Here is a 144179-nt window from a genome sequence, read left to right on the forward strand (position 1 = left end):
GGGTTTTTTAGGTTAACGGTCAGAGCCCAGGTCTGACAGAACCTGTGAAGATGATCTAGGGGCTGCTGTAACCCCTCTTTAGTGGGAGACAGCAGCACCAGGTCATCTGCGTACAGCAGACACTTGATTTCATTGTTGTGTAGGGTGATACCAGGTGCTGCCGATTTTTCTAATGTTTCTGCCAATTCATTAATGTAGATGTTAAATAGTGTTGGACTTATTGGGCAGCCCTGTTTCACTCCACGTCCCTGAGAGAAGAAGTCAGTTTGCTTGTTGCCAATTTTAACCTCACGTTTGTTTTTAGTGTACATTGATTTAATAGTATCATATGTTTTCCCTCCAACACCACTTTCTATTAGTTTACAAAAAAGACCATCGTGCCAAATTGAATCAAATGCTTTCTTGAAATCTACAAAACACGAGTAGATTTAGCCTTTGTTTTGGTTTACTTGTTTATCAATTAGAGTGAGAAGGGTGTAAATGTGGTCTGTTGTATGATCATTTTTTAGAAATCCAATCTGGCTTCTGCTCAGGACGTTGTGTTTGTCAAGAAAATGATGTAGTCTGCTATTTATAATACTGCAGAGAATTTTCCCAAGTTGCTGTTAATGCAAATTCCTCTGTAATTCCTCCATTTTTATAGATTGGTGTGATCAATCCCTGGTTCCAAATATCGGGGAAATACCTGTTGAAGAGTTTGAGTATAGCCAATTTGAATTTGTGGTCTGTATATTTGATCATTTAATTTAAAATACCATCAGCACCACAGGCCTTTTTGGGTTGGAGAGTGCATCGTTTTTCCAAAAATTCTTCTTCTGTAATTGGGGTATCCACAGGATTCTGATAGTCTTTGACTGCTGATTCAAGGATTTGTAATTTTTCTTGTATATCTTTTTGTTCTGGGCTCTTTGTTATATTGCTGTAATGGTTTGCAAAGTGATTTCTCCACATATGCCCATTTTGGATAGCCAATTCCTCATGATGAGGTTTGTTTAATTTATTCTAATTCTTCCAGAAGTGGTTTGATTCAATGGATTCCTCAATTCCATCCAGCTGATTTCTAATGTGCTGTTCCTTTTTTGTTCTTAGGGTGTGTTTGTATTGCTTCAGTGTTTCCCCATATTGAAGGCGTATATTTTTGTTGTCTGGTTCTGTGTTTTTGATTAGATCTATTTCTCAATAACGCTCTCTCTCTCGCTCTCTCTATTGCTCTCTCTATCTCTCTCGCTCTTTATCTATGTATTTCACCCGCTATCTATTTATCTCTCTGGTTCTCTCTCTCTCGCTTTCTCTCTTTCTCTGGTTCTCTCTCTCGCTATCTCTATCGCTCTCTCGCGATCTATATCTCTCGATCTCTCTATTGCGCTCTCTCGCTCTTTATCTATCTCTCTCGCTATCTATCTATCTATCTCTCTTGCTCTCTCTCTCACTCGCTATCTAGCTATCTCTCTTGCTAGCTATCTCTATCGCTATTTCTATCGCTCGCTCTCTCTCTCTCGCTCTTTATCTCTCTTGCTCTCTCTATCTCTCTCGCTCTTTATCTATGTATTTCACCCGCTATCTATTTATCTCTCTGGTTCTCTCTCTCTCGCTTTCTCTCTTTCTCTGGTTCTCTCTCTCGCTCTTTCTATCGCTCTCTCGCTATCTATATCTCTCGGTCTCTCTATTGCGCTCTCTCGCTCTTTATCTATCTCTCTCGCTAGCTATCTATCTCTCTTGCTCTCTCTCTCTCACTCGCTATCTAGCTATCTCGCTCGCTCTCGCTATCTATCTCTCTTGCTCTCGCTATCTATCGCTATTTCTATCGCTCGCTCTCTCTCTCTATTGTCAAGGTGTCAGGTTTGGCTCACATTATCTGAGGACTCACCTTTCATTATCTGACGACTCACCGGTCCTCAGTGTAGTAATGTCACAACCAATGGTTCAGACTGGCAGACAGACTTGTATGGAGCTGTTTCAATATCATCTGGTCACCACATTCTTCTCACAGCAGGTATTACAATATTAGGGACTCACTGTGACTTCCACAGAAAGCAATAACAATGTGACCATTCATCTCTGTCTCCCCTGTCAGATCATCTTCATGGTGGGTCGGGGGTACCTGTCTCCAGACCTCAGTAAGCTTTATAAGAGCTGCCCCAAAGCCATGAAGAGGCTGGTGGCTGACTGCATCAAGAAAATCAAAGACGAGAGGCCTCTGTTTCCCCAGGTACACCTGAGTCTTGCTAATGGCTTTTCTTTTTACATGATCTCTCCATCTTTATTTAGGACATTTCTAAAATGGCTGAAGTGGGTTGATGGCACTGTACCAAATGCCTCCACGTTTTGCCTGGAGTGCTTCGAATCTTCCTCGCTTTCTCTCCCTCTCTTCCAGATCCTGTCGTCCATTGAGCTGCTTCAGCACTCCCTGCCTAAGATCAACCGCAGTGCCTCAGAACCCTCCCTGCACAGAGCCTCCCACACCGAGGACATCAACGTCTTCACATCAACCTATAGCAGGCTGCCTGTGTTCTAGAATTACAGCACCCAACATGCCCCTCCTACATGCTCCTGTTCCAAAACATACACACGTGTGCATGAGAGCGCACACACGCAGACACACGCACCCAGACACACACACACACGCTCACTCACACACACACACGCTCACACACAGACAGAATATCACCGGCAAAGAGGAAGAGGACTGACTGGGAGGAAAGGTGACAGTGAATGGGATCAATATGGGATTTCAATCACTGACTGAGTTGTGCCAGTGACGGTTTCGGTGTAGAGAGCAGAGAAAGACTACCCATTGGTTTGGAGAAGATGATTGGCAGTGAAGGAAATTAATGCCCATTTCTAGGTTTAGTCAGAGGCCTACTTTTCCCCATGGCTAATATGGGTGCAACGGACAGAGTGGCAATGCAGTTAGTGAAATATGTGAAAGAAAGCACACCTACCTGGGGACAGTGAGGCAGCACCCTCTGTGGGTCGGGAATGCATCCGGTTTTCAGGGGAAATGGAAAGAGCGCCTGTGACACGACTTCTGCTTCCACTTTGTTTTGCTGGGCAGGTGGTCAAAATGGTTAGAGCGTTGCGCCAGTAACCAAAGGTTTGCCCGATTTGAATCCCAGAGTTGAAAAGGTGAAAAATCCCTGTGTGCCATTGATGATAAATGTAACGTAACGCTTTTGGACGTTAACAAGGCGACACTCCAACTTAACTCGTCCTCCACGTTTAGTGGATTGGTTCAACAGTGCAGAAGACAACCTCCCCCCGACAGTTTAAAAAAAATATATAATAATTTGCGTCAGGACCAGAAAGAAAGAAATGTTGCTCAGGTGTTTCTTTTACTCCTGCTATGTTAGGTTAGTGAAGTAGAGACTTCGAAGGAACCGCATGCGAGAGAGCAGTAAAAAAAGCTCTCTTATCTCTGTGCTGTGAAGCACACCTTTCTGTCTTGACTGACAGGGACTGACTGCCTTGGTTTATTATGAAGGATAGTTTCTCTAAGCTGACCTCCCCGAAGAGGAGATGAAGCCTAGACAAAGACCCTGCACAAACCTCACCTAGGATGATTCTTATAAAACAAAAAACAGTGTGACGCAATCCGTTGTTTAGTTTTTTTTAGGATTATTTGATTGTACATTGTCTTAAATCAGAGATACGAAATGATTCAGTGTCTTCATCGTCATGCTTTTATTCTTTTTTTTGTTTTGTTTTGTTATTCTGGAAAATTATAGTCTGTCAGTCTGTCACGCATGAGTGAATGAGGAAGACAGTTTTCTTTTTTTTTTGTGCACATTTGAACTGAAGCGATGACTATTTCTCCGGTCCATGTGATTGGTTCATGGCTTTGCTGAGAGTTCTTATCAGTAGTTACCTACACATTTGAATCAGCCTTCTCTTTGGGTTAACCATCACCAGCTGGATATTAGGCAGTTCTCTTTAATATGTAGAAAAATATTTGACATCTAATTAGCTTTTTTTGTCTGCCATGTCTCTTTCAGGAGGTTAAACATTTTATTGTAAACGTGGTGAGAATGTTTATTCCAGGTTATTTTAATAAAATTAAGTTAAACTAAATTGCAGAAGTGTTCAAAACCTTCCGTTCTTTGTTGCTACTGACTGGCAAAAGTTGCTGCCTAGTGGGGCCTCAGATGGTTAGCGGACACTGATTTTGTCTGCTCTCAAGTGCTTGCTTTAATCTTGACGGTTCCAGATGTTGAGACACTGGTCTCCACCATTGAACTCCCTGCTGCATCTCTCTGTGCACTGCTTCTCAGTAGGATCAAATCAAATCAAATTTTATTTGTCACATACACATGGTTAGCAGATGTTAATGCGAGTGTAGCGAAATGCTTGTAGAATCCCATACATGTGCAAGACTTTGTGGCTGGGTGCAATATTTGCTGTTGCAGTAGCAGTGTGGTGCAATCACACCGTGGATCCAGTTGATTCCACGGTGATTCCAGGAGATTCCACCATTGGGCAATGGCACTAGGTGCTCCACAGCTATTGGCAAGCCCACTGGAAAAACAAACACACACACACACACACACACACACACACACACACACACAGAGAGAGAAAGACAAAGAGAGAGAGAGAATTCAATGATAACACATCTCAACAAAGCTATTGGGTAACACTTTAGTTGAAGTGGCTGCTTATGTGCTAAACTGCCCTATAAACATCCACACACCTATAGACTCTTGTGTTCTATAATGATGTCTCTGATGTTTGTATCCAGCCTGGCCTCAGTCAGCCCAGCCAGCATCTCAGTTGGTTATCAGACCTAACTCGGGAATTTGATATGGAACGATTTCAGTGCCAGCAGAAATTGTATTTGAATTTTAAAAAATGATGAATTTGTATCTAGATATTGAATTTGAATAAAACATATTTTTATTTGTAATGCACATACTGATGATTGAATTCATACATTTTACTTGTATTTCATGATTTGAAAACTTTATTGAATGAATATTGCAATTTATTGAACATTCAAATTCAATATTTATTCATTCAGTTTCGATATGGTAAACATTGCATTCAGTATCTGCATCAAGTTTACGAACTATAATTTCAAGTTGATCAATCTTTCATATATTCAACTTCTCAGATGCATTCAGATTCGGTTGTCTATTGTTTTTGTATACAGTGCATTCGGAAAGTATTCAGACCCCTTGACTTTTTCCGCATTTTGTTACATTACAGCCTTATTCTAAAATTGATTAAATTAAATGGTTTCCTCATAAATCTACACACAATACTCCATAATGACAAAATGAAAACAGGTTTTAAGATTTTTTGCAAGTTTATTAAATATAAAAACCTTATTTACATAAGTATTCAGACCATAGGAAGAGAGAAATTCAACATGCCACATTGGCTTCAGAACCCACCAGAAGCTTCCGTTTACCACGAGAGCATTTGATTCTATCTGTTCTCTATATTTCCTGGCTGGTAATGTACCAGGATGTTGTCTCTGGTTTGGAATCTGAATTTAGAGAAGCTGAATCTGAATGCATCTGAGAAGTTGAATATATACATTTTGATAAACTTGATAAACAGACAATGATTATTTACCATATTGAAACTCAACCTATAAATATTGAATTTGTATGTTCATTAAATTCAGTTTAAAATCATGAAAAGTTCAATTTATGAATTTAATGGTTACATTTGTGCATCACACATTATTGTACATCAAAGTACATCAAAGTATTTAATGAAAATTATATTCAAATACACATTCGAAATTATGGAATTAAAATACAATTTATGTTGGCACTGAAATCGCTCCATAGATTGTGACAGGGCATAAGCGTTAGGATCCGTGTACGGTTTGTTCAATCAATATCCGAACTTAAACAACAAAGACGGATAATCATTTTGATTACGTGAATTCATTTTTCTATGTCTTCCACAAGATTGAATGAATGAACACACACGGTGTGGGCATAGTAAGGGCTGCCATAGGAAACGTGTTCTAGCGGTTTCAAAGTAAAAGCCGTGTGACTCCAACGATACTTACAGTGCCTTGTGAAAGTATTCGGCCCCCTTGAACTTTGCGACCTTTTGCCACATTTCAGGCTTCAAACATAAAGATATAAAACTGTATTTTTATGTGAAAAATCAACAACAAGTGGGACACAATCATGAAGTGGAATGACATTTATTGGATATTTCAAACTTTTTTAACAAATCAAAAACTGAAAAATTGGGCGTGCAAAATTATTCAGCCCCTTTACTTTCAGTGCAGCCCCTTTACTCTCCAGAAGTTCAGTGAGGATCTCTGAATGATCCAATGTTGACCTAAATGACTAATGATGATAAATACAATCCATCTGTGTGTAATCAAGTCTCCGTATAAATGCACCTGCACTGTGATAGTCTCAGAGGTCCGTTAAAAGCGCAGAGAGCATCATGAAGAACAAGGAACACACCAGCAGGTCCGAGATACTGTTGTGAAGAAGTTTAAAGCCGGATTTGGATACAAAAAGATTTCCCAAGCTTTAAACATCCCAAGGAGCACTGTGCAAGCGATAATATTGAAATGGAAGGAGTATCAGACCACTGCAAATCTACCAAGACCTGGCCGTCCCTCTAAACTTTCAGCTCATACAAGGAGAAGACTGATCAGAGATGCAGCCAAGAGGCCCATGATCACTCTGGATGAACTGCAGAGATCTACAGCTGAGGTGGGAGACTCTGTCCATAGGACAACAATCAGTCGCATATTGCACAAATCTGGCCTTTATGGAAGAGTGGCAAGAAGAAAGCCATTTCTTAAAGATATCCATAAAAAGTGTCGTTTAAAGTTTGCCACAAGCCACCTGGGAGACACACCAAACATGTGGAAGAAGGTGCTCTGGTCAGATGAAACCAAAATTGAACTTTTTGGCAACAATGCAAAACGTTATGTTTGGCGTAAAAGCAACACAGCTCATCACCCTGAACTCACCATCCCCCCTGTCAAACATGGTGGTGGCAGCATCATGGTTTGGGCCTGCTTTTCTTCAGCAGGGACAGGGAAGATGGTTAAAATTGATGGGAAGATGGATGGAGCCAATTACAGGACCACTCTGGAAGAAAACCTGATGGAGTCTGCAAAAGACCTGAGACTGGGACGGAGATTTGTCTTCCAACAAGACAATGATCCAAAACATAAAGCAAAATCTACAATGGAATGGTTCAAAAATAAACATATCCAGGTGTTAGAATGGCCAAGTCAAAGTCCAGACCTGAATCCAATCGAGAATCTGTGGAAAGAACTGAAAACTGCTGTTCACAAATGCTCTCCATCCAACCTCACTGAGCTCGAGCTGTTTTGCAAGGAGGAATGGGAAAAAATGTCAGTCTCTCGATGTGCAAAACTGATAGAGACATACCCCAAGCGACTTACAGCTGTAATCGCAGCAAAAGGTGGCGCTACAAAGTATTAACTTAAGGGGGCTGAATAATTTTGCACGCCCAATTTTTAAGTTTTTGATTTGTTAAAAAAGTTTGAAATATCCAATAAATGTCGTTCCACTTCATGATTGTGTCCCACTTGTTGTTGATTCTTCATAAAACAATACAGTTTTATATCTTTATGTTTGAAGCCTGAAATGTGGCAAAAGGTCGGAAAGTTCAAGGGGGCCGAATACTTTCGCAAGGCACTGTACCTGACCATCGCTCCGGCTAGCTAGCTTTTGCAATTAGTAATGTGATTTATTTTTATCTTACTGAACCATTTGTCTCAAAAAAAGGGAAGGGAAAAATAGCCATGGCGTCATCGAAAGTTGTGAATCGCAAGACCTTTATTGGCTGGCCTCTTTGGCTTCTATTTCTGTGGAGTTTTGCTATCTGTTTGTTTAACTGTTCTATTTCTGCTTTCTGACAGACCACAGAGACTGCTGAAAATAAGACGAGCAAATAGAACACAAAGAGCAAACTCTGATCTGGCCCTATGGCGACAAGAGCTCCACCAGGCGGCATGCTGTGATCATGTTCCTGCCTACTTTGCTTTTACACGTGCAGCAGATTCAACCTCCTCACACAGGGGGTGCTGTAGCAGATCCAGGGGGCTTTAAGTCAGCTACATTATTCCATATCTACAAACACAAGCATACAGGTCATTCCTCTTGCACATACAACGAAGCCCGTGTGCAACCCATGTGCAGATATCCCTTTAAAAACACACACACATGCACACAGACACAGTACACAGAGCCATGCTGGAGGAGACACAGCATCTGATCTGCAGAGCACAGGTGTCCACCGAGACAGAATACAGCCGTGGGCATGGTGACAGTAACTCATGTCAAGCCCAGTAGGGTGTATACCAAATACAGCTCAAGGATGAACCATATAAAGACTGGATTCACTCAAAACAAAAGCTGTCAATCAAAATGCATGTTCCCAGTGCCTGAACACAGAAACAGACAAGGCATTGGTTGGATATACAAAATCCTGTTTTTTTTGGCATCTACATTTAAATAAATATTCAAAAGATAGACACTTATAGTAGATAAGTGTGTACTGCAGGTCTATTTCCTGTAATGCACATTGTTAGTTCACGGAAGCATTATAATATATGTCACTGAGCAGATGCTTTTATCCAAAGCAACTTACATACCTATTCATTATGGGTGTTCCCTGGAATCAAACCCACGACCCTTAGCATTACAAACGCCATGCTCGACCATCTGAGCTACAAAGGACCACTCTATTGTACCATTTCCCCAATGATTTTGACTAAACTGAAGTATTTTAACCATGCCATATCTCATTGTAGATCAAATACACCATGTATAGCAATAATCATAAAGCCATTCTAGTCACCCTAACATAAGCGCTGGAACATTTCACCATGTGTCAGCAACAGTGGAATATCACGACATTGCATAACGTCATAAAGAAACAGAATGTGCAGTATATTCACCAGCAGATGGCAACATTGAACAATACTTGTATGTACTTACTAGAGAGGATTTTCGTATTGCTTATACAGGTCATTATAAACAACACGGGATATATGTCCGTGGTAGTACATGTCATATACTATGTTAGGCGAAAAGATGGATGCATTATACACTGACATGTTTAGAGAGGGTCGTGTTGAGGAAATGGAAACGCAAGAGATGTTTTCACATTTATCTAACCCCTATAGAATGATTCAAAGTCAAGGAGACTCGATATGCTGTACATAACAATTTATTTGAATTAGCTATATTTTTTTTCATTTCTACTTCCTTCTGTCTGTATCTTTTTTAGTACTTTGATTGGATTATTTTATGATATAGAGCTACACAAATAAAGTTATTATTACAAATGTGGATCATTAACAAAAATGTATTAGGATAACATATTGTTTTCACATTATATTACACCCTTAGCCAGGCTTTATTCTATTTGTTAAATGCTCCAATGAATGCCCTGCAATTGAAAGTACTTCTCCTTTCAGCCCTTTAATTAAAAAGCACAGCAGAAGACCGAATAGCTGCATCAACAACGAGACGGTGAGAAGCTCTGTAATGAATCATTCACAATGTAGTACAGTTCCAAGAAACCAATCTTTCCCCTTACTGAATATCAAACAGAGGGTTCAGCGGAGCGGCAGAACGTGTCTTTGTCCCGGAGGTCACTTCTGAAGTCAGACGTTCGGTTTCCTTGAGAACCTGATGAAGAATAGCCTGGTCTCAGTGACCATTGTTGTTACGACGTACAAGCCACAGAGGCGTTGACGAAGCACAAACAGGTCTAGGACCAGGCTAGTTAAAGATCTATAAGGGTCTACACATTGTTACAGTAATCACAATTGGGATAATACTGTACTACTGTATATATCACAGTGAGCAGTCTTCTTTTCCTCATAGTTGTTAAACTGAATCCCCCTCCACTTTAGTACAGGTCTCTCATGATCTCCTGCAGTAGGGGATGCAGACACACCTCCAGCTCCTGCTTCTTGAGCAGGTGGATGAGGCGGACGTGGTTGGCCACCAGCTGCCGCAGGTCGGTCATCTTCTGCAGTAGCTTGGCGAACAGCTGGGGGCAGTCTGGGTGGATGGTCTTCAACTGCAGCTCCAGGGCCTGCAGCACTGTCTCCTGGAGGTCCTCAATGGGCTTCACGTTCACCAGGCCTGGACGGTCTACAGTAGAGTACAACGTGGTCAAGGTTAGTCACCAGAGAGTGGGAGAGGGAAATAGAGGAAGGTTGGACAAACAGTATACAGCAAATGATCTGAAGTTATAATGATCTACCCGATGAGCAAAGACCAAGTCCAATTGAAAGGATACAGCACAAAAGAGGACCCCATTACTTTATATCTGGTCTCAAGCCCAATCAAGTCGTCTCTGAACAATAAAAAAGGCAATCTTGCAGATCCTGCATATAAATGCATACATGAAAACTGAAAAACAATCACCTCCACTGAGGATGATGACGGCGAAGAAGAGCGCCATATCACTATCGTCCAGCTCCAGCACGTTGAACTTTACCGCAAACTCAAACTTGGGCTCCATCATCTCACAGAAAGGCTTCCTCAGGCTCTTGAGGAACTCTCGGGTCATGAAGATCTGTCCATAGGCAAACAGTGTGCCGTCCTTGTTCATGAGCGGCGCCAGCATGGTCGTCATGACCTCGATGACCCCGTACTTCAGCAGGATCACCTGGTCGTTCATGTCCAGCTCTGTGAACCCAGGGATGCTCTTGGCGAACTCTGTGACCTCTTGTACGGCCTCTGCGGAGCGGATCTGGATACGGCGGAAGACGGAGAGCTCCAGCTCCCCAGCAGGCTCCTCAGGGGGCAGGACGGACCTCTGGCGCTCCAGTACTGGGAGCTGTCTACAGTTTATAAAGTACTGACCCGCCGTCAGAGACTTCATGTCATGGATGACAAACGGCTGGAAGAAAAGAGATGCATCCCCATAGGTAATTAACCACGTAAAGAAGCATTTCCATCCATTGTCATTCATTCTCTCGGGACTTAGTAGTGATTCTAGTGTTAGGCACCTTGCTTGGTGCGCAAGGGGTTAATCTACCTAGGAAATAAAAGGTCAATTCAAATCCTGACTTTTGTGTTTGTTTCCTTGAGATCCAAAATTCAATCTGTTTCTCTAAAATATAAATAACGGTCTATTAGTCATTTCCTCTTAGACAAACTAACATGACCCAATATTACTGCTTCCTATAGAACTTTGATATTTTGCTACCAGTAAATCAGCACAGAGTGGATCTACCAAAAACTGTGATATTCAAATAAATAGAACCAAATGTCTGGTGTGTGTGTTTGAGTGTATGTGTGAGAGAGAGCGAGAGTGTTCGGTGAAGTGGCTTTCAATGGGTCTGTTCTGATTGATCTCACAAATTTCCCATGGACATCAATGCATCATTCCCGTAACACTGTGTGTGCATGTACAGTACCTCAAGTAACAACTGGGCCCTTACTGAGTTTCCGTGGGTCTTTCCAGAGAGGATGGCCTTGGCCTTGCTCTTGGTCAGGGGAAAGTGTCTGTGGTAGGACAAGCACAGCTGTCTGGACAGGGCTCTCAGTTCCGCTGACTCTGGGTTCCTGGGGTCCACATCCATAAACTCAGCCTGCAGCTTCTCTCTCTCCACCTGGGGCATCCGGCCGAAGCGGATGGCTGCATGGGGGCATCAGGGAGGTTTACAGTCAGTGCATTACATTCTAGCCTGGGCGCCAGTCAGACGCTTTCTGTATTAAACCATGCTTGCCCGAACAAGACAATGACAAATAGGTTGGCTAAAGAAGGACTATACTTCATCCCACTGTGTAGAAAACTTTCCAAAGTCTAAAGGCCCTTTTCAGACAGACAACTGCTGTTGAAACAGTTCATATTGAATATGTGTAACACCCTTGACATTAAATAAGTGTTATCAAATAGGACAACTAACCCTGTCACCCCTTTGTGAGTGGGCGTTACTCAGATTGTGATTGTATAATAAATTTGGCTGCAGAAGGGCTCATTAACTTTTACAATAGTTCTCATGGTCTCCATTTGGAGCCCAGCCCATCTGTCTAAGCATTTTATGTCGTGGCCACATTATCTGTCTTAATTCATCAATGATTACACTAAAAATATTTAACTGAACAAAAATGTGATGATTCCTCGACATTATATGGATGAGCTGAGTCAAAGTTGCGTGCACATTTTGTGTAACCGAGCAATGTCAACTGATGGTAAATCGAATCGAAGTTTACACAGATTTGCAGGTGTTATAGCAGGTGCAGTAACAGCTCTAACAGTGCAGTAGAATGTCTAGCAAATACACACATTAAAAATCATGTTAAGAACAAGAAACATCAGAACGACATGACAACATCTCCTGAGAGCTTTGCTGTGTCTGCCAGCAGTTGTCCCATCACAGGTAATAAAAGAGTACAAAGGTCACTGTTATACAAACTAACATATAAATCACCAATAGCAAGCTGTCGCTGAGATTGTGGACGGGCTGCATACCACTGACATACAAACAGATTTTTTCCCCCAACATAAGTAGGCTATATTTAAAAGCACATCAAATGCAATGTTCAAACACATCATGTGACCAGCTAAGGCAGACGGACAGGAATGTGCTTATGGTTGCTATCTATCTCTTCCAAATTTAGTGCAAGACAAGCAAAAGAAAATGTCTGAGCTTTAGGCAAAATGAATTGGAGCAGCCAAAAAACGTTACATAATGCTCAGCTTTGGCGTTATCATCTATGACAAATCATGACCCTTACAAACCTTTGTAGATTTTTTTTTTTTTTTTACATAACAATGCTTACCATCGTGTGACATGCCCACAAGCAGACATTTCTGAAAGCGACAGTACTGGCACTTATTCCGGCTCTTTTTGTGAATCCGACAGTGCAGCTCACAGTGGTCATACACCAGTTTTAACCGCACGGTTCTGCGGAAGAACCCCTGAGAGAAAGGCAGAGAACATGTTGATTGTAGAATCCTACAGCAGCAGTTGGCTGTAATTATTTTACAGGAAAAAATAGAAAGAAATGTTAACAAAAACCATGAGCTTTACACTAATCCAAGGGCCAAGGTGCGTGTTTAAGTTTCAGGGTAAATCCTTACTAATATGGCCCCATGGAGGTCACAGAGCAAGACATTTCTATACCTCAAAGCATTCACAAGCCAACAGAACCAAAGGAGGTAGGTCTCAGTCCTACCTTGCAGCCCTCACAGGCATGGACGCCATAGTGGAAGCCTGAGGCCTTGTCCCCACACACTCTACAGTCAATATTGAGTGGAGAGCTGGCGTCTGTGTAAGTAAGGGGATTGGAGTGAGGCCGGGGTCTGGACAGGCTGACAATGTGACAGTCGCTAGACTGAGAAGGCGATAAGGGCTCATCGTTTACTGAACCTAAACAATATACAGTGGGGCAAAAAAGTATTTAGTCAGCCACCAATTGTGCAAGTTCTCCCACTTAAAAAGATGAGAGAGGCCTGTAATTTTCACCATAGGTACACTTCAACTATGACAGACAAAATTAGAAAAAAAATCCAGAAACTCACATTGTAGGATTTTTAATGAATTTATTTGCAAATTATGGTGGAAAATAAGTATTTGGTCAATAACAAAAGTTTCTCAATACTTTGTTATATACCCTTTGTTGGCAATAACAGAGGTCAAACATTTTCTGTAAGTCTTCACAAGGTTTTCACACACTGTTGCTGGTATTTTGGCCCATTCCTCCATGCAGATCTCCTCTAGAGCAGTGATGTTTTGGGGCTGTTGCTGGGCAACACGGACTTTCAACTCCCTCCAAAGACTTTCTATGGGGTTGAGATCTGGAGACTGGCTAGGCCACTCCAGGACCTTAAAATGCTTCTTACAAAGCCACTCCTTCGTTGCCCGGGCGGTGTGTTTGGGATCATTGTCATGCTGAAAGACCCAGCCACGTTTCATCTTCAACGCGCTTGCTGATAGAAGGAGGTTTTCATTCAAAATCTCACGATAAATGGCCCCATTCATTCTTTCCTTTACACGGATCAGTCGTCCTGGTCCCTTTGCAGAAAAACATCCCCAAAGCATGATGTTTCCACCCCCATGCTTCACAGTAGGTATGGTGTTCTTTGGATGCAACTCAGCATTCTTTGTCCTCCAAACACGACGAGTTGAGTTTTTACCAAAGAGTTATATTTTGGTTTCATCTGACCATATGACATTCTCCCAATCTTCTTCTGGATCATCCAAATGCTCTCTAGCAAACTTCAGACGGGCCTGGACATGTACTGGTTTAAGCAGGGGGACACGTCTGGCACTGCAGGATTTGAGTCCCTGGCGGCGTAGTGTGTTACTGATGGTAGGCTTTGTTACTTTGGTCCCAGCTCTCTGCAGGTCATTCACTAGGTCCCCCCGTGTGGTTCTGGGATTTTTGCTCACCGTTCTTGTGATCATTTTGACCCCACGGGGTGACATCTTGCGTGAAGCCCCAGATCAAGGGAGATTATCAGTGGTCTTGTATGTCTTCCATTTCCTAATAATTGCTCCCACAGTTGATTTATTCAAACCAAGCTGCTTGCCTATTGCAGATTCAGTCTTCCCAGCCTGGTGCAGGTCTACAATTTTGTTTCTGGTGTCCTTTGACAGCTCTTTGGTCTTGGCCATAGTGGAGTTTGGAGTGTGACTGTTTGAGGTTGTGGACAGGTGTCTTTTATACTGATAACAAGTTCAAACAGGTGCCATTAATACAGGTAACGAGTGGAGGACAGAGGAGCCTCTTAAAGAAGAAATTACAGGTCTGTGAGAGCCAGAAATCTTGCTTGTTTGTAGGTGACCAAATACTTATTTTCCACCATAATTTGCAAATAAATTCATAAAAAATCCTACAATGTGATTTTCTGGATTTTTTTTCATAATTTTGTCTGTCATAGTTGAAGTGTACCTATGATGAAAATTACAGGCCTCTCTCGTCTTTTTAAGTGGGAGAACTTGCACAATTGGTGGCTGACTAAATACTTTTTTGCCCCACTGTACATGACATCGAAGGCAAAGGGAAAGAGTGTCATTCAAAATGTGTGGCAATTGCTTTAACACAAGATTCAATTGATGTGAATAGATAATTAAGATATTACACTTTTAGTTGTAGGAAATGACAGATTTATTGACAATCCCTTACAGTAGACTTACTTTGATACACACTGTATGTGTAGTTGTATGACTGGCTTTTGTCTGGGCTGTGGTTAAATGAGTGGCTTCTGTCTGACCTGTGGTTGAATGAGTGGCTTCTGTCTGGGCTGTGGTTAAATGAGTGGCTTCTGTCTGGGCTGTGGTTAAATGAGTGGCTACTGTCTGACCTGTGGTTGTATGAGTGGCTTCTGTCTGGGCTGTGGTCGATTGAGTGGTTTCTGTCTGGGCTGTGGTTAAATGATTGGCTTCTGTCTGGGCTGTGGTTAAATGAGTGGCTTCTGTCTGGGCTGTGGTTGATTGAGTGGTTTCTGTCTGGGCTGTGGTTAAATGATTGGCTTCTGTCTGGGCTGTGGTTAAATGAGTGGCTTCTGTCTGGGCTGTGGTTAAATGAGTGGCTTCTGTCTGACCTGTGGTTGTATGAGTAGCTTCTGTCTGGGCTGTGGTTGATTGAGTGGTTTCTGTCTGGGCTGTGGTTAAATGATTGGCTTCTGTCTGGGCTGTGGTTAAATGAGTGGCTTCTGTCTGGGCTGTGGTTAAATGAGTGGCTTCTGTCTGACCTGTGGTTGTATGAGTAGCTTCTGTCTGGGCTGTGGTTGATTGAGTGGTTTCTGTCTGGGCTGTGGTTAAATGATTGGCTTCTGTCTGGGCTGTGGTTAAATGAGTGGCTTCTGTCTGGGCTGTGGTGGTGGGGACTGTTGTGGCTGTACTCTAGAGAGGGGAGATACGGGTAGTCCAGCGTCGACAGGGTCTCCATGTCAAAACTATTCATCTTGTTGTCCATCTCTGCCAAGTCCAACGTGCCCAGCCCAAAACTCAGCAAGGACCACGCTGCTCTCCGTGTCCACCATCTCTGGAGAAGAAGACACTAGACAGCATTGTTAAAAGAAAAAGGTCATCCAACAGTATAACCATCTCCATTCACTGTACATAGAGCTATCAAGGAGATAACAGAAAAGGAAAACCATTAATTACCTCCGCCGTTGTAACTGGACTCTAACTTTAGCCTGTTAAGACTAAGAAACAGAACTGGACTTTAGATGCATTAGTAGAGACAGGTCAATATATAGCCATGCTCACTTCAACTCAAAGAAAGACAGGTCTAACTACTCTCTCTCTCTCTCTCTGCAGAAATCGAGATATGATTCAATAAAACATCTCTGATTGTAGGATGATAAATTCCCTTTCTGTTATATGTAGCTATTGTCTTTCAAAAGTCACGAGAGAACTTTAATGGGTGGCATTGGCCATAAATCAAGAGGCAATGCATCATTTGATAATACATTTGTGGGAAGAGGGCCAGGCTTTCAGTGTGATGCATCAAATGCTCATTCTAGTAGGTTTGTTTTCTAATAGACATCCATTCCCAGTACAAGACCTAATTACAACCTCTAACAGGCTCAAATAGGTCTTGCACATGCTCAAACATGTGTTGTGTGCAATATAAAATGTGTGTGTTTTTGGTTTTACTATCCTTGTGGGGACCAACAGTGAGGAAATTTCGCCACAAGGAAAAATTATATTTTAGGCTTAGGGGTTAGGTTTAGGGTAACAATTAAGGTTAGGGTTAGAATTAGGGTTAGGGGTTAGGTTTAGGAGTAAGGGTTAGGGAAAATAGGATTTTGAATGGGAATCAATTGTTTGGTCCCCACAAGGATAGTATAACAAACGTGTGTGTGTGTGTGTGTGTGTGTGTGCGTATGTGCATCATAATGATGATAAATGACCTACACATACCTAAACAGAAGACTGACAAAGTCCTGTGGAATAGTCTTGTTACCACAGTGGAATGATTTTAATAGTTAGTGTGTTGGAAGTTGGTAAACTAGGAAACACCTGCATTTTGGTGATCATATAGAGGTCTCGATTATACAATAATATAAAAATAGTAACATAAATTGAAATAAATGACATCTTTGTCAAACTGTCAAAAGTTGACAGTAGCCTTTTTCCAGTTTGAATTACAGACAAAGTTAACATTTACATTCACAACGGAAATCTTTATTATAATTCAACGTTTTTTTTTATGCCAATGCAAATAGGTCTAGATAAATTGTCAAATGAAATAAATTAAAGCCTTTGATCAATCTAAGACCAGTATCAGTTTATGCAAAGCATTGTCAGAAAATCAGTTTCACTTGTTCACCTTTAGCCTGAGCCAGGCAGTCTACATTCTCACGTATCAGAATAATTCAAGGCTGATATAGCCTAGCCTACCTGTCCTGGTCTTCTACGCAAAAATAGCCTTATAACGCTTCACCGCGCACTTGTAGAGCTTCATTCACATATTCCACCATCTTTCTTCCTTTTTCTTGATCTCGTTGTAGCTGAATTATAGGCCAGGGCACTGCAGGTTGCATGTGGGTCATATGGCCAGTTTCTGAATGACAGACGTTTCCTTCACCCAGTAACAGCCTGCATACTTCCCTTCCCCCATCAATTTGCGGGATGGACTTTGGAATCATTACTTCACGAAGACCGGAGACAAACCTGTTGCTCAAAGAGTGATTATCTGATTTGATAGGTAGGCTGGAAGTGTACAATGATGTAGGCTACTGTAGACTCCTTTATGAGAGTGTTTGATTCTCGTAAGGTGTGAAGCACTGTATTCAGAGCAGCAGTACACAGAAATCCATAGGCCAACAGGGGTCCATTTTGACATAAGTAAAAAAATAAAAAATTAAAAGTCATAATTTCAAAACAAATATTTTATCCTTCTGAAATGTTTTAACTTTGTCAAGCAATTACCCTGAAAAATTATATAAATGCAAGATGTAAAGTGTTTGTCCTATGTTTCATGAGCTGAAATAAAAATAAATTTTGTGCACAAATTTGTTTACATCCCTGTTAGTGAGCATTTCTCATTTGCCAAGGTAATCCATCCACCGGACAGGTGTGGCATATCAAGACGATGCACCTTGTGGTGCACCTTGTGCTGGGGACAATAAAAGGCCACTCTAAAATGTGCAGGTTTGTCACACATGCCACAGATGTCTGAAATTCTGATAGAGCGTGCAATTGGCATCATGACTGCAGGAATGTCCACCAGAGCTGTTGCCAGAGAATTCCATGTTAATTTCTCTACCATAAGCTGCCTCCAACGTCATTTTAGAGAATTTGGTAGTATGTCCAACCGGCGTCTCAACCACAGACCACGTGTATGGAGTACCCAATTGTGGCGGTGGGGTTATGGTATGGGCAGGCATAAGCCACGGACAATGAACACAATTGCGTTTTATCAATGGCAATTTGAATGCACAGAGATACCATGACGAGATCCTAAGGCCCATTGTCGTGCCATTCATCCGCCGCCATCACCTCATGTTTCAGCATGATAGTGCACTGCCCCATGTCTCAAGGCTCTGTACACAATTCATGGAGACTGAAAATGTCCTAGTTCTTCCATGACCTGCCAGACATGTCAGTCATTGAGCGTGTTTGGGATGCTCTGGATCAACGTGTACCATGTACCTGCCAACATCAAGAAACTTCGCACAACCATTGCAGAGGACTGGGACAACATTTCACAGGCCACAATCAACAGCCTGATCAACTTTACGCTAAGGAGAAGGCAAACGGTGGTTACACCAGATGCTGACTGGTTTCTGATCCACGCCCCTACCTTTGTTTTTAAGGTATCTGTGACAAACAGATGACCATCTGTACTCCCAGTCATGTCAAATCCACAAATTAGGGCCTAATGAATTAATTTCAATGAACTGATTTCCTTATATGAACTGTAACTCAGTAAAATCTTTGAAATTGTTGCATGTTGCATTTATATTCTTGTTCAGTATACCGTTACCTGTCCAAAATTGAAATGAGTAACGATTAGCCAAACTCAGTAATGTAATCTTATTACTTTCTGTTACTTTTCTATTACTTTCCCCTTAAGTGGCATTAGGAGAAGACAAAAAGGATCCATCAAATGCATTTGATGTGTCATCACAGTGGTCTCTGACTTGAGGTCAGACTCTCTCAGGTGGAACAAACTTAAACTTGTGCCCTTTTTCAATGCTGAATTGAATGTCATTGATAAAATTGAAAGGTGTCATAATGTATTTTTTTCTCTCGCCGTAATCCTTTCTGCATTTAAAGGTAATCCAAGAAGTAATCATCTAGTTTTTCAAACGTATCTGTCATCTGCTTACAATATTTTAGCTGGTAATGTAACGGATTACAGTTACAATTTTTTTTGTAACCAGATTACATGTAATTGGTTACTCCCCAACCCTGATCGCCCATATCGGTGGGAATTTTAGGTCATACAGGTATGTCAGATTAGCTCAATCGCCAATTTCTGAGCCTCTGAGTACCACAGAAACACAACTTTGAACGAATAACAGACAAGTTTTCATAACAAGTGGCCATGGATCCAATTGATAAAAAATACACGTTGAAACATATATTTTGAAACATCAGATTTGACTATAAATGTGACATTTTTCAAATACAGTGCCTTGCGAAAGTATTCGGCGCCCTTGAACTTTGCGACCTTTTGCCACATTTCAGGCTTCAAACACAAATATATAAAACTGTATTTTTTTTGTGAAGAATCAACAACAAGTGGGACACAATCATGAAGTGGAACGACATTTATTGGATATTTCAAACTTTTTTAACAAATCCCCAAAGCCCCTTTACTTTCAGTGCAGCAAACTCTCTCCAGAAGTTCAGTGAGGATCTCTGACCGATCCAATGTTGACCTAAATGACTAATGATGATAAATACAATCCACCTGTGTGTAATCAAGTCTCTGTATAAATGCACCTGCACTGTGATAGTCTCAGAAGTCCGTTAAAAGCGCAAAGAGCATCATGAAGAACAAGGAACACACCAGGCAGGTCCGAGATACTGTTGTGAAGAAGTTTAAAGCCGGATTTGGATACAAAAAGATTTCCCAAGCTTTAAACATCCCAAGGAGCACTGTGCAAGCGATAATATTGAAATGGAAGGAGTATCAGACCACTGCAAATCTACCAAGACCTGGCCGTCCCTCTAACCTTTCAGCTCATACAAGGAGAAGACTGATCAGAGATGCAGCCAAGAGGCCCATGATCACTCTGGATGAACTGCAGAGATCTACAGCTGAGGTGGGAGACTCTGTCCATAGGACAACAATCAGTCGTATATTGCACAAATCTGGCCTTTATGGAAGAGTGGCAAGAAGAAAGCCATTTCTTAAAGATATCCATAAAAAGTGTTGTTTAAAGTTTGCCACAAGCCACCTGGAAGACACACCAAACATGTGGAAGAAGGTGCTCTGGTCAGATGAAACCAAAATTGAACTTTTTGGCAACAATGCAAAACGTTATGTTTGGCGTAAAAGCAACACAGCTCATCACCCTGAACACACCATCCCCACTGTCAAACATGGTGGTGGCAGCATCATGGTTTGGGCCTGCTTTTCTTCAGCAGGAACAGGGAAGATGGTTAAAATTGATGGGAAGATGGATGGAGCCAAATACAGGACCATTCTGGAAGAAAACCTGATGGAGTCTGCAAAAGACCTGAGACTGGGATGGAGATTTGTCTTCCAACAAGACAATGATCCAAAACATAAAGCAAAATCTACAATGGAATGGTTCAAAAATAAACATATCCAGGTGTGAATGGCCAAGTCAAAGTCCAGACCTGAATCCAATCGAGAATCTGTGGAAAGAACTGAAAACTGCTGTTCACAAATGCTCTCCATCCAACCTCACTGAGCTCGAGCTGTTTTGCAAGGAAGAATGGGAAAAAATGTCAGTCTCTCGATGTGCAAATCTGATAGAGACATACCCCAAGCGACTTACAGCTGTAATCGCAGCAAAAGGTGGCGCTACAAAGTATTAACTTAAGGGGGCTGAATAATTTTGCACGCCCAATTTTTCAGTTTTTGATTTGTTAAAAAAGTTTGAAATATCCAATAAATGTCGTTCCACTTCATGATTGTGCCCCACTTGTTGTTGATTCTTCACAAAAAAATACAGTTTTATATCTTTATGTTTGAAGCCTGAAATGTGGCAAAAGGTCGCAAAGTTCAAGGGGGCCGAATACTTTCGCAATTTGATTATTTTAGGGATCATAAACCATTCACTGGGGTTTCAAAAGGCTTTGCAATCATTACTGCTTTGAAGCTAAACGTATGTTGCCTCTTTTAGGGGTTAATATAACTACAAGTGTAACCTATTAATTCCATGGGTTACATCTGCATTTCTAATGCAGAGAATGAGTAGGCCCTCTAGAGTCACATTGCTTATTGATGCATGGTAACTTTATTAAGAGTTGTAGGACTGCAGAAACCATCAGTGGATATACTCATGTCAACAATAATATCTACAAACAAAGCCAAATGCCTATCACAATACCACTAAAATAGAACTCCAGATTGAACAGTTTATGTCGACACAGATAACCGGGAATTAGTAAATTATGGCTATGGATTCCCGTCTCTGTAGAAACATGCAGTTAGTTTAGTCAATTAGTGATTTGAGAGCATATGTCAAAATAGGAGAGACTTTAAATGAGTGTTGTAATCTCCTTATGCTAATGACAGACCGTACACATTCAAACTATTAAACACATTTACAATAAAGCTACAACATTCAAAAGTCATAAATGCACATTACAGATGGTTTGATCCTCTTCTGCCCAACAGTGACACCCACACTACTGCATGATCAACACAAACTTTACATCTCTCGACTTGCATCTCAAGAAGTCCTACCATCAATTGTAGTGCTGTAATGATATAGCATGCACAGTACGTATGTATCTAGATAAACAGGAAGGAGGTTAACTGTAACACTTTGTGAAGTCGATGACACAGAGACAGGTTTCGGTACCTCATTTTTCATTCCCTCTGTTTCAGGGATTTTCAACCCACACTGCGTCTAGTCAGAGAACAGACTTACAAAAGACTTCCTCAAGTTGCGCATGGTCTCGGCTTTGGCCACGTCTTCACTGGCTGTACGAAAGAAGGATGTTTCCTTCAGACCAAAGGCATTGGTCAGGGACTGAGATTTACTGGAAAACAAAATAAAATAGTTGATTACAATCTGTAGAACGTCAAAGGTGTTGTCAGAACAAATAACCTCACAACTGGACTGTAGAGCATTGTATTTATTAGATACAGGCTCTTCTTTTTGGCTAAAACTTTTAGTTATGTCGGAACTATGTTTTTTTTAAATGTTGCTGCCAATGTGTTCTTACTTCAGCGATGGATGTGCCTGTGCTTTTTCCTCTGCTGTTGGCTGCTCTACCACTGGAGGCTGGCTCTGCTCAGGGCTCAGGTCCTTCTGTTGTGCCCGAGTCGTTGGCTCATTTTGGGGTTGGGCCAGTGGCTCAGGCTGGGGCAGGGCTGAGGCCTGTGGAGGTGCCTTGAACTCGGGTTGGAGCTGAGGCGCTGAGTTGCGCTGTCTTGGGGGTGCAGGCTTGGCAGGCTGTGCTGGAGGTGTTTGTTGAGCCCCCAGGCCTCCTGGTCTGGGCTTTCCCTGACTCGCTGACTGGGGCTGCTGTGTGGTTGGGGTAGGCCTCTGGCTTGAGTCCTTAGCAGAAGCTTTAGGAGTTGACTTTGGATCAGGTCTGGGACTTTGGGGTTCCACCCGGCCCCCTAATTTTAGTACAAGAAACACTTTATGATATTATCACACTTTTGCTGTGGAGAGAGGATATTGAAAGTCTTTGAATTTGAGTCTGTATTTTTTCACAGTTGTATGTGAAATTTTGTCCCTCAAACCATCTGACAAAAACAGTAGACACAGTCTAAAATCGACACTGGTCAAGGGAGGAAGTAAAAGCTGCGAAATGAAGACACACAAAGCAGGAGGGGATACAATATTACAATACTGCAGATACATTATCTCTCATGCATTAGAAGCAATGCAATGTGGGGCACACATGCTTTGAGGGTATAGATGGAGGGGTTGTGACCAACCAATCAGTTTGCTCAATGATTCTCCACCTCAATAATATGACATGATAGATAAAGAGTTTAACTATCATTAGTGGGTCTAAAAATAGAAGTAAATGGATATTGTTTTCTGACCTTGCTTCACCTGTGTTTGTTGTCGGTCTTCTTGCTCCAAATATATTTCTATAAACTGACATTTTTAAGGAGTCTCTCTAGCTACTGTATGTACATAGTGCCACAATATAGGGTGATTTGCTCGTTAATATTGTCTTTTTATACAACCCTAACAAATATGGCGACACAGACTGAGCATATACCGCAAAGGAAGCTTTATTGCCAGTGACAGGGGCAAAATATCCAGTTAGGGAATTTTTTTCCACAATGTATTGTTATCTGTACTGAATTCTTTCAAACAATTCAACACTAGTTCCAAGAGAACACACTTAACAGTTGGTGGCCACCCTGGTCCCAAATAGCTGCAACCCAGCCGGTATGAAAAACTAAGCCAGCAAATGAGTTTCACCTGGGCAGGATGGCTGATTTTGAGTTTCCACTGACAATAGCGCCTTTGATCAATTAGTTACACAACAAATACCTCACCATGCAACTATTAAGGACCTTGGTGCCTCCACTCTATCCTCCCTTTTATAGGAACGTCATGGCAGTTTGCCCCACAAACCACAACACAAAGCCACAGGTAAGGCTTTTTAAACAGGGTTACTCTCTGGGTTATCTGCACAGACACAATGGCATTTCATACACGTTGGAACATAAATTGCACATAGAGCTTGCTAACATAGTTCATTTGTACAATTCTGTTAGTAACAAACAAAAGTGTGTTTTAGAATGTGACACACATTTACAATGGTGTTGATATAGCTGTATTCTTAGTTGTGCAGTATGACCATTGTACCAAATAGGAGACATGCATGGATTCTACATTATTTACTGCTACTTAATGCAGGTGTTTTTAATGGGAAAATGTTTGTAACCCACTTGTGAATGTAGCTGTATGAATAAATTATGGAATAATATCTGGTAATAAAAATATAAAGAATATAAAGTTAAAAACATATATATTGCACTCCATTAACTCAGAGGAGCATAAGGCAAATATGTCAAAGAATCCTTAAATGGCAGTAACATAAGCATAACTCCACGCACATCATCACTGCAAAACAGAGCACCATCACTGTTGTCATGGCAACACCATTATGGTTGTTGATATTCTGCACGGACGGTGCACTTATGGTAGAATCAGAAACCTCATACCTAATATTTCAGATATATTATGTAACACGTTGACCATTTAACTGAATCCCAGTTTCGTTTTTTGACTTGACAACATAATTTAAAGTGACAGAACTAATTTGACTACTTCCTGAAATATATATATATATATATATATATATATAAATAAAAACAGATTGACACATTAATCGTTGGCCAAAGAGGCAACGGTTGTTACTGGAATCTTATTAGTTGACAAACAAACCTCTATAGTCATTATGTTAATGTTTCTTAATTATTGGAATGAATGAGAGCGTTTGAATATATCATAGTTAGTTACTCTCTAACTCTATCACATAAAATCTCTCCTCTCACGATCGCAACTGCAGCTGCCACAAACCAATCCCATATACGTGCTTGCGTGATAATAAATGAGTCAAATATGTATTATTAGGCTAAAAAATGGTACACTAAATAACATCCTGTTGTTTTTACAGTAATTTACTGGCAGCCAGGTACCTGTAAGTTTCTGTAAAAAGAAAGTACACTATGTTGCCATAAATTCTAAAGAAACTGGTTTAACAGTGCATTACGGTAAAACATACTCATGTACTGTTAAACCAAAGTTTATTTTGAATTTACAGTAACATACTGTACTTTTGTTTTACAGTAACTTACAAGTAACTGTCTGCCAGTAAGTTACCATAAAAACAACAGGACTTTTTTTTTTTTTTTTACAGTAGTCTATTGTAATTGTGTAAGTTATCTAATATGCTTGTCCTCATACACATGAAAACAGCTATGGCTGTGTTCTGTGCATAAGAGACAGGTTAATAAACTGTCAAAGAACTGTCTTTCTAAGCGTTGGTTGTTATAGCAACATTCACTGATGGAAGTATCTTGATGGGTAAGCTATCTGCTAATAATGGACAAAGACAAATCTATATATCATGTCCTTTCAAACAACGCATGGAATGAAAGTTTACATAGCAGTGATCTGGCTGGCTGTATGTATGCAGGTACTCATCAGCTTTCTTGGCTCTAACATTTGGTTGTTTATGCATACATCTATGTTGTTTAACTTTTACAATATGCATTTGTTATGACACATTCACAATGCATAAATCACAAGGAACATAGTTTGGATCAAAAGAATAATAGTGGTGTCACTAAAGAAACATCCAGAATGAGAAGGGAAAAAAAACATACTGTTACCTGCCTGAATATCATTCATGCAAAACAAAAATAAATATCTATTATATTAGTATATGTATGAAAATAATTACCACTACAGTCATACGCACCAACATGTACATATTGACATATACACAAACGTCAAACTGCACAACAAACCACAGTTTGAACAATATCTAAAAGTACACACCAAAATGGAGAAATAAATGGGGGGGGGGGGGGGGGGGGGGGGGGGTAGAGGGAGGGCAAATAATGAATAATGACTGAATCAAACATTGGGCACACACAGCAGCACTGGACTCAGTGTAGGCACAATCTGCTTATTACACTGTCAACAACAGCCCCAAAGAACCACGGCTACAGAGAAACAGAGGCGACCGTTACAAGCACACTAAATCAACAGGGAAACACGTTAACAGTACATCTTGACACTGCATAGAGGAAAAACACAGTCCAGGCCAGCACTACACTCTGGCCCAAACTAATACCAGCCAGATCTCAGTTCGTCTACCGTCTCTCCCCCCAACACCCTCCCCGCTTGTGTCCAGCTAATGTACGTCATCATCATTTCGATATTAGATAGACTTCCTCCCTGGCGGGCTACTCAGTTGGCCTGAACGGGTTTTGGCCCCACTGCAACGCCATTACAGTCGAGAATGTACTGCAGACAACCTTGAGGAGGGTGTGCAGTGCCAGTCTTGGGATCAACCACGAGGTCCTTCTGGCCACCACTCTGCAAACACACGAAACACAGTGATACTCCCAGGGACACTACAGTAATAGTGTCCACGACAAGTAACATTCTTTAATGCAGAAGTCATTATGTCCTTATGATACAATTCTGCTGTAAAGAATGTACTTTTTAAACAGGAATATATTTTATACAAATATAGCTATACTCTAGTTACTAAGAGACAGTAATACACAACCTGCTGCCCTATGTACATAGACATGGAATCACTGGTCACTTTAATAATGTTTACATACTGTTTTACCCACATCATATGTATATACTGTATTTTAGTCAATGCCACTCCGACATTGCTCGTCCTAATATTTATAGATTTCTTAATTCCATTATTTTAGATTTGCGTGCATTGTTAGATACTACTTCACTGTTGGAGCTAGGAACACAAGCATTTCGCTACACCTGCAATAACATCTGCTAAATATGTGTATGTGACCAATAACAATTGATTTGATTTAATATGGCTGTAACACAATAAACTCTCATATAGGCGGAGGCTCTCAAACCGGATTTCCTACAAAGCATTCCTGTAAGACTATGACTGATCACATCCCCCCATACAGTGGTGTATGTAGCCTACTGCACCATACCTGTGATGGCTGCATGGTGGTGGGTCTGTTAGGGGACCCAGTGGGTGTCCGTCCTACTGCCTGGTTCATCTTGGCTACCACCATGTCAGTGATGAGCTGCCTGTCCTCTGCCTGATGCTCTCCTACCAGTGGCATGGAGGACCCCACCACCTGACACACACAGAAGATGGTATTATTACCAGAGGAAGAGAAGGTGGAAGTGGAGTAGGTTATGAAGGGTGGACACTTTTAGTTGAAATTAGGGAAAAACTGAATTGCTGGGAAAATAGGTAGCCCAACAGCTAAGGAGTTAGACCTGTAGCCAAAAGGTCACCTGTTCGAATCTTGTAGAGGCGTCGGAAAAAAAGGGACTGCTGGGTTCATATCCTAAAAACAATCCCCTACCGTTGGGCCCTTGAGCAAGGCCCTTAACCCCAAAACATGCTCTCCATCCAGGGGCACTGCAGCTTGACCCTGTGCTCCTCTCAACTGTGTGTCTGTGTGAGCATGAACATGTAGTTACAACCATATCATGTGTAGGCTGCTGTTCCCATAGCAACCAGATAGACTCAAAATGACCTGACAAGGATGTGGAATACATCAATACATTGATTAGCAAAGATGTTGAATCTTCCATTATATTGCGTCAGTGTGTCGAGAGCAACTACATAATGAGGCAATACAGCATAAGAAATTTGTGCAATACGTCAAGCACTGTACATTGAAATATTTCCACGCTTACTCCAACTGCATGAAGCTCATACCTCCGTTATGTAATCTTTCCCATCCTTCCCATGAATGGCTTTGACAGCACAGATATCCAACCCTCCGAAGATCACTGAGCAGGTGTCAACCCACAGCTTGTACCTGAACACAGGGGGAAGACGGATAAGACGCTCACAAAAAGTGGTCTTACATAGTGTCACAGTCTATAGATTCATGCAAAAGACAAGTGTTATTGCTATTTAGCAGAAATAAATTGCATGTAGCAATGCAATTACTCAAATGGCTGTTGGTCAAGTGTGTACCATTCAGAGAGAACGCAATGCAGTGCTAACTCGGATCAATACACACGTTTACATGGTCTCTTAATGAGCTACGTGACTCTCGTAATGAGACAGGGCATTGTCCTATTAGAATGGATGCATTATCCGTGGTGCTGTACTGCTGTTGTTCAGGACTCATACCTGTCAGTCATGGCCACTTGTTCCAGCATGGCTGAGCCTGTGTTGGTCTTCCAGTTGCCAGAGATTGAGGTCCTCCTATAATGGATGAGGCAGACATTACACATGTATACATATTAAAGTCTCTGGCAAATTCAAATTGTGTTGGATTAATTTGATTACACTGCTGGATTATTTTGAGAAACGGACGATCCTTAAGGTACACTGTGGAAAATGTGAAGCTTTTCAGAAGCATATATCATACACATAAGACAGGTGAATAATTAGTACGTACATGTAAGCTTTGTAGTCATTGCCAATCTTCTGGATCCTGATGTCGTACTTGGAGTCGATGAGAGGCTCAGTGGTGGTGTAGGTTTGGGTGAGAGCCACCACACTGGCAATGTCCTGGAATTTACTGTGGTTATCTACCCTCACCTGGACACAGCACACACACACACACACACACACACACACACACACACACACACACACACAAAGTACAGTTAGAAACCCATGTATATTTTTTGCTAGTATAATCTTTTTTGTGAAGCAATTGTTTTTGTAAATGACAAGAATGACAAACATTCTTACCTTTCCTACTCCTGAGTGAGCGTGCCCAATTTTCACAACGACAGGAAACGTTGGCATGGCAACCTGGGTGATAAACCGTGTAGACGTTATTTTTTTACGTATGCGTGGTTTCAGCATACAACAAAGCAAAAGAAGTCACACATTAAATGCTACATTTCAGAGCAGGAGATGATTAGGTTCTTACCATATCCTTGTAGTTGGGATAGAAGGTCTGTTCAATCAGAGGGAACTTCTCTGCACCAAGCTTCCTGTAGGTGCTTATTAGCTGTGCAAACTAGAGTCAAACATCAGACATCCATTAGTCAAATTATGCAAACTATGTACTGTAGGCACAAATACACAAGCATCATGCATGGCACCCAGCCAGTCCTCTGTCTACCTACCGCCCAGGGCTTGTCACACAGGTTGTAGATGGACTCCAGGGAGTTGATACTGGGGATGCCCCCATACTGCAGACCAATGATCAGGTTACGGAAGTCCTCATTCTGGGTCATACTGAAGGCATGCTGGCGGATAAGGACAAAGTCAGGCTTGAATGACCTGCAAAAAAATGAATATACAGATGCTTTAGAGAGAAATGCGATCACATGTTGATTTTGTACCCCCACACCAGACACGATCAGCACACGCAGGTCGAACTATCAAAACAAACTCTGAGCCAATTATATGAATTTGGGGACTATCACGCTGTATAATGAAAGGAGACAGGAGCAGGAACATGTAATAGGGTTTTTTATTTCTCCACCCAAAATAAAGTACGTCATGAAAACAATGGGGACATATCCCAAAACAAACACGTACTTTTGTGTGTGTATATATGTGTAACGATGTGAGCTGAGATTCGGGAAGCAAGTTCAGGGAGTGAGTGTTAATCAAATAAATGGAACATAAAACAAAACAAGAACCTCGAAGAATGCACAGACATGAAACAGAAACAATGATGCCTGGGGAAGGAACCAAAGGGAGCGACATAAACTCAGCAAAAAAAGAAATGTCCCTTTTTCAGGACCCTGAAAAGGACAGATCTTCATTGTAAAGGGTTTAAGCACTGTTTCCCATGCTTGTTCAATTAAACCATAAACAATTAATGAACATGCACCTGTAGAACGGTCATGAACACACTAACAGCTTACAGACGGTAGGCAATTAAGGTCAAAGTTATGAAAACTTAGGACACCAAAGAGGCCTTTCTACGGACTCTGAAAAACACCAAAAGAAAGATGCAGGGTCCCTGCTCATCTGCATGAACATGCCTTAGGCATGCTGCAAGGTGGCGTGAGGACTGCAGATGTGGCCAGGGCAATAAATTGCAATGTCTGTACTGCGAGACGCCTAAGACAACGCTACAGGGAGACAGGACGGACAGCTGATCGTCCTCACAGCGGCAGACAACGTGTAACAACACCTGCACAGGATTGGTACACCCGAACATCACTCCTGCAGGACAGGTACAGGATGGCAACAACAACTGCCTGAGTAACACCAGGAACGCACAATCCCTCCATCAGTGCTCAGACTGCCCACAATAGGCTGAGAGGGGCTGGACTGAGGGCTTGTAGGCCTGTTGTAAGGCAGATCCTCACCAGACATCACCGGCAACAACGTCACCTACAGGCACAAACCCACCGTCGCTGGACCAGACAGGACTGGCAAAAAGGGCTCTACACTGACGAGTCCCGGTTTTGTCTCACCAGGGGTGATGGTCAGATTCGCGTTTATCGTCGAAGGAATGAGCGTTACACCGAGGCCTGTACTCTGGAGCGGGATTGATTTGGAGGTGGAGGGTCCGTCATGGTCTGGGTCGGTGTGTCACAGCATCATCGGACTGAGCTTCTTGTCTTTGCAGGCAATCTCAACGCTGTGCTCTACAGGGAAGACATCCTCTTCCCTCATGTGGTACCCTTCCTGCAGGCTCATCCTGACATGACCATCCAGCATGACAATGCCACCAGCCATACTGCTCGTTCTGTGTGTGATTTCCTGCATGACAGGAAAGTCAGTGTTCTGCCATGGTCAGCGAAGAGCCCGGATCTCAATCCCATTGAGCACATCTGGGACCTGTTGGATAGGAGGGTGAGGGCTTGGGCCATTCCCCCCAGAAATATCCGGGAACTTGCAGGCGCCTTGTTGGAAGAGTGGGGAAACATCTCATGGCAAGAACGGGCAAATCTGGTGCAGTCCATGAAGAGGAGATGCACTGCAATACTTAATGCAGCTGGTGGCCACACCAGATACTGACTGTTACTTTTGATTTTGATCCCCCCTTTGTTCAGGGACACATTATTCAATTTCTGTTAGTCACATGTCTGTGGAACTTGTTCAGTTCATGTCTCAGTTGTTGAATCTTGTTATGTTCATACAAATATTTACATGTTAAGTTTGCTGAAAATAAATGCAGATGACAGTGAGAGGAAGTCTCTTTTTTGCTGAGTTTATATAGGGCAGGTAATCAAGGAAGTGATGGAGTCCAGGTGAGTCTGACGAAGCGCATGTGTGCGTAACGATGGTGACAGGTGTGCGCCATAACGAGCAGCCTGGTGACCTAGATGCCGGAGAGAGAGCACACATGACAGTACCCTCTCCCCGACGGCGGCTCTATCTGCAGGACGCTGACCGAAATGACGATCCAGGGGAACAGGAGCGGACCGGTCACCTCTGCAGAGGTGCAGGAAACCTGTCAATCCGGCTGAGACGCAGGAGTATGGTGACCTAGAGCGCCGGAGAGAGAGCGCATAGTTGATGGTACCCCCTCCCTTGGAACGTTTGGATCCAGCCTCAGGGACGATCCCGTGGATCAGGAGCGGACCGGTCACCCCATGCTGATGCGCGGGAACCTGTCGCCGGCTGGAAGCCTGGCGGGGGAGCCTGGCGATCCGGTTGAGGCATGAGAGCCTGACGAGGCAGTAGAAGCAGGGGAGCCTGGCAATCCAGTGAAGGCATGAAAGCCCAACGAGCTGGCTGAGGCAGGGGAGCCTGTTGATCCGGCTGAGGCATGAGAGCCTGTAGTGGCTCCCGGACCCGACGTCATTCCCACCTAGCCCAAAATACAAAAAACACTCCTTGATACTTCCCTTAGGTGCGGCGTCATTCTGTAACGATGTGAGCTGAGATTCGGGAAGCAAGTTCAGGGAGTGAGTGTTTAATCAAATAAACAGAACATAATACTTAACAAGAACCTCGAACAACACACAGACAAGAAACAGAAACAATGAAGCCTGGGTAAGGAACCGAAGGAAGTTACATATATAGGGCAGGTGATCAAGGAAGTGATGGAGTCCAGTCTCACGATGTGCAGGTGCGCGTAACGATGGTGACAGGTGTTTGCCATAACGAGCAGCCTGGTAACCTAGAGGCCGGAGAGGAAGCACACGTGACAACAGGGATGTAAACCCAAACTAAAGAGCGAGTTGTAAACCTCTAAATAATACACGGGACGAGACCCGTAATAACAAGTGCACAATAACACGTAGCAGGAAAGCCAATACAACAGAGCACAGGTACTCACAAGACCAAACGGCATGGGACAATAATCGACAAGGACAACGGGGAACAGAAGACACATACACATACTAATCTGGGGGGGAATGGGAACCAGGTGTGCGTAATGAGACAATCAATCCACAGATGAGAAAGGAATTCAGTTGACCGTTTTATCTGTCGGAGTAGAGGACCTTGTGCATTTCAGGTAAAATAACAACTCAACGTTTATATCCCAGGACAAATTAGCTAGCAACAGTAAGCTAGATAAATTGCCATAAATGTTACATGCGTTTCGACCTGTCCCCAAATTAATATCGTTGGTTCAGAGTTCGTTGAAATACCTGCGTTGAAATATCAAATCTGGAAATTTGCCATGGTTCTCTTTACATGTGAAGGTCAACTAATGCTGACCACACCACTTGTGTCGCATGCGCAAGCGTTGAAAATAACATACATGTTATTCAATCATTGTACCCACACTGCTCGCGCACCTCAGAGAGTCTGCGTGTGCTAAAATAGATTATATTTGCCTCTCCCATCTCCTCGTTGGTTTTTAGGAGCACATACCCACGTGCCATCATTGGTGTAATGCACCGTAAAGTTGGTTGCCAACCTCTATATAAAGTCCAAAGAAGTAAAAAAAAGAAGCCTGAGGGAGGAGAGATGATGAGTGAGGAATTTGGTTTACCATTTTGTCATCTCTCCTCCAACCTCAGGATTCTTTTTTATTTTTTTGAAACTTTGGACTCTATATGGTTGGCAACCAACTTTATGGTGCATTACTACTGGAGTGTGGACATCAGTTCATCTTTGAGAGGCAGGACTTGCAGCGCGTTGAGCGTCACAAATAGCACCAACTTGTCGCAATGTCATCGCTGTCGCAATGATTGAATAACATGTATGTGTACATTTATTTGGCAACGCTCTCGCATGCCACAGGAGCGGTGTGGTCAGCATGTAAGGCTTGAGTGTGTTGCTTAAATAGCCTCTCAGAGCAATGGTGAATTGTCAATGAGTTCAGATGCTACAGTTTGGCGTGTGTGTGTGGGCGGGCGGGCACGTGTGTCCATGCGTGTCTCACCTGGCCACCTTGGTACCATTTCTCAGAACCTGCATGTCCACATTACAGCTCCCATTGGCATGAGCTATGATGTTGATCTCACTGAACTCAGCCTGCAAGGCAGAAAAACAGACAGGTACATCTGAAGAACTGAACGTAGGCACTACAACAATAGGAGTCATAGATACATATTCAGTTTCTAGGTAGAGAATTCTGAGACAGGTGCCAAAAGTTAATCTACGCAGTTTGCCTAATGAGGCTTACCTGTTCGACTTTGACGTCATAATCTCCATGCACTTTCTTCCCTCTGAAGAGTTTGGCCCTAGGCAATAGAGAAATTCATTGATTATCCTTTTGATGACATTATGAGATAACACTGTGACTCATTGTGATTGTGTTTCTCTGTGGATGCCTTCCATCAATTTACAATCAGGTACGGCTTCAGTCAATATTGAATAAGATACACTTCATTGAATTTAATATGCATCAATATACATTTTATGGCGCGAACACATGCATCTTAATGATTTAATTACACACCACACCGTTACCCAAACATTCCGTCTTTGTGGCACATATCCCCTCAGATAAATGTGACTTGGAGAACTGTTGCTAGTAATAAAGTCAAGGTGGTGATATATTCACTCCAGGGCCATACTAGCGAACATTTGAAAAACTACGTTTAGACTTTTTCTTAGTCTCAAAAATGTGCATCAGCCAATTGAAATCATTGACGTAGTCGCAAGTGATAAAGCGCTACAGGTTAGCTGCTACCATTACATAACCTGGCACATTGTAACGGCTGTCTTGGGAAGAAGGTGAGGACCAAAGCGCAGCGTGGTAAGTGTTCATCCTTTTTAATTTAAACTGAACAGCAAAACAACAAAGAAAACAACCGAAACAGTTCTGTCTGGTGCAGACACACAAAGACAGAAAACAAACACCCCTGAAACACAGGTGGAAAAAGGCTACCTAAGTATGATTCTCAATCAGAGACAACTAACGACACCTGCCTCTGATTGAGAACCATACCAGGCCAAACTCAAAAACTAACCAAGAAAAACAAACAGACTGCCCACCCCAACTCACGCCCTGACCATACTAAAACAAAGACAAAACAAAGGAACTAAGGTCAGAACGTGACACACATTTAGTCCTATGCTTACCTGAGCTTGTGGTGGTGATTATTTCCTGTAACACATTCGGAATCAGCCTGTCAAAAACACACACTTTATATCCACCAACCAATGTAATTTCTTAAAATACTGTAGGTCAATTTGACCACCAGAGGGATATTTTAAACCTCCTAATTCAAGTTTTCATTTTGTTCCACATGGAACAAATAGTAGAGTGCCAATATTGCATGATGCATCCTTGACTAGGCTACTAGCTAGTAACGTCAGACAAAATTCCAAAAGACAAAATCGCACATTTTGGAAGATAAAGGCCTATACAACATTCAAGTTGATATTTTTTTCCCGTTAAAGCACACGGATGGGTGTGAAACGGATTAGCAAAAATGTTGGATTTTGTATCAATTTATGCCATTGTTTGGTGGATAAAAAGTACAAGATCTCTGATAAACTGATGCAGAATTTGTTACAGAAATAATCACCACCACCTGCTCAGTTTAGCATGGGGCTTCATGTACCAGATTATATAATGGGAACAGCTTTCACGTGCGACTACGTCACAGATTTTAATTGGCTGATGCACATTTTTACAATGTTCTCAAGTATGGCCCCACACTGAACATTTTAATTTTTTTGTTCCGGTTTATATCCCTGTTATATGACATTTTAGTAGGCTACCCTGTTGCAGCAATTGCTGCCATCTGTTGGATCTTTACTGCCCTCTTGAAACAAGATACATTTTACAATTGCTGAAATTATCTGGTTCAATAGCTATGGTTTTTGTCCAAGATAAAAGCCTTTGTGGGGCCTAAAGCATTTGTTTGGTGTATCTTAGTCTACTGAGAGTCAGTTTAGCATCGAGCTACGTCTGTACAGACACTGCCACTCATTCCCTGTCGATAAACAGGCTGGGCACTATTTGAACCCACACACACTGCAGTTGTTGAATATACCCACGGACAAAGAGGGGAGAAAAAAAATCTTAAACCTTCCTCGGAAATGGTGCTGTACAGTTCAATGGCCAAAGTAATCAAAAGGTGCTGTGTACATGTATTTACAGTAGGGCCATACAAGGTTTCAATGGCCGGCCTTAACTTTCTATTGAAATTACACATCAATAACAGTGATTACTGAAGTCTACTAGCAGAAGAAAATTGCTCAGATTGTATTTATCACACACACAACAATGTTTTATTGTCCCATACACCAGATAGGTGCAGTGAAATGTGTTGTTTTACACGGTCAGCCAATGTAGTACAGCACCCCTGGAGCAAATAAGGGTTAAGTACAGTACCTTGATCAAGGAGCATGTTTCACCTCATTGGCCCGAATACTCGCACCAGCAACCTTTCGATTACTGGCCCAACGCTCTAGGCTACCTGCCACCCTCTGCTTGTTTATTTCACGTTGGTACTGTATGTCAAACACACCCTAATGAGGAACAGCTGAATAATTCATGGCTGATCTCATTTGAGTCTGGGATTTATCTGTGGCTGTGGAGGAAAACAAGCATCTGAATATGAATCACGCCAGCATAGTCACAGTAGAATGAAAACCTGTAGATACTTTGTGTTATGATAAATGGCCTCTGTGAATGGATATATGTAGGGCTGCCAAAGACATGACTCAGAGACAGAATCACAGTGACAATGCATTAAATTAAACCCTCTTCCTGGAGGTCTACTGTCCTGTAGGTTTCCAGTCCAACCCTAATATAGCGTATCTGATTCAGCTAGTTAACGGCTTTGTTGAGCCGCTAATTAGAAGAATCAGGTGTGTTAAATTAGGGTTGGACTGAAAACCCACAGGACGGTAGATCTCTAGGGAGAATGTTTGGCAGCCCTGGTTTAAGCATCACAACCGTCTCCCTGATTCAGTTCCTACTTCAACTTAGATTTATTGTGGAGGATGTACTGAATATATTTGTAGAACAGAGGTGGTTCAGAACCAAACTCACGATTAACCTTCCCTGAGACCTGAATACTTGCATTAGCTCCCCGAGCTAATGCCTTGGCTTTGCTCAGCGAGTTAACAGTCTTGTGGCCCAGGTTGAAACTCCAGTTGGTTACATTACATAGCATGTAGGTCTATGCATTGAGGCAGAGATGATTAAACCTACAATCAACCGCCTGAGCTTAAATTTTTTTGCTCTGTACCCTGACCATTGCACATGCTAATAAAGTCCACCTTCCTGCATTGAATGAAGTAGCCTACATGCCACTTGTCCAGGACCATATGGTGTCATCATCAATAATAACTGACCGTCTATAACAGAATTCAGGCGCCAGACATTTCAAAGTGATCCATGTAGAATTGCTGGTAAATTACCCATGCACGGAACAACAGATGCCGTGTACTGTAGATGGAGCCCTTTTTATGTTATTTATAAATCAGTGCAGTTCTCAAAGTGATGAGCCCAATTTGAGATCTAGATGGAGGTGGCTGGTGTTGTGATGAAGGTTGAGGTTTGTCTTCTAAGAGCGTGCAGTCTAATGTAGCTACTGATGAGTAAGATGACTACAGATCAAATGATGCATCATTACTGTGAGAGCTTTTATCTAGCTAAGGCTAGCTTTTTCAAACAGAAATGTGCTTCCTGTAGCACTAATTCCAAAAAGTTTAGGACACTGTAAAGTCCATGTCCAAGAACACCTCCTCCCAGCTGCCCACTGCACTGGGGATAGGAAACACTGTTACCACCGATAAATCTACGATAATCAACAATTTCAATAAGCATTTTTCCACTGCTGGCCATGCTTTCCACCTGCCTAACCCTACCCCGCCCAACATCTCAGCAGTCATGGGTGCACCTCAGCCACGCTGAAAGTCCTAAACGATATCATAACCGCCATCGATAAAAGACAGTACTGTGCAGCAGTCTTCATCGACCTGGCCGAGGCTTTCGAGTCTGTCAATCACCACGTTCTCATCGGCAGACTCAATTGCCTTGGCTTCTCAAATGACTGCCTCGCCTGATTTACCAACTACTTCTCAGAGTTCAGTGTGTCAAATCGGAGGGCCTGTTGTCCGGACCTCTGCCAATCTCTATGGGGGTGCCACAGGGTACAATTCTCGGGCAGACTCTTTTCTCTGTATATATCAATGATGTTGCTCTTGCTGTTGGTGATTCTCTGATCCACCTCTATGCAGATGACACCATTCTGTATACATCTGGCTCTTCTTTGGACACTGTGCTAACAAACATCCAAACGAGCTTCAAGGTCATACAACACTCCTTCTGTACACTCCTTCCGTGGCCTCCAACTGCTTTAAAATGCTAGTAAACCTAAGTGCATGCTCTTCAACCGATTTCTGCCCGCACCCTCCAAATCAACTAGCATCACTACACTGGACGGTTCTGACCTAGAATATGTGGACAACTACAAATACCTAGGTGTCTGGTTAGACTGTAAACTCTCCTTCCAGACTCACATTAAGCATCTCCAATCCAAAATTAAATCTAGAATCGGCTTCCTATTTCACAACAAATCCTCCTTCACTCATGCCACCAAACATACCATTCTTTGCTTTATCTTGGCCAGATCGCAGTTGTAAATGAGAATTGGTTCTCAACTGGCCTACCTGGTTAAATAAAGGTGAATAAAAAAATCAAAAAAATTGGTGCCATCCATTATAATCCTATGAAGGTATAATTACAATCCACACTTTAAATATTAAGGGCCATATTATGTGAAGAAACATTTGTAAGAAAAGACACAATGGTGGAAATATCAATGTCCTGTAGTTATAACTCTCGTATTCAAATGATCTATACCCAAGTCTAAGATAGAAATGGGAGCAAAAAGACAGAGATTGAGTGAGTGAACGAGTCAGTGTTTGGGTCAATCAAATTGTATACATGAAAATGTGTTCCAAATATGTTCCACATTTCAGACATGCTAAAATGGCCTCTAAAAATGGATGTTTGTGTGAGAGTAAGATGATTCAGAGATGATCTTGACAGGTTGCGGTACGATGGGAGCAAGTATTACCTGAATACTAATGTTTCATCAGTATTCGCTTCCATCCATTGTGAAAACAACGCCAAACAAACAAATAGTCAAACTCTTTTAGTTTGTTTGATCAGTGATTTACAATTAACCGTTGATTGGTTGATTTAGATGTCAGACAAAGAGAAACGAAATGATGATCATGTCTTCATCTTCCTTCACCAATATCCTAGTCACTATATGTCTCCACTGCGCAACTGAAGTGATTGAGTGATGGCTGTCTGCCTTGCTACACTCTTAGAAAAAGGGTTCAAAAACGGTTCTTCGGCTGTTCCCATGGGAGAACCCTTTTTGGTTTGTTAGGTTCTAATTTTCAGAGTAAAAACTCTACGGCGACAATGAAAGCTTAACCAAGTTTATTCTTCCCAGAGGATCAATACAGCTGCATTAGACAAAAACCTTTTCACACAAGCACTGACATTTAACCCTTACTACACATCTGTACAAACATTGTATTTTTCCTACTAGGCAGGACAAGAAGTGATATGGACCATAAACTTGTATTTCTCCCTTAACATGACCTGACCTCGACCCCCTTCATCACTACTCCATGGCTCTCCCCCCTTATCAATCCATGCCGGCAACTGCTCCACCCACAACCACAGGGCTCTCCAGAGGGTGGTGAGGTCTGCACAACGCATCACCGGGGGAAAACTACCTGCTATCCAGGACACCTACAGCACCCGATGTCACAGGAGGCCAAAAAGATCACCAGGGACAACAACCACCAGAGCCAATAACATAGTGAGGCTGCTGCCTACATACAGACTTGAAATCATTGGCCATTTTAATAAATGGATGAGTAGCCACTTTAATAATGTTTACATACAGTATCTTGCATTATTCATCTCATATGTAAATACTGTATTTTATACCATCTATTGCATCTTGCCTGTGCCGCTCAGTCATTGCTCATCTATATATTCTTATTCCATTCCTATACTTAGATTTGTATGTATTAGGTAGTTGTTGTGGAATTGTTGGATTACTTTTTAGATATTGCTGTACTGTCAGAACTAGAAGCACAAGCATTTTGCTACACTCGCAATAACATCTGCTAACCATGTGACCAATAACATTTGAGCTTGTTTCTGAAACTAAGCAGGGCTGGTCAGGGTTTTTATTTAACTAGGCAAGTCAGTTAAGAACAAATTCTTATTTTCAATGATGGCCTAGGAACAGTGGGTTAAATGCCTGTTCAGGGGCAGAACGATAGAGTTGTACCTTGGCAACTCGGGGGTTTGAACTTGCAACCTTCCGGTTACTAGTCCAACACTCTAACCACTAGGCTACCCTGTCAGGGTTGATCCTGGTTGGTCCCTGGATGGGAGACCAGATGCTGCTGGAAGTGGTGTTGGAGGGCCAGTAGGAGGCACTCTTTCCTCTTGTCTAAAAAAATATCCCAATGCCCCAGGGCAATGATAGGGGACATTGCCCTGTGTAGGGTGCGGTCTTTCAGATGGGACTAAAATATCCCATGGCAATTCTTGTAAGAGTAGGGGTGTTACCCCTGGTGTCCTGGTTAAATTCCCAATCTGGCCCTCATACCATCACGGTCACCTAATCATCCCCAGCTTCCAATTGGCTCATTCATCCCCCCTCCTCTCCCCTGTAACTATTGTCCCCTGTAACTATTGTTGGTGTAAATGAGAATGTGTTCTCAGTCAACTTACCGGGTTAAATAAATAAAAAGGGGGATAAGTTATCTGATCCTGTATCAGAGGTTGGGGGAAGCTTCTGGTCCTGATTGACATGCTAACCTCCTATATCTGGGTTTATTCATCAAGTTAGTATCTCAAGAGTCCTCTGTAGCATGCCATATTTGTGACACTTCCAGAATAATGGTGATAGGTGATCTGGCCTATATGCTTCATTGCAATGCACAAAGTCAATACAGAACCACTAGTGAGTATGCAATTGAAAGCCTGTCAGTTGAGGGGAAATTGACATGCCACTCTGCCACTTCAAACAGGTAGCAAGCAAAGAACAGCTAGTGAATATAAGTGCTGCTTTGTTTCTCATATTTCCTTCTGAGGCAGGATGATATTGTACTGAGCAGCCATTCTGTGAGTGAGTGCTGTCCCAGTTCTGTTTAACAAAGGAAGACTGTTCCCACACTTTGTCTTGGTTCTTGGCTATAGTTTATCTATAGACAGTTCAACTCAAGTTCAACAACCTCTGACATCACAGTGTTGTCTTTATACACAGTTGTTCATGCACTCTTAGAGAAAAAGGTGCTATCTGGAACCTTAAAGGGTTCTTCGGCTGTCCCCATAGAATAACACTTTGAAGAACCCTTTTTTGTTGCAGATAGAATAATTTTGGTTCCATATAGAACCCATTTTGGCTCCCAACCAATTGTGCTATTTTCTGTGATGTTTCGCATTGTTTGTAACTTATTTTGTACATAATGTTGATGCTACCATCTCTTATGACTGAAAATAGTTTCTGGATATCAGAACAGCAATTACCCACCTCAAACTGGACAAAGATTTTTTCTTGAATGAATCTGACACGAAGGATATAATGTTGCTCCTGGACAAGGCCCAAACCCCCATCATTCACATGTAGAAAATAAGGAGATACAGGGGTCGCAGATCAAGGTGCCTTGTGAGAATTTGTTTGGCGAGTGGGTAACCCGCCTCTACCATCCGTTCAATGTAATCACTGGAGAATAATCTGGATAAACTCCGTCCGAGATTATCCTACCAACTGGACATTAAAAATTGTAATCGAGTCGTGGCTGAACGATGACATGGATAATATACAGTTGGCTGGGTTTTCCGTGCATCGGCAGGACAGAACAGCTACGTCCGGTAAGATGAGGGGTCGGGATGTGTGTCTATTTGTCAATAACAGCTGGTGCGCAATGTATAATATTAAAGGTAGTCTTGAGGTATTGCTCGCATGAGGTAGAGTACCTCATGATACGCTGTAGATCACACTATAAATGGAGATTTCATCTGTACTTTTGGAGCTGTCTATTTACCACCACAAACCGATGCTGGCTCTAAGACCACACTCAACGAGCCATAAACAAACAAGAAAATGCTCATCCAGAAGCGGCACTCCTAGTGGCCGGGGACTATAATGCAGGGAAACTTAAATTAGTTTTACCTAATTTCCACAAGGATGTGAAATGTGCAACCAAATGAAGAAAAAAAAACTCTAGACCACCTTTACTCCACACACAGAGACGCATACAAAGCTCTCCCTCGCCCTCCATTTGGAAAATCTGACCATAATTCTATACTCCTGATTCCTGCTTACGCAGATGACGCAGATGCTACGCTACAGGACTGTTTTGCTAGCATAGACTGGAATATGTTCCGTGATTCATCCAATGGCATTGAGGAGTATACCACCTCAGTCAAGTGCATCAACGACGTCGTCCCCACAGTGACCATAAGTACATATCCCACCCAGATGACATAGATCACAGGCAACATCTTCACCGAGCTAAATGTTAGAGCTGCCACCTTCAAGGAGTGGGACACTAATCTGGACGCTTATAAGAAATCCCGCTATACCCTCAGACCATCAAACAGACAAAGCTTCAATACTAAGATTGAATCCTACTACACCAGCTCTGGTGCTCGTCGGATGTGTCAGGGCTTACAAAACATGACGGACTACAATGGGAAACCCAGCCGCGAGCTGCCCAGCATAAAAGAGAGCATACCAGACAGGCCAAATGCCTTTTATGCTCGCTTTGAGTCAAGCAACACTGAAGAATGCTTGAGAGCACCAGCTGTTCCGGAAAGACTGTGTGATCACGCTCTCTGTAGCCGATGTGAGCAAAACCTTTAAACAGGTCAAAATTCACAAGTCCGCGGGGCCAGACGGATTACCAGGACGTGTACTCAGAGCATGTGCTGACTAAATGGCAAGCGTCTTCACTGACCGAGTCTGTTAGACCTACATGTTTCAAGCAGTCCCTGTGCCCAAGAAAGCGAAGGTATCCTGCTTAAATGGCTACCACCCTGTTGCACTCCTGTCAGTAGCCATGAAGTGCTTTGAAAGGCTGGTCATGATTCACATCAACACCATCAACACCATCATCCCGGAAACCCTAGATCCACTCCAACTTGCATACCACCTCAACACATCCTCAGACGAGGCAATCTCAACCACACTCCTCACTGCTCTTTCCCACCTGGACAAAAGGAACATCCATGTGAGAATGCTTTTCCTTGACTACAGCCCAGTGTTCAACACCAAAATGCCCACAAAGCTCATCACTCATCACTTGGTCACAGGACCCTGGGACCAAGACTAGATCCAAAAGGCTCCTTAACAGCTTTCACCCCCAAGCCATAAGACTGCTGAACAATTAAATAAATGGCCACCTGGCCTATTTGCATTGACACCCTCCCCCCCTTGTTTTTACGCTGCTGCTACTCACTGTTTATTATCTATCACTTTGAGGGTTGTGCTATTTTTTTTACTTTTGTTTGTTTAGTAAATATTTTCTGAACTCTATTTTCTTAAAATGGCATTGTTGGTTATGGGCTTGTAAGTAGGCATTTCACGATAAGGTCTACCTACATCTGTTGTATTCGGGCTGATGTTGAACCCTTTGATGTTGAACCCTTTGTACAGAGGGTTTGACATGTAACCCGAAAGAGTTCTACCTGGAACCAAAAAGGGTTATCCTATGGGGACAGCTGAAGAACCCTTTTGGAACCCTTTTTTTCTAAGAGTGTGGAGTCATGCTGAATGTATAAGATGCAGATGCAGATCATGTATTTTGACAAGGGAAACAACACTTCCTAATGTTATTTGCATTGTGTGCAGAAAGAGGAGTTTGATATCATAAAGATTTGTACTTTGCACAGTAAATGTATAGGCTAATGTATAGGCTAATGGCATTAGAGGGTGGCAGTGTCAAACGGTTGATTTGATATACAGTCCTGGGGTCAGTCTTCAAGCCATGATCTCTGCTAAGAGGACAACACAATCTACAGTACCAGTCAAAAGTTTGGAGTCACTTACTTTATTTTTACTATTTTCTACATTGAAGAGAGCCCTATTTGGTAAAAGACCAAGTCCATATTATGGCAAGAACAGCTCAAAGGTCAGTCAAATCGGAACATTTCAAGAACTTTTACATTTTCTTAAAGTGCAGTCGCAAAAACCATCAAGCGCTATGGCTATGATGAAACTGGCTCATGAAAGGAAGACCCAGAGTTACCTCTGCTGCAGAGGATACGTTCATTAGAGTTACCAACCTCAGAAATTGCAGCCCAAATAAATGCTTCACAGAGTTCCAGTAACAGACACATCTCAACATCAACTATTCAGAGGAGACAGTGAATCAGGCCTTCATGGTCGAATTGCTGCAAAGAAAGGACACCAATAATAAGAAGAGACATGCTTGGGCCAAGAAACACGAGCAATGGATATTAGACCGGTGGAAATCTGTCCTTTGGTCTAATGAGTCCAAATTTGAGATTTTTCGTTCCAACCGCCTTTGTGAGAAGCAAAGTAGGTGAACGGATGATCTCTGCATGTGTGGTTCCCACCGTGAAGCATGGAAGAGGAGGTGTGATGGTGTGGGGGTGCTTGCTGGTGATACTTTCAGTGATTTATTTAGAATTCAATGCACACTTAACAGCATGGCTACCACAGCGTTTAGTGGGGACTATCATTTGTTTTTCAACAGGACAATGACTCAAAACACAGGTTCCAGGCTGTGTAAGGGCTATTTGACCAAGGAGATTGATTGAGTGCTGCATCAGATGACCTGGCCTCCACAATCACCTGACCTCAACCCAATTGAGTTGGTTACTTTTTGGTCGCTACATGATTCCATATGTGCAATTTCATAGTTTTGATGTCTTCACTACTATTATACAATGTAGAAAATAGTAAAAAATTAAGAAAAATCCTTGAAGGAGTAGGTGTGTCCAAACTTTTGACTGGTACTGTATGTGGTGGACAATGGGAACAGCAGTGGGAGAGGGTCATGTCAGAACTGACACCATGTCCTCTCATACACCTAAAGAAGTCAGGACGTATTCACAAAAAGCTAGCATATCACCATCACTACACCACTTAAAAACAAAAATAATTTTTACAATAAACTGACACAGTGAAATATTTGACCCATTCTGGGAGCAATTGCTTCTAATTGCGTTTTCATTACATTTGTTAAAAATATAATCACAATAACGGAGGGATGATTTGTCATAATCAGAGGCGAGCTTTGGTCATTATACTACTATGCTATTTATTCTCCAGGTTAATCATGCTTTCAGAACATTCCTATAGCACTGTTTTAATCTTTGTCTAGCGCTCCTTGGCAGCCACTAATTCAAATAGTCGAGATGAGGAGAAAACGTTTCTTAAATGCCTGTAGTGATATTGCCAAGTTACAGGGACTGTCAGCACTGACATTCACAGCCATAATAATAAGGACATAATAGGTGTAATTTGTGAGAAAAACATTGTGCATTGCTATCATTCAAAATTCAGAATGGTTTCTGTTTACCAGTGCTCATTGCCTAGTCTTTTTTCTGTCAGTTGGTAGTGAGACTGGAGTATTCCTGCCTGGTTCCATTTTAGTGTCTGTGCTAAATGCAGGAGACACAGGATACACAAAAGTTATAGCCTGATACTGTATATTGTCTGTGGATATCTACCTAACCATTGTATGGGTTAAATACTGTTATTGTTGAAACATAATATCTGCTATTTTAGTATCCCAGACTCATAGACAATTAAGTGATTATGCATTCATCACATCCATGTCTGTAATTAGGCCTATGCTTTTCAAGGTGACAGCGGGAACACTTCTGAACAATGAATCACCACCACAGGCATTCTAATAAGATTTCGTTATTGGGCACTGAAAGAAAAGCTCATTTCTACACTCATCTGAGTAAAGGCCTATAGTCAAACAACTAATCCTTATGAAATACAACCACAACCTAAAAGCCCAATGATTAACGATGGCCAATGATTCAACGATAAAATCAATTGCCTAGTTAAATAAAGGTTAAATAAAAATAATAAAATCAATAGGGCAATCAGACCGAGGCAAAACTCCCATAGCTCTCCTACTCCTCACACTCCCGACTCCCCTTCTGTTTGACTGACTGTTGTTTGAAAAAGAAAACAACAGATGCCAAATTACAAAGGCTGAAAAATAAATTGGAGGAGCAGCACAGAAAAATCGTCACACGAGTCAAAAGGCTAGTAAGAAGAGACAAACGGGTCTCCCTGGAGGAGCTGGCAAGGGCAGCTGAAAAAGCAGTGGCAAGTAACCAGCAAGGAACAGTATACAAATTCACTAACCTAATCTGTGGCACATCCAGAAGATTGAGACATAAACAATGGGAAAGGTTCAGGTTATGATAACCTAGGGCTAAAATCGGTCTTGGCTGCAAACATCCTTCTTCCACTCTTCACTGATATCTGGATGAATGGAAAGATACCTTCAGATTGGACAAAGGGAGTCGCCTAAGAAGGTCACACTACATGACTGCAACAACTGGAAGGGCATTGCACACTTCACAGTTCCCAGGAAGATCTTTTGCAAAATCCTCGTACAACGAATGTCTTCAGCTGTAGACAAAACGCTAAAGGAAACTAACAAGTGGGGTGTTAGGGGATGAAGGAGCTGTACAGACCATATCTTCGGGTTCAGGAGCATCATTGTGCAATGTAGTGAGTAGCAACGGCAGCTCTGCATCAACGTTATTCGCTTCTAGAAGGCTTATGACAGCATCCACCACGAAAGCCTGTGGAAGAACTTACGAATTCATGGAATCCCCACCCATGTTGTTAACATCATAATACAGTTGTACAGCAACTGTGGAAACAAACAACACAAGCGGCAGGGTAGCCTAGTGGTTAGAGCATTGAACTAGTAACCGGAAGGTTGCAAGTTCAAACCCCTGAGCTGACAAGCTCGTTCTGCCCCTAGGCCGTCATTGAAAATAAGAATTTGTTCTTAACTGACTTGTCTAGTTAAATAAAGGGAAAAAAAGAAGCTTTGCTGTGAAGTCTGGAGTTGATCAAGGTTGTGTTATGTCAGCCTTACTCTTCAACCTGGCAATAGATTAGGTCATGTGGTGAAAATCAGACAAGAGAAATACTATGGACCTTGTATTCTATTCTAGAAGACCTACTCTAGAAGACTTCACTGATGGCCTGGTTCTTGCATCACACTAGAAGACTTCACTTGGACTGGACATTTTCTGAGAAAGAGTTCAGAGACTTGATCCCAAGAATAGATGTTCATTGGAATACAGAGGTGGAAACAGAGCTCCAACAACATCAGCAGAGATGGGACAGTGGAGAAGATGGTCAGAGACAGACAGAAATGGAGAGCCCAAACCCGGAAGCAGGCGTGACGTGATTTGGCCACCAATCCCAAAGAATGTAAAATGAGAGAGGGCCTCCGAACTGACTCAAATTGTAGACACATTAAATATGTATGTGGTGCTTGGCCTGAGGCAGGCTTTGAGACTGAGCGGCAGGTCTTTCTAGTGGCTAAGTGGTTGAAACATGAAACAGGGAAGCTTCAATACTGAGCTGCACAAATCTTTCAGCTGATGGCTATGGGTTTTTGGAAAAGGTTTAGGAGCCAGAAATTACTGAGGTTTTCTCTAACAGAAAATAGCTGTTTTGTATTGATGTGGCCTGCTGGTTTCAACACTGACACACACTGTTGTTTTTAATGTCGTTTTAAAGGTTATGTAGTTTACTCAGATGTCTTCAATGTTTCCATAACTGTTAACCGTTTGATAAACTCTAGACTTTTGATGTTTCACATTATATGGTATTATTTAATGATTGCCAATACATTGACAAATTCTATAAGAAAACAATGATTTTATTTCCTCTTAGGCTGTTGACTGTCTGCTTTTATGTGGAGCCAAAAGACATGGCATCCTTTCAAATGAAATGAGTATGATCCTATTACCTAAATGGGCTAAATCACTCGTGATGCAACGTGACTTGAATTTAAATATCGAGCATTACTTAGACCTAGGCTACAGCATATCTGCAGTGCAAGCATAGTGGTCATTTTTGTTAAACGGAGCTTGCACGGATTTAACATACACACCAATATAATAAATGCATCTGCAGTATGCCAAATTCCAATAAATGTAATGTGTCCACTCTGCCCATGTTATTGTAGTAGCATCCATTTTGCATGGTGAGATGAATCATGCACATACACAGGACTCAACCTTGAATAGCCACTATCCATCAAGCAGCATGTCATCCAAACACAGCTATGTCCCTCAGGCTACAGTTGCCATCTGCATAGCCTACTGTGTACACACTATATCCAGTCCATTAGGATAGTATTTATACCCCTTGACTTTATCCACATTTTGTTATGTTACAGCCTTATTCAGAAATGGATTAAATCGTGTTTTCCCCTCATCAATCTACAAACAATACCCCATAATGACGAAGCAAAAATAGGTTTTTATACATTTTTGCAAATGTACAAAATAAAATAAACTGAAATATCAACTTTACACAAGTATTCAGACCGTTTACTCAGTACATTGTTTAAGCACCTTTGGCAACAATTACAGCCTCGTGTCTTCTTTGGTATGACTCTACAAGCCTGGCACACCTATATTTGAGGAGTTTCTCCTGTTCTGCTCTGCAGATCCTCTCAAGCTCTGCCAGGTTGAATGGGGAGCGTCACTGCACACTATTTTCAGGTCTCTCCGGAGATGTTTGATTGGATTCCAGTCCCCCTCTGGCTTGGCCACTCAAGGACATTCAGAGACTTGTCCCAAGGCCACTCCTGCATTGTCTTGGCTGTGTGCTTAGGGTCGTTGTCCTGTTGGAAGGTGAACCTTCACCCCAGTCTGAGGTCCTGAGTGCTCTGAAGCAGGATTTTTCTGTACTTTGCTCCGTTCATCTTTCCCTTGATCCTGACTAGTCTCCCAGTACATGCCGCTGAAAAACATCCCCAAAGCATGATGCTACCACCACCATGCTTCACCGTAGGGATGGTGCCAAGTTTCCATTCAGGCCAAAGAGTTAAATCTTGGTAACGTGAGACCAGAGAATCTTGTTTCTCATGGTCAGAGTCCTTTAGGTGCCTCTTGGCAAACTCCAAGCGGGCTGTTGTGCCTTTTATTGAGGAGTGGCTTCCGTCTGGCCACTCTACCATAAAGGCTTGATTGGTGGAGTGCTGCAGAGATGGTTTTCCTTCTGGAAGGTTTTCCTATCTCCACAGAGCAATTCTAGAGCTCTGTCAGAGTGACCATCGAGTTCTTGGTCACCTCCCTGACCAAGGCCCTTCTCCCCTGATTGCTCAGTTTGGCCGGGCACCCACCTCTAGGAAGTCGGTGTTTCCAAACTTCTTCCATGTAAGAATGATGGAGGCCACTGTGTTCTTTGGGACCTTCAATACTGCAGAAAGTTTTTGGTACCCTTCCCCAGATCTGTGCCTCAACACAATCCTGTCTCGGAGCTCTACGGACAATTCCTTTGACCTCATGGCTTGCTTTTCGCTCTGACATGCACTGTGGGATCTGTGGGATCTTATATAGACAGGTGTGTGCCTTTCCAAATCATGTCCAAACAATTTAACTTACCACAGGTGGACTCCAATCAAGTTGTAGAAACATCTCAAGGATGATCAATGGAAACAGGATGCACCTGAGCCAAATTTCGAGTCTCATAGCAGAGGGTCTGAATACTTATCTAAATAAGGTATTTCAGTTTTTTATTTTTAATACATTTGCAAAAGAATCTGAGTAGATGGATGAGGATAAAAAATAAAAAAAATTTTTAGAATAAGGCTGTAACGTAACAAAATATTGAAAAAGTCAAAGGGTCTGAATACTTTCCGAAGGTGCTGTATACAAAAGTATGTGGACACCCTTTCAAATGAGTGGATTTGTCTATATCTGCCACACCCGTTGCTGACAGTTATATAAAATTGAGCTCACAGCCATGCAATCTCCATAGACAAACATTGTCAGTAGAATGGCCTTACGGAAGAGCTCAGTGACTTTCAACATGGCACCGTCATAGGATCGCACCTTTAGCAGGGCAGTTCATCAAATTTCTGCCCTGCTAGAGCTGCCCCAGTCATCTACAAGTGCTGTTAATGTGAAGTGGAAACATCTAGGAGCAACAACGGCTCAGCCGCGAAGTAGTAGGCTACACAAGCTCACAGAATGGGACCGCCGAGTGCTGAAGTACGTAGCATGTAAAAAATAGTCTGTCCTCGGTTGTAACACAAACTACCAAGTTCCAAACTGCCTCTGGAAGCAACATCAGCACAAGAACTGTTTGTCGGGAGCTTAATGAAATGGGTTTCTATGGCCGAGCAGCCGCACACAAGCCTATAATCACCAATGCCAATTGTCAGCTGGAGTGGTGTAAAACTCGCCGCCATTGGACTCTGGAGCAGTGGAAACGCATTCTCTGGAGTGATAAATCACGCTTCACCATCTGGCAGTCTGACAGACGAATCTGGGTTTGGCGGATGCCAGGAGAAAGGCATCTGCCTCAATGCCTAGTGCCAACTGTAAAGTTTTGTGGAGGAGGAATAATGGTCTGGGGCTCTTATTCATGGTTCGGGATAGGCCCCTTAGTTCCAGTGAAGGGAAATGTTAACACCACAGCATACAATAAATGACGTTCTAGACGATTCTGTGCTTCCAACTTTGTGGCAACAGTTTGGGGAAGGCCCTTTCCTGTTTCAGCATGACAATGCTCCCGTGCACAAAGCAAGATCCATGGTTTGTCGAGATTGGTTTGGAAGAACTTGACTGGTCTGCACAATGCCCTGACCTTAACCCCATCGAACACCTTTGGGATGAATTGGAACATCGACTGCGAGCCAGGCCTAATCGCCCAACATCAGTGCCCGACCTCACTAATGCTCTTGTGGCTGAATGGAAGCAAGTCCCCGCAGCAATGTTCCAACATCTAGTGGGAAAGCCTTCACAGAAGAGTGCAGGCTGTTATATCAGCAAAGGGGGGACCAACTCCATACTAATGCCCATGATTTTGGAATGAGATATTTGACAAGCAGGTGTCCACATACATTTGGTCATGTAGTGTAGCTACATATAGTATGTCTGAGGAGAATCAGCAGAGGACCCAAGTAACAAGAGCAAAGTCATGCTCTTGCAGCAACCAGCAGCAAGGTGTTTCTTTGACTGTTTGTCCAGTTTTAGATTACTGTTTTAAATCACTTAATGCAATTATTTATATATAGAGCCATGTTGAACTAGTCCTCTAATTTCTTTCAGGAATATGGAGTTAGCTGTCTTTTTTTTTATGGACACCTGGCACAAAGTCATCAATATCTTTCAACACAGATCCAGTACAGCAGGGAGTTTCTTCTCCAATGGAATAATCCCCCAAATGCCAATCCTCCCTCGGATTTAATTTACCCAAACCTTGACGCATTTGATCCTTTATTTAACTAGGCAAGTCAGTTAATGAACAAATTATTATTTACAATGACGGACTAGGAACAGGGGGTTAACTGTCTTGTTCAGGGGTAGAACAACATATTTTTACCTTGTCAGCTCTGGGACTTGATCTAGCAACCTTTTGATTACTGGCCCAACGCTCTAACCACTAGGCTACCTGCCACCCCCATAATACTGGTCAAAGGGATTCTACCAGCGAGCTACACCGCAAGGTGAGAACTGGGTAAGAGGGTTAGTCCAGGAAAGGGCTCAGCGTCAGTCTCTGTTGCGCATTCCTCTGGCCATTCCAGCAAATGGCAATTATTTTCCTAACAAAACTGATGAACTGCAAGTCCCTGTTCGTTTCAACATGTATTCAGAGATGCCTGTATTCTGTCTCTCACTGAGACATACTGTAGCTTAAGGATAAGGATTTGGACTCGGAGCTGGTGATTGAAGGGCTTACATCCACTCAAAACTCTTTTTGATGAATGCAGTGTCTTTAGATGAAACAAACCCAGAAAAAGCCCCGGACCTGACAACATACTGTAGGTATCCATCCGCCTGCTCACCTCCTGTGCAGAGGAGTTAGGCCCTATCTTTAATTATAGCTTTACGTTATCACTCAGCCAACAGTCTACTGTGATTCCAGTCACCAAGAACAACCACCCAAAGGTTCTTAATGACTCTGAGTTCAGATTCACAAAACCTTCTTAAGAAGAAATTTCTTCTTAACTGCCATTTTTTCCTTAACTATAGATTTAAGAAGAAAGTTAAGCAAAGTTGCTATTCTTTAAAAAGGTTATTGGAAATGTTTTTGCGCCATTTCTTATGCTCCTCCTTGAGCAAAAAGTTAATAGGAAATTAGATTCTTGAAAATGAAGTTATTGGAAATGTTCTTAATTCCAAAATAGCTAAACCCCTTGACTTAAACTGGAATTTGTATTCAAAACAAAGGTTGTAAAAGTATGCTAGACATTTATAGAATAAATCATATCTTGTTTGATGATTCTGTGACAAACGGTGAATTAGTTATTGATTTATACAGCTTTAAATTGCATTTTTAAGATATTATGTATTTCCATCAAATCAGAACTGGATTTTTTAAATATAAAAAAACATTGTAAAAGTATGCTAGACATTTATAGAATAAATCATATCTATTTTTCTGTTTCTGTGAATGAATTAGTTATTGAATTTTACCATTTTAAATGGCTTTTGGTGAATGTCTGTTAAATGTCTGATGAATGTCTGATGAATGTCCGAATGTGTGAATATAAAACCAACTTTAGCTTGGTGTTAAAATTTAGTTAGTGTTACTCATGCACTAATCAATATGTCTTGCTTTACACTGTAGCTGGCTAACAATACAGCCCTTACTTTATGCATTGATTCAGTATGCTCCTCCTCTGTCAATGCAATTTTCTTCTTGTCATTAGTCCAAATTTGCGCTTAGTCGATTAACAAAGTGTCAAGTTACTTTTCAATGTATTCCCGAAAACTTGAAGTCGCCATCCAAGTACAAGGTAGCCAGGGGGTGCGGGTGCACCCAGGTGAAACACCACCAACATCATTGCCTGCTTGCATGACCTTTGTGCAGTGAAAGGAAAATGCCAGGCTTGCTAACTTGGTTAGCTATGTGACTGTCAGCTCTTTTTTATAACCAAGTAAGACAAAAAATAAACGTTCAATCAGTACTGAGTAAATAAACAACAACAAAAACATCCTGTCATCACTATACTGTCCATTTAAATTGGGTCAAGAGAATGCATTCATGAGAGGGTTCATAGCGTAAGCGTTAATGTCACTGCCATGGAATCTGATGGGTTTCCACTAGTTACCAAAGCCACACAGTAAAAAAGGTCTATATCGTAAAAATGTGTCTTAATATAAGGCTAGGGTTGGGCACAAGGTTAGCAGTGTGGTTAGGTTTTAAATCAGATTTTAAGAAGAGAAATGTTAGAAATAGATGGGATTTATGACTTTGTGGCAGTGGTAACCAGTGACGACCAATACAAAGGTCCTGGGTTCGCTTCTCGGATGAGACATTTTAGCATTCTCTTTCGTGTATAGTTTTGACACCTCCTCCCTGTCCCAACACACACATACCAGCCCGCATACGCACGCACGGTGTGTGCTTATTTTCATTGATTAGGTTGTTGAGTGGCAATGGACAGGGACTGTGGGGTGTGTACTACTGTGCGCGTTTGCTAATAGTGTGTGATTGCGGACCGTAATTTGGGGCGTTCCTGCAACCCATTGGTCCCTGCATAACCCCCTCCCCAGGCTGTAACACAAGAAAATGTGGAACACGTCAAGGGATATGGATACTTTCTGAAAACACTGTATACATCATTTTAATAGCCATTATTCCATTGAAGAGTGTGAATTAGGCAGTTTGAGAAGGTTTGAATCCTAAGCAACCTGCACAGACGTTGTTTGAAGTACAATATATTAACATAGCTACTGTAGTAAGTCAAAGTTGTGTGCTGGAAAACCTTGGTAGAGGATGGGTGGAGTAGGCATTGGTGCTCATGTAAATGTCCTTTCTTTTTCGGGACCAATACCTACTTCTCACTTAAAATGTAATGGTTTGTTTTTAATATATCATAAGGGTGATCCCCAAAGCAGAGGTCCAGCCCCTTGGGTTGTGCCGTGGCGGAGGTCTTTGTGGGCTATACTCAGCCTTGTCTCAGGATGGTAAGTTGGTGGTTGAAGATATCCCTCTAGTGGTGTGGGGGCTGTGCTTTGGCAAAGTGGGTGGGGTTATATCCTTCCTGTTTGGCCCTGTCCGAGGGTGTCTTCGGATGGGGCCACAGTGTCTCCTGACCCCTCCTGTCTCAGCCTCCAGTATTTATGCTGCAGTAGTTTATGTGTCGGGGGGCTAGGGTCAGTTTGTTATATCTGGAGTACTTCTCCTGTCCTATTCGGTGTCCTGTGTGAATCTAAGTGTGCGTTCTCTAATTCTCTCCTTCTCTCTTTCTCTCTCTCGGAGGACCTGAGCCCTAGGACCATGCCCCAGGACTACCTGAGATGATGACTCCTTGCTGTCCCCAGTCCACCTGGCCGTGCTGCTGCTCCAGTTTCAACTGTTCTGCCTTATTATTATTCGACCATGCTGGTCATTTATGAACATTTGAACATCTTGGCCATGTTATGTTATAATCTCCACCTGGCACAGCCAGAAGAGGACTGGCCATCCCACATATGCTCTCTCTAATTCTCTCTTTCTTTCTCTCTCTCGGAGGACCTGAGCCCTAGGACCATGCCCCAGGAATACCTGACATGATGACTCCTTGCTGTCCCCAGTCCACCTGACTGTGCTGCTGCTCCAGTTTCAACTGTTCTGCCTTATTATTATTCGACCATGCTGGTCATTTATGAACATTTGAACATCTTGACCATGTTCTGTTATAATCCCCACCCTGGCACAGCCAGAAGAGGACTGGCCACCCCACATAGCCTGGTTCCTCTCTAGGTTTCTTCCTAGGTTTTGGCCTTTCTAGGGAGTTTTTCCTAGCCACCGTGCTTCTACACCTGCATTGCTTGCTGTTTGGGGTTTTAGGCTGGGTTTCTGTACAGCACTTTGAGATATCAGCTGATGTACGAAGGGCTATATAAATAAATTTGATTTGATTTGATTTGATTTGGAATTTGATATACCCATAGAGTATATTATGTGCAACTTTATAGAAGAATTTGCCAAACTGGTAAAGCTTCATATGACACCAATTTTTGGTTTGTAGCACATACAAATGAAAAATGATGGAGTCTTAAAGGAGGCCTGGGTAAGGCCAAAATGTCACAAATATTCCAACTTCAATGAACTATTTCTCAATTATGCTTTAAGATACAAATGTAAAATATTTCAACAATCCTTCCCCCAAAGAACCCTTCTATGGATTACATTTTGTAATAAAATAAAATGTAAGCATTTCTTTGGTTCTAGTTTCAAGAGGAATCAACCATAAGTCAACCTTTTCACTCACAACACTGCAGTTGCCTTAAATTATGCAGAACGTTAGAAAAAGAGGCTTGATTTAAAGTAGATCTCGATCTGCCTCCTCCCCTGCCTCCCCCTCCCCAACACACAGCATTAGAGAGAGGAGTCTGTCTGAACTAACATTGTCATTTTCCACTCAATGTTTCAAGTGCTACTCCTAGCCTATGTATCACTTATGTTTTCCATTAATGCATCCTATAACGATGCCATGTCTGTGGGAAAGGGAATCCTCATTGGTGACTGGACATCACTGCAGTCTTTACTTAATCAAGAAAACACAAACGCATTTCCCATGCACTCACTGGTTGTTGAAGATTCATGGCATTGGCTTTCTCCGCAATGATGCAAATCTATGTTTGAGTTCACTGAGTTGATTAGACTAATCAAATGAAATTGGTTTATATCGTACGCACACTCACAGGTGGTTGCAGGAAACGGAGCTAATATGCAAAATAGCGGCAGAATGCACACTGGTTTCTTGGAATACCAAGTCAAACCAATGATTGAGTTTAAAAACAACAACTCCTCAAAATATATTGGATTTTCGTCCTGCTGCAAGGCCAATCTGTAATTTAGAAAAATGTCATGTCAAAGGGGGCATAAACCAACAAATTCAATTACTGCAGGAACCACAGTATATGGGTGAGGCAAGCCATAAAAAGACTTCCCGGTGCTGTAATATCATTACGATGGTGAGTCAGTCAGTGGACCTTGTTTCCTCCTCTCCTCCTGAGCACTGCATCTGTTTTTTGTCATTAGATAGACATGCACTGGCATCAGACGACCCGTGCAAGTACCCTGATCAAATCTGACCTGCAGAGCTTGATGGACACCAGACCTGTTGGCTGACAGGTTGTTTGAACCTTTACTTTACCACAAGCTAGGTCCAACTGAGAGCTCCTCTTTTCAAAAAGGATGCTCAGCAGAATATCTATTTTACAACAGTGACCTGGCCAAGAGGACAGCTTCGGGTTTACAAAACAACAAACAACATGTACATCAACACATTAATAATTCACATCTTCACATCACATCTTTCTACAGCAAGACACAGCTTGTTGCTCACCATTCCTGCTGTGGTTCATCGATGACCAGAAGGATCTTGAACTTCTTGGGTGTCGTGACCGCGGACTGCTCCACCAGCCCTGCTGAGGCAGCAGTCTGCTTGACTACGTTGGTTATGGAGCTGAAGAAGCCTGCCCCGCTGGACTGGGACGGCTGGGGTTTCCTCTCCGGGGCCGGGGAGGGGGTAGGGGAGGTGACGGGCGGCGTCGACCCCACCGTGGGAGATTTGGGTGGGGCTGCTGTAGCTGGGGAAGGCGGCTGAGCGGGATCAGGCCTCTGGAGGTCCGTCATGTAGCCATTGGGCAGGTTGGAGATGAAGGTGCTGTCAGAGAGACGCCGGCGCAGGTAGTTCATAGTTGGAGAGCTGTTAGAGCAGACGGATCAACGACGGCTGGATATGAAGAGTCCTTGAGGGGATGGTTGAGTCCAGACGATATCACCTGAGGGTCGTATTAATTTGTAGAAGATGCCACTTCCCAGTGTGCAGCTGGTTGAAGGCTCAGCTCTTCTCCATGCAAACTCCCAGTGAATGTAATGTGTTTCCTCCCAGCTCAGCCGTGCATCCTCAGAGCTCCCCTCACTGTGGCCGTGACGCTATTCTTCCCCTCAGCCAATCGAACTGCCTCTCTGCCAGCCTGAACGACTGCAAAAGATGCTCACACTCTCCACCCCTCCTCCACTCTCTCCTCCCTACTCCCACTCACTCGTATCGTATGCGTGCCTGCCTCCTCTACCCCTCCCCCATTCTTTACTGCCTCACAAGCGTTACATCTTTTCGTACTTCTGCAAAAAAAAGGGGGGGAAGAGGGGTTTCCAATGGAAATGCCTGGGGTAGTAATATAGAGGAAACCTCCAATACAGACTGCACCCTTCTCTCTCCTTATGTTGCCTCCCTGTCCTTAGCTGCCTGTGCCTAATACAGCTTTGGGGATGTAGAGAGAAAATGGCTGTTTGGTCTGGTGTCGGTGTGGACAATCGTGCATGCTGTTAAAACCCCTTCCTTCACGTTGTCATGTGATGGATTTATCCTTCATCATCAAACAGCCGATTTAACTGAGGAAAGTCCCCATGCAGCCATTCGGATTCATCCAAGTGGACTTAGAGTTGTTTTCAATATTTACATTTAAAACATTTTTGGTAAATATTGACATATCTTTACTATTGCACATGACCAGCATGATTTTTTAAATATAATGTGGGTGTGTGGAGGTCTGCATAATGTATGATTGGGGAGCTTTGCTCCTGCTGCAAATAGATTAATTCCCATAATGCCATGCTATCTAATACATTTTTCATATAGGCTCACACAGTTATTTCTATGGCTTTGATGGTGTAATAAAATATAAATTAATAGGTCAAATAGTTGACAATAGACTACAGCAATTGTAATAGTGTTTAGGAAAAGCTACATAAAAAAAAAAAAAAATATCATGGTTTGCATACAAAAAGTAAAAAGACTCAAATGTCAGATAGGCCTACCTAAAGTGCAGAGTATCAGACATTTGTAAAATCAGTTTTTTTTAGGGGTTGCAATTGCAGATAGAACCTTATAGTTCTGAAATGTCAATCTGGGTTTAGTAATAATGTTCTATCTGGCACAAAAATGTGATTTCCATGTGTAGGTTGAAATAAGGTTGGAATAATACTGTGAAATTGTGAACAGTTTGATAAGGCCCTTTTAGGGTAAGAGCTATTTGAAAAGGTCGCCTGAAATTTCAGTCTGTTTGGTAGTTTATACTTCAATGACTTCAAAAAATGTATTCATATATAGTTTGAATTGTTATTGTCATGTATTGTCATGTTGTGTCTTTCTGTCCTTTCCTTTCACCTTGTCTCCCTCTGCTGGTCGTATTAGGTTACCTTTTCTCCCCCGCTTTCCCCCAGCTGTTCCTTGTCTCCTCTTGACTACCTCGTCACCCCTTTTCCCACCTGTTCCCCTTTTCCCTCTGATTAGTCCCCTATATCTCTCTCTGTTTTTGTTCCTGTCCTTGTCGGATTCTTGTTTGTTGTGTTTCATGCCTGAGCCAGACTATCGTCATGTTTGCTGTAACCTTGTCCTGTCCTGTCGGAATCTGCCGGTCTATCTGAGCCTACCACAGTTTGGTTATTAAAGAAGCTCTGTTTAAGTTAGTTCGCTTTTGGGTCCTCATTCACTCACCGTAACAGAAGAATCCGACCAAGAATGGACCCAGCGACTTCGGATCCTCTCCACTCAGCCGTCCAGATCCAGGGAGCGATGCTATGCAGACACGAGCAGGAATTGTCTGCTGCTCGACATGCCGTTGAGACCCTGGCCACCCAAGTCTCCAACCTCACAGAACAGGTTCACCATCTCCGCCTCGATCCACCGGCCACTTCCAGGGCTTTCGAATCTCCGGAGCCCAGAATCAATAACCCGCCGTGTTACTCTGGGGAGCCCACTGAATGCCGCTCGTTCCTCACCCAGTGTGATATTGTGTTTTCTCTCCAGCCCAACACTTACTCCAGGAGCACTGCTCGTGTCGCCTACGTCATATCTCTCCTTATTGGACGGGCTCGTGAGTGGGGCACGGCAATCTGGGAGGCAAGGGCTGAGTGTACTAACCAGTATCAGGACTTTAAGGAGGAGATGATACGGGTTTTTGATCGATCTGTTTTTGGGGAGGAGGCTTCCAGGGCCCTGTCTTCCCTATGTCAAGGTAATCGATCCATAACAGACTACTCTATTGAGTTTCGCACTCTTGCTGCCTCCAGTGGCTGGAACGAGCCGGCTTTGCTCGCTCGTTTTCTGGAGGGTCTCCGCGCAGAGGTAAAGGATGAGATTCTCTCCCGGGAGGTCCCTTCCAGCGTGGATTCCCTGATTGAACTCGCTATTCGCATTGAGCGACGGGTTGATCTTCGTCACCGAGCTCGTGGAAAGGAGCTCGCGTTCTCCGTTGCCCCCCTCTCCGCATCACTACCATCTTCCTCTGCCGGCTCGGGAGCTGAGCCTATGCAGCTGGGAGGTATCCGCATCTCGACTAAGGAGAGGGAACGGAGAATCACCAACCGCCTCTGTCTCTATTGCGGTTCTGCTGGTCATTTTGTCACTTCATGTCCAGTAAAAGCCAGAGCTCATCAGTAAGCGGAGGGCTACTGGTGAGCGCTACTACTCCTGTCTCTCCTTCAAGATCCTGCACTACCTTGTCGGTCCATCTACGCTGGACCGGTTCGTCAGCTTCCTGCAGTGCCTTAATAGACTCTGGGGCGGAGGGCTGTTTTATGGACGAGACCTGGGCTCGGGAACATGACATTCCTCTCAGACAGTTAAGGGAGTCCACGGCCTTGTTCGCCCTGGATGGTAGTCCTCTCCCCAGGATTCAGCGTGAGACGCTACCTTTAACCCTCACTGTTTCTGGTAATCATAGCGAAACCATTTCTTTTTTGATTTTTCGTTCACCTTTTACACCTGTTGTTTTGGGCCATCCCTGGCTAGTTTGTCATAATCCTTCCATTAATTGGTCTAGTAATTCTATCCTCTCCTGGAACGTCTCTTGTCATGTGAAATGTTTAATGTCTGCTATCCCTCCTGTTTCCTCTGTCTCTTCTTCACAGGAGGAGCCTGGTGATTTGACAGGGGTGCCGGAGGAATATCACGATCTGCGCACGGTGTTCAGTCGGTCCAGGGCCACCTCTCTTCCTCCACACCGGTCGTATGATTGTAGTATTGATCTCCTTCCGGGAACCACTCCCCCCCGGGGTAGACTATACTCTCTGTCGGCTCCCGAACGTAAGGCTCTCGAGGATTATTTGTCTGTAGCTCTTGACGCCGGTACCATAGTCCCCTCCTCCTCTCCCGCCGGAGCGGGGTTTTTTTTTTGTCAAGAAGAAGGACGGGTCTCTGCGCCCCTGCATAGATTATCGAGGGCTGAATGACATAACAGTTAAGAATCGTTATCCGCTTCCTCTTATGTCTTCAGCCTTCGAGATCCTGCAGGGAGCCAGGTTTTTCACTAAGTTGGACCTTCGTAACGCTTACCATCTCGTGCGCATCAGGGAGGGGGACGAGTGGAAGACGGCGTTTAACACTCCGTTAGGGCACTTTGAATACCGGGTTCTTCCTTTCGGCCTCGCTAACGCTCCAGCTGTCTTTCAGGCATTAGTCAATGATGTCCTGAGAGACATGCTGAACATCTTTGTTTTCGTTTACCTTGACGATATCCTGATTTTTTCACCGTCACTCCAGATTCATCTTCAGCACGTTCGACGTGTCCTCCAGCGCCTTTTAGAGAATTGTCTTTTTGTGAAGGCTGAGAAGTGCACTTTTCATGCCTCCTCCGTCACATTTCTCGGTTCTGTTATTTCCGCTGAAGGCATTAAGATGGATCCCGCTAAGGTCCAAGCTGTCATTGATTGGCCCGCCCCTAAGTCACGCGTCGAGCTGCAGTGCTTTCTCGGCTTCGCGAACTTCTATCGTCGTTTCATCCGTAATTTCGGTCAGGTGGCAGCTCCTCTCACAGCCCTTACTTCTGTCAAGACGTGCTTTAAGTGGTCCGTTTCCGCCCAGGGAGCTTTTGATCTCCTCAAGAATCGTTTTACATCCGCTCCTATCCTTGTTACACCTGACGTCTCTAGACAGTTCGTTGTCGAGGTTGACGCGTCAGAGGTGGGCGTGGGAGCCATTCTTTCTCAGCGCTCCCTCTCTGACGACAAGGTCCACCCATGCGCGTATTTTTCTCATCGCCTGTCGCCGTCGGAACGTAACTATGATGTGGGAAACCGCGAACTGCTCGCCATCCGGTTAGCCCTAGGCGAATGGCGACAGTGGTTGGAGGGGGCGACCGTTCCTTTTGTCGTTTGGACTGACCATAGGAACCTTGAGTACATCCGTTCTGCCAAACGACTTAATGCGCGTCAGGCGCGTTGGGCGCTGTTTTTCGCTCGTTTCGAGTTCGTGATTTCTTATCGTCCGGGCTCTAAGAACACCAAGCCTGATGCTTTATCTCGTCTCTTCAGTTCTTCAGTAGCCTCCACTGACCCCGAGGGGATTCTCCCTGAGGAGTGTGTTGTCGGGTTGACTGTCTGGGGAATTGAGAGGCAGGTAAAGCAAGCGCTCACTCACACTCCGTCGCCGCGCGCTTGTCCTAGGAACCTTCTTTTCGTTCCCGTTCCTACTCGTCTGGCCGTTCTTCAGTGGGCTCACTCTGCCAAGTTAGCCGGCCACCCTGGCGTTCGGGGTACGCTTGCTTCCATTCGGCAGCGTTTTTGGTGGCCCACCCGGGAGCATGACACGCGTCGTTTCGTGGCTGCTTGTTCGGTCTGCGCGCAGACTAAGTCCGGTAACTCCCCTCCTGCCGGCCGTCTCAGGCCGCTTCCCATTCCCTCTCGACCGTGGTCTCACATCGCCTTAGATTTTGTCACCGGACTGCCTTCGTCAGCGGGGAAGACTGTTATTCTTACGGTTGTCGATAGGTTCTCTAAGGCGGCTCATTTCATTCCCCTTGCTAAGCTTCCTTCTGCTAAAGAGACGGCACAAATCATCATCGAGAATGTTTTCAGAATTCATGGCCTTCCGTCAGACGTCGTTTCGGACAGAGGTCCGCAATTCACGTCTCAATTTTGGAGGGAGTTTTGCCGTTTGATTGGGGCTTCCGTCAGTCTCTCTTCCGGCTTTCACCCCCAGTCTAACGGTCAAGCAGAACGGGCCAATCAGACTATTGGTCGCATCTTACGCAGTCTTTCTTTTCGTAACCCTGCGTCTTGGTCAGAACAGCTCCCCTGGGCAGAATACGCCCACAACTCGCTTCCTTCGTCTGCGACCGGGCTATCTCCTTTTCAGAGTAGCCTCGGGTACCAGCCTCCGCTGTTCTCATCTCAGTTCGCCGAGTCCAGCGTCCCCTCCGCTCAGGCTTTTGTCCAACGTTGCGAGCGCACCTGGAAGAGGGTCAGGTCTGCACTTTGCCGTTATAGGACGCAGACTGTGAGGGCTGCTAATAAGCGAAGAACTAAGAGTCCTAGATATTGTCGCGGTCAGAGAGTTTGGCTCTCCACTCAGAACGTCTCAGAGCGTCTCCCCCCCCCTCCCCATCCTTGTCGAGGGCGCACCCATCTACAGGGTCCGCAGGATTTTGGACATGCGTCCTCGGGGCCGTGGTCACCAGTACCTCGTTGATTGGGAGGGGTACGGTCCTGAGGAGAGGAGTTGGGTTCCCTCTCGGGACGTGCTGGACCGTGCGCTGATCGAGGATTTCCTCCGTTGCCGCCAGGTTTCCTCCTCGAGTGCGCCAGGAGGCGCTCGGTGAGTGGGGGGGTACTGTCATGTATTGTCATGTTGTGTCTTTCTGTCCTTTCCTTTCACCTTGTCTCCCTCTGCTGGTCGTATTAGGTTACCTTTTCTCCCCCGCTTTCCCCCAGCTGTTCCTTGTCTCCTCTTGACTACCTCGTCACCCCTTCTCCCACCTGTTCCCCTTTTCCCTCTGATTAGTCCCCTATATCTCTCTCTGTTTTTGTTCCTGTCCTTGTCGGATTCTTGTTTGTTGTGTTTCATGCCTGAGCCAGACTATCGTCATGTTTGCTGTAACCTTGTCCTGTCCTGTCGGAATCTGCCGGTCTATCTGAGCCTACCACAGTTTGGTTATTAAAGAAGCTCTGTTTAAGTTAGTTCGCTTTTGGGTCCTCATTCACTCACCGTAACAGTTATATCTGTGTCTATATTGTCCATGAGTTTCTAGTGGTTAATTAATGAAAAAAGCAACTAAGCAACAATTGCATTATTTTCAATTAAATCTCAACTATAATGAACAAAAATACAAATGCAACATGTAAAGTGTTGGTCCTATGTTTCATAAGCTGGAATAAAAGATCCCAGAAATCTTCCATACGCACAAAAAAGGTTATTTCTCTAAAATGTTGTGCACAAATTTGTTTACATCCCTGTTAGTAAGCATTTCTCCTTTGCCAAGATAATCCATCCACCAGACAGGTGTGGCATATCAGGAAATTGACTTGATTAGATAAGTGCACCTTGTACTGGGGACAAGAAAGGCCACTTTAAAATGTGCAGTTTTGTCACACAACACAATGCAACAGATGTCTCAGGTTTTGAGGGAGAATGCAATTGACTGCAGGTATGTCCACCAGAGCTGTTGCCAGGAAATTGAAAGTTAATTTCTCTACCATAAGCTGCATCCAACATTGTTTTTAGAGAATTTGGCAGTATGTCCAACTGGCCTCACAACCACAGACCACGTGTAAACACGCCAGCCCAGGACCTCTACATCCGGCTTCTTCACCTGCGAGATCGTCTGAGACCAGCCACACGGACAGCTGATGAAACTGCAGAGTATTTCTGTCTGTAATAAAGCCCTTTTGTACAGAAAAAAAAAAAAAAATTCCGATTGGCTGGTCCTGGCCCCCAAGTATGCCCAGTCATGTGAAAGCCATAGATTAGGGCCTAATGAATATATTTCAATTAACTGATTTCCTTATATGAACTGTAACTTGGTAAAATCTTTGAAATTGTTGCATGTTGCGTTTATATTTTTGTTCAGTATATTTACTGATTTCCCAACTGCCACCAGTTTGGCGTCAAAACATTTACAATAAAGGCATATTGACAGTGAATAAAATAAATGAAAGTGTAAAAAAATATAAATTATATTTAATACTGAAACCCTCATATTTCACACCAGTGATATTCACTAAATAGATGGTTTATATTTAGGATATTTAACAGTTTTGCCATTCAATTTTTTACATTTTAAAATCATCATATTTTATTATTTTATGTATTGTGACAAGGCCCCCAAAAACCACACACAGCACCTTCAGAAAGTATTCACAAACCTTGACTATTTCCACATTTTGTTGTGTTACAGCCTGAGTGAAACATGTATTACATTTAGATATTTTTTTGTCACTAGCAATACCCCATATTGCCAAAGTGTGTCGTGGAAATTTCCTGTATTTAACAAATCATGAGAGCAAACCACACACAAGTCAGAGTTATCATAAAGTCCATCTTTAATTATATGAGCTCCATCACAACCCTGTGACTCTCAGATCAATTCAGTGTCTATAAATGAATTCTCTGAGAGTCCTTACACATTGCAACTGAGATCCTTTATAGCAAAGACACACATAGCCAGACAGCATTGGCTATAAATTATCGTTCAGCTTTGTCTCCTAAACTATGTTCTCATCTCGCTCTCAGGACCATAAAACAAATCCCCATGAACAGGCATATATCAAATACACCCCTCCTGGACAAGATCACAGAGACACAGTGACTGGCACACAGACATTGTGAAGCCAAGAGATAATTGATTTAAAAGATATGTTTACATATGAAGACAAACTTGACCCCTCCCCTCTCTGCGGCCCAAGTAACTTACCCCATGACAGAGAACAGATAACTGCAACCGGCCAACAGTATTATACAAAAATAGACATTCTGATGAGAAGTAACTCACAAGCATATAATGAAAATAAAACATCTTAGCTATGTTACCCAACTAATTCTGATTATTCCCCAGCAAGTGGAATTATGTTTTTAAAATATTTTTTTGAAACAAATGAATTCAAAATGAAAAGTTGAAATGTCTTGAGTCAATATTCAACCCCTTTGTGATGGCGAGCCTAAAAATGTTCAGTAAAATATGTGCTTAACAAGTCACGGACTCCCTCTGTGTGCAATAATAGTGTTTAACATGCCTCATCTCTGTACCCCACACATAGGGATCTGTATGGTCCCTCAGTTGAGCAGTGAATTTCAAACACAGATTCAACCACAAAGACCAGGGAGGTTTTGCAATGCCTCACCAAGAAGGGCACCTAGTGGTAGATGGGTACAAATAATAAAGGCAGGCATTGAATATCCCTTTGAGCATGGTGAAGTTATTAATTACACTTTGGATGGTGTATCAATACACCCACTCACTACAGATATACAGTTGTCCTTCCTAACTCAGTTACTGGAGAGGAAGGAAACCACTCAGGGATTTCACCATGAGGCCAATGGTGACTTTAAAATAGTTTAATGGCTGTGATTGGAGAAAACTGAGGATGGATCAACAACATTGTAGTGTCTCCACAATACTAAACTAAATGACAGAGTGAAAAGAAGGATGGAAGCCTGTATGGAATACAAATATTCCAAAACATTAACCCTGTTTGCAATAAGGCACGAAAGTAAAACTGAATACAAAGCGTTATGTTTGGGGCAAATCCTACACACCACTGAGTACCACTTTTCAAGCGTGGTGGTGGCTGCATCCTGTTATGGGTATGATTGTCATCGGCTAGGACTATGGATTTTTTTTAGGAGAAAAATAAACAGAATAGAGCTAAGCTCAAGAAACATCCCAGTGGAAAACCTGGTTCAGTATGCGTTCCAAAAGACACTGGGAGACAAATTCACCTTTCAGAAGGACAATAACCTAAAACTCAAGGCCAAATATACAATGGAGTTGCTTACCAAAACAACATTGACTTGAAAAAGACTTAAAAATGGCTAACAATGAGTAACAACCAACTTGACAGAGCTTGAAGAATTTTAAATGGAACAATGTGCAAATATTGTACAATCCAGGTTTTCAAAGCTCTTAGAGACCTACCTAGAAAGACTCACAGCTGTAATCGCTGCCAAAGGTGCTTCTAGAAAGTATTGAGTCAGGGGTGTGATTTATGTATTTCACTTCCAATAGATTTGCAAAAATGTGCGAAATCATGTTTCCACTTTGTCATGATGGGGTATTGTGTGTCGATGGGTGAGATTTTTCATTTTACTTAATCAATTTGAATTCAGGTTGTAATACAACAAAATGTGTAATAAGTTAAGGGAATACTTTCTGAAAGCACTGAATGTGCTGAAGATACAGTATGTGCACCACGTCATTGCTCTCTCGCTGTGCTTTGTGTGCATGATGTGCCTCTTGCAAACTGTCACTCAAATGGCAAGGGGCCGAAGCTCATTGGTTGAACTCTAATTGCTAGGGGGTTGGCTCACGTGGGGGAAAATGTAGGTAAAATGCTTCCAGAAAAACTGTTGCTTTTAAACTAGGGATTTCGTGGCTAATTGAGGTAAAACCGTAATTCTGCTCATAGATTATGAATGAATGAATTACACATTGACACATCCAGCCCAATAAAACATGAGGTTCAAAAAAATATTTAGTAGTTTCCATAGTTCTGGAGCATGTCTTTAATAGTTAACCAGAAATTATTTTATATAAAAATAGATAAAAACATATGCATTGGACTGTTAAAATTATTTACTTTCCAATAGAAAAGTACAGACATTTAATTATTAAATAAAGAGAATACCTTTCTTTTTATTCCTATCACATCATCAAATGTAGAAATTCATGTACATCACACATTTGTTCAAGCGATAATTCACTAAAATTACGAATACACTATATTCTATGGATAACTAGCTTGGCTTTGGATAAGTAAACTTAACTTACTTGCCATCATCCTTCGGGATGCAGCCTATTATGGCTGAATTGTGTGAAAACTTTTGTAGGTGACAGGTGGCTTGGGAGTGCCGGAAGTCTGCTGTGTAGAGAGTGAAGAGGAATGGTGACAAAACCATCCCTTGTGGTGCACCTACAGAGTGATTCTGTAGTCTGACGACCCACTGCAGCCTGTCAGTGAGGATGTCCATTATCCTGGTGATGGTGGAAGGATGTAACTGCACGACCTGGAGTTTGCGAGTTAGATAATGGGGCTAGATGGTGTTGAAGGCACTAAAAAAGCCAAAGAATATGATGACCACCTAAGGAGCAACTCTATGTGAATAACTCATTTCACATTGTCATACGTTGACCTAAGAGGTGCTCTTTCCTTCAGGTAATGTTATTAAATGTCATGCTGCTCCGCCACAGCTCTAGGCTACATTCTGCACAGAGTGTAGAACACATTGTAACTAGTGGCAGAAAATGTATCTCCATGGAAACTGGGGTTAGAAATCTGCTATTATCTCAGGTAGGGTGATAAGTGTAGAGATGGTGGATCGTAAGTGTAGTCAAGCCTGATTTATCCAGAAAGGAAGGACACAAGTCTTAATGAGTAGGAGCACAACAGTGGTTAATGCGAGGGTAGATAATTCTGCAAACAACACTAGTTAATTACAGTATAATATTATGATCATCCCTAATCACAGCGCAATAACGCATTGCCTACATTGGATGATGGGGGGGGGGGGGGGGGGGGGGGGGTCCTGTGACTGTCAAGCCAAAACCTTAACAGATTAACCAAGAGGTCCAAACCTCTTGACAAGGTTGCTAGGTGTTGGGTTAAAGTTGTTACATTGTAGTTATGTCTTCATTTAAAACACGCTCTAAAAACATAATCCATCATGATGCAGTATCTCTATGAGTTAAACACACAATAAACCAGAGCATAACGGACCTATTATTATTATTTTTATTTATTTACCCATATCCCCGGATTCCTCTGAACATTTTCATCTGGATCTTCGCAATCCCGGGTGACTACTCCTGGCTAGCGTTTCCATCCCGGAGCAAGCGCCAATTAGCCTGAAGCTAACCCGGCCAGGGCTCCTGTGCTACCACGGAAGCCCACTCCTGGGCTACAATATCCGGACCCCTTCTACTGCCGGTACGGGCACGGGAGCCCACTGATCCTCTACGACTGGAATACCGACATAATCTGCCCGAGGATTTCAACAGGTCCCTCAGGCGAGTCATCCGCTGAAGGCCCATTCTGCTAACCGCGGCCTACTAGCTACCTAGAGCTACTTGGACCCCTACTAATTCCACGACTGGTCTGTCGACGTCACCGCACGAAGAAGCAAAAACAGATTTACCCCCATCGCGACGTCCCCCAAAGGCTAACTTGCTAGCACCGGTCTGTTAACTGCTAGAAGGCTTGCCCCGGTCTGCTAACTGATAGCTTGCCTTCCCCGGTCTGCTAACTGCTAGCCCCGGTCTGCTAACTGCTAGCTTGCCAGCCCCAGTCTGCAACTGCTAGCTTGTTTAGCCTCGGTCTACTAACTGTTAGCTTGTTAGCATCAGCCTGCTAACTGTCTGAATCGCCATGTCCCCAGTCAGCCCAATCACTCTCTGGACCCATATGTTCACTTGGCTACGCATGCCTCTCTCTAATATCAATATGCCTTGTCCATCACTGTCCTGGTTAGTGATTACTGTCTTATTTCACTGTAGAGCCTCTAGCCATGCTCAATATGCCTTAACCAACCATGTTGTTCCACCTCCTACAGATGTGATGACATCACCTTGTTTAAATGTCTCTAGAGACTATATCTCTCTCATCATTACTCAATGCCTAGGTTTACCTCCAATGTACTCACATCCTACCTTACCTTTGTCTGTACACTATGCCTTGAATCTATGCTATCGTGCCCAGAAACCTACTCCTTTTACTCTCTGTTCCGAAAGTGCTAGACGGCCAGTTCGTATAGTCTTTATCCGTACCCTTATCCTACTTCTCCTCTGTTCCTCTGGTGACGTGGAGGTTAATCCAGGTCCTGCAGTGCCTAGCTCCACTCCTACCCCCCAGGTGCTCTCATTTGGTGACTTCTGTAAACGTAAAAGCCTTGGTTTCATGCATGTTAACATTAGAAGCCTACTCCCTAAGTTTGTTTTACTCACTGCTTTAGCACACTCTGCCAACCCAGATGTCTTAGCCGTGTCTGAATCCTGGCTTAGGAAAACCACCAAAAACCCTGAAATCTCCATTGCTAACTATAACGTTTTCCGCCAAGATAGAACTGCAAAAGGGGGCGGTGTTGCAATCTTCTGCAAAGATAGCCTGCAGAGTTCTGTATTACTTTCTAAGTCTGTACCCAAACAATTTGAGCTTCTACTTCAAAAAATTTACCTTTTCAGAAACAAGTCTCTCACTGTTGCCGCTTGCTATAGACCTCCCTCTGCCCCCAACTGTGCCCTCGATACTATATGTGAACTGATTGCCCCCCATCTATCTTCTGAGCTCTTGCTACTAGGTGACCTAAACTGGGACATGCTTAAAACCTGTTGTGACTCGGGGGAAGTATTTTCATTTTTGGAAAAAAAACGTTCCCATAGTGAACGGGATATTTTGTCAGGACAAGATGCTAGAATATGCATATAATTGACAGCTTAGGATAGAAAACACTCTAACGTTTCCAAAACTGTAAAGATATTGTCTGTGAGTATAACAGAACTGATGTTGCAGGCGAAAGCCTGAGAAAAATCCAATCCGGAAGTGCCCCAGGTTTTGAAAGCGCTGCGTTTCAATGAGTCCCTATTGAGCTGTGAATGGGCTATCAACCAGATTACGCTTTCTACGTATTCCCCAAGGTGTCTACAGCATTGTGACGTAGTTTTACGCATTTATGTTGAAGAAGAGCCGTAGGCGGCTACATTGCGCAAGTGGTCACCTGATGCCTCCAGAGAGATTCTCGAGTAAAATACAGAGGTAGCCATTACTCCAATCGGTCCTACTGAAAAACTAATTGTCCCGATGGATATATTATCAAATAGATATTTGAAAAACACCTTGAGGATTGATTATAAACAACGTTTGCCATGTTTCTGTCGATATTATGGAGCTAATTTGGAATATTTTTAGCAGTCTTCGTGACTGCAATTTCCGGGCAATTTCTCAGCCAAACGTGAAGAACAAACGGAGCTATTTCACCTACAAAAATAATATTTTTGGAAAAAAGGAACATTTGCTATCTAACTGGGAGTCTCGTGAGTGAAAACATCCGAAGCTCATCAAAGGTAAACTATTTAATTTGATTGCTTTTCTGATTTCCGTGACCAAGTTACCTGCTGCTAGCTAGACAAAATGCTATGCTAGGCTATCGATAAACTTACACAAATGCTTGTCTAGCTTTGGCTGTAAAGCATATTTTGAAAATCTGAGATGACAGGGTGATTAACAAAAGGCTAAACTGTGTCTCAATATATTTCATTTCTGATTTTCATGAATAGGAATATTTTCTAGGGATATTTATGTCCGTTGCGTTATGCTAATTAGTGTCAGGCGATGATTATGCTCCCGCATGTGGGATGGGGAGTCAGTAGAGGTTTTTAACACCCCGGCCATCCTACAAACTAAGCTTGATGCCCTCAATCTCACACAAATTATCAATGAACCTACCAGGTACAACCCCAAATCAGTAAACATGGGCACCCTCATAGATGTCATCCTAACTAATTCGCCCTCCAAATACACCTCTGCTGTTTTCAATCAAGATCTCAGCGATCACTGCCTCATTGCCTGCATCCGTAATGGGTCTGCGACCAAACGACCACGCCTCATCACTGTCAAACGCTCCCTGAAACCATTCTGCGAGCAGGCCTTTCTAATCGACCTGGCCGGGGTATCCTGGAATTACATTGACCTCATCCCGTCAGTAGATGATGCCTGGATGATGCCTATTCTTTAAAAGTGCCTTCCTCACCATCTTAAATAAGCATGCCTGTAACGGTTTTCTATATGAGAAGGAGAGTCGGACCAAAATGCAGCGTGTCGATTGCGATTCATGTTTAATGAAAGACACACTAAACACAAACACTAAAAAAACAATAAACGTAACGAAAACCTAAACAGCCTATCTGGTGAAAACACATAGACAGGAACAATCACCCACAAACACACAGTGAAACCCAGGCTACCTAAATATGGTTCCCAATCAGAGACAATGACGAACACCTGCCTCTGATTGAGAACCATATCAGGCCGAACATAGAACTGGACAAACTAGACATGTAACATAGAATGCCCACTCAGATCACACCCTGACCAACCAAAACATAGAAACATACAAAGTCAACTATGGTCAGGGTGTGACAGTACCCCCCCCCCCCCCCCCCCCCCCCCCCCCCCCCAAGGTGCGGACTCCGGCCGCAAAACCTGAACCTATAGGGGAGGGTCTGGGTGGGCATCTGTCCGCGGTGGCGGCTCTGGCGCTGGACGTGGACCCCACTCCATAATAGTTTTAGTCCACCTCCTTAGCGTCCCTAGATAGGTTACCCTCCTAAATGACAGCTCGGGACAGAGGGGCAGCTCGGAACAGAAGGACAGCTCGGGACAGAAGTAGCTCGGGACTGATGGGTAGCTCAGCACTGAGAGGAAGCTCAGCACTGAGAGGAAGCTCAGCACTGAGAGGAAGCTCAGCACTGAGAGGAAGCTCAGGCAGGTAGTTGGATCCGGCAGATCCTGGCTGGCTGGCGGTTCTGGCAGATCCTGGCTGGCTGGCGATTCTGGCAGATCCTGGCTGGCTGGCGGTTCTGGCAGATCCTGGCTGACTGGCGGTTCTGGCAGATCCTGGCTGACTGGCGGATCTGGCAGATCCTGGCTGACTGGCGGATCTGGAAGAGTCTGGCTGACTGGCGGATCTGGAAGAGTCTGGCTGACTGGCGGATCTGGAAGAGTCTGGCTGACTGGCGGATCTGGAAGAGTCTGGCTGACTGGCAGATCTGGAAGAGTCTGGCTGACTGGCAGATCTGGAAGAGTCTGGCTGACTGGCAGATCTGGAAGAGTCTGGTCGCCTGGCAGATCTGGAAGAGTCTGGTCGACTGGCAGATTTGGAAGAGTCTGGTCGACTGGCAGATCTGGAAGAGTCCGGTCGACTGGCAGCTCTGGCTGCTCCATGCTGACTGGCTGCTCCATGCTGACTGGCAGCTCTGGCTGCTCCATGCTGACTGGCTGCTCCATGCTGACTGGCAGCTCTGGCTGCTCCATGCTGACTGGCTGCTCTGGCTGCTCCATGCTGACTGGCTGCTCTGGCTGCTCCATGCTGACTGGCTGTTCCATGCTGACTGGCTGCTCTGGCTGCTCCATGCTGACTGGCGGCCCTGGCTGCTCCATGCTGACTGGCGGCCCTGGCTGCTCCATGCTGACTGGCGGCTCTGGCTGCTCCATGCTAACTGGCAGCTCTGGCGGCTCCTTGCAGACTGGCAGCTCTGGCGGCTCCTTGCAAACTGGCAGCTTTGGCGGCATCCTGCAGACAGGCAGCTCTGGCGGCTCCTTGCAGACTGGCAGCTCCTTGCAGACTGGCAGCTCTATGCAGACTGGCAGCTCTATGCAGACTGGCAGCTCCTTGCAGACTGGCAGCTCCTTGCAGACTGGCATCTCCTTGCAAACTGGCAGCTCTATGCAGACTGGCAGCTCTATGCAGACTGGCAACTCCTTGCAGACTGGCAGTTCTGAACAGGCGGGAGACTCCGGCAGCGCTGTAGAGGCGGAAAGCTCTGACAGCGCTAAACAGGCGGGAGACTCCGACAGCGCTGGAGAGGAGGAGGGCTCCGACAGCGCTGGACAGGCGAGGCGCACTGTAGGCCTGATGCGTGGTGCTGGCACTGGTGGTACTGGGCCAAGGACACGCACAGGAAGCCTGGTGCGGGGAGCTGCTACCGGAGGGCTGGGGTGTGGAGGTGGTACTGGAAAAACCGGACCGTGCAGGCGCACTGGAGCTCTTGAGCACCGAGCCTGCCCAACCTTACCTGGTTGAATGCTCACGGTCGCCCTGCCAGTGCGGCGAGGTGGAATAGCCCGCACTGGGCTATGCAGGCGAACCGGAGACACCGAGCGCAAGGCTGGTGCCATGTGAGCCGGCCCAAGGAGACGCACTGGGGACCAGCTGCGTAGAGCCGGCTTCATGGCATTAGGCTCGACGCTCAATCTAGCCTGGCCGACACGCGGAGCTGGAATATACCGCACCGGGCTATGCACCCGCACTGGAGACACCGCTTTCCACATGGCTACCCCTACCCCGGTCAACTGCCCGGCACCCTCCACAGCAACCCGCCAAAGCCCCCACCATTTCTCCTTTACCCAAATCCAGATAGCCAATGTTCTGAAAGAGCTGCAAAATCTGGACCCCTACAAATCAGCCGGGCTAGACAATCTGGACCCTCTCTTTCTAAAATGATCTGCCGAAATTGTTGCAACCCCTATTACTAGCCTGTTCAACCTCTCTTTCGTATCGTCTGAGATTCCCAAAGATTGGAAATCTGTGGTGGTCATCCCCCTCTTCAAAGGGGGTGACGCTCTAGACCCAAATTGCTACAGACCTATATCTATCCTACCCTGTCTTTCTAAGGTCTTCGAAAGCCAAGTTAACAAACCGATTACTGACCATTTCGAATCCCACCATACCTTCTCCGCTATGCAATCTGGTTTCAGAGCGGGTCATGGGTGCATCTAAGCCACGCTCAAGGTTCTAAACGACATCATAACCGCCATCGATAAGAGACATTACTGTGCAGCCGTATTCATCGACCTGGCCAAGGCTTTCGACTCTGTCAATCACAACATTCTTATTGGCAGACTCGACAGCCTTGGTTTCTCAAATGATATCCTTGCCTGGTTTACCAACTACTTCTCTGATAGAGTTCAGTGTGTCAAATCGGAGGGCCTGTTGTCTGGACCTCTGACAGTCTCAATGAGTGTGCCACAGGTTTCAATTCTCGGGCCGACTCTCTTTTCTGTATACATCAATGATGTTGCTCTTGCTGCTGGTGATTCTCTGATCCACCTCTACGCAGACGACACCATTCTGTATACTTCTGGCCCCTCCTTGGATCCTGTGTTAACTAACCTCCAGACAAGCTTCAATGCCATACAACCTTCCGTGGCCTCCAGCATCACTATAATACTTATTACTATATTACTATAATACTTATCCACCATAATTTGCAAATAAATTCATTAAAAATCCTACAATGTGATTTTCTGGATTTTTTTTCTCATTTTGTCTGTCATAGTTGAAGTGTACCTATGATGAAAATTACAGGCCTCTCATCTTTTTAAGTGGGAGAACTTGCACAATTGGTGGCTGACTAAATACTTTTTTAACCCACTGTATATGAACTTCCTACATCAGAGATCAACATTTTAAGAGTAAAATATGTGCTCAATATCCACTGTAAACACTCAAAATAGGAAATTTCACAATATTTTACAACAGCATTTCCAAAATGTGAGACATTTTGGCATTCTTGTTATTTTCAATTTGTTAGCTAGTTGCTTTTCAGACCCTGAGGAAGCTAGTGGTCGGGTATTCCATTCACAAACGCTTTAATAGGGTTAGGGATAGTGTTCCCACACAGCCATATCTCCATGTTACAGCACTTGTTTATGGAAGACAGACGGACGACAGAGGCGACCACGTGTTCTAATTATTTATCTAGCGCACTCGAAAGAAGCGTAACTGGGGAGGAAGTGTAGCAGAAGTGCAATTTGTCTGCTGGAGGGACACAGCCATATGGATCTGTGAAAACCTGCTACACTAAGTGTATATTTGTTATTTGAAAGATTATTCCTCGCTGATATGAAAGATGAGTTCCATATGTTTCTAAAACTGTATCGCAAGCGATGATTATGTCATGGTTTCACCTGTCACCAGAGGGCGGCAGAGACTGTCCTAAAGACATTAATGACACTCAGGTGTGTTCTGTTTACTCATTATAATATCCCTGTTAAAATAGGTGTGATTTCTGCTTGTCTCCTGAGTGAGGTTTCGAGACTTAGTGTTTATTGTTTTCGCAGTGTTACTGTGACCCTTCCGTTACTGTTTCTCAGTAAAATATTATGTTTATCCTTAACCACTGTCTGGTCTCCTCTCTGCACCTGGGTCCAACCTCACCATGTCACAGCAAGCTTCAGCCCACAACATGGACCCAGCAGAGATCACCCAGATCAGGAATGTTGTAACCCACCAAGGAGCACTGCTGGGGTGGCAGCAAGAACTACTCTTTCAGATATTAGAAATCCTCCTGGCATTTACTGACTCCCTCCAACCACAGTCCAACCCCAACCCAGGAGGAGCCAATGCCCAAGTCTCATCACCCAGTGCTACAGGCATTGCCATAGTTCTTCCAGGGAACCTGCACTGGGAACCCAAGATCCCTGCCCCCAAGCGGTATGATGGCCACCCGGGAGGATGCAAGGGGTTCCTCAGCCACTGCTCTCTGGTGTTCAAGCTACAGTCCTCCTCGTTCCACACCGATCGGGCCATGATCGCATACATAATCTCTCTACTCTTGGGCAAGGCCCTGGCGTGGGCAACGGCGGTGTGGGAACAGCAGCAACCATCCTGCAGCTCCATAGTAGCCTTCACTGCCGAGCTGCGACGAGTCTTCAACCACCCTGTTGGCGGACGAGAAGCGGCCAGCTGACTGATCAACATCTGCCAGACCAGTGTCTGACTTTGCCATTGTGATCCGCACCCTCAACGCCAAGAGTGGGTGGAATACAGAGGCACTGGTCACCGCTTTCCATCAAGGATGAAACTGCCCCTCAGGAACTGGGAGAGGAACTCGATTCCCAGATAACGCTGGCAATCAGAATCAACAACCGGCTCCAAGAACACATGAGATAGTATCCCGTATTTCTGAGCATGTCAAGCCCCCTGAACCCAGCATTAAGGAGCCCATGCAGCTGGGACACACACATCTGAGCCCACAGGAGCGCGACAGGTACATGCGCGAAGGCTGCTGCCTCTACTGCGGAGGTCTTTGCCATCTCCGTGCTACATGCCCAGAGCTGACGGGAAACACTAGGCTCGCCAGGACGAGGAGAGACCCTGACAAACTGTGCAGTTACCTCCCAGCTACCCAGTCGCCGTCTGTCACTACCCGCAACCCTCCACTGGGACAACCGTCAGCACCAGATTCAAGCCTTCGCGGTCTCCGGGGCCGCAGATAATTTAATTGATCAAGACTTCGCCAGAGAATTACAAATACCCTGCGTGACATGCCCCACCCCTTGCAGATTCAAGCCCTCGATGGACGCCCCATTTGTTCCGGCCAGGTGGAATATCAGACTAAGCCCATTCTACTGCAGGTTGGGGTGAATCACTCATCATGGCTCTTGAGAACCCCCTTATCCTAGGGTACCCCTGGCTAGCGCTAAATAACCCACAGGACACCTACTAGACTGGGGTAAGAAATGCCAGACTAAATGTCTAAGACCCCCGCCCAGAGCCCCACCGTGTCCCCCTGCATCCATTGAAGACCAAGATTTCTCCGCTCTCCCTCCCAAATTCTTTGACCTCCGGAAGGCCACAGCAAGAGGCAAGCCGACACCCTACCTCCTTATTGTCCATACGACTGTGCCATAGAACTTCTACCCGGAGCCACACCTCCCCGGGGCCGTCTTTTTTCCCTCTCAATCCCTGAAGCTGCAGTCATGGACAATTACATCCGGGAATCACTGGAGGCAGGTTTCATTTGCTCCTCAACATCCCCAGCTGGTGCAGGTTTCTTCTTTGTGGGAGATAAGGATGGAGGACTGCATCCCTGTATCGACTACCGTTGGCTGAACAGGATCACGATGAAGAACTGTTACCTATCCCTGATGTTCGCCGCCTTCGAGCTGGCCCAGGGGGCCCAATTCTTCACCAAACTGGACCTCCGCAACACTTACAATCTGGTGACAATCAGGGAGGGAAATGCATGGAAAACTGTCTTTAACACCCCCTAGTGGCCACTATGAGTATTTAGTCATGCAATTCGGATTATCGAACTCCCCGGAGTCTTCCAAGTATTGGTCAATGACACTCTGGGGGATATGTTAAATCGGTTCGTCTTTTTTACCTTGACGACGTCCTGATCGTCTCCAAGACCCTTCCGGAACACATCCACCACGTCCTGAGACGCCTCCTGCAGAGTCAACTATACGTCAAGATTGAGAAGTGTGAGTTCCATGCATCCCAAGTCGAATCTGTCCGTAGACTTTATCACAGCGTTACCTTCAGGCTTACCACTACCCTGATGGTCATTGATCGGTTCTCCAAGGCAGCCCATTTCATTGCCTTACACAAGTTTCCCTCAGCGAAGGAGACAACTGATCTTATGATTACCCATGTCTTTCGACTACACTGACTTCCCCAGGACATTCTCTCAGATCATTGGCCCCAGTTCGTCGCACGGTATTGGAAAGCCTTCTGCTCCCTGTTGGGGACGTTGGTGAGTCTCTCCTCGGGGTTCCACCCACAGTCGATTGGGCAAACGGAGTGGGCCAACCAGGAATTGGAGAAGTTCCTCCGCTGTCTCATCTCCACAGAGGCCAGAAATTGGAGCAAATTCCTCGTCTGGGCGGAGTATGCTCACAACACACTGCTGATCTTGTCCACCGGACTGTCGCCGTTCGAGTATCAGTTCGGGTTTGCCTCGTTTCCTGAACAAGAGGCCGAAGCAGGGGTGCCATTAGCCGAGGTGTTCATTCGACGATGTCGCCGCACCTGGATCAGAGTGCAATCCTCCTTGCTCTGCTCATCTGCCCAACTCCAACACCATGCAAACCGGCACCAAAGGCCTCTTCAGCTCCCCCGACCGGGTCAACGAGTGTGGCTGTTCACTCGTGATCTTCCTTTAAAAGTGGACTCGTGGAAGCTCGCTCCACGCTACATAAGACCATTCAAGATCATGAGTTGCATCAACCCAGTCACCTATGAGGTTCTGTTCATCCTTCCATGTCTCCCGTCTCAAGCTGGTAAGGACCAGTCCCTTCTCTCCCCCACACCTGCTCCTCTGCCCCCTCGACTTGTTGATGGTCACCTGGCCTACACTGTCTGATGTCTGTTGGATGCTCGTTGGGTCCGAGGCACCCTGCAGTACCTTGTGGACTGAGAGGGCTACGGCCCTGAGGAGCGGGCGTGGGTGCCTGCCCGGGACATCCTGAATACGGGACTCGTTTGGGACTTCAACCAACAATGTGGAGGTCTCCCTGGCTCCGCGGCTGGAGCTGCTTCTAGAAGGGGGGTACTGTCATGGTCCCACCTGTCACCAGAGGGTGGCAGAGACTGCCCTAGAGACATTAACAACACTCAGGTGCAGTACTACACCTGCACCTGTCGACGACACAAGTTGTTCTGCTTCCATGAGCACATCCAATGCTAGCATCAGTAATTCTTTGTCCATGCTAGCACTGACAGTTGTGAATCTGATGCAGCCGAAGAGCTACTGCCCCCTTACCCGAGAAAGCACCGAACAACGGATAGGGACGTTGGACAGTCGAAGAGGCGCAAGCAAATATGATGAGAACTACATTGATTTGGGGTTCACTTATATTGGGAGTAGTACCTTAGCCAAAGTGTGTTATGTGTGCAAAAGTAGTATCGCACAACTCCATGAAACCTTTAATCTTGCGCAGACATTTAGAAACTAAACATGACAATTTGAAAAATTAGCCACAGTGGTTTTTGGAGCAAGAATTAAGACAACCTTTGAGTAATAAGACATGTATAAAAGCAACATATACCGTCAATAAGAAGGGGCTAGAAGCGTCTTATACGGTGAGCTACTGAGTGTCTAGGACAGGCAAGCCCCATACTATTGTGGAGGACTTAAGTCTTCCTGCTGCAGCCGATATGACTGGGACAATGCTGGGGGAAAAGGCCCAAAAAACTATACAGACAATGCCTTTATCAAACAACACTGTTTCTCGATGCATCAACTGGATGATTGGAACACTGTGGACAATTGACATGGCAGGAGATGTTTTGAAACAATTACTGGTTTGCATACACGGTAGTGAATTCTATGCGTTACAGTTGGATGAGTCAACAGACGTAGCGGGCCTAGCACAGCTACTTTTATATGTCCGTTGGGGGGTCAATTAAGGAAGACATTTGGTAGCAGGATTACAAGATTGTTATATTTATGCACCAAATGGTTGTTTTATGAAATAGAGTAAGGTTCTTAGGACGCTCTCTCCCCCTTTCTGAGTTAACTGAGGAGTCTTTTGAAGCTTGGGCTGGAAACTGTTAAAGAGATGGTTTCCACTCTAGTTTCCTGCAGTTAGTCTGGACGTATGGTCAAGGGAAATGGGTTTTGCTAGAGAAAGCTTGAGCTGGCAATGGCTTGATGATAAAAACCTAAAGTTGACATTTCATAGACAAGATGTGGTGTGTGTGACCCGAGATAGAGATAGCCTGGAAGAGTTTAGAACAATGCCTCATTGTCTCATCTTCCTGGCATCTGGGAAACTAAGTCGGGTTGATAACCAAGGTTGCTTATGGGAGTTGGAGGCAGTCTGACTAAGCATTTTTAGGTCCTATATAAAGTCTGTTTCTTCATTATTAGTTAAGCACCTGGCAACACACTTCAGAGTGTGGGGTCGACGGTTTCATTATTGCAATAATTAATCAATTTTAAATAAAGATGATTGTTTGAAGAAATGACAAAGTCTCTCTCAGTACTGAATTTCCATGATAGACATCCACTTCTGCAAACCACTGGAAACCAGGACAACAGGAGAGGATATTTTTAAAGTACGGGACAGTTTTGCGAAATCAAATGGACTTTGGTGGTCAAGATGTGTTGGTATCTGTACTGATGATGCAAAGCCATGACAGGGAGACATCCGGGAGTGGTAACCCGCGTGCAAGCAGTTTTTCCCGAAACGACTTGGTTACACTGCAGCATCCACCGAGAGACTCTTGCTGCCAAGAGAATGCCTGACAGCTTGAAAGACGTTTTGGGCACTACAGTGAAAATGATTAACTTTGTTAAAGCAAGGCCCCTGAACTCTCATGAATTTTCTGCATTATGCAATGATATGGGTAGCGACCATGTAATGCTTTTACAAAATACAGAAGTGCGCTAGTTATCAAGGGGCAAAGTATTGACATGTTTTTTTGAATTGAGACTCGAGCTTAAAGCTTTCTTCACTGACCATCATTTTCACTTATCTGACTGCTTGCATGATGACGAGTTTCTCACAAGACTGGCCTATCTAGGTGACGTTTTTTCTCACCTGAAGGATCTAGGAATACAGGGACGCTCCGCAACTATAGTCAATGTGTGGGACAAAATTGAGGCTATGATTAAGAAGTTCGAGCTCTTCTCTGTCTGCATTAACAAGAACAACACACAGGTCTTTCCAACATTATATGATTTTTTTGTGTGCAAATGAACTCAAGCTTACGGACAATGTCAAATGTGATATAGCGAAGCACCTGAGTGAGCTGGGTGCGCAAACGGACCACACAAACAACTGGATTTGTTATCCCTTTTGTGACGCTCGTCGTTGGAATGAGGTGAGGACAAAAGCGTGGTAAGTGTTCATTATATATTTATTAAACCGAGAACACTAAACAAAATAACAAAGGAGAAACAAAACGAAACAGTTCTGAAAGGTGACATACACATAACAGAAAATAATCACCCACAACTCAAAGGTGAAACCAGGCTACCTAAGTATGATTCTCAATCAGAGACAACTAAAGACACCTGCCTCTGATTGAGAACCATACCAGGCCAAACACAGAAATACCAAATCATAGAAAACGCACATAGACTGCCCACCCCAACTCACGCCCCGACCATACTAAGACAAAGACAAAACAAAGGAATTAAGGTCAGAACGTGACACCTTTCATGCCCTGTCTCCAGTCCACTTCCCTGAACAAGGGAGCCTCATCGAAATTGCAACAAGCGGTTCTGTGACAAAGTCACTGCCAGATTTCTGGATAGGGCTGCGCTCAGAGTATCCTGCCTTTTAAATCGCGCTGTTAAGACACTGATGACCTTTGCCACCACGTACCTATGTGAGAGTAGATTCTCGGCCCTCACTAGCATGAAAACTAAATGCAGGCACAGACTGTGTGTGGAAAATTATTTAAGACTGAGACTCTCTCCGATACAACCCAACAAGCACACCATTCACATTAACCTGTGGTGAGTTATTCACAATTTTTGATGAACAAATAAGGTTTTATATGTAAAATGGCTAAATAAAGAGCAAAATGATTGATTATTATAATATTATTATTTGTGCCCTGGTTCTATAAGAGCTCTCTGTCACTTCCCACGAGCTGGGTTGTGACAAAAACTCACTCATTCTTATGTCTAATAAATGTATCGTATAGTGTGTGTGTGGCAGGCTTACAATGGTGGCAAAAAACAACCTTTGAGAATGCTCTGACCCTGGTGCTAGAGAGGGTATGCAGCTGGAGGTTGAATTTTTGAAGGGATAAGGGACTATCAAAAGTTTGGGAACCACTGATCTACACTATACGTGCGTGTTTTGTCACATAAACTGAAATTAGGCAAACTATTAGAATTTTAGCAACCATGAAATGATGGAGCGATTTCTGTATAGTGCAACTTCAACAACTCATTAACAACTGCATGTGTAATGCTAATGCTCAAAATAAGCTGCAATCATCTTCTACTCAAATATGGCTGCACTGTGCCTATAGATGCACAGTAGCACGTGTTAATGCTAATGCTAAATAAACATTATTATTATACATTGTTTTTTGTCTCCTCATGATCCATAAATCAGATTGACTCCAGATTTGGAATATAGACTCAATGAATTAGCCTCTAATCATTTTGAGAATGATTAGTTGCTGCATTCAAAGTCGGCCACGCGACACCACAAGATGGAACCATATTATAGCAGGGCTACAAGAACTGAACCGATGGTCATGGGGCCTTACTTATTAATGAACAAAAATATAAAGGCCATGGATTTGATTTTAGAGTGTTGGTCCCATGTTTCATGAGCTGAAATAAAAGATCCCCGAAATGTTCCACAAGAAGGTTATTTCACTCAAATTTTGTAAAGAAATTTGTTTACTTCCCTGTTAGTGAGCGTTTCTCCTTTGCCAAGATAATCCTTCCACCTGACAGGTGTGCAAGATCAAGAAGCTGATTAAACAGCATGATAATTACACAAGTGCACCTTGTGCCGGGGATAATAAAAGGCCACTCAAAATGTGCATTGTTGTCACACAACACAATGCCACAATTCTCAAGTTTTGAGGGACCGTGCAATTGGCATGCTGACTGCAGGAATGTCCACCAGAGCTGTTGCCTGATAATTGAATGTTAATTTCTCTACCATAAGCTAGCTCCATTGTCATTTTAGAGAATTTGGTAGTATGTCCAACCTGCCTCACAACCACAGCCCAGGACCTCCACTTCTGGCTTTTTCACCTGCAGGATCATCTGAGACCAGCCACCCAGACATCTGATGAAACTGAGGAGTATTTCTGTCTGTAATAAATCCCTTTTGTGGGGGAAAATGAATTCTGATTTGCTGGGCCCGGTTCCAAAGCCAATGCCCTCCCAGGCCCATCCATGGCTGCACCCCTGCCCAGTCATGTGAAATCCATAGATTAGGGCCTAATGCATTTATTTCAATTGACAGATTTCCTTATATGAACTGTAACTCAGTAAAATCATTGAAATTGTTGCATTTATATTTTTGTTCAGTTATATACAGTACAAGTCAAAAGTTTGGACACTCCTACTCAATCAAGTTTCATTTTCATTTTTACTATGTTCTACATTGTAGAAAAGTAGTAAAGATATCAAAACTATGAAATAACATATAGAATCAAGTAGTAAAAAATTGTTAAACAAATCAAAATGTATTTTGGAATTTAGATTCTCCAAAGTAGCCACAGCACACTTTTGGCATTCTCTCAACCAGCTTCACCTTGAATGCTTTTCCAACAGTCTTGAAGGAGTTCCCACATATGCGGTGCACTTGATGGCTGCTTTTCCTTCATTCTGCGGTCCAACTCATCCCAAATCATCTCAATTGGTTTGAGGTTGGGTGATTGTGGAGGCCAGGTCATCTGATGCAGCACTCCATCACTCTCCTTCTTGGTCAAATAGCCCTTACGCAGCCTAGAGGTGTGTTCTGAGTCATTGTACTGTTGAAAACAAATGATAGTCCCACTAAGCGCAAACCATATGGCATATCGTTGCAGAATGTTGTGGTAGCCATGCTGGTTAAGTGTGCCTTAAACGCTAAATAAATCACTGACAGTGTCACCAGAAATGCACACCCACACCATCACACCTCCTCCTCCATGCTTCACGGTGGGAACCACACATGCGGAGATCATCCATTCACCTACTCTGCATCTCACAAAGACACGGCAGTTGGAACCACAAATACTTGAACTCTGTGAAGCATTTTTTAAAGCTGCAATATCTGAGGCTGGTAACTCTAATGAACTTATCCTCTGCAGCAGAGGTAACTCTGGCTCTTCCTTTCCTGTGGTGGTCCTCATGAGAGCAGCTTCATCATAGCGCTGGATGGTTTTTGGGTCTACACTTGAAGAAATGTTCAAAGATATTAACATTTTCCTGTTTGATTGACCTTCATCTCTTAAAAAGTTATGATGGACTGTCGCTTCTCTTTGCTTATTTGAGCTGTTCTTGCCATAATATGGACTTGGTCTTTTACCAAATAGGGCTGTCTTCTTTATACCACCCCTATCATGTCACAACACAACTAATTGGCTCAAACAAATTAAGAAGGAAAGAAATTCCACAAATACCCTTTTAACAAGGCACACCTGTTAATTGAAGTGCATTCCAGGTGACTACCTCATGAAGCTGGTTGAGAGAATGCCAAGAGTGTGCAACGCTGTCATCAAGGCAAAGGGTGGCTACTTTGAAGATTCGCAAATATAAAATACATTTAGATTTGTATAACACTTTCATAATTAATACACGATTCCAAATGTGTCTTTTCATAGCTGTGATGTCTTCACTATTATTGTACAATGTAGAAAATAGTACAAATAAAGTAAAATCCTTGAATGAGTAGGTGTGTCCAAATCTTTTGACTGGCACTGCATGTCCTTAGAAGCTGTGTGTCACACCCTGATCTGTTTCACGTGTCTTTGTGATTGTCTCCACCCCACTCCAGGTGTCGCCCATCTTCCCCTGTGTATTTATACCTGAGTTCTCTGTTTGTCTGTTGCCAGTTTGTCTTGTTTGTCAAGTCAAGTGTTTTTGTTCTCAGCGCCTGCTTTTCCCAGTCTCTCTTTATCTTGCCCTCCTGGTTTTGACCCTTGCCTGTCCTGACTCTGAGCCCGTCTGCCTGACCACCCTGCCTGCCACTGAGCCTGGCTGCCGACCTGTACCTTTACCCCACCTATGGTTTACTGACGTCTGCAGTCTATTGCCTGCCCCTGTTGGATTATTAAACCATTGTTAATTCAACGTTGTCTACATCTGAGTTTCACCTTCATACCTGATACTGTTTGAATATAAAGTCACTGCAACCTTAGATGGCTGCACCAGACCAGTTGGTGGCACTATAGATGTCATTGGCACCAATGGCACAATAAGATACTATAGCAATAACTATTGATCAAGTAGACTTTGTCTCATGCAAATTATTGTTAGATTTAAATTATGCAGACAAACAATGTGAAATATCGGGATTAGTATATCTGTGTCAATAAATAGTGTTGCCCTATTATGTGGTCTGACTGTTGTGAGAAGTGAATATTTTATTAAGGAAAATGAGAAACCAGAAGTCCTGCTGCTCGTGCAGTCAGCATATACAGTGCATTCGGAAAGTATTCAGACCCCTTGACTTTTTCCTAATTTTGTTACTTTACAGCCTTATTCTAAAATGTATTACATTGTTTTCCCGCTTCATCAATCTACACACAATAGCCCATAACGACAAAGTATGAACTCGTTTTTAGAAAGTTTTCTACATTTCTTAAAAATAAAAAGTTTTCAGACCCTTTACTCAGTACTTTGTTGAAGCACCTTTTGCAGTGATTACAGCCTCAAGTCTTCTTGGGTATGATGCTACAAGCTTGGCACACCTGTATTTGGGGAATTTTTAACCTTATTCTCTGAAGATCCTCTCAAGCTCTGCCAGGTTGAATGGGGAGTGTCACTGCACACTATTTTCAGGTCTCTCCGGAGATGTTTGATTGGATTCCAGTCCCCCTCTGGCTTGGCCACTCAAGGACATTCAGAGACTTGTCCCAAGGCCACTCCTGCATTGTCTTGGCTGTGTGCTTAGGGTCGTTGTCCTGTTGGAAGGTGAACCTTCACCCCAGTCTGAGGTCCTGAGTGCTCTGGAGCAGGTGTTCATCAAGGATCTATCTGTACATTGCTCCGTTCATCTTTCCCTGAATCCTGACTAGTCTCCCAGTCCCTGCCTCTGAAAAACATCCTCACAGCATTATGCTGCTACTATCATGCTTCACCGTAGGGATGGTGCTAGGTTTCATCCAGACGTGACGCTTGGCATTCAGGCCAAAGAGTTCAATCTTGGTTTCATCAGACCAGATGGTCAGACTCCTTTCGGCGGGCTGTAATGTGACTTTGGCTTCCGTCTGGCCACTCTACCATAAAGGCCTGATTGGTGGAGTGTTGCAGAGATGGTTGTCCTTCTGGAATGTTCTCTAATCTCCACAGGGGAACTCTGGAGCTCTGTGAGAGTGACCATCGGGTTTTTGTTCACCTCCCTGACCAAGCACTTTCTCCCCCAATTGCTCAGTTTGGCTGACCTGCCAGCTTAAGAAAAAGTATTGGTGGAGGCTTCTTAATAATGATGGAGGCTTCTGTGTTCTTGGGGACCTTCAATGCTGCAGAATTTTTTTGGTACCCTTCTCCAGATCTGTGCCTCGACACAATCCTGTCTCGGAGCTCTACGGACAATTCCTTCGACATCATGGCTTGCTTTTTGCTCTGAAATTCACTGTTAACCGTGGGACCTCATATAGACAGGTGTGTGCCTTTCCAAATCATGTCCAATCAATTGATTTTACAACAGGTGGACACCAATCAAGTTGTAGAAACATCTCAAGGATGATCAATGGAAACAGGATGCACCTGAGCTCAATTTCGAGTCTCATAGCAAAGGGTCTGAATAGTTATGTAAATAAGGTATTTCAGTTTTTTATATACATTTGCAAACATTTCTAAAAACCTAGTTTCACTTTGTTTTATTTCATCAATTTTAGAAAAAGATTGGTTTGTAAAAAAAAATTGAAAAAGTCAAGGAGTCTGAATATGTCTTTAGAAAGTCTTCACACCCCCTGCACTTTTTCCACATTTTGGTGTGTTACAAAGTGGAATTAAACATGAGTTAATAGTTTAAAAAAAAACTACAATCTACACACAATACGCTGTAACATCAAAATGGAAGAAAAATTCTAACATTTGTAAAAAATTTAAATAAAAAGAAACACTAATATACTTTGATTAAATAAGTATTCCACCTCCTGAGTCAATACATGTTAGAATCACCTATGGCAGCAATTACAGCTGTGATTCTTTCTGGGTATCTAAGAGCTTTCCACACCATTTGCCCCTTGTTATTTTCAAAATTCTTCGAGCTCTGTCAAATTTGTTGTTCATCATTGCTAGACAACCATTCTCAGGTCTTGCCATAAATTTTCAAGCAGATTTACGTAAAAACTGCAATTTTTCCGCTCAGGAACATTCACTGTCTTCTTGTTAAGCAACTCCAGTGTAGATTTGACCTTGTGTTTTAGGTTATTGTCCTGCAGAAAGGGGAAATCATCTCCCAGTGTCTGGTGAAAGCAGACTGAACCAGATTTTTCTATAGGATTTTGCCTGTGCTTAGCTACATTGTGTTTCTTTTTTATCCTGGAATAGCTCCACAGTCCTTAACGATTACAAGTATACCCATAACTTGATGCAGCCACCACTATGCTTGCAAATATGGAGAGTGGTACTCAGTAATGTGTTGTATTGGATTTGCACCAAACCTAACACTTTGTATTCAGGACAAAAAGTGTATTGCTTTGCAACATTTTTTGCATTATTACTTTAGTGCCTTGTTGCAAACAGGATGCACATGTTGTTATATTTCTATTCTGTACAAGCTTTCTTCTTTTCACTCTGTCAATTAGGTTGTGTAACTACAATGTTGTTGATCCATCCTCAGTTTTCTCACAAACAGCAGAGGTAACTCTGGTGAACTCATGGTGAACTCTCTGATTGGTTTCCTTCCTCTCTGATAACTGAGTAAGGAAGGACAACTTTATCTTTGTAGTGGCTGGGTGTATTGATACACCATCCAAAGTGTAATTAATAACTTCACCATGGTCAAAGGGATATTCAATGTCTGCTTTTTTATTTGTACCCATCTACCAAATGGCTCTCTTTTTTGGAAGGCATTGCAAAACCTCCCTGATCTTTGAGGTTAAATCTGTGTTTGAAATTCCCTACTCGACTGAGGGATCTTACAGATATTTGTCACGCCCTGATCTGTTTCACCTGTCCTTGTGAATGTCTTCACCCCCCTCCAGGTGTCACCCATCTTCCCCATTATCCCCTGTGGATTTATACCTGTGTTCTCTGTTTGTCTGTTGCCAGTTCATTTTGTTCTTCAAATCTACCAGTTGTTTTCCACCTGCTCCTGTCTTGCCTATTGTGCCTGTTTTCTGTTTTTCACAGTTTTGACCATTCCTGCCTGCCCTGACCCTAAGCCTGCCTGCCGTCCTATACTTTTGCCCCACTACTCTGGATTACCGACCTCTGCCTGACCTGACCCTGAGCCTGCCTGCTGTCCTGTACCTTTGCCCCACTACTCTGGATTATCAACCCCTGCCTGACTTGACCTGTCGTTTGCCTGCCCCTGTTTCTGTAATAAACATTGTTACTTCCACACAGTCTGCATTTGGGTCTTACCTTCAAACCTGATACATATATGTGTATATTTTTTTCACCGTTATTTAACCAGGTAGGCCAGTTGAGAGGAAGTTCTCATTTACAACTGCGACCTGGCCAAGAAAAAGCAAAGCACTCCGACACAAACAACACAGAGTTACACATGAAATAAACAAACGTACAGTCAATGACACAATAGAAAAGTCTCTGTACAGTGTGTGCAAATGAAGCAAGATTAGGGAGGTAAGGCAATAAATAGGCCGTAGTGGCGAAATAATCACAATTTAGCAATTAAACACTGATAGATGTGCAGAAGATGAATGTGCAAGTAGAGATACTGGGGTGCAAAGGAGCAAAAAAATAAATATATATGGGGGTAGTATATGGTGACCAAATGGATGGCAGTGTGATAGACTGCATCCAATTTGCTAAGTAGAGGGTTGGAGGCTATTTTGTAAATTACATTGCTGAAGGCAAGGATCGGTAGGATAGTCAGTTTTACAAGGGTATGTTTGGCAGCATGAGTGAAGGATGCTTTGTTGTGAAATAGGAAGCTGATTCTAGATTTAATTTGGGAGTGGAGATGCTTAATGTGAGTCTGGAAGGAGAGTTTACAGTCTAACCAGACACCTAGGTATTTGTAGTTGTCCACATATTCTAAGTCAGAACCGTCCAGAGTAGTGATGCTAGACGGGCAGGTAGGTGTGGGCAGCGATCGGTTGAAGAGCATGCATTTAGTTTTACTTGCATTTAAGAGCAGTTGGAGGCAACGGAAGGAGAGTTGTATGGCATTGAAGCTCATCTGGAGTACAGAGATGAGGTAGTCATTCAAAAATCATGTCAAACACTATTATTGTACACAGAGTGAGTCCACGCACATTATTATGTCACTTGTTAAGTACATTCTTACTCCTGAACTTATTTAGGCTTGCCATAGCAAAGGGGTTGAATGCTTATTGACTCAAGACATTTCAGCTTTTCATTTTTTTAAATAAATGTTTTACATTTTTGAAAAACACAATCCCACTTTGACATTATGGGGTAGTGTATGTAGGCCAGTGAATAAAAAAAAAAATAGTAATACATTTTCAATCAGGCTGTAACACAACAAAATGGGGAAAAAGTCAAGGGGTGTGAATACTTTCTGAAGGTACTATATTTATAAATATTCATATTTATATAAAAACTCAGCACAACTAGGGTCTATTTTTCTCCACTTCCTGTCTGACTGATGTGCCCAAAGTAAACTGCCTGTTACTCAGGCCCAGAAGCCAGATATGCATATAATTGGTACCAGTGGATAGAAAACACTTTGAGGTTTGTAGAAATGTTAAAATAATGTCTGAGACTATAACACAATTGATATGGTAGCCAAAAATCCAAAGAAAAACCAATCAGATTTTTTTGGGGGGAGAGCCCACGCTCTTTCAATGGAAAGCTATGGGTCCGATGCAATTCCAGCTCCCAGATTGCAATTCCTGTGCCTTCCAATAGATGTCAACAGTCTTTGTTCAAGATTTCAGGCTTGTTTCTTCCCAAATGAGGAAGAATTTAGAGTTTTGGTACAGGGAGTCAGAGTTGGAAATAAGTCTGGTGGCGCGCGACGAAGAGGACGCACACTTGCTAGTTTAGCTTTTCTATTGAACATACTTCTTTCCGTATGAAATATTATAGTTTAATTACATTTTAGGGTACCTGAGGATTATATAGAAAGGTATTTTGACCTGTTTTAACAAAGTTTAGCGGTAGCTTTTTAGATTCCTTTCTATGCATGTTGAATGAGTGGATTACTCAAATCGATGGTGCCAACTAAACAGAATTGTTGGGATATAAAGGATTTTATGAACGATTTTATCTAACAAAACGACCATGCTGGGTAGCTGGGACCCTTGGGATTGCAAATCAGAGGACGATTTTCAAAAAGTAAGTGAATATTTAATCGCTATTTGGGATTTCACGAAGCCTGTGCTGGTTGAAAAATATCTTGATGTGGGGCACCGTCATCGAACAATAGCATGCTTTCGCTGTAAAGCCTATTGTAAATCGAACAATGCAGTTAGATTAACAAGAATTTAAGCCTTTAACCGATACAAGACACTTGTATGTACCTAGATGTTTAATATTCATAATTTATATGATTATTTATTTTAATTGCACGCCCTTCAACTTCACCGGAAGTTGCCGGCAGGTGTCCCGTTGACAGGACGCCTAGCCCTAATGACTTTAAGAATGATTACCTGCTGCATCCAACCTACAGCACTAAACTTCACTTGCGTCATCCTTGTGGTATTGAGAGCTATATTTATTTGATTTTTGCAAAAAAGTAGTGTGTAGATCCAGTAGTTAGTTACACCACTACATGCCAAAAAAAAGTGATTAACTATTGAAAACACTACCAACATTTTTATTCAGTTCAACTACAACCAAGCTACTGCAAAATGTAGTTAAATTACTATTTGAACTACATGTAGACTACTACTACCAACACTGCAGAAAGCTCTTCGAGGCCCCCCAAGGGTCAAAACTCAAAAATACTAGGCTTATTGAATAATCTGAATGCCACAACTAAACCAATCTCTCAGAAAAAAGTTATTATATTCTATGTGCTTCAAGTGTCGTTGAAGATTTTTACAAATTTCATGCATGTCAAAGTCCTCCATCTGTATTGGTACTTTCAAAACAACTGGGAATTCAGAAAAAAATGAGGTTAAATTATGTCAGTGATCTTTTGGTCAGAATGTCGGAGCTCTAGAAAGATGCCCGTTCCTGACTTGGAATTCCGAGTTGGATGACCGTTCAAAAATATTTTTCCCAGTCGGAGATACTTTCCCCCCCGAGTTCCCTGTTGTCTTGCAAGCTCTGAAGTCGGAAGTCTGAGATTTTTGTGTTCAGGGTTCAAAACAACTGAAAATCTATGACTCCCAACTTCAGTGGGGGTTGGGAATTGGGAACTCTGAAAAAAAAACAAGATCCGACTGGTGATCGAACTCAGAATTCCAAGTGGAAAACTTTGCCATCTTTCTAGAGCTCTGACTTTCTGACTTGAAGATCACTGACATAATTGAACCTTGTTTTTTTCTGAATTCCCAGTTGTTTTAAAAGCACCATAAATTGAGTGGGTCATGGGAGAGAAGATATGATGTGTGTAAACTGTAGGGGTACCCATGGTGTCAGCACCAGAAAGGCAGGTTGAGGTTGCCAGGTGTCCTATGCCAGTTGTCCTATGCTGAGGCAGTGAAGAGATTAGTAGGGTAAAATGGGTCCAGGTGAGTAAGGCCGAGGCCAATAGAGAGTGATGGGAATAACATGCTTCATTCAATAAGGTTGTTTTTTCCGCATTCATACAACAGAAAAGTAGGATGATACTAGTAAACTGATGCACAGCCAACACCGTAGGTGGCGGCATTCACCTATAACATTTGTTTGCGGTGCCCCATAATACAAAAGAAGAAGGAGAGCTGCAATGAATCATCGGACTTAGTTGGCTCGCTAGCTAGGTAGGTTAGCAAAGCAGCCACACTGTTTAGCTAAGCTGGAATGTGGCGCAACGTCCCTTGTCTGAACTGTGTTTGTGAAACATTTTGAATAGCGACGATGAACTGATTTTCGTCAAGTTGATCCACAGCTCGTTTTGACTATCGGTCATTTGATCTGGACCTCTTTACTCGAACGAAGTGTAAGTTTAAATCTTAGCTAGGTAGCTAACCAGCGTAGCTACAGTAGCTAATCAGCTTACAGTTTAGTTAGCTAGTTAACCAGCGTTGCTAGAGATGTAATTAGTTAGCCTTGCCAGCTAACGTGTCCAATGTTTACAGTCAAAGTGGGCCATTTGACAGGGACACACTGATTAGCTAACGTTCGTTGTCAGAGGTTGCTAAACTATTAGCTAACTAGCTAGGTACCTATAATGTTATTTAACGTTCGCTAACTAATGTTATATTTCTTATATTCTAGGACGGACCTTAACTAGTTAACCAGCTGCTATTTTGCTAACTTTGATGTTAGCAAGTAGCCTGTACGCGTAAATGCTTTACACGAGAATGGACCTGTTGAACTATCAGTTCCTGGACAAAATGAACAACAATATCGGGAGACTACACTACGAAGGTAAGGGAGAATAATTTACTATTTTTCCATACGTGTGTTATTGGCGTAACAAGCTAGTACTAGTTGTTCACTAACTAGCTAGCCCTCGTAGTTCACATAGCTGGCTAGCTATGTGCCTTATTATTATTATGTTTTAATCATTGACAAACCAACCGTGGGAAACGTTAGCTAACACAATTTTAATGTATTGATCAATTACACCGTGCCACTTTTTTAACCACTCATTGTGGCTCCAGTCATTGTGGCTGCAAGGATTGACATAAAAAGTAACGCTAAACCTCTGTGTAACCTTTTTATTTAACTAGACAAGTCAGTTAAGAACACATTCTTATTGACAATTACGGGCTACTGTGGGTTAACGGCCATGTTCAGGGGCTGAAGGCCATATTTTGTTTTGTTTTAACCTTGTCAGCTCGGATTCGATCCAGCAACCTTTCGGTTACTGGCCCAATGCTCTAACCACTAGGCACCTGCCGCCCCACCTCTAACATTAGTCCCCACTTTTCAGGTAGTCAGAGCAGGTAACTAGATCACGGGGGGGGGGGGGGGGGGAGAGGATGATGGCTCAAACCACCTCCTATTGTTACTGATTTAGTTTAAAAACGTTCTAAATTATTGAGACATGATCACCCTGGTTTACATGAAATGTATAAACGGGGACTGTTCTCTACAGCTGAATCTTCTCTTACAGGTGAGTCCAGGATTCCCTCGCTGCCCTCTGCAATGACCAACATGAGGACCGGTCCTCCCCCCATCTGCCCCAGCAAAAGGAAGTATGGCGAGGAGCAAGTGGATGACCGCATTGACTGTGACAATGACCACATGACCAAAATGAGCAGACTGTTTGCTGCTCAACTGTAAGTGCAATCTTACATACTTTTTGGATGTTTGTTTTATGACAATATTTAAATGTTACTTGTATCCAAACATTTATCGGCATGAATGGACTTAGATGTATCGATATCAGAGGAGGATTGCACACAGGAGTGTGCATGTGGTTAAATGTGTCATAAGTAAACACGGCTGGTTTTTGAACAATCTAGCACGGAATCCTCATTAAGCTACAGTCTGCATGGCCCAATCTCCTGACATCAAAGTGAGATTGATTTTGAAAGTGGCCTATGAATAGTCGGTGCAGTTGGTGGGCTATGTAAGGCAGTCCGGTGTAATCTGCCACTTGTCCGTCCTTTAACAAGGGGACGGCCTGCCGGTGGAGACAACCGCAGCGATCCTTGGAGCCTCGGACACAGCCCTGTGGAGCACATCACTTCCTCCTCCAATGGTCTCCATGACAACCACATGTATGCCTCCATCCCCTCCTATGGCTTGGACCAGCCCCTGGCTCTGACTAAAAACAGCCTGGAATCTGGACTGGGTGGCGCAGAGAGGCCTGCCATGCCTGGCCCTGTGGACAGACCACAGGTTATTCTGACAAATAAGAAATACTGTCATGCATTCATCAGTTGCGTCTTGCCTACAGTCTCTTAATTTGTGTGTATTTATCTCTTATAGAATCGTCCCTCTGTGATCACCTGTGCTCCTGCAAGCAATCGCAATTGCTACCGGTCTCACTGCCACAAGTCTCACAGTCCCAGCCCACCCATCGATCAGAGGAAGGCCAATGGTAAATCTTTAGCACCACATTACCTTACTGGTAAATCTCTGTGCATAAATTGGACATCTGCACCATTGTTACCATACCACACTTGGAATTTAGACTTTTCTCAATACTCATAAATAGCTTTACTCAATTCAGGAGCTGTAATACTCACCTCTATTATGTAATCCCAGCTAACACTGCCGTCGACCCTGTGATCGAAGAGCACTTCCGCCGCAGCCTGGGGAAGAACTACAAGGAGCCCGAGCCCATCTCCAACTCTGTGTCCATCACAGGCTCTGTGGATGACCACTTTGCCAAGGCCTTGGGGAAGACCTGGCTCCAGATCAAGGCCAAGGGGCCAGGGGGAGGCCCCCACAGTCCAGAGGCCAACTCCTGAGAGATGGGCTGAGCCTCCCTCATTGTTGAGTGGTGAAACACAATCACTCCTTTTGTCTGTGGCATCAGATAAGGGCACAGATTGACCTTCCTATACCATTCATTGTCAAGCTTGACATCCCTGAGCTCAGAACAACGGTGACAAACATGCTAAACAAGACGATCAGTTTGAATACTGTATTGTACACCAAGACTGTCTTTTTACGGACCTGGGGGGTGGCTTCTGCTCCTATTAAATGACTGACTCAGATCTGGGAGGATTTGATACATTTGTTCAGTTAGGGCAGTTTTGGATTGAGTCCAAGTGTGTAAATTCTTCCTTTTTGAAGGCAGAAATATCAATTTGAGGAGCCCTCTAGGACCAGTATTAGTCAGCCCTGATGTCATCTTTGAGTTCTTCTATTGATAATAACAATTTAAAAAAAAACATTTTAAAGACTTAACCCTGACAGAGATTCCCAAAACGATCAAATAATGTAAGCCTTTGAGAAGGTGTTCTGTCTTAACTCCCTCATGCCTTCTTTATTAGCCAAAGAACTCACCTGCCACTTCAAACAAAAAGCCATAGTCTGGTTAGCCCCTCTTCTGTCTCCATCATCCTGCCATCTCCTTTAACTCTCCACTCACCCTGTAACCCTGTGTTTGAGTGTGTTTTTACTTGGAAAGGAAGGCCGGCTCTGATTTGCACTATTATGTGTTAGATTGAGGTAGGGGTAACGGCATATCTGTTTCATTTGGAGCATACCATTTTTGGGGGGGATTATTAATACCTTTTTTTTTACAATACTAACTGTGGTAACGCAATTAAGGCTCGGGCCTCCCTCCGGTCTGAATGTTTCTCTTTTTCTCTCCCACTATTCTGAACTGGACTCACTTTCTTATTTGTGGACTTTACATTTTGTTTTGATCCTTTTTGTTCTCCTAATACTCACTGTGGTTAATTTCATAGATACAGTTGGTAATAAGGATAGTATTCTGCTTACTGAGATGCATGTTTCAAATAGCTGGTATCTATTATAAGCCTTGTTATTCTATACTATTTACCATCAGAATTTATTTTTGTCAGTAACCGTTTTAGAAATATTCACTGCTGGTACAGTCGTACTAAATATATTTTTTTGTATCTGGTTTTCATTAGAATATATATCTATACACACGCATCCATCTACAAAACGCAGCCTCTGGCAAGGCTGTCTGGCTGCAGTATAATAGGCTCGATTGCATTGTTATTCTGTGGATGCTATGACTGAATACAGTAAACATTGAACATCTGTAGTCAACTCCTAGATGGAACAGTCCTATCTTCACCATGCCATTTAGTCATGATTTTATTTACTCTAATCTGTTTAGTTTCAGTTCAACTTCCATTTGAACTTTGAATGCTATCAAATTGACTAACTTTTGTTAGATTGACTAGTAATGAGGATTTCTACTCAACTCTTTATTTTTGAAAGTGTAGTAGTTTATTAACCCTAAAACCGAAAATGCTGGTGACTTCACACACATGTATCATGGCTGGCCTTGAACAAAACCCTTGCTCATGCTTGTCTTGAGACAATGGCATGAACATTCCACCATTACTACCCAACTCCATTTTATGTTTCAAGTAAGAGCTGGTAAGATTTGTGGATTGAGGATAGCTTCTCTTCAATTTGGGGTGTTTCCTTCGTGTAGCCTAAACTGTAAGGGAGTAAAAAAAAAACAGAACAGAATCCAGGGTAGTACCACTCTAGAACATCTAATGTACTGAAGGTGCGGGTTATACAGATTAATACAGTTGTATGAATTATTTCCATTTCATTTAGTAAATCTATGGGTTAACACTATGTTATAGTACGTTGACATTGTTTTAGTCACCTCTCAGCTCTTTGAGAATTATGTACTTGCATCCAATATTCTGCACACTGTTTAAGAATTACTACGAACTATTATATTCCGTTTTTCTTTAATTTGTAAAGACTATCATTGCGCGGCGCGTAAAGATCCTATACATTTTTAAAAACAACTTTATACTGTATATCCAGCCATTGGATATTCATTATACTCTAACGATGCATTTTTATCTATCTAAAAAGTTGATTTTTTTTTTTTTTCTCCAGAGTTGTCTGAGGTGTGATAAGTGCAGGAACACACTTGTCATTCTATGAATAAGGCTCTCTTGGCATAAAGGGGGCGGCAAGTAGCCTAGCAGTTAAGCGCATTGGGCCAGTAACCGAAAAGTCGCTGGTTCGAATCCCAGAGCCAACAAGGTCAAAAATCTGTATGTGCCCTTGAGCAAGGCACTTAACACTAATTGCTCCATCTAAATGTACACTGAATAAAATTATAAATGCAACATGGTAAGTGTTGGTCCCATGTTTCATGAGCTGAAATAAAAGATCCCGGACTTTCCATACGCAGAAAATTTCTCTCAAATTTTTTACATCCCTGTTAGTGAGCATTTGTCCTTTGCCAAGATAATCCATCCACCTGACAGATGTGCAATATCAAGAATATGTTTAAACAGCATGATCATTACACAGGTGCACCTTGTGCTGGGGACAAAAGGCTGCTCTAAAATGTGCTGTTTTGTCCCACAACACAATGCCACAGATGTCTCAAGTTTTGGGGGAGTGTGCAATTAGCAAGTTGACTGCAGGAATTTCCACCAGAGCTGTTGCCAGAGAATTTAATGTTAATTTAGAGAATTTGGTAGTATGTCCAACTGGCCTCACATCCGCAAACCACGTCTATGGCGTCATGTGGATGGTTTGCTGTCAATGTTGTGAACAGAGTGCCCCATGGTGACGGTGGGGTTATGGAATTGCCATGAAACCAGCCGCAAACTAGATTCATATCTGTATTCCCAGTCATGTAAAATCCATAGATTAGGGCCAAATTATGATTTCCTCATATCAAATGAAATTGTTGCATTTATATTTTTGTTCAGTATAAAGATAATGTCAGGGTGACATTACTGCTGCATGTTTTGAGTCTGTTTCTATACTGCAGTGGAACTGTAAGGGCTTATCACGAGTTGTCTCTCAGTGATATGTTGGGGTTTAATGTTCCAATGTTATTTAATTGGTATTCGACTGCTTGTGCCTCTAAACGACAAGTCACAGGAACTAGACTAACTGTGGCTTCACATGGGAAACTACATTGCCTTTTACTTTTTGTTAATCTTTTATTTACTTTATTTTTGTCTTATTTTTTTCAAAAGAAAATGTCGCTTTTTTTGTACTTGATTTCTCCTAAATAAACTTTCAAATGCTCTCTCAGTCCAGTATTTTAATGTTTTTTTGTTTTGTTTCATCAATATTTGTCGAACAATGTAATTCACCATTCAGACTTTGGGCAATTTTCACATTTTCACAACAGAACCCAGCCCATTGTCATGAAACCAGCCGCAAGCTAGGTTTCCATCCAATTGGCAAATATTTCATGTGAATTTTCTAAAGCTGGCAAAAAAACAATACGCACATTTTCCCACCATCAAATTGACTTGTTGCTGATTAAAGGCTTTGCGTAATGACGTAGTGCACATAAAGAAAACTTGCACTTAAATGGTCATGTACCAAAAAAAAAAAAAAAAAAATGGCAAGTTAAATGGGTCATTTTCAACTCGACTGATGGGTTTTGTAAAAAAATGTGTGTGTGTGTATATATATATATAGTGAATGTTCCCAGCTGGCAGATACAGTGAGGGTAGGCTTGCTTGCATGATGATTATTATTGACAAAAAAGCGAGACTATTTTGATTTATCAAACGGCAGCCAAGCATCTACCATGTCACCATAAGATCCTTAATATTTATTGGAAATGAGCATCATGCTCATCACTGCACTTTCATCACCCTGTGAAGTTCATCATTGATTTCATCACCCCCCTATCCACATCGATGGAACAGTAGTGGAGAGGGTAGCAAGTTTTAAGTTCCTCGGCATACACATCACAGACAAACTGAATTGGTCCACTCACACAGACAGCATTGTGAAGAAGGCGCAGCAGCGCCTCTTCAACCTCAGGAGGCTGAAGAAATTCGGCTTGTCACCAAAAGCACTCACAAACTTCTACAGATGCACAATCGAGAGCATCCTGGCGGGCTGTATCACCGCCTGGTACGGCAACTGCTCCGCCCTCAACCGTAAGGCTCTCCAGAGGGTAGTGAGGTCTGCACAACGCATCACCGGGGGCAAACTACCTGCCCTCCAGGACACATACACCACCCGATGTCACAGGAAGGCCATAAAGATCATCAAGGACATCAACCACCCGAGCCACTGCCTGTTCACCCCGCTATCATCCAGAAGGCGAGGTCAGTACAGGTGCATCAAAGCTGGGACCGAGAGACTGAAAAACAGCTTCTATCTCAAGGCTATCAGACTGTTAAACAGCCACCACTAACATTGAGTGGCTGCTGCCAACACACTGACACTGACTCAACTCCAGCCACTTTAATAATGGGAATTGATGGGAAATGATGTAAATATATCACTAGCCACTTTAACCAATGCTACCTTATATAATGTTACTCACCCTACATTATTCATCTCATAGGCATACGTATATACTGTACTCTATATCATCGACTGTATCCTTATGTAATACATGTATCACTAGCCACTTTAACTATGCCACTTTGTTTACATACTCATCTCATATGTATATACTGTACTCGATACAATCTACTGTATCTGCCTATGCTGCTCTGTACCATCACTCATTCATATATCCTTATGTACATATTCTTTATCCCCTCACACTGTGTACAAGACAGTAGTTTTGGAATTGTTAGTTAGATTACTTGTTGGTTATTACTGCATTGTCGGAACTAGAAGCACAAGCATTTCGCTACACTCGCATTAACATCTGCTAACCATGTGTATGTGACAAATAAAATTTGATTTGATTTGATTTAGTTTAAAGGGATAGTTAATCCAAATTACAGAAGTACATATTGCTTTCCTTACCCTGTATGAAGTCTACAGACAAGGTATGATAGCAATCCATGCAAAATGACATTAAATTATGCTTCGGTGGAATGTCTAAACCGTTGCTGCGACTGTCACTTTACTTGTCACACACACATGAAAAAAAGTATCTGAAACTGATGCAACTTCCGTTGTCGTGGTAACCGGGAATGCCACAGCAACCAGACCAAATAATCCTGTGACAAAATGATGCAGTGAAAATTCATTGCCGTGTGTAATGCAGCCTAGTTTTATTTAGACCATCCCAGCAGCTATTTTAGCGGTGCTTCTCCGTGCATGAACGACATAGCCTATACGGCCAGGGGCGCAACTTTCATTGGGGACGGGGGGACATGACCCCCCGACATTCCAAAACTGGATTTTTGTCCCTCCCAAGATGTATCTTTGGAATGTGATACAAAACAGGGCGGGTGTGCTTTAGGATCATGCGGACGCCTCCGAGCGGTCTGGTAGGCTGTTCGCAGTGTTCGCAGTCATCTGACTGGATAAAAAAATTATGTCCCACCCACTTCTAAAACCAAAGTTGCGCCCCTGCTATAGGCTATGGATCATTTGATTGAGACCACAGTAAATAGCCTATAGGCGCGAATCAGAGATGAGGGGCGATATCGGGCAAACACATCGATTTTGACATTTTTAAATTTCATCAATTACAAATTACATGACCCTGCCCTGGACTAGATTAAACTATACTAAACCCTCCCCTTGACTGAAATTGAAAAAGCATGACCTTCCCCCATTTCCTTCAGGTACTCATGTAACTTCCGATACATCCCTTCATAAACTGCATGCTTTCCAAGTCGTAGTGGGAGGAGGAAAGGGGAGAGCCTACCTAGTCAGTTGCACAACTGAATGCATTAATCCAAAATGTGTCTTCCGCAGATTCTTTTCAGCTCTCTGGCTAGGGGATTCTAACCAGTGATTTTTCGGTTACTAACCCAATGCGCTTAACCGCTGGGCTACCTGTCAAAATATATAATTACGTGACTTCAAGTTTACTTCCATATGACGGTTATTATTATTAATAATATTTGCGCATGAAGGATTTTCAATTGCCATTACTCGCAAAATGTATTTTACAGACAAAGAAAGATCCCACCTTGTCAGCGTATTTTGTTTTGCTGACATTTGGAAAGTTTACCGACAAATGTTCTGTTTCCATCCGGCCTGTCCTGACATTTTTTTTTAATTCTGACATTTACTTGCATTGGTTGCCTGGTTACAGAGGCAGTTCTGGGTCGTTGATTTACTATTCATAAATAAAGTTGTATTTGGCCGCATGGGCGTGGTGGTAACATACAGTAAGTAACTAGTTACAGCTGTGCTGTGGGATTGTTGTTTCTCAGTGCTGGCAGGGAGGGATGTAATTATCTCTCTCTGTCTTTCTATTTCTCAAACACCATCTCCCTCTAAACAAGAGACCCCCCACCCCCGTTCAGTGAAGAGTGAAGTTAGGAAGTTGAGGAACATAAACATCCAAACCAAATCCTGTGTCTGAACATCAAGGGGGAAAAAAATACTTTTAAACTATACTCTGTCTAATTTCCATTAATAATAGGTTGGATGAGGCAGTTGAAGGCAGAAGTCTCTAGGGCGTTACAGGCTTGTTGTGGCCACAGCAGTGTTAATGAGTAGAATCAGCCCATGGTGAAGTCTGTCATTTGAACATCAGGGTGTTGCCAAATTTCATAATGCTGCTGCTTATTTCGAAAGTTCAGAGGAGGACTGCGTTGGGGGAGTTGTGGTCAGTCAGTGGAAACTAGAGGTCGACTGACTATGATTTTTCAATGGCGATACAGATTATTGGAGGACCAAAAAAAGCCGATACCGATTAATCGGCCGATAAAAAAAAAAAAAATATATATATATATATATATATATATATATATATATATATATATATATACATACACACACCGTATATATATATATGTATATATATTTGTAATAATGACAATTACAACAATGCTGAATGAACACTTGTATTTTAACTTAATATAATACATAAATAAAATCAGTCTCAAATAAATAATGAAACATGTTCAATTTGGTATAAATAATGCAAAAACACAGTGTAGGAGAAGAAAGTAAAAGTGCAATATGTGCCATGTAAAAAAGCTAACGGTTAAGTTCCTTGCTCAAAACATGAAAGCTGGTTGTTTCTTTTAACATGAGTCTTCAATATTCCCAATATTCCCTATTGGATGTTCTTATAGGCACTACAGTATTGCCAGCCTAATCTCGAGAGTTGATAGGCTTGAAGTCGTAAACAGCGGTGTGCTTCAAGCATTGCGAAGAGCTGCTGGCAAACGCAGGAAAGTGCGTTTGGAAAATGAATTACGGTCTTTGTTAGGAAGAAATGGTCTTCACACGATTCGCAACGAGCCAGGCGGCCCAAACTGCTGCATATACCCTGACTCTGCTTGCACTGGAACACAAGTGAAGTGACACAATTTCCCTAGTTATTATTGCCTGCTAACATTAATTTATTTTAACTAAATATGCAGGTTTAAAAATCGATACTTGTGTATTGATTTTAAGAAAGACATTGATGTTTATGGTTTGTGATAGTCTGTGATTCGATGATAAATTAACAGGCACCGCAATGATTATATGCAACGCATGACAAGCTAGTTAAACTAGCAATATCATCAACCATGTGTAGTTAACTGGTGATTATGTTAAGATTCATTGTTTTTTATAAGATATGTTTAATGCTAGCTAGCAACTTACCTTGGCTCCTTGCTGCACTCGCGTAACAGGTGGTCAGCCTGCCACGCAGTCTCCTCGTGGATTGCAATGTAATCGGCCATATTTGGCGTCCAAAAATGCAGATTACCGATTGTTATGAAAACTTGAAATCGGCCCTAATTAATCGGCCAAGCCGATTAATCGGTCGACCTCTAGTGGAACCACTGAAAGGCCACAGAGGAAGCCGGAGTATGAGGGAGAGAGGGACCTCAACAAACAGTGTCCTCAGATGGCTGCGTTTATTCAAGAGAGTTTTTGGACCAAACTGCAGCCGCAAGAATATAGAATCTTTATATCATAATGCAATGGCTGTCAACTATATTATATTTGTGTAATTACAGTATTTGTGATGTGTAACTAACCTCTTTCAACTGCTAGTAGGGATCACAGAGCCATAAAAGTCATGAAATAGACTACATTTTACTTCCATGGTGTATGTGTGACTCTGTAAGCTTTGGCTGATAGGCCCAAACAAGTGTCACACCACCACAAGATCTGGTTTGTATTATCCTCTGACTGTTGGTGAGGTTACACCCTCCCTTTTAATGGTTCTGTCTTGCCATTGTTTGGTGAAACTATTCTCAAGTTGTGAAGTCACTGACTCAGTGGCAATCGTAGTAACATGTTTTGAAGGATTTCCATGACTGCTTTTTTAATGATGATGTCTTTATTCTGTCACTTGGGGAAGCTGACACATTTAGACCATGGGAATCCATTTTGGTCTGTGAGGCTGTGTATAAATATCTGTCTCTTGGCTAATCACTTTCCACACTAGGCAATTTATAAAACTGTGCAATGTAAACTAGTGAAAATGTAATTGTTTTGGCGATAAAGTAATGGTTGGATTACTGCGGACAACTAAAGTTAGTTCACAAGACCTGTTTCACACCCAACCCTGCTGGTCCAGACAGTGATACATGAAAGAGATAATATCACTGTGTCATTACTCCAAAATCAGGCTAATTAGGCTATATTAGTGTAATTTCAAGTTTCAAGTTTTAATGTGACATGAACAAGTATAGTGAAATGCCTTTCTTGCAAAGTCAAATGTTATTTCAGGGACAGATTAGTATAAACGCCTAAAGAGGGCCTAAGTGCAACATTTCCCATATCTGGTTGAACTTGTTTTTCAGAACACAAGATTGTTGTCATCCAGGTATTAGTTTGAGCATGGAGCCGCATAACACGGACTTGAGCCAACGCTAAGTGTATCTCCACCCACTAGATGGCAGCATAGAACCACGATACAGACGGCACTATAAAACTCCTTCCACTCCCCAGAGACCAAACAAAGAAAAGGTGCATTATCACTCTGGGAAGGCTGATTTGAATGAAACATCTCTCATCTCTCATATTATTTATTCTTACATGTGTTTTCCACTGAAACAAACGCAGGTGACAGCATAATCTCATGATGAAAGGGGTAGATTACCGAAGGCGTCATTCTCTGCTGTCTACCTGGCTCCTGGATTTGCATTTGATAGTGCTGCTCTAGCGCTGAGACCCCTAGAGGGCGTAGTTCTTCCTGATGTCCTATTACCTCTAGGTGCCGACCCAGTCAGCCCAGCCAGTAATACACTCTATCTTCCATGGACCGGCTCATACATAAAACATCCTCCATTCAGGCTGCAAAAGCATCCGTTTCCTTCTTAACTCGATTTAAGATCTCGTCGTGGGAAGAAAACGGGTAAAATATGTGTACTGTCTTAATAAAACAATTTTCCATCACCATGCTAGGGTGGCTAATGCTACTTCCTGATGTTGCGGTGCACTTTCAGGAAGGGGTAAACACACTCACTAGGGCTGTGCTTCAAACTCATAAAAGACACACGCTCATCACCCTCGCCTCAAGCCCTCGTTTTTGGTCGAGTTTGTGAGTGTACAATTATTTTCACTTTGGGGCCTGAAACGCACCATAATTCAATTTGCAATGATTGTACATCCGCTAAAAAAAGTCAGCCGAAACTTAAAACCTCAACATGGAAAAATCAGCATACAAGTGTAAGTAAATACGAATGTAAAACGATTAGAAATTGTGCTTCTAATGCACATGACCGCACAAACACATCTTGTAAAAGTAATGTTTTTGTTTGGTTAGCTTTTGGAAATTGTAGAAATAAAACATTTTTCTTCAGAAGTTCCAGCTAGGCAGGCTAACATTAGTTAGCTAATTCATTTTCTAGCTATCATACAGTAGGCGTATATTAATCATTATATAGTTACTATAAGTAGACATGCAATCATAAATGACTGTAGCGCATATAAAGTACCCACAAGCTACCTTTGGCTGAAAACACTATCATCCCGGGATGAACAGTGACAAATTTCCGGCAAGGGCTGTCCATTTTAGAAATCATTCCTTCCTCCCTCGCCTCTTGCCCTGCAAGTGTATACTCGTCAGACGTCATGATACGTCATCAGAAGTGTCCACTTAATTTGAGGGCTGAGGGGATAGGTATAATGAGTGCCCTGAGAGTCAGGAAGCAAGTTCAGGGAGTGAGTGTTTTAATGAATAAAAGAAACAAACAACGCACCGACATGAAAACAGAGTCAATAACACCTGAGGAAAGAACCAAGGGGAGGGACAGATACAGGGAAGATAATCAAGGAGGTGATGGAGTCCAGGTGAGTGTTATGAGGCGCAGGTACACAAGACGATGGTGACAGGTGTGCGGCATAATCAGCAGCCCGATGACCTAGAGGCCGGAGAGGGAGTATATGTGACAATAGGGTGTGTCTTTTAAGTGTTTGAAATACAGCCTTGGTATGCAAAATCCGGAAGTTGTCTGAAAATCAAAAAAATGGTGGTGAAAAAAATGTGTTTTATTAAGACAGGAGCCATTAAACCGAATTAAGGATGAAACTGTCACATTTTTGCAGCCTGAATGGAGGATGTTTTATGTATGAACAGGTCCAGTCAGTCAAAATTCAGTTTTTCCTGTGTTTTATATCATATAGTACAACAGCTGATGAAACTAACACTATAAAAGTGTGAAAACATTTGATTAGTGTTATGTCCTGGTAGTTGCTGGTTGAAAATATAATCGACACAGGACCTTCTAATCAGTAGGTTTGCATATACAGGAGTTTCGGCTTTCAATGGTGACATCACCATGGTAAATGAGTTAATAGACCAATAAGAAAGAGCGTTCCAAACCTCCCTGCCAATAACAAGCTAGTTTTCCCCTCCCCACTCAGACCGCTCACAGACAGTCCTAGCAAAATCTGTGTTTAACAAATATATATTTTTTGCTTCAATGGAAATCTATTACAGTAAGATACTTAATTGTTACCCAGAAATGATTTGGTATTGATATGGTCATGGTCCAAACACACCAAGACAGTAGTGAAGAGGGCACGACAACACCTTTATCCCCTCAGGAGACTAAAAAGATTTGACATGGGTCCCCAGATCCTCAAAAAGTTCTACAGCTGCACCATCGAGAGCATCCTGAACGGTTGTATCACCGCCTGGAATGGCAACTGCTCTGCAGCCGACCGTATTGCGCTACAGAAGGTAGAGCGTACATTCAAATACATCACTGGGGCCAAGCTTCCTGCCATCCAGGACCTATATACAAGGCAGTGTCAGAGGAAGGACCAAAAAATTGTCAAAGACTCCAGTCACCCAAGTCATAGGCTGTTTTCTCTGCTACCGCATGGCAAGAGGTACCGGAGAGCCAAGTACAAAAGTCTCCTTAACAGCTTCTACCCCCAAGCTATAAGACTGCTGAACAATTAATCAAATGGCCACTGGACTATTTACATATTTACATTGACCCCCCTTTGTTTTTACTTTAGTTTATTTAGTAAATATTTTCTTAACTATATTTTTTGAACTGCATTGTTGGTTAAGGGCTTGTAAGTAAGCATTTCACCTGTTGTATTCGGCGCGTGTGACAAAATAAAATTTGATTTGATATAAAAACTGCTACATTGGGCCTTTACACGTATATCCTACCAACGGGACATTAAAAACTGAAATATCTTATGTTTCTCTGAGATGTGGCTGAACGACGACATTAAGAACATACAGCTGGCGGGTTATACACTCTATCGGCAGGATAGAACAGCAGCCATTGGTAAGACACCGGGCGGGGGCCTTTGCATATATATAAACAACAGCTGGTGCACGATATCTAAGGTTTTGCTCGCCTGAGGCAGAGTATCTCATGATAAGCTGTAGACCACACTATCTACCTAGAGAGTTTTCAACTGTATTTTTTGTAGCTGTCTACATACCACCACAGACCAATGCTGGCACTAAAACCGCACTCAATGAGCTGTATACCATCATAAACAAACAGGAAAACGCTCATCCAGAGGCGGGGCTCCTAGTGGCCGTGGACTTTAATGCAGGGAAACTTAAGTCAGTTTTACCTTATTTATATCAGCATGTTAAATGTGCAACGAGAGGGGAAAAAATTCTAGACCACCGTTACTCTACACACAGAGCTTTATCAATAAGTGCAATCAATAATGTTTAGTTGCAAACTGTAGTCTGGCTTTTTTATGGCGGTTTTGGAGCAGTGGCTTCTTCCTTGCTGAGCGGCCTTTCAGGTTATGTTGATATAGGACTCGTTATACTGTGGATATAGATACTTTTGTACCTGTTTCCTCCAGCATCTTCACAAGGTCATTTTCTGTTGTTTTGGGATTGAATTGCACTTTTTGCACTGAAGTACGTTCATCTCTAGGAGACAGAACGCTTCTCCTTCCTGAGCGGTATGACGACTGCGCGGTCCCATGGTGTTTATACTTGCGTACTAATGTTTGTGCAGATGGACGTGGTACCTTCAGGTGTCTGGAAATTGCTCCCAAGGATGAACCAGACTTGTGGAGGTCTACAATTTCTTTTTCTGAGGACTTGACTGATTTCTTTTGATTTTCCCTTGATGTCAAGGAAAGAGGTGCTGAGTTTGAAGGTAGGCCTTCAATACATCCACAGTTGCACCGCCAATTGACTCAAAAAATGTCAGTTTGTCATGTACTGTCATGTTGTGTCTTGTCTCTGTCCTTTCCCTTCACCCTGTCTCCCTCTGCTGGTCGTTGTTAGGTTACCTTTTCTCCCCCTCTTTCCCCCAGCTGTGCCTTGTCTCCTCCTAACCACCTCGTCACCCCTTTTCCCACCTGTTCCCTTTTTCCCTCTGATTAGGTCCCTATATCTCTCTCTGTTTCTGCTCCTGTCCTTGTCGGATTCTTGTTTGTTGTGTTTCATGCCTGAGCCAGACTATCGTCATGTTTGCTGTAACCTTGTCCTGTCCTGTCGGAATCTGCCGGTCTATCTGAGCCTACCTATGTTTGGTTATTAAAGAAGCTCTGTTTAAGTTAGTTCGCTTTTGGGTCCTCATTCACTCACCATAACAGAAGAATCCGACCAAGAATGGACCCAGCGACTTCGGATCCTCTCCACTCAGCCGTCGGGATCCAGGGAGCGATGCTAGGCAGACACGAGCAGGAAGTGTCTGCTGCTCGACATGCCGTTGAGACCCTGGCCACCCAAGTCTCCAACCTCACAGAACAGGTTCACCATCTCCGCCTCGATCCACCGGCCACTTCCAGGGCTTTCGAATCTCCGGAGCCCAGAATCAATAACCCGCCGTGTTACTCTGGGGAGCCCACTGAATGCCGCTCGTTCCTCACCCAGTGTGATATTGTGTTTTCTCTCCAGCCCAACACTTACTCCAGGAGCACTGCTCGTGTCGCCTACGTCATATCTCTCCTTATTGGACGGGCTCGTGAGTGGGGCACGGCAATCTGGGAGGCAAGGGCTGAGTGTACTAACCAGTATCAGGACTTTAAGGAGGAGATGATACAGGTTTTTGATCGATCTGTTTTTGGGGAGGAGGCTTCCAGGGCCCTGTCTTCCCTATGTCAAGGCAATCGATCCATAACAGACTACTCTATTGAGTTTCGCACTCTTGCTGTCTCCAGTGGCTGGAACGAGCCGGCCTTGCTCGCTCGTCTTCTGGAGGGTTTCCGCGCAGAGGTAAAGGATGAGATTCTCTCCCGGGAGGTTCCTTCCAGCGTGGATTCCTTGATTGAACTCGCTATTCGCATTGAGCGACGGGTTGATCTTCGTCACCGAGCTCGTGGAAAGGAGCTCGCGCTCTCCGTCGCCTCCCTCTCCGCATCACTACCATCTTCCTCTGCCGGCTCGGGTGCTGAGCCCATGCAGCTGGGAGGTATCCGCATCTCGACTAAGGAGAGGGAACGGAGAATCACCAACCGCCTCTGTCTCTATTGCGGTTCCGCTGGTCATTTTGTCACTTCATGTCCAGTAAAAGGCCAGAGCTCGTCAGTAAGTGGAGGGCTACTGGTGAGCGCTACTACTCCTGTCTCTCCTTCAAGATCCTGCACTACCTTGTCGGTCCATCTACGCTGGACCGGTTCGTCAGCTTCCTGCAGTGCTTTAATAGACTCTGGGGCGGAGGGCTGTTTTATGGACGAGACCTGGGCTCGGGAACATGACATTCCTCTCAGACAGTTAAAGGAGCCCACGGCCTTGTTCGCCCTGGATGGTAGTCCTCTCCCCAGGATTCAGCGTGAGACGCTACCTTTAACCCTCACTGTTTCTGGTAATCATAGTGAAACCATTTCTTTTTTAATTTTTCGTTCACCTTTTACACCTGTTGTTTTGGGCCATTCCTGGCTAGTTTGTCATAATCCTTCCATTAATTGGTCTAGTAATTCTATCCTCTCCTGGAACGTCTCTTGTCATGTGAAATGTTTAATGTCTGCTATCCCTCCTGTTTCCTCTGTCTCTTCTTCACAGGAGGAGCCTGGTGATTTGACAGGGGTGCCGGAGGAATATCACGATCTGCGCACGGTGTTCAGTCGGTCCAGGGCCACCTCTCTTCCTCCACACCGGTCGTATGATTGTAGTATTGATCTCCTTCCGGGAACCACCCCCCCCCCGGGGTAGACTATACTCTCTGTCGGCTCCCGAACGTAAGGCTCTCGAAGATTATTTGTCTGTAGCTCTTGACGCCGGTACCATAGTCCCCTCCTCCTCTCCCGCCGGAGCGGGGTTTTTTTTTGTCAAGAAGAAGGACGGGTCTCTGCGCCCCTGCATAGATTATCGAGGGCTGAATGACATAACAGTGAAGAATCGTTATCCGCTTCCTCTTATGTCTTCAGCCTTCGAGATCCTGCAGGGAGCCAGGTTTTTCACTAAGTTGGACCTTCGTAACGCTTACCATCTCGTGCGCATCAGGGAGGGGGACGAGTGGAAGACGGCGTTTAACACTCCGTTAGGGCACTTTGAATACCGGGTTCTTCCTTTCGGCCTCGCTAACGCTCCAGCTGTCTTTCAGGCATTAGTCAATGATGTCCTGAGAGACATGCTGAACATCTTTGTTTTCGTTTACCTTGACGATATCCTGATTTTTTCACCGTCACTCCAGATTCATGTTCAGCACGTTCGACGTGTCCTCCAGCGCCTTTTAGAGAATTGTCTTTTTGTGAAGGCTGAGAAGTGCACTTTTCATGCCTCCTCCGTCACATTTCTCGGTTCTGTTATTTCCGCTGAAGGCATTAAGATGGATCCCGCTAAGGTCCAAGCTGTCATTGATTGGCCCGTCCCTAAGTCACGCGTCGAGCTGCAGCGCTTTCTCGGCTTCGCGAACTTCTATCGTCGTTTCATCCGTAATTTCGGTCAGGTGGCAGCTCCTCTCACAGCCCTTACTTCTGTCAAGACGTGCTTTAAGTGGTCCGTTTCCGCCCAGGGAGCTTTTGATCTCCTCAAGAATCGTTTTACATCCGCTCCTATCCTTGTTACACCTGACGTCTCTAGACAGTTCGTTGTCGAGGTTGACGCGTCAGAGGTGGGCGTGGGAGCCATCCTTTCTCAGCGCTCCCTCTCTGACGACAAGGTCCACCCATGCGCGTATTTTTCTCATCGCCTGTCGCCGTCGGAACGTAACTATGATGTGGGTAACCGCGAACTGCTCGCCATCCGGTTAGCCCTAGGCGAATGGCGACAGTGGTTGGAGGGGGCGACCGTTCCTTTTGTCGTTTGGACTGACCATAGGAACCTTGAGTACATCCGTTCTGCCAAACGACTTAATGCGCGTCAGGCGCGTTGGGCGCTGTTTTTCGCTCGTTTCGAGTTCGTGATTTCTTATCGTCCGGGCTCTAAGAACACCAAGCCTGATGCTTTATCTCGTCTCTTCAGTTCTTCAGTAGCCTCCACTGACCCCGAGGGGATTCTCCCTGAGGGGTGTGTTGTCGGGTTGACTGTCTGGGGAATTGAGAGGCAGGTAAAGCAAGCGCTCACTCACACTCCGTCGCCGCGCGCTTGTCCTAGGAACCTTCTTTTCGTTCCCGTTCCTACTCGTCTGGCCGTTCTTCAGTGGGCTCACTCTGCCAAGTTAGCCGGCCACCCTGGCGTTCGGGGTACGCTTGCTTCCATTCGGCAGCGTTTTTGGTGGCCCACCCGGGAGCATGACACGCGTCGTTTCGTGGCTGCTTGTTCGGTCTGCGCGCAGACTAAGTCCGGTAACTCCCCTCCTGCCGGCCGTCTCAGGCCGCTTCCCATTCCCTCTCGACCGTGGTCTCACATCGCCTTAGATTTTGTCACCGGACTGCCTTCGTCAGCGGGGAAGACTGTTATTCTTACGGTTGTCGATAGGTTCTCTAAGGCGGCTCATTTCATTCCCCTTGCTAAGCTTCCTTCTGCTAAAGAGACGGCACAAATCATCATCGAGAATGTTTTCAGAATTCATGGCCTTCCGTCAGACGTCGTTTCGGACAGAGGTCCGCAATTCACGTCTCAATTTTGGAGGGAGTTTTGCCGTTTGATTGGGGCTTCCGTCAGTCTCTCTTCCGGCTTTCACCCCCAGTCTAACGGTCAAGCAGAACGGGCCAATCAGACTATTGGTCGCATCTTACGCAGTCTTTCTTTTCGTAACCCTGCGTCTTGGTCAGAACAGCTCCCCTGGGCAGAATACGCCCACAACTCGCTTCCTTCGTCTGCGACCGGGCTATCTCCTTTTCAGAGTAGCCTCGGGTACCAGCCTCCGCTGTTCTCATCTCAGTTCGCCGAGTCCAGCGTCCCCTCCGCTCAGGCTTTTGTCCAACGTTGCGAGCGCACCTGGAAGAGGGTCAGGTCTGCACTTTGCCGTTATAGGACGCAGACTGTGAGGGCTGCTAATAAGCGAAGAACTAAGAGTCCTAGATATTGTCGCGGTCAGAGAGTTTGGCTCTCCACTCAGAACCTTCCCCTTAAGACGGCTTCTCGCAAGTTGACCCCGCGGTTCATTGGTCCGTTCCGTATTTCTCGGGTCATTAATCCTGTCGCAGTTCGACTTCTTCTTCCGCGATACCTTCGTCGCGTCCACCCGGTCTTCCATGTCTCCTGTATTAAGCCCGTTCTTCGCGCCCCCGCTCGTCTCCCCCCCCCTCCCCATCCTTGTCGAGGGCGCACCCATCTACAGGGTCCGCAGGATTTTGGACATGCGTCCTCGGGGCCGTGGTCACCAGTACCTCGTTGATTGGGAGGGGTACGGTCCTGAGGAGAGGAGTTGGGTTCCCTCTCGGGACGTGCTGGACCGTGCGCTGATCGAGGATTTCCTCCGTTGCCGCCAGGTTTCCTCCTCGAGTGCGCCAGGAGGCGCTCGGTGAGTGGGGGGGTACTGTCATGTACTGTCATGTTGTGTCTTGTCTCTGTCCTTTCCCTTCACCCTGTCTCCCTCTGCTGGTCGTTGTTAGGTTACCTTTTCTCCCCCTCTTTCCCCCAGCTGTGCCTTGTCTCCTCCTAACCACCTCGTCACCCCTTTTCCCACCTGTTCCCTTTTTCCCTCTGATTAGGTCCCTATATCTCTCTCTGTTTCTGCTCCTGTCCTTGTCGGATTCTTGTTTGTTGTGTTTCATGCCTGAGCCAGACTATCGTCATGTTTGCTGTAACCTTGTCCTGTCCTGTCGGAATCTGCCGGTCTATCTGAGCCTACCTATGTTTGGTTATTAAAGAAGCTCTGTTTAAGTTAGTTCGCTTTTGGGTCCTCATTCACTCACCATAACACAGTTAGCCTATCAGAAGCTTCTAAAGCCATGACATAATTTTCTGGAATTTTCCAAGCTGTTTAAAGGCACAGTCAACTTAGTGTATGTAAACTTCTGACCCACTGGAATTGTGATACAGTGAATTATAAGTGAAATAATCTCTGTTAACAATTGTTGGAAAAATTACTTGTTTCATGCACAAAGTAGGTGTCCTAACCGACTTGCCAAAACTATAGTTTGTTAACAAGACATTTGTGGAGTGGTTGAAAAACGAGTTTTAATGACTCCAACCTAAGTGTATGTAAACTTCCGACTTCAACTGTACATGTACATATTACCTCAATTCCCTCAACACCGGTGCCCCCGCACATTGACTCTGTACCGGTACCCCCTGTATATAGCCCCGCTATTGTTATTTACTGCTGCTCTTTCATTACTTGTTATTCTTATCTCATACTTTATTTTAATATGTATTTTCTTAAATCTGCAATTTTGGTTAAGGGCTTGTAAGTAAGCATTTCACTGTAAGGTCTACACCTGTTGTATTCGGCGCATGTGACAAATACAATTTGATTTGATATGATTTAAAGTGGATGTAAAATGGCAAACGAGGTAAAAGGAATAATGGCACCATCTTGTGGTCAGTAGGGTTACTGCTGCTGCTGCTGCTGGAGAGATTGTAAAATGTTGCTCCCTTTCATAGCTGATGCCTCTGGCAATCAACAATGCAACCATGCAGTGGAAGAATGTATAGGATTAACACATTCATTGTTTGATTTTAGAAATTCAAGCGACATTTCAGATGGCCTCGTTTTTTTGGCTCGATGGATTTAGGCAGTCCTACAGTATGTAATTTACAAGCCAGAGCCCCTCCAGTTAGTTTGGCAACACAGAATTTGCCCAACACCCCTCGTTGTAACCCACATCTTCTAACTGGGATAGGGGGAAGATCCCTGGGATTTTTGTGCTCGCGCCCCTCAGGCTCAAAGCTGCTCTAAAACCCCTCCAACAGACCCCTGCCTCCACGAGATTAGATTTAACCATTGAAACGGCACAATGCTACCGCTCCTACTACACCAAGCCTTCCAAGGAAACCTTTTCCTTTGGGATTACTGGGAGGAGAGGAAAGAAGAAGGAAGAAGATACACATTTCCCCGCCTTATGCAAAAACCCAATGGCAGACACAGAGCATGGCGTAGTCCCGACATGGCCGCACAGCCATCAGGCCACATCAGCAGCAGACACAGACAATAGGGTCTAAATCAGAACGACACTTCAGGGCCACGCCAAACCCAGGCCTGAATGCTTCAGTGTGCGAAGGCTGCAAGGAGCGTGACATCTGCAGTGGAGACGAAGAGAACCGGTCCTCAGCCCTTGCCGCCTGCTATCGCTGTAATACCACAGACTTATGCTCTCAGACATGGTCAAGTCAGACATCAGTTGACAGTGTCCTTTCCCATTGTGTTCCATAGCAGTTATGTAAAGCGGACGTACCACTGAAACACAGCCAGTTCACTAGATACGCATTTTAGAGCGATTCACAGACGCCCGGTTGTAATGGCAATCAATTGAGTCATTCCAAAGGGTAAATAGAAACGTGCCCCCTTTGACTGTCACGTGTTGACATACGTGTAGCCTACATGTTGGCGTGTGCAAAGGGCTGATAGAGATCTCATTCGCTGGTTCGCATAATTCCAAATGTGTTGTGGCTGATGAGGATGTAGGGCTGCTCTGCTATCTACATCCCTGAGTGCACCACGGAAGGGGATTTTGCATGATTGCCTTTAGATTATTTGAATATTATCTATCCCCCTACCCCTCTTTTTCTCTGTGGCTCCCTGCTGTGTGGATGCGCACACATCCTTGGGCTAGAGAATCTAAAATAGATCATACAAGCAACTGGAGTAGATGAACAAGCGCAGGAAGCGGCTCACGGGCAGACTTGAGTCATGCTGGCGTAGGTCATGCACCCTGAGCTGACAGCCCAACACACCCGATTACAAAGCACGTCATCTTCCAAACGCAGCGGTCGCTACCATGGGTCACAAACAAAGGCGGCAATATATGGAGAGCTAACTGGGTGATTGACCCCCATCCCAAGCCCATGCTACTGTGATGTGTGGAGAGTGATGTGTGGTATGTATAGGTCCAGTGTAGGGGGGGTTGAGAGGACTGGTGAATTACCTTCAGTGGGCTGACCTGACGAGGGTCTCTCTGTGCCTCTGCCTGGCCCCAGCCAGCCGTGTTGGAGACTCATTCACTGTGTCATGTGGACTGCTGGCAATGGTATAACCTCAGTGGAGGGAAGGAAAGACAACGGCGGTCACTCCGGATAACGGTCCACCAATGAGCAGAAACAGAACCTGTCAGGCCGTCTCAGTGTCAGCCAATCGCTCCTGCTACCTCATATCCTTCATTCATCAGTTAAGACAGCTTCCCTTTGTTATCCCCCTGTATGGCGCGTAACATTGATTTGCCATGATCTATTTATACTTTTCTCATTTCCAATGTAAAGTCTTGCTGTCTGAGTGTACTGTCATGTACATCTCTGACCTCCTTTGTAGTGTACATTAGACAAGACTATTAGCAGCCTGTTAATTGAGGATTATGGACCGTATGGTGTTTGGGAAAGGACATTTCCAAAGGATACAAGTGACACATAATTTAAAGATTTTTTATTTGATTATTCATTCTCTTTGAATGATTGATTACAAAACCCATCTGCTACACAATAGCATGACTTGGCACTTACCATCCACCACCCACCCCATCCCCCTAAAATAATGAGTTGTCCCCAATTAAGATGAACAAACCATCACGATAAGTCAGTATGTTTTTGTAATTAGACAGCAACCATATTTTTTTTATGTCTTACAAGATCAGCACCCCCATGTATTTATATAACAGCAATCCTTAGGTTAATGTATGCCCCAGAAAGGGATGTATTGAGACAGTGGGCCTTGGGCATGGAGCAGCAGAGAATATACAGTGCCTTGCGAAAGTATTCGGCCCCCTTGAACTTTGCGACCTTTTGCCACATTTACGGCTTCAAACATAAAGATATAAAACTGTATTTTTTGGTGAAGAATCAACAACAAGTGGGACACAATCATGAAGTGGAACGACATTTATTAGATATTTCAAACTTTTTTAACAAATCAAAAACTGAAAAATTGGGCCTGCAAAATTATTCAGCCCCCTTAAGTTAATACTTTGTAGCGCCACCTTTTGCTGCGATTACAGCTGTAAGTCGCTTGGGGTATGTCTCTATCAGTTTTGCACATCGAGAGACTGACATTTTTTCCCATTCCTCCTTGCAAAACAGCTCGAGCTCAGTGAGGTTGGATGGAGAGCATTTGTGAACAGCAGTTTTCAGTTCTTTCCACAGATTCTCGATTGGATTCAGGTCTGGACTTTGACTTGGCCATTCTAACACCTGGATATGTTTATTTTTGAACCATTCCATTGTAGATTTTGCTTTATGTTTTGGATCATTGTCTTGTTGGAAGACAAATCTCCATCCCAGTCTCAGGTCTTTTGCAGACTCCATCAGGTTTTCTTCCAGAATGGTCCTGTATTTGGCTCCATCCATCTTCCCATCAATTTTAACCATCTTCCCTGTCCCTGTTGAAGAAAAACAGGCCCAAACCATGATGCTGCCACCACCATGTTTGACAGTGGGGATAGTGTGTTCAGGGTGATGAGCTGTGTTGCTTTTACGCCAAACATAACGTTTTGCATTGTTGCCAAAAAGTTCAATTTTGGTTTCATCTGACCAGAGCACCTTCTTCCACATGTTTGGTGTGTCTCCCAGGTGGCTTGTGGCAAACTTTAAACAACACTTTTTATGGATATCTTTAAGAAATGGCTTTCTTCTTGCCACTCTTCCATAAAGGCCAGATTTGTGCAATATATAATATATAATATAATATTGTTGTCCTATGGACAGAGTCTCCCACCTCAGCTGTAGATCTCTGCAGTTCATCCAGAGTGATCATGGGCCTCTTGGCTGCATCTCTGATCAGTCTTCTCCTTGTATGAGCTGAAAGTTTAGAGGGACGACCAGGTCTTGGTAGATTTGCAGTAGTCTGATACTCCTTCCATTTCAATATTATCGCTTGCACAGTGCTCCTTGGGATATTTAAAGCTTGGGAAATCTTTTTGTATCCAAATCCGGCTTTAAACTTCTTCACAACAGTATCTCGGACCTGCCTGGTGTGTTCCTTGTTCTTCATGATGCTCTCTGCGCTTTTGACGGACCTCTGAGACTATCACAGTGCAGGTGCATTTATACGGAGACTTGATTACACACAGGTGGATTGTATTTATCATCATTAGTCATTTAGGTCAACATTGGATCATTCAGAGATCCTCACTGAACTTCTGGAGAGAGTTTGCTGCACTGAAAGTAAAGGGGCTGAATAATTTTGCACGCCCAATTTTTCAGTTTTTGATTTGTTAAAAAAGTTTGAAATATCCAATAAATGTCGTTCCACTTCATGACTGTGTCCCACTTGTTGTTGATTCTTCACAAAAAAATACAGTTTTATATCTTTATGTTTGAAGCCTGAAATGTGGCAAAAGGTCGCAAAGTTCAAGGGCGCCGAATACTTTCGCAAGGCACTGTATGTTGAACCATAACTAAGGGGCATTCTGATACAGTTGAAGTCGGAAGTTTAAATACACCTTAGCCAAATACATTTAAACTCAGTTTTTCAGAATTCCTGACATTTAATCCTAGTAAAACTTCCCTGTCCTAGGTCAGTTAGGATCACCATTTTATTTTAAGTTTGTGAAATGTCAGAATAATAGTAGAGAGAATGATTTATTTCAGCTTTTATTTCTTTCATCACATTCCCAGTGGGTAAGACATTTACATACACTCAATTAGTATTTGGTAGCATTGCCTTTAAATTGTTTAATTTGGGTCAAACTTTTCAGGTAGCCTTCCACAAGTTTCCCACAATAAGTTGGGTGAATTTTGGCCCATTCCTCCTTACAGAGCTGGTCTAACTGAGTCAGGTTTGTAGGCCTCCTTGCTCACACACGCTTTTTCAGTTCTGCCCACAAATTTTCTATAGGATTGAGGTCAGAGCTTTGTGTTGGCCACTCCAATACCTTGATTTTGTTGTCCTGAAGCCATTTTGCAACAACTTTGTAAGTATGCTTGGGGTCATTGTCCATTTGGGAGACCCATTTGTGACCAAGCTTTAACTTCCTGACTGATGTCTTGTTTCAATATATCCACATAATTATCCGTCCTCATGATGCCATCAATTTTGTGACGTGCACCAGTCCATCCTGCAGCAAAGCACCCCCACAACATGTTACTGCCACCCCTGTGCTTCACGTTTGGGATGGTGTTCTTTGGCTTGCAAACCTTCTCCCTTTTCCTCCAAACATAATGATGGTCAATATGGCCAAACAGTTCTATTTTTGTTTCATCAGACCAGAGGACATTTCTCCAAAAAGTATGATCTTTGTCCCCATGTGCAGATGCAAACCGTAGTTTGGCTTTTTTTATGGCGGTTTTGGAGCAGTGGCTTCTTCCTTGCTGAGCGGCCTTTCAGGTTATGTCGATATAGGACTCGTTTTACTGTGGATATTGATACTTTTGTACCTGTTTTCTCCAGCATTTTCACAAGGTCCTTTGCTGTGCTTTGGCAAAGTGGGTGGGGTTATATCCTGCCTGTTTGGCCCTGTCCGGGGTATCGTCGGATGGGTTCACAGTGTCTCCCGACCCCTCCTATCTCAGCCACCAGTATTTATGCTGCAGTAGTTTATGTGTCGGGGGGCTAGGGTCAGTCTGTTATATCTGGAGTATTTCTCCTGTCTTGTCCTGTGTGAATTTAAGTTTGCTCTCTCTAATTCTCTTTCTCTCTTTCTTTCTCTCTTTCTTTCTTTCTCTCTCCCGGAGGACCTGAACCCTAGGACCATGCCTCAGGACTACCTGGCCTGATGACTCCTTGCTGTCCCCAGTCCACCTGGCCGTGCTGCTGTTCCAGTTTCAACTGTTCTGCCTGCGGCTATGGAACCCTGACCTGTTCACCGGACGTGCTACCTGTCCCAGACCTGCTGTTTTCAACTCTCTAGAGACAGCAGGAGCGGTAGAGATACACTGAATGATCTGCTATGAAAAGCCAACTGACATTTACCCCTGAGGTGCTGACCTGTTGCACCCTTGACAACCACTGTGATTATTATTATTTGACCCTGCTGGTCATCTATGAACATTTGAACATCTTGTCCATGTTCTGTTATAATCTCCACCCGGCACAGCCAGAAGAGGACTGGCCACCCCTCATAGCCTGGTTCCTCTCTAGGTTTCTTCCTAGGTTTCTTTCTAGGGAGTTTTTCCTAGCCACCGTGTTTCTACACCTGCATTGCTTGCTGTTTTAGGTTTTAGTCTGGGTTTCTGTACAGCACTTTGAGATATCACCTGATGAAAGAAGAGCTTTATAAATACATTTGATTTGATTTGAGGTTGCTGTTGTTCTGGGATTGAATTGCACTTTCCACACTAAAGTACGTTCATCTCTAGGAGACAGAATGTGTCTCCTTCCTGAGCGGTATGATGGCTGCGTGGTCCCATGGTGTTTATATTTGCGTACTATTGTTTGTACAGATGAACGTGGTACCTTCAGGCTTTTGGAAGTTACTCCCAAGGATGAACCAGACTTGTGGAGGTATACTATTTATTTTCTGAAGTCTTGGATGATTTCTTTTGATTTTCCCATGATGTCAAGCAAAGAGGTGCTGAGTTTAAAGGTAGGCCTTGAAATACATCCACAGGTACACCTCCAATTGACTTAAATGATGTCAATTAGCCTATCAGAAGCTTCTAAAGCCATGACATAATTTTCTGGAATTTTCCAAGCTGTTTAAAGGCACTGTCAACTTAGTGTATGTAAACTTCTGACCCACTAGAATTGTGATACAGTGAAATAATCTGTCTGTAAACAATTGTTGGAAAAATTACTTGTGTCATGCACAAAGTACATGTCCTAACCGACTTGTCAAAACTATAGTTTGTCAACAAGAAATGTGTGAAGTGGTTGAAAAACGAGTTTTAATGATTCCAGCCTAAGTGTATGTACACTTCTGACTTCAACTGTATCTCATTATCAGGCTCGTTAGGGTCCATGTTACAGCTGCTCCACTGAACAGCCTTAATAAGGAAAGTGATCCAACGCCAATATCAGCAGCGGTGTTGCTCCTATCACGGCTTCCTTCTTTCTCTGCCTCACTGTCTCTCGTCTCCCTCTCTTTCCATCTCTCTCTTTCTCTCAATTTAATTAAATTCAAAGGGCTTTATCGGCATGGGAAAATATGTTTACATTGCCAAAGCAAGTGAAATAGATAATAAACAAAAGTTTGCTAAAAAACAGAAATACCTTATTTACGTAAGTGTTCAGACCTTTCGCTATGAGACTCAAAATGGAGCTCAGGTGCATCCTGTTTCCATTGATCATCCTTGAGATTTTTCTACAACTTGATTGCAGTCCACCTGTGGTAAATTCAATTGACTGGACATGATTTGGAAAGGCACACGCTTGTCTATATAAGGTCCCACTTTGACAGTGCATTTCAGAGCAAAAAGATAGAAGGAATTGTCCAAAGAACTCAGAGACAAGATTGTTTTGAGGCACAGCTCTGGGGAAGGGTACCAAAACTTTTCTGCAGCAAGAACACGATGGCTTCCATCATTCTTAAATGGAAGAAGTTTACCACCAAGACTCTTCCTAAAGCTGGCAGCCTGGTCAAACTGAGCAATTGGGGGAGAAGGGCCTTGGTCAGACAGGTAACCACCAACCAGTTGGTCACTCTGTCAGAATTCTAAAGTTCCTCTGTGGTGATGGGGGAAACTTCTAGAAGGACAACCATCTCTGCAGCACTCAACCAAACAGGCCTTTATGGTAGAGTGACCAGACAGAAGCCACTCCTCAAATCAAATCAAATGTTATTTCAAATTATTATTATTATCATTATAATTTTTTTTTTAAAGGCTCATGACAGCCCGCTTGGAGTTTGCCAAAAGGCATCTAAAGACTCTCAGACCATGAGAAACAAAATTCTCTGGTCTGATGAAACCAAGATTGAACTATTTTGGCTGAATACCAAGCGTCACGTCTGGAGGAAACCTGGCACCATCCCTAAGGTGAAGCATGGTGGTGGCAGCATCATGCTGTGGGGATGTTTTTCAGCAGCAGGGACTGATCGATGTACAGAGAGAAAACCTGCTCTAGAGCGCTCAGGACCTCAGACTGGGGCGAAGGTTCACCTTCCAACAGGACAACGACCCTAAGCACAAAGCCAAGACAATGCAGGAGTGGCTTCAGGACAAGTCTCTGAATAATCTTGAGTGACCAAGCCAGAGCCGGACTTGAACCCGATGGAGACCTGGAAATAGCTGTGCAGCAACGCTCCCCATCCAACCTAACGTCTTGAGAGGATGGGTCACTCAAGAGAAGAATAATACCTTTCAGAATAAGGCTGTAACATTACAAAATGTGGAAAAAGTCAGAAGGAACTGCATGTTCAGACCCAGCAGACAACAGAGCTGCAGGAGTTGTGACCCGTTTTTGTTGGTTGTTTTGTCATAGTTGTGTCTGGGGGCATATTTGGGAGGGATTGATTTCACCTCCAGGTAGGTGTTTGTCCACCTGTGTGCTAAGAGTGTCAGGTTCTTGTCCAGTCTGGCATTTAGGTTGCCACAGACTATTTATTACATGTCCCTGCGCTGGGAAATGTTTGATCTCCCCCTATAGGATGGAGAAGCTGTATGGGGATTCTATTGGGGGGATAAAGGTAGGCAATTTTTCTCCGTTGAGATCATTTCCTACTTAATTTCTAGCCAGATGTAGAATGTTCCTGTTTTGACTAACAGAGTGGGTTAGATCTGCTCTATACCAAATTAGCATACCACCTGAGTCTCTTCCCTGTTTCACACCTGGTAGTTTGGTGGATGGGACTAGCAGCTCTCTGTAACCTAGAGGGCAACCAGTGGGTCTGTCTCCTCTATACCATGTTTCTTGTAGGATGACAATGTCTGTATTTCCAATTTTTTTGATGAAGTTTGGGTTCCTGCTCTTTAGGCCAGATGACATCAGACCTGTATATTCCATGATGAGATAGTAAAAATGTATAGTGTTCCATAGTGTCTAGTGTTGTTTTTGTGTGGTTTAGGCTTAGACCATTACAGTAGGTGTGAGCAGAGCATGTTGAGCCTCTTAGGTTGCAGGACAGGGTTTGGGTGGGTGTATTAGGGGGGTTTGGGCCTGTGGCTTTGCTCTCTCTCTCTCTCTCTCTCTCTCTCTCTCTCTTTCTCTCTCTCTCTCCTTCTCTCTGTTTTGCAGTCACACCCTCAGCCATGTGTGTGCTGAAGACGGTTACATAATGACCTCCTTTTACTGCACCCCAGATCAAAGAGAACAATCTGCCACAGGAAATTGCTCTTCTTCATTTCTTCCTTTCCTCTCCTCCTCCACCCCTACATTGTTTTGTCAGACTCCAGCATCCATAGGCTGCTACAGTATTTGCTATATCATTCCCATTCATGTTGCAAACCAAACAGCGCAAAAGGGAAACGGTCAGAGGTTCACTATAGCAAACAGCCAGCCAGGTTGAGACGTGATGGACAGGATGAGCTAGAATAAAGAGGCCTCGGATGCTGAGATCTCATACCTCACGTGGGCTTCATCTCCTATCGATTTGCATGTACTTATATGTTCCCACCCTAACCTCCAGTAATTACCAATGAATGGATCATCTCTGGAGATTGTAGAGGATTTACCTTGTGTGACTCAGCGTGCAAACACTCTTACTTACCGAAATAAACATGTCTGACATTTTCTCCAAAAGGGACAGTGTGTGAGCCAGGAGAGACAGACAGTTTACTGTGCAGCGTTTTGATGCACAACAAAAGCCTTTTTTCCCAAGTGCTGCTGCTCTATTTTCCCTCTTTCTATTTCTACAGGTTTTTTATCATCAAGAGAGGAGGGATTTGGGAGAGAAAAGAAGAGAATGGGAGGAGGAAAAAGAGACTAGAAAGAAAAAAAGAAAAAAAGAGAGAGAAAGAGAGAGAGAGAAGCAGCATCAAATGCTGTCAGGGAGGCTGTGCCTGTCGGCAGGCTTGTGAGGATTGAAATAATGAGTGTGTGCCAGGGAATATTACCCCAATGCCAAATGTAGGCAGCAGATTTGGGACCAAGGGGCATGGAGGATGCCAGAGGACATAGAAACAACAAAAAAACTGAAATTTCCACTCCAATACATGATTCAGAGGGAGCAGGTCCTCAGGAAGAGAGAGGCATATTAAATACAGAAAACTTACAGTGCACTACAAGACAGTTACAATGAGTTAATCCAATAACACTGCATATACGGTCTACCATTAACGTTTGGGCAGTATTTTTTTTTTTCATACTGCAGATAATATGCAGTGTGCATTCAGCTTAAAGTTGGAAAGAGCCAGTAACCTCACAGTGAACCTTGCCTTTGTGATAGAGAGAGGGAAGGTATTTGATTCCCTCTGCAGACCAGTGGTACAGTAGTGGCCCTTATCTCTCCTAAAAAACCCATGTGGAGGTAGAGTCTTTCCTCTGATGATGCGGTAATTGTCCAGTTAAATGGAGCAGAGCAAGGTTATCTCTAGGCCTCAGCCAGGGGTCTGTACCGCAGTGTACCTACAGGTGAACCAGGAAAAGTATCTTTGGGACACAGCACTCGCAGTGGTGCATTGTGGTCCATGAGCTGTGCAGCATCAAACAGGACTTGGGGGAATGGGAGAGGGCAGGGTTTTAGAGCTGGAGCTGTTGTCACACCTGACAGTGTCTGTTTTGGGATCCAGTGGTGTACACGGCATACGTAAGCGACTGGTCAGCGGCGAGGCCAAGCGACAGGGTCTGATGCGTCACGCTCCTCATTATGCTCGCCGAGGGGCTGTGTTTGACAGCCCACAGGAACTTGACGGCCCTGCTTCCACCACACAGAGATGTACAGTACAGATTGGTGGTACTGAGTGTAAGAACCTAGTGCATTGTGTTTATAATGATTCACTGCAGCCCCCAATGACATTTTTTCCTTTCTTTAGTTTAGGATTTTCCATATATATATATATATATATATATATATATATATATTTTTTTTTTTGACATAAAACCCCATCCTTGGTTACATACAATCAAATAACTTCTGCCTGTATACTTTATGTATACTTTGGGGAAAGTATACATAAACCAGGGTTTCAGTTTTAGTGAGGTCCGGAAGGTGTTGTGGGTTATGAGAAATGATTCACACTGACACGTAGCATCAGCGACGCAGCGAAAAAGCATAAACATTTTAGAACTGTATTGTTTGCATTTTGCTAGCATTTTAATGTTTTTTTGTGTGTTTTTTTTTACAGTTCCTAACTTGTTTGATATCCGTACAGATTTTCTCAGGGGACCCCACATGGGGCCTGACCCCAAGTTTGGGAACCACTGTACTAACCTCTCGTTCTGCTTGTTTCCACTCTCGCTATCTCCTCTGCTTCCTCCTCCATGCATTGCGCTCATTGTGCACTCATTCTCCAATATTTGTTTTTTGTTTGTTTAGGGGAATACTGGCCCCTGCGTAGCAGCAGGAGAAGCTTGGGCTAGAAAGAGTGCCTGCCGTGGCCCTGCCTGGTCCTACTCACCCATCAGTGGGCAGGGCCCTGAGCCTCTCTGACAAATAGGATTAGAAAGCATCGGACACATCAGAGCTCTGATTCACTGCAGCCCCCATTCCAAGCCTTTCTTGAAGGCCGTCCGACCTCTTAATCATTAGTCGGTGTGCGTGCCAACGTGTTTGTTTGCTTGACTGTGAGTGTGTGCGCCTGTGAGTGTGTGTGTCTGTGTGTGTGTTTTGTGAATGCATGCATGTTAGGAAGTGTGGGAAATAGAGTGAAAAATATGAGGGGGTTGTGTCAAAGTATGTGTGTGTGTGAGAGTACATGTAGTCTGTGTGTGTGTGAGAGAGACAGAGAGAGAGAGAGAGGACAGACAGACAGACAGATTGTGTATGTGTACAGTGACTTTTGTTGTGTTACATCCTGAAGTTGTTTTACACAATACCCCATAATGACAGAGTAATTGAAAATTAAAATATCTAATTTACATAAGAATTCACACCCCTGGGTCAATATTTTGTAAAAGGACTTTTGGCAGCGATTACAAATTTGAGTCTTTCTGGGTACGGGAAGACCCCCATGGAACAGACAAAAATTAATGGCAACTTACTGGCATTGGGCGAACCATATACACAATCGCAAATACCACTCAAATGGACGGCAGTTCATCAAAACCATATTGCAACCGAAACATTGCAAATGCGAAGTGTAATAAACCAAAAGTCCCATAGGGGGTGAGGGTGCTACACCGTAGATTTTCATATGGGAAATGTTCAGAATCTCAAAAAAATATATCAAACTCATAAAAAGTGAGTTTTGGACAGTTTTTTAATATAAAAAAAAATGTGTCAATTATACATATGCAGTAACCATATGGACATACATTTGTCTTATTTTATTGAGTGTGTCCATAAGGCCTATGTTTTGTCCATTTGCCTCATATGATCATAGGAAGCTGGCTTCCGAACCCAAATATCAGTGAACCATGTCCAAATGGCATAATAAATGTCCAAATGGCATATATACTGACCAAATGATATATATATATATCACTATGTTATGTCCTGAATCAACCTAGAAGGTCTATTTGCCATGTTTGATCATAGTACGTCATAGGAAGTAAGAATTTCTTGTTGGTGTTGATTCAGCATGTGCATTTCGTAATGGGAAGTCCTTATGTATATACATTGGCAATGGACACTGTCAACTTGCAGAAGAGCATGTTCACACTGACAATATTGCACGTGTCCAATCACTCGTTGGTGTTGATTTCAGCCTGTCCATTTGGTGATGGAAAAACCCTCATTAAATACATTGGAAATGTACACTGTCCATTTGCAATGTCTTACAATGGGCATTTACCATCACGAATTGGTCATGCTCTAATATACTGCAGAAATGTCCAATTCATTTTGGGATGGCCGAGCAGTGATAGTGGTTCCTCTCCATCACTCGTTGGTGTTGATTTCACCCTGTCCATTTGGTGATGGTAAATCCCTCATTAAATACATTGGAAATGTACACTGTTCATTTGCAATATAAAATGTACAATGCCAATATATTATACTGCCATCAAGTCAGCCATCAGTCAATAAGATATCATACTGATAACAAACTTATACATACTGACACCAAACTCACTTTGTCAAACTCTTTTAGAAGTCAACTCTCACATATTTCAGAGTCGGCCCACAACGTATAGCGCCTTCTGTTAAAACCATTTAAAAAAAACATAAAAAGCATAGTTACATTCAAGCTGTGTGTCCAGTTCTGACATTATGTGTAGGCCTAGCTGATGAAACCCCGAATCCCGAGTTTAGGATAAATAGGTCATTCGGAGCCTGAAATTCATTTATTTCGAGGGATGCTACGGGGTCCCTGGACGAGCTTTCGGCCAGAAACATGTAGGGTCAGTCTCTATGGGCCGAGGCAGATTCAATGCACCTAGTCTTGTGATTCTGGGACTCTTCTAAATGTTGTCATTTTCGATGGCGTTAAAAATGAATTAACGTTATTGCAAATGGACGAGGCTGTTTCTCAGCCTGAGAACCTTCTAGAGCCACACAACTCACCATGCACTACCGACTTAAGCTCTAGAACAGGTTTATAAAGTTTCAGAGCTCTTTGATGGTACGAACGCCAGTAACTATTGCAGGCTCTGTGTGTCTGCAAGCCCCACACTGTCACTCCACATTGTGTGTGTGAGTACAGAACATCACAGAAATCACGTAGATCTAGGAAACTCGCCTTAACCTTTCTGATCTCCCCATCCCGGATCCGGGATCGTGAATACAGACTCAAGCTCATTACCATAACGCAACGTTAACTATTCATGAAAATCGCAAATGAAATGAAATAAATATGCTAGCTCTCAAGCTTAGCCTTTTGTTAACAACACTGTCATCTCAGATTTTCAAAATATGCTTCTCAACCATTGCAAAACAAGCATTTGTGTAACAGTATTGATGGCTAACGTAGCATTTAGCGTAGCATTTAGCGTTAGCATTCAGCTGGCAACATTTACACAAAAAAACAGAAAAGCATTCAAATAAAATCATTTACCTTTGAAGAACTTCAGATGTTTTCAATGAGGAGACTCTCAGATAGCAAATGTTCAGTTTTTCCTGAAAGATTATTTGTTTAGGACAAATCGCTCCGTTTTCTGCGTCACGTTTAGCTACGAAAAAAACCCTGTATCCAGGATTGTGTAAATCTATCAGCAAGCTCATTAGCATAACACAACGTTAACTATTCATAAAAATGGCTAATGAAATGAAATTAATCTATTTGCTCTCAAGCTTAGCCTTTTGTTAACAACACTGTCATCTCAGATTTTCAAAATATGCTTTTGAACCATAGCTAAACAAGCATTTGTGTAAGAGTATTGATAGCCTAGCATTGCATTAAGCCTAGCATTCAGCATGCAACATTTTCCACAAAAAACCATAAAAGCATTCAAATAAAATAATTTACCTTTGAAGAACTTCAGATGTTTTCAATGAGGAGACTCTGTTAGATAGCAAATGTTCCGTTTTTACAAAAAATATTATTTGTGTCGACTAATCACTCCGTTTTGTTCATCACGTTTGGGTAAGAAAAAAAAGTCATTAAAGTCATTAAAACGCAAACTTTTTTTCCAAATTAACTCCATAATATCGACAGAAACATGGCAAACGATGTTTAGAATCAATCCTCAAGGTGTTTTTCACATATCTATCGACGATAAAATCCATCGTGGCAGTTTACTTTCAATTCTGAAGAAATGGAACGCGCATGGACTTACTGATTACGCACACAGGACACCGGGCGGGACACCAGGTAAATGTAGTCTCTTATGGTCAATCTTCCAATGATATGCCTACAAGCACATCACAATGCTGCAGACACCTCGGGGAATATACAGAAAGCGCAGGCTCATTCCTGGCGCATTCACAGCCATATAAGGAGACATTGGAACACAGCGCCTTCAGAATCCGGGGCATTTCCTGTATGAAACATCATCTTGGTTTCGCCTGTTGCATTAGTTCTGGGGCACGCACAGATAATATCTTTGCAGTTTTGGAGACGTCAGAGTTGTGTTTTTCCAAGGCTGTCAATTCCATGCATAGTCGAGCATCTTTTCGTGACAAAATATTGCGCTTAAAACGGGCACGTCTTTTTATCCAATAATGACACAGCGCCCCTATAGGTTCAAGAGGTTAACGGCTTCACCTTAACACGCCACAACTAGATCTATAACTTAAAAACAAACAAAAAACAACATTTGTTTAACCATCATCAAACGGACGTAGTACGATTTCTCGTAAATTACGATAAATGGCTGGTTCTATTTTTCCTGACACCGTAGGTTTATGTACCTTGAAATTAGTGCTGTATTACCATTTTTTGACCTTTCATTCCAGAAAATGGGCTTTAGCGCAAAGAGCATTGAGGCCTCAACGCCATCTTGTTTCTGGGCTAAAAGCACATTTGGCCAAACCTGTGCTCACCAAGTTTCGTCTTCGAAGTCTTTTCCGTTTACGAGAAACGGCCGTGTACATTTGGTGATGTTTTGTCCATTTGCAATATACAGCCAGTTGCCATCTGGTGGAATTTTTCAGCAGATGGCAATGGTACAGCAGAAAAATGTCCAAAAATGTAAAATGTATAACGCGGAAGCAAAATGTCCGAGAGACTTTATTTGATGACTTCTCGGAAGACCGGGCCCTGGGGAATGACCTGAGGCCGTCGTCCTATTTTAATAACACCCGCAGACGTCTAGTAAGTGGTCGTTCATTTTCAATGTGGAGATCCTCATCAATCATATGGGAAATGCCACTTGCAGGTAAGTCTCGAAGTGCTTTCCACACCTGGATTGTGCAACATTTGACCATTATTCTTTTCAAAATTCTTCAAGCAATGCCAAATTGGTCATTGATCGTTGCTGGACCACCATTGTCAGGTTGCAGATTTTCAAGTAGATTTCATTTAACTTCTTTCGGATCAGTGGCGTCCCACCTCGACAACATCCGGTAAAATTGCAGAGTGCCAAATTCAAATGAAATTACTATAAATATTTAACTTTCATAAAATCACAAGTGCAATACATAAAAATAAAGCTTAACTTGTTGTAAATCCAGCCACTGTGTCAGATTTCAAAAAGGCTTTACTGCGAAAGCAAACCATGCGATTATCTGAGGACAGCGCCCCGCTACAAACACATGAAAAACATATTCCAACCAGGCAGGTGCGACACTAAAGTCAGAAATACGGATATAATTCATGCCTTACCTTTGAAGAGCTTCTTCTGTTGGCACTCCAAAATGTCCCAGAAACGTCACAAATGGTCATTTTGTTCGATAAATTCCTTATTTATATCCCCAAAATGTCAATTTATTTGGCGCGTTTGATTCAGAAATACACTGGTTCCAACTCGCCCAACATGACTACAAAGTATCTAAAAAGTTACCTGTAAACTTGGTCAAAACATTTCAAGCAACTTTCCTAATCCAACCTTAGATATCCTAAAACATAAATAATCAATATAATTTAAGACGGAATATACTGTGTTCAATAGCGGATAAAAACAATGTGGAGCGAGCTCCAGTTCACGCCCTTGTGCCTTGTTACAACAAACAGGATGCATGTTTTGGAATATTTGTATTCTGTACAGGCTTCCCTCTTTTCACTCGGTCAATTAGGTTAGTATTGTGGAGTAACTACAATGTTCTTTATCCCTCCTCAGTTTTCTTCTATCACAGCCATTAAACTCTGTAACTTTTTTAAAGTCCCCATTGGCCTCATGGTGAAATCCCTGAGCAGTTTCCTTCCTCTCCGGCAACTGAGTAAGGAAGGACGCCTGCAGCTTTGTAGTGACTGGGTGTACACCATCCAAATCATAATTAATAACTTCACCATGCTCAAAGGGATATTTAATGTCTGCTTTTTTTTTTTTTTACCCATCTATCAATAGGTGCCCTTCTTTATGAGGCATTGGAAAACCTCCCTGGTCTTTATGGTTGAATCTGTGTTTGAAATAATTATATGTGTGGGGTACAGAGATGAGCTAGTCATTAAAACATCATGTTCAACACTAGAATTGTACAGAGAGTGAGTCCATGCAACTTATTATGTGACTTGTTAAGGCCAGGCACCACAGGTTAATAGGGATTTTTTTCTTCTTTACTCTCACCAGACTAAAACTTTACCAGTTGAAAGTATACATAAATACAATATACTATTGTAGTACAATACGTATTTATTTAAAAATGTTAATATGCAAATGAGGCAAGGCCCTCTTTGAGTTGTTGCTGTTGACGCTTTACTTTCTTGATAGTGTCATGGGACCTGCGTCTACGCTTGGCACACTCCATTGAACCAGCATGAGCTTTCACAACTCCTCTCTGATTGCTCCAGTGTCACCAAAGTGCTGTCAAGCCACAATTTGTTCATGACATTTGTTTTAGCAGTGGCTCCCACATTGAACGTGGATGCTCCGTCAATGCTGTTTTTGCCCACGAAAACAGTTTTGGGACATCGCGACCATATTTGAGTTCAGGCATTAATTTGCATTCTGGGTTTCTCCATGGTAAATTATTTTGAGGACCTCATCATTTGATATCCTATGATATACAGGTACCATTTTTCTATGCAACCTCTCTATTTAAAATGTATGGCCTCCAAGGTTTTTGTGACGGTGTGGATCTTCACCCTATTTTATGGCTCACATCTATCCCATAGTTGGAAGTGAATCTTCTCTTGTGCCAAGTGCCATAGAAGGATACATTAATGTCTATGATGGCATCCTCATCCTTCAGCAACTCTGCTATGTCTGGATCTATATCCGCGTATGCTCTTCTAATTATCTTTGCAGCACTCGCCATTGACTCTCCCTCGCTGAATCTCTGCAACTAAAGTTGAGGGGAAAAAGTACTTATTATGTCTGTCGACTATATATCAGCATGTTAACCTATGTAAATAATAAGCAATATCAGCATGCATTTACTATATGTAAAGCTAATTTTCTCACTAATCACATTAGGCTACAACCCTATGACACTGTAGGCCTACGTGACAGTCTCATTGTAGCTATGTTTTCCTGTCACTCTGTTTTGTTAACTTTGAATACATTTGCAGGAACAAGGAAATACATATTATTTATACACAGCAAGTCACCTGACAATAATGGGCAACTGTGCCTTTTTATTTACCTGTCACTCTCCTGTCATGTCTCTGATATGGGCTGAGAAGCAAGGAAGGAATCCCTTTTCTTATTCTTTAGAGATGCATAACCAAGTCCAAGTTCGTGGGCTAGAAGAACCATCCTCACATTTATATCAAATGCCACATCTCCCCTGGAGCATTCCTGCTGCCTGGAGGAAGTGTAAACACTCCTCCTAAATGCATCACGATCCCCTTCACCATCTGCACATTCTACCATGACATAATTACAGAATCACTGGCTGGTGAAGTCTATGAGGGCAAATCAAATGATGTACAAGTTGATTTGTTTGAGATATGTGGAATAAAAGCCACTGGTGGCTGGCTGCTGTCTGGTTGATCGCCGCTAGTTGTCATCTTCATCTCAACTAATTTGCGTGGGCTAACTCCTTTTACTCCTGTATTGCCACTACCTCGATCTGCAGATCAGGCAAATGTTTTCTTTCATTCACTGCTTTTCTCGCATTGGCTAACTGAGATCGCCTATTTTTATTAACGTACTGTAGGTATATTCTTTGAGATTCTTTCATTTGGTCTCTCTTTACGTTGATTTGTCGCGGAAGATATTTTCAAACAAGGAAGTGCTGCGTAGCACGTGAGAAATTTTAACCAATCAGGATGTCAGGAAATTACTAATCTTTCAGCACGAAGCACTACTTATACAAAGGATATAGCCATGTATAGACTAGCTAACGATATGCTCTGTAAAACAAGCCTTTGAATGATATATGGAAAGTTTTAAAATAGGGTTGAAGTTCTACATTAAACATGCTATCAAGAACGACATTTATGGTAGGTTTGGTTGACGCGGTTGGAATAAAATGATAGAAATAAAGTATTTATATACATTATTGCCGATTTATTTGTACAAAATATCCCAAAATCTGAAAATTGATAGATGGAGCAAAATCACAATTTTTGCCTGTGGTGCCTGGCCTTAAGCACATTTGTACTCCTAAATGTATTTAGGCTTGCCATAAGAAAGGTGTTGAACACGTATTGACTCAAGACATTTCAGCTTTTCATTTTTTATTATTTGTAAACATTTTGAAAAACATATTTCTACTTTGACATTATGGGGTAGTGTGTGTAGGTCAGTGACAACAACATCTAAATTGAATCAATTTTAAATTCAGGCTGAAACACAACAAAATGCAGAAAAAGTCAAGGGGTGTGAATACTTTCTGAAGGCACTGTATGTGTGAGTGGACACGTGTATCTGACTGCATCTGATATTATGTCAAGCCATTTCAGTGTGGTTCGAAACATGTGCATGGATAACATCACACAACAGTAAAGGAAGTACACACAAACAATAGAAGTCAGACTGTAGGCTAACCAGACATATTTATTTGTAGCAATCTGTCAAATATATACAATTCCACACAAAAAAATCTGGAGAAAAATCACACACATGGTCCATTAACAGTAAATTCATATTTGAATCATGAGACCTACAGTAAAAGCCAATCCTGTGCTTGTCTGTCACAGTTTGCCTCTAGTTTTGGGCTATAAACTTCCTGTGCTGTGTATTCCTCAGCTCGCCCTCCACCTGACTCCCAGTAGCCATCTGTAATGAACTGAGGAGACACTGTCGACGCCCCCAGGAATGAACAGTAAGTATGTGCTGGCATCATCTGACAGAACTCATTTTAGAGTGTAGATCTTTACTTTAGCAGTGCCTCAAGCAGATGCCAGGACCCTGTCTGTAGTCTGAGGGGAAATATGAAAATTTTCACACATACTGTATTTATGCACATATGCACACACACACACACACACACAGCTACTGTAGCAGAGATTGTGGGTCGGAGATGGAGTCATTACTTTCCAAATTCAATTCATGAAGAAACACTGAATGCTGACTTCACTTCTGCTGTCGTCAGGTGTTCGTAACAATGGCCAGAAACAGTTTGATCACCCAGCAGCATAGCCACACTAGCGCCATTGAAAAACCTATGTTTTGTCATTTACCACTGAATCAACCCAGAATATCAGTCCCGGCTGACTGTAGCCTAAACCCCTTTGGGCTCAGAATACAGTCAGGAGGGAATAATTAGGGTGCCTTACTGGAGAGAGAGCACTTCTTCCCTCTATCTACAGTTCCGGCAGAAGATCCTCAACGTGTGCGTGACGGTCAGAGTAGCATGTCTTGCTCACCATGTGGAGTGTTGCGTCTTGGCAAGTGGTGGAATGAGCTACTCCCTCCTATAGGTTTGAGGAACCCCCCAACTAGTTACAAAGTGATGGTACTTGTAGGATTTGTCATCTTACCGTAGGCCTGCATATTTCCCAAACGTACAAATACATATGCTGCTACTCACTGTGACTTTCTACATAATAGGAAATTAAAAAACACAATACATATACATAGCCACAAAAGTGTAATCATTACTTTGCTATTCCAGATAAGGCAGAACACAATACAACCCCCTCATAGTCATTGAGCTGTTCTTTCTTCCCAGGCGCCCTGCTTTCCTTTACATTTCTGCTTGGTTCCGCCTGGCTGTTTTTGTGCCTCATTTGCATACCGCGTTTGACCCGAGTCGTAATCTACAGTGACTCTTCAATAAGCCCCTGGCACATTGGGGAGATGTTATAAGCTCTGACAAAAGACACGACGGGCTAGAACAAACTGAAGGTCACCGGGGACAGCCTTCTGATGAACTTAAATGTTCTCTTTATCTGTTTATTTAAATTCCCCTTCTTTGACAGAGGCTAATTCTAAACCATCTGCAGAGTGCTCGATGCATACCAAGTATCTGCAGGGGCTCAGCTAACAGTCAGGTTATTCATTGAGAAAACAGGTTTTATATGAGACAGATGGTTCCACATTCAGTAGAGTGGTCCAAGCAATACCATTTTTTTTAAATGGCGGAGTGCCTTACACATATAGAAGGAGCTAGGGCAGGAGGGTCGTACCACCAGTTCGTTGCCTTTTGAGTGTGACATGGTAAAAAATAATCATCTGCATTTCAACTCATTTTAACATTTTGTCATAAAGAGCAAAATATTTTTTCCCATCTCAAGAGGTTAAATACAAAAGTTACTATAATAAGGGCCCATTAGTGCCAAAGAAAGTAACAGGGTTGACCGTAACAGGGTTGACAATTCCATCTTAAATCAGCCATAAATCAAATCAAAGCGCAATTGTTACATGCTTCGTAAACAACAGGTGTAGATCAACGGTGAAATGCTTAATTATGGGCCCTTCCCAACAATGCAGAGAGAAATATTAGAAAAGTAAAAGACGTAATGATAAAAGTAATAATAGATACACAATGAGTAACGATAACTTGACTGTATACATGGGGTACAAGTACTGAATCGATGTGCAGGGGTATGGGGTAATTGAGGTAGATGTGTACATATAATATGTACAAAAAAGTTAGTGCAAAAGGGGTCAATGCAGATAGTTAAATAGTTAACCAAATAGCTAACTGGCCTAACTATTTAGCAGTCTTATGGTTGGGGGTCCTTTTGTTTCCAGACTTGGTGCATCGGTACTGCTTGCCGTCCGGTAGCAGAGAGAACAGTTTATGACTAGGGTGGCTGGAAGTCTTTGACAATTTTTATGGCCTTCCTCTGACTATCTGATATAGAGGTCCTGGATGGCAGGGAGCAGTCAAATTCCACGTGACCGTTTAGTCATACTAGTTAGACATCTCCAAGCTCTGATGTTGCTGATGGTCATTAGTAGCCTACCAAACTTGCTAACTGCCTGATACTCAGTACTCTATTGTCCCTCTAATCACTCTGACATCAATGCAAATGTGAACGAAAATCTAATCAAACACTTCACGAGAGCGCATGAGCTCATGTTGCGCAACATATAGGTTATGCAATTGTGCGAGAAAACAGTGATGGCCTCTACTAAAAAGAGGAGGATCCCATCAGCTTTCTATAACCTAGGCCTGCTATATTTATTGGTCAGCTTACCTAATATTAAGCACATTGATTATATTTACAACAGGAGTATAGCCTACCTGGCTGGCATGAAAATGAACCACGGGAAAAGCTTAGATGTGCATAGATGACATGTATTTTTTCCCTCTGCCCCTGTTTTGATACAGGTGCTTGCTAATGGTCCATTCTAAATCAAAACAAATTTCACACATATATTATGTAGTATATGTAATGACGATTAAATCAAGAATAGTCTGATGGGTGACAATATTAGCCTATCACAATATATTATCAATTGTGAATGATGCCTGTGCAAAAAAACAAAGCAGAGCTTATGCCTTTCAAGCACTTTAAAAAAAGTCATCATTAGATTTGCATCATGAAGCCTTACAATGTTTTAAACATCAAAACATACAGCCCAACGTTTGTAGAAAAACTAAAGTTACATTAATAACTCTAAATTAAGCATATAGGAATAGCTATTTCTTTGTTAACACTCAACACACAATAGCCGCATCTGCACACTTCCTCAAATGGTTTGGAGAAAATATCCTTTCTATTTCATTCAGCGTTGTTCAATTGTATTCTTCATTCTATAAAATAATGGCACGGAATTCTAAGCAAATCTTGTCTGCTAAATGAAGTAGTGTAGCCCACTGCCATTTGGCATAGCCAGATCAGGACCTAACATAAGGACAACTCAGAGTATGCTATTCTGGTCTTCGGAAATAGACTACATTTTCTTCATATCATGCTTCTTTAGACTTGTCTAAAATAAATAATGGATTTATTGTGAAGGTGTAGGCTAAAATACATGGATTTACTAGATTTCTTAAAATTCAGATCTTCCAAAGGTCTGCATCAGTGGCTTATGTGGAAGCCAGGAGATGCTAAATGTGTTTGTTAATTAACGGTCAATAACCGTGAGACCAACAGTTATTTGCTTGACAATCACCTGCTGACAAAATTTTGTGACCACCACAGCCTAACTAGGCCGGACCTATTACCCTCTGTAGAGCCTTGTGGTCGGATGCCAAGCAGTTGCCATACCAAGCGGTAATGCAGACAGTCCAGATGCTCTCAATGGTGCAGCTGTAGAACTTTTTCAGGATCTGAGGGCCCGTGCCAAATCTTTTCAGACTCCTGAGCGGGAAGAGGTGTTGTTGTGTCCTCTTCAAAATTGTGTTGGTGTGTGTGGACCATAATAGATCGTTATTGATGTGGATACTGAGGAAATTGAAGCATTCGACCCGCTTCACTACAGCCTCATCGATGTGAATGGGGCGTGCTCAGCCCTCTGTTTCCTGTAATTCACGATCAGATCCTGATGTTGAGGGAGAAGTTGTTGTCCTGCCACCTACTGCCAGATTTCTGACCTCCTCCCTATATTCTGTACAGGAGAGATCTAAGCACGCACCCCTGATGGGCCACTGTATTGAGGGGCAGCGTGGCGGATGTGTTGTTACCTACCCTCACCACCTGGAGATCCAGTTGCAGAGGGAGGTGTTCAGTATCAGGGTCCTTAGCTTAGTAATGAGCTTGGATGGCACTATGGCGATGAACGCTGAGCTGTAGTCAATGAACAGCATTCTCACATAGGTGTTCATTTTGTCCAGCTGGAAAGGGCAGTGTGGAGTGCAACAGAGATTGCATCATCTGTGGATCTGTTTGGACGGTATGCGAATTGGAGTGGGTCCAGGGTGTCTAGGACGATGGTGTTGATTTGAGCCATGACCAGCCTTTTAACCTGTTAGATCTCTAGGGGCGCTATTTCATTTTTGGATAAAAAACGTTCCCGTTTTAAGCGCGATATTTTGTCACGAAAAGATGCTCGACTATGCATATTCTTGACAGTTTTGGAAAGAAAACACTCTGAAGTTTCAGAATCTGCAAAGATTTTGTCTGTAAGTGCCCCAGAACTCATTCTACAGGCGAAACCAAGATGATGCATCAACCAGGAATTAGCAGAATTTCTGAAGCTCTGTTTTCCATTGTCTCCTTATATGGCTGTGATTGCGCAAGGAATGAGCCTACACTTTCTGTCGTTCGCCCAAGGTCTTAGCAGCATTGTGACGTATTTGTAGGCATATCATTGGAAGATTGACCATAAGAGACTACATTTGTGTCCGCCTGGTGTCCGCCTGGTGTCCTGCGTGGAATTCGGTGCGCAATTGCCAGCTGCTCGTACCTATCCATTTGATATAGGGGAGAAACCATGTGTCCAAGAACGATGTATCAATGAAGAGATATGTGAAAAACACCTTGATGATTGATTCTAAACAACGTTTGCCATGTTTTCAGTCGATATTATGGAGTTAATTTGGAAAAAAGTTCGCGTTTTGAGGACTGAATTTTCGGATTTTTTTTGGTAGCCAAATGTGATGTATAAAACGGAGCTATTTCTAATACACAAGGAATCTTTTTGGAAAAACTGAGCATCTGCTATCTAACTGAGAGTATCCTCATTGAAAACATCAGAAGTTCTTCAAAGGTAAATGATTTTATTTGAAGGCTTTTATGTTTTTGTTAATGTTGCGTGCTGGATGCTAACGCTAATGCTAACGCTAAATGCTAACGCTAAATGCTAACGCTAAATGCTAATGCTAAATGCTAACGCTAAATGCTAACGCTAGCTAGCTACTTTTACACAAATGATTGTTTTCCTATGGTTGAGAAGCATATTTTGAAAATCTGAGATGACAGTGTTGTTTACAAAAGGCTAAGCTTGAGAGATGGCATATTTATTTCATTTCATTTGCGATTTTCATGAATAGTTAACTTTGTGTTATGCTAATGAGCTTGCTGATAGATTTACACAATCCTGGATACAGGGGTTTTTTCATAGCTAAACGTGACGCAGAAAACGGAGCGATTTGTCCTAAACAAATAATCTTTCAGGAAAAACTGAACATTTGCTATCTGAGAGTCTCCTCATTGAAAACATCTGAAGTTCTTCAAAGGTAAATGATTTTATTTGAATGCTTTTCTGTTTTTTGTGTAAATGTTGCCAGCTGAATGCTAATGCTAAATGCTACGTTAGCCATCAATACTGTTACACAAATGCTTGTTTTGCAATGGTTGAGAAGCATATTTTGAAAATCTGAGATGACAGTGTTGTTAACAAAAGGCTAAGCTTGAGAGCTAGCATATTTATTTCATTTCATTTGCGATTTTCATGAATAGTTAACGTTGCGTTATGGTAATGAGCTTGAGGCTGTAGTCACGATACCGGATCCGGGTTTGGGAGATCAGAGAGGTTAAAGCATTTCATGTCAACAGATGTGAGTGTTACGGGGCGATAGTCATTAAGACAGGTTACCTTAGTGTTCTTGGGCACAGGGACTATGGTGGTCTGCTTGAAAAATGTAAGTATTACAGACTGGGTCAGGGAGATGTTGCAAATGTCAGTGAAGACGAAACTTGCCAGCTGGGCAGCGCATCCTCTGAGGACGCGTCCTGGTAATCCATCTGGCCCTGCGGTCTTCTGAATGTTAACCTGTTAAAAAGTCTTACTCAGATCGGCTACTCGGATCGGCTATGGAGAGAGCTTGATCACACAGACACCCGTAACAGCTGGTGGTCTCATGCATGGCTCAGTGTTGCTTGTCTCGAAGCGATTTAGCTCATCTGGCAGGCTTGCGTCACTGGGCAGCTCGCAGCTTGGCTTCAATTTGTGATCTGTGATAGTTTGCAAGCCCTGCCACACCCAGTGAGTGTCAGAGGCAGTGTAGTAGGATTCAATCTAAGTCTGGATTGACAGTTTGCCGGTTTTCATGGTTTGTCGGAGGGCTTGGCAGGATTTCTTCAAAGCGACCAGATTAGTGTCCTGCTCCTTGAAAGCAACAGCTCTAGCCTTTTGGCTCAGTGCAGATGTTGCCCCATGGCTTCTGGTTGGGATATGTACAGTTGAAGTCGGAAGTTTACATACACCTTAACCAAATACATTTAAACTTAGTTTTTCACAATTCCTGACATTTAATCCAAGTAAATATTCCCTGTCTTAGGTCAGTTAGGATCACCACTGCATTTTAAGGATGTGAAATGTCAGAATAATAGTAGTGAATGATTTATTTCAGCTTTTATTTCTTTCATCACATTCCCAGTGGGTAAGACATTTACATACACTCAATTAGTATTTGGTAGCATTGCCTTTAAATTGTTTAACTTGTGTCAAACTTTTCTGGTAGCCTTCCACAAGCTTCCCACAATAAGTTGGGTGAATTTTGGCCCATTCCTCCTGACAGAGCTGGTGTAACTGAGTCAGGTTCTTAGGCCTCCTTGCTCGCACACGCTTTTTCAGTTCTGCCCACACATTTTCTATAGGATTGAGGTCAGGGCTTTGTGATGGCCACTCCAATACCTTGACTTTGTTGCCCTTAAGCCATTTTGCCACAACTTTGGAAGTATGCTTGGGGTCATTGTCCATTTGGGAGACCGATTTGTGACCAAGCTTTAACTTCCTGACTGATGTCTTGAGATGTTGCTTCAATATAACCACGCAATTTTCCTCCCTCATGATGCCATGCATTTTGTGAAGTGCACCAGTCCCTCCTGCAGCAAAGCACTCCCACAACATGATGCTGCCACCCCCGTGCTTCACGGTCGGGATGGTGTTCTTTGGCTTGCAAGCCTCCCCCCTTTTCCTCCAAATATAACAATGGTCATTATGGCCAAACAGTTCTATTTTTGTTTCATCAGACCAGAGGACATTTCTCCAAAAAGTATGATCTTTGTCCCCATGTGCAGTTGCAAACCCTAGTCTGGATTTTTTTATGGCGGTTTTTGAGCAGTGGCTTCTTCATTGCTGAGTAGTCTTTCAGGTTATGTCGATATAGGACTCGTTTTACTGTGGATATAGATCCTTTTGTACCTGTTTTCTCCAGCATCTTCACAAGGTCCTTTGCTGTTGTTCTGTGATTGATTTGCAGTTTTCACACCAAAGTACGTTCATCTCTAGGAGACAGAACGCGTTCTCCTTCCTGATGCTAAGTCCTTTAGCTTAGCATCCGCTTCGTCGGACCACTTCCAAATTGAGCACATCACTGGTACTTCCTGTTAGATTCTTTGCTTGTAAGCAGATATCAGGAGTTTAGAGTTAGTTTCAGATTTGCCAACTGTAGGGCGAAGTAGAGTTTTTTTATTTTCTTGTTGCACAGGTGACATGTTGGTAGAAATTATCTACAGCAGATTTAAGTTTTTCTGTGTTAATATCACGGGCTATTAGGAGCCTCTGGATGAGCATTTTCTTGTTTGCTCATGGCCGTATACAGTTTGTTAAATGCGGTCTCAGTGCCAGCATCAGTTTGTGGTGGTAAATAGACAGCGACAAAAAAATCTAGATATACTCTTATGCTAAGTACACGGAACAAAAATATAAACGCAACATGCAGCAATTTCTACGATTTTACTGAGTTACAGTTTATCTACAGTGCTTTCGGGAAGAATTCAGACCCATTGACTTTTTCCACATTTTGTTACATTAGAGCCTTAATCTAACATTTATTTAATTGTTTTTCCCCCCTCATCAATCTGCACACAATACACCATTATGACAAAGCAAATGTATGAAAAACTACTGAAATTCCACAGTTATAGAATTATTCAGACCCTTTACTCAATACTTTGTTGAAGCACCATTGGCAGCGATTACAACCTCAAGTATTCTTGGGTATGACGCTACAAGCTTGGCATACCTGTATTTGGGGAGTATCTCACATTCTTCTCTGCAGATCCTCGCAAGGACCCAAGAACACAGTCTGAGGTCTTGAGCACTCTGGAGCAGGTTTTCATCAAGGATCTCTCTGTACATTGCTCTGTTCATCTTTGCCTCGATCCTGACTAGTGTCCCAGTCCCTGCTGCTGAAAAACATCCCCACGCATGATGCTGCCACCACCATGCTTCACCGTAGGGATGGTGCCAGGTTTCCTCCAGATGTGACGCTTAGCATTCAGGCCAAAGAATTTAACCTTGGTTTCATCAGACCAGAGAATCTTGATTCTCATGGTCTGAGCGTCTTTAGTTGCTTCCGTCTGGCCACTCTACCATAAAGGCCTGATTGGTTGAGTGCTGCAGAGATGGTTGTCCTTCTGGAAGGTTCTCCCATCTCCACAGAGGAACTCTGAAGCTCTGCCAAAGTGACCATCGGGTTCTTGGTCACCCCCCTGACCAAGGCCCTTCTCCCCCGATTGCTCAGTTTGGCCAGGCGGCCAGCTCCAGGAAGAGTCTAGGTGGTTCCAAACTTCTTCCATTTAAGAATGATGGATGCCACTGTGCTCTTAGGGACCTTCAATGCTGCAAAAAAGTGTGGCTACCCTTTCCCAGAGCTGTGCCTCGACACAATCCTGTCTCAGAGCTCTTTGGACAATTCATTTGACCTCATGGTTTGATTTTTGCTCTGACCTGCATTGTCAACTGTGGGACCTTATATAGACATGTGTGTGCCGGTTGGTCGCTGGAGGTGGCTTATGGTAGAGAAATGAACATTAAATTCTCTGGCAACAGAAAGCACTGATGGACATTCCTGAAGCATGCCAATTGCACGATCACTCAAAACTAGAGACACCAGTGTCATTGTGTTGTGTGACAAAACTGCACATTTTAGAGGGGTCTTTCATTTTTCCAAACACAAGGCGCACCTGTGTAATGATCATGTTGTTTAATCAGCTTCTTGATATGCCAAACCTGTCAGGTGGATGGATTATCTTGGCAAATAAAATGCTCACTAAAAGGGATGTAAACAAATGTGTGCACAACATTTTAGAGAAATAAGCTTTTTGTGTGGATGGAACATTTCTGTGATCTTTTATTTTTGAAAAAAAACAGCTAGTTGTATTTCATCCATGTCCTTATTCAGCCACATAGGATACATAGAATCATAGGATATTACAGTTCTTTAGGTCCCTTTGATTGGATACTCTCGAATGGAACTTTTCCAGTTTGTTCTCCAGTGTTGTATGTTCGCTAATAGAAAGGAGGGTAGAGGCGGTTTATGTACTCACCGACGTAGTTTCATCAGGGTGCCCGCACGTCAGCCTCTCTTACGCCGCCTTTTTCTTTTCAGAGTCTCTTGGAATAGGGCCTGATCCAGGGGGAGCAGTATGTCCTGCACCTCCTACTCATTGAAGTAGAAATCTTCATCCAAATCGAGGTTAGTAATCGCTGATGTCCAGAAGCTATTTTCGTTCAAAGGAAATGATGGCCGAAACATTATGTACAAAAAAAGTTCAGATCAGAGCAACAGAAAAAAACCACTAAATAGCTAAATTTGTCATGAGCCCGTAAAACACTGCTATCCATTGGAATGTCATTCTTCTGACAGGGTAGTTTGTAACAGGAGGTGGCAATTGAGTGGATGTTTCATAATTCTTTTAAATGATTAAAACATTTCTAGCCTGTCTATCTAGGGCTTTAGATTGATGCCAAAAACTTTAAGAAATGTTGGGGTTAAGTGGGTTAAAATGTTACTAGAAGTCACAGAGGATGCATGGAGGGACATATCAAAATGCTGAATTTTGTTAATTCGCTTACAATATTTTATTGTCATTAGAGCAGATGGTTGAGAAATATCGACTGCCAAAGCAGGACTTCTTCCGCTTTCTACAAATAAGACATTATATTTTGAAGAGCACCAACTTGATTGGCAACCCTGATGTGTCTGTCATTGAAAGAATGCTTTTTTTTTCCTCACAAAGGAAAATGTCTGTAAGTTTATTTCATGATGCTTTGAGGTCCTTTTCTACTGTTGACACACAGAGGGTCAAGCGAGTGTGGGAGAAATAATTGTCTGTTGCTATTGATGAGGAGATGTGGGAGGACATTTGGAGATATTCAAAAACAATATATATTTGTAATCGTACTAGAGCAATCCAATTAAGAATAATACACAGATTGCATATATCCCCAAACCGCAGACATGCCTTTAGCCCCTCTTCCTCCTCTCCTCGGTATCTTCAATGTAAAACTGATACAGGCACCCTAACACATTGTTTATGGTCATGTTCCAAATTACAAAGATACTGGTGTAATATTCTTCAAGAAATTGGAAAGATCCCAGGGGTTGATCTAGAATTGGACTCAGTTTCTTTGCTGTTAGGTCTCCCTAGTAGGCATGTTACTTCTGTGGGTAAGAGGAGGCTTTACATCCTTACCTTCGCAGCGAGGAAAAACATCCTCTTACAGTGGATTAATGACAGGGTCCCTTCTATTAAGGAATGACATAATTATTAATAACTATTTGAATGGGTGCCATTGGAATATCTGACATGTACATTACATTCTAAAACAGATCAGCTCTACAAAGTGTGGGAACCTTATTTAAATGACCTAGAACCTGACTTATCAGCTATTATGCCGCAATGATTTATTTAGAATGGTGGTTGTTTACTTGTCTCAGGATTACACTCCACGTTCCATGTGTTGGACCTAATTCCTTTATTTAAACTGAGATTTTGTGTTTAATCTGTCTGTATATTTGTATTATTATTTATTTTGATTCTTAATCCCATATTTCTTAATCTGGGAGAAAATTGTGAAATTCCAATAAAAAATATTATTACGAAAAAAGCTCAATATTGTCATTTTAGCTAACATTTATTCATATTTAAAAAAGTATTTATTGAGTTCTCCATGTGGTCTATATTAATGGACACGTCATTTAAAATAACAGGCTTTTAAAATTCAACATTGGTGCAAACTTTCTACTTAAAGGGTCGTTCCACGAAATTAGTGCCTTTTGGGTCCCTTTGATATTTTAAGTTGAAATTGTGCACCAATATTGAGTTTTAAGCGCCTGTTATATAAAATGAAGTGCCCTTTAATATATACCACATGGAGAATTCAATAAATTACATTTTTAATATGAATAAAGGCTTGCCAAAGTGTCAGTATTCAGCATCCCTCCGTCAACCCTGTGACACTTCTATGAAGATTTCAACCCACTTAATCCACACATTTCTCAAAATGTCACCATCACTGTAAAGACCTAGTTATTTTGTTGCTTTGACATTGATTTCTGAAAATGATTATTGATGCAATGTGATTAGTGAATCATTCACATCTGTCCCTCATTCTAAGGTCAACCCTGTTACGTGAACTGAACTCTCGTTTTAGTATGATGAAACTATTGAAACTGAGCTGGTTGAGGATAACACTTGCATTCAATTGCCACTCCCTGCTGCACACAATGATCTTCCATTCCCCCTGTCACAAGGGGATTTAAGATTATATTGTCAACCCTGTTACGGTCAACCCTGTTACTGTATTTGGCACTTAATAGTCACTTACTATAGTCATTTTTTAAGTTTAACTTCTTGAAATGGAGAAAACTGTTTTTTTTTAATGAATTTGGTCTTCATGACAGAATGTTAAAATTAGGTGTAATAGTATTAGGGTTGTTCCACCGAATCGTGGAACAAATATCAAAAGGACGCAAAAGGCACTATTTTCATGGAACGACCCAGGAGTATCAAACATGCAGCCTGGTGGCTATTTTCGGCCCAGGAACTGATTGAATGTGGCACCACTTGTGGTCCATGAATCAAGTACTTCAAACAGTGACAATATTTGAGTTGACCTTTCCCAAAGGAAGAGCTTGGCCTGAGGCATCTCGTAGAGATGTCTTCAGATGTCTTCCAGCTTTTGCGTACAATAGAAGATGTCGATCTCTCTGGGTAGGCTCGCCATCCAAGAACGTAACTCCAACAAAAAACCTGACATGTATATTAAATAAGCAGGCCAACACTTGTATTGCAAAGTATGGACTAATAACCCAAATGGCGAAGGTGGGTATAAGAAAATATTTCACATCTGTTTTAGAACAATGTATTCTTTCTCTCTTATCAAAAGAAAAAGAGCATCTTAAATAGTAATACTCGTAGATTTACATTTATCTTTATAGCATAAATGTATAGTGTAAATAACCAATTTAATAAAATATGCAAATAGCATCAACTTTAAACTGCTTCTCTATGGTTACACATGGTGAAAGTTAGCATTGGCCTGCTAATGCGATGCTAATACAGTGGCTTAATTCAGGAAAAACAGAGCTCACCTCATAGAATGCGATGAACGGACCATAAATACTTAGCTTTTCTCTGAAGATATATCTAGGTTTTTTACTCATTATTTCGAACTTTTGAAGCTTCTTTCTGACATCCACATGGCACATCCTCTGCAGGGCTTGCCCAAGATTGAAGATAATTGAGCTGTCAATCAAAGGCAGGACCTAAATGATTTGTGCACCTCTGATTGGTTAGGTCATTTCTCTCCTAAGGACATTAATAATCAACCCATTAGTTGACCTGTGTTACATTGACCTTTCCCATAGGAAGAGCTGGTCTGAGGCAACCAATTTCCAGTGGGGTGAGGGATGGGTAGATTAAATTCATCCCTCATTTCCCGAGGCTGTATAATCTTTAGAAGTGAGAGATTTGTTCTTGGATGTGGTTTAACCTCCCATGAATTGTGGTGGATGACTGCGTTACCTACTTGACATGGCTACTATAAGCCTCTGACTCCTCTGTGCTGAAGAAAACGTTGGCTGCCTTGAGCCCTGGATCCTAAAGCACCACAGCATGCTGTATCTGCTGCGTCACGAAAAGATCTCATCACACAGGAATTTGATGGGGAGAAAAGACGGTTTCACACGTCCCCGATAGGCCTCCACTGATCTCCAAACCCAGACACCGCTATGCTGAGTAAATGCATATCCACACGGCATGAGCACAGATTCAGTGAAGGTTCAAAAATCAGCAAAGATTCTAACATTTCCGATTTCCCTGTCAACGAATTTATCTCAGCGAGGTTCATATTGAGATTGGAAAGTAAGTGTGATGAGCATATACGCAGAGAGGCTTTGCACGCTTGACATCCTCTCAGCCCCTCTGCTGGAAATAACCAAGCACACAGCATCCTCTGATTTGCATTGATATGTAGATTCATGCATCTACAAAGATGAGTTATTCATTCATGTATTTGCTTTGAATTCTCGGGTGAGAGTACCTCAGTCAGGCGTAAGTCCGGGGCGAACAACCTAAGCCTAGAAGAAGAATAGGAATTATCA

At 43.0% G+C, this 144179-nt stretch overlaps 4 protein-coding genes across 9 annotated transcripts in view; 2 read left to right on the forward strand and 2 right to left on the reverse strand.

The window, feature by feature from the left end:
- The window catches only part of raf1a (Raf-1 proto-oncogene, serine/threonine kinase a), a 44328-nt gene extending 40255 nt beyond the window's left edge, over nt 1–4073 (forward strand). For both annotated transcript variants that reach the window (XM_021615557.2, XM_021615558.2), the window contains 2 exons: nt 2075–2209; nt 2375–4073. In XM_021615557.2, coding sequence (XP_021471232.1) covers nt 2075–2209; nt 2375–2515 — 276 coding nt within the window. In that variant the 3' untranslated portion in view covers nt 2516–4073. The remainder of the gene's footprint in view (nt 1–2074; nt 2210–2374) is intronic.
- A 5616-nt stretch (nt 4074–9689) lies between these two features.
- LOC100505416 (peroxisome proliferator activated receptor gamma) lies at nt 9690–15991 on the reverse strand. 3 transcript variants are annotated; one of them, NM_001197212.1, is given in 8 exon segments: nt 9874–10121; nt 10398–10875; nt 11420–11616; nt 12765–12903; nt 13161–13252; nt 15125–15291; nt 15532–15961; nt 15963–15991. In NM_001197212.1, coding segments are annotated over 8 exon segments (1761 nt in total). In that variant the 5' UTR covers nt 15973–15991.
- Nucleotides 15992–21355: 5364 nt separating this feature from the next.
- LOC110531996 (synapsin-2) lies at nt 21356–56346 on the reverse strand. The gene is made up of 13 exons (XM_021615559.2): nt 55679–56346; nt 33318–33375; nt 33075–33166; nt 28897–29053; nt 28698–28787; nt 28514–28576; nt 28215–28357; nt 27944–28018; nt 27521–27623; nt 26778–26927; nt 26112–26172; nt 22316–22715; nt 21356–22129 (listed from the first exon to the last, which is right to left on the reverse strand). The coding sequence occupies exons 1-13, from the start codon at nt 56029–56031 to the stop codon at nt 21997–21999; spliced, it is 1878 nt and encodes a 625-aa protein (XP_021471234.2). The 5' UTR covers nt 56032–56346; the 3' UTR covers nt 21356–21996.
- A 33993-nt stretch (nt 56347–90339) lies between these two features.
- On the forward strand, nt 90340–96715 carry LOC110531997 (transcription cofactor vestigial-like protein 4). 3 transcript variants are annotated; one of them, XM_021615561.2, is made up of 6 exons: nt 90340–90532; nt 90990–91142; nt 91816–91999; nt 92339–92564; nt 92655–92766; nt 92934–96715. In XM_021615561.2, exons 2-6 carry the CDS (start codon nt 91061–91063, stop codon nt 93137–93139), a joined length of 810 nt encoding a protein of 269 aa, XP_021471236.1. In that variant the 5' UTR covers nt 90340–90532; nt 90990–91060; the 3' UTR covers nt 93140–96715. The 3 variants fall into 3 exon arrangements, with proteins under 3 accessions (XP_021471236.1, XP_021471235.1, XP_021471237.1); XM_021615560.2 differs by having other exon boundaries at nt 90345–90711; XM_021615562.2 differs by having other exon boundaries at nt 90351–90711; nt 91834–91999.
- Nucleotides 96716–144179: the final 47464 nt, after the last annotated feature.

The sequence above is a fragment of the Oncorhynchus mykiss genome, chromosome 9 (genome assembly GCF_013265735.2).
Source record: "Oncorhynchus mykiss isolate Arlee chromosome 9, USDA_OmykA_1.1, whole genome shotgun sequence".
In the NCBI taxonomy this organism is placed as follows: Eukaryota; Metazoa; Chordata; class Actinopteri; order Salmoniformes; family Salmonidae; genus Oncorhynchus; species Oncorhynchus mykiss.

Coding starts and splice junctions, on each gene's coding strand:
- LOC110531997 (XM_021615561.2), top strand. CDS start 91,061: ATGCTTTACACGAGAATGGACCTGTTGAACTATCAGTTCCTGGACAAA. Junction 91,143..91,815: donor CGGGAGACTACACTACGAAG/GTAAGGGAGAAT, acceptor TGTTCTCTACAG/CTGAATCTTCTCTTACAGGT. Junction 92,000..92,338: donor AGACTGTTTGCTGCTCAACT/GTAAGTGCAATC, acceptor TCCTTTAACAAG/GGGACGGCCTGCCGGTGGAG.
- LOC100505416 (XM_036986927.1), bottom strand. CDS start 15,905: ATGGACAACAAGATGAATAGTTTTGACATGGAGACCCTGTCGACGCTG. Junction 10,876..11,419: donor GAAAGACCCACGGAAACTCA/GTAAGGGCCCAG, acceptor CTTTTCTTCCAG/CCGTTTGTCATCCATGACAT. Junction 10,122..10,397: donor CGTCATCATCCTCAGTGGAG/GTGATTGTTTTT, acceptor ACTCTACTGTAG/ACCGTCCAGGCCTGGTGAAC.
- LOC110531996 (XM_021615559.2), bottom strand. CDS start 56,031: ATGAACTACCTGCGCCGGCGTCTCTCTGACAGCACCTTCATCTCCAAC. Junction 33,376..55,678: donor GATGAACCACAGCAGGAATG/GTGAGCAACAAG, acceptor TCTATTGCCTAG/GGCCAAACTCTTCAGAGGGA. Junction 26,928..27,520: donor GGAAAGATTACATAACGGAG/GTATGAGCTTCA, acceptor TGTGTGTGTCAG/GTGGTGGGGTCCTCCATGCC.